This window comes from Acomys russatus, chromosome 1 (assembly GCF_903995435.1).
Source record: "Acomys russatus chromosome 1, mAcoRus1.1, whole genome shotgun sequence".
Classification (NCBI taxonomy): domain Eukaryota; kingdom Metazoa; phylum Chordata; class Mammalia; order Rodentia; family Muridae; genus Acomys; species Acomys russatus.
The window spans coordinates 32,254,129-32,397,699 of NC_067137.1; the positions used below are offsets into that span (position 1 = coordinate 32,254,129).

The 143,571-nt window shown below is 44.1% G+C and overlaps 1 protein-coding gene across 1 annotated transcript; it reads left to right on the plus strand.

Moving 5' to 3' along the window:
* The first annotated feature begins 59,878 nt into the window (after positions 1-59,878).
* On the plus strand, positions 59,879-121,651 carry Cyria (CYFIP related Rac1 interactor A). The gene is made up of 11 exons (XM_051143446.1): positions 59,879-60,043; positions 91,358-91,437; positions 107,358-107,479; positions 108,081-108,186; positions 110,941-111,077; positions 111,536-111,613; positions 111,776-111,892; positions 111,985-112,064; positions 114,070-114,196; positions 118,638-118,708; positions 121,397-121,651. Exons 2-11 carry the CDS (start codon positions 91,368-91,370, stop codon positions 121,458-121,460), a joined length of 972 nt encoding a protein of 323 aa, XP_050999403.1. The 5' UTR covers positions 59,879-60,043; positions 91,358-91,367; the 3' UTR covers positions 121,461-121,651.
* The last annotated feature ends 21,920 nt before the right edge of the window (positions 121,652-143,571 follow it).

The following is a 143,571-nucleotide window of genomic DNA, read 5'->3' on the forward strand; positions in this document are numbered from 1 at the left end:
CACAGACATACATGCAAAGAAAACACCAATACACAAATTATTTTTTGTGTGTGTGTGTGTGTGTGTGAGAGAGAGAGAGAGAGAGAGAGAGAGAGAGAGAGAGAGAGAGAGAGAGAGAGAGAGAGAGAAAAGAAGAAGAAGAAGAAGGAGGAGGAGGAGGAGGAGGAGGAGGAAAAAAGAGTACTTGAAGCCTCCCCTTTTCTGAAGAGAAAAGGAGGAGTGATTGGAGGGAGGGGAAGAGGGAAGGAATGGGAGGAGAGGAAGGGAAGAAACTGTCCTCAGAATGTAAAAAGACTAGGTCCCATTGGACACACACATTTGAATGCTTAGTGATCAGGGAATAATACTGCTTGAGAAAGATAAGAGACATGGCTTTGTTGAGTAGGTGTGGCCTTGTTGGAGGAAGTGTGGCACTGAGAATTGCCTTTGAGATTTCAAAAGCCCAAGCCAGGCTTACTGTATCTCTCTTCCTGATGCAGTCCAATCTGGATGCATACTTCTCAGCTACTGCCTGCATGCCATCATGTCTCTCGACATGCTGATAACGGGCTGTAAACTGTAAACAAGCCCCAATTAAATGCTTTCCTTCTTAACAGTTGCTGTGGTCATGATGTCTCTTCATAGAACAGTGACTAAGACACTCCTAGCTGTTGGATCATGATGACTGTTTTTAAGATGGGGGCGGCAGTGTCCCTGCAAAGTATTGTCAGAGTCTCAGGAGCTGGAACACAGCGTAGGTAACTTTCAGAAAACAAACACGCACACACACACAAACAAAACACATTTCAGACCCATGAACCACAAGGGCCTATATTCTGCTGACACCTTGAATGAACTTGGAAATGGATTCTTCTCAGAGTCTCTAGATGAAAGACCAGCCAGCTCTTGCCTTGCTTTTGACCTTTCATCTTAAGACTGAGAGAAAGAATCCAGACAAACATGCCCAGACTAATGAACTGGGCGATAATGAATGGGTTTCGTGGAAGGTCTGGTGTGTAGTGATTTGTCACGCAGCAATAAAAAGCCACAGAAGGCAGGCATTTATCAGTGAGAAAAAAATGACTGGGTTAGGTGGTCAGTGGGTTCCCACTAGATGGGACGGTGCACGAGGGGAGGGGTTTGAGCCGGATAATCTCCTTCCTGTAGATGCACCTTTATACACACACATGCGCGCGCGCGCGCGCGCGCGCACACACACACACACACACACACACACACACACACACACCTTATCTTAAATGTTAGAGCTGTAAGGAACATGAATTCTGCATGTAGTAGATTGTTTTAATTTTTTTAAAGCAATAAAAGCAGCATTATTGACCAGACCTCAGAGGGGTATGGATGCTGATATATGTCTCTAGTCTCTCACAGATTAAAGGGAGATGGTCAAAGTCAATTTCTCCAACTTTGGAAATAAGTGTTAACATGTTGGGTTAGGGATTTGGAAATCCACACATGCCTGCACTCTCTCATGTGTTTAGCCTAGGTGGAACATTCCCTGCATATCCATAATGAAATAGGCGGGGTGGACCTCAAACAGGGTTAGCCTTGTTATTTTTAGGGACTCTGGAGATGACTCTGTGAAATATGTGAAGAAAGTGGTCAAGGCAAGCCAAGGAGCTGATGATACAGAGCAGACAGCCTTCCCTCCGTCAAGGGGAAGGGTGGAGGTGGGTGATGATGGGGGAAATATGGAAGTCCTCAGGGAGATGAATAATGCTGCATCCAGATTATAGCAGACAAGTAGGAAAACAGAAATGGTTCTGACTGAAAGAGGAAGAACACCTTGAGGAGCTACTCTGAGCTGTAGAAAACACACTGTCATTTTCACTATTCCTAGCATGGCTCTTGCTACTGTTGATCTGTGAGAACACCTTCCACACAATTAATTACATACTGCTTGGTGCCATATTGTGCTCACACCAGTAAATGCTGTTCTTTAGTGCTGTACTGTCAAAGCCTACTTTCTCATGCATTGTAGCAGAAAAGTCTGTCAGATTTTTTTCTTCCCTACTGATTCTATGAAGAACAAATTTCAACAATTTTTACCCATTCCCTCTCCCTCAGCTCATTTCAAGATGCTTTGTGTCACTCACACACCTATGGCATCCCCTTTGGCCCCTTCTTTCCACTCTTTCCCTTCTCTCTCTGTCCTTTCAAAGACACTAATTATCAATGCACTATTAACCTATCTCTGTAAAGTGCTCTTCCCACCTAAGCCCACCAGTGTCACCTTCCCAGTGCCAGCTAAGTCCTGAGCCCTTTAGGGAGACTTCAGATTTGGCCATTAGCTTTTCCTCTTGTCCTTACAGTGTGACCATTACATTCTGAATCTCTTCACTTCCTTGCCTGCTTACTTTTGGTAGCACTCTTACCCATGTAGTCCAGTGAGGCACAATCAGTAGCTTCCTTACCTGGCCCAGGAGTCTGATGAGACAACAACAGCAAAGTGCCAGGCTCTGGAAAGTGGATAAAATTATGTATTGAACTAACCTGTTTGTTGTTTAAAAGTTATTATAATTTTAATATCCTCAACGGATTGTAGTATGTGGGTGTGGTGTGAGAGCCAGAGTGATCACTTGAGCAAATGAGGGAGGAAGAGAGAGAGAGAGAGAGAGAGAGAGAGAGAGAGAGAGAGAGAGAGAGAGAGAGAGAGAGAGAATAATTGGGTACAATTATGAACCGAGGTAATAGTTCCAGGATAACTATCTTCAGAGAAATTTTCAGCACCAGTTCTTCTTTCTCATTTGCTTATGGAAAAATTTGCATACCTGCATTCATGGATTTCCTCCAACCTTCAGAGGAAACACTTGCTACCCATACAGTCTCCTAGCATCAGGAAGAAGGAGAGTATGACAAAGAGGGAGGAGAACATGAGCCCCACCCAGGTTAATGTTCCCAGGGCGATCTCTGTTCTGGGCAACTGATGGCTTCAGATCCAGTAACCTTTTATGGTAGAAAAAAATCAAATCCCAGAAAGATTTGGCAGAGGGTAGGACAGTGGCTCCACAGGGGAAGGTGAAATGCCATGGGTCAACTGCCTGCAAAAGCTAATCCTGCAAGGAGAGGTGACAGCCTACTGAAGTCCAAACTTGGACAGTCCATCAGTGGCAGCCACACTGTGGAGGCCCCTGGAGCTTCTGGAAGTTATGTAGGCAGCAGCCATGGATCTGAGAGCAAAGAGTACAGCCTGGTACAATTATGAGGCCAAGAAGAACACTCACCAGTGGCCACTGCCTTTCCAGGGACTGAAGGCTATAATGGTGTCTACACCTATATACACAAGTGGAGAATGCAGCAGTGGTGAGCGGTTCCACAGTGAAGTAGCTTTTACCCATTGGAAAACTAAAAATTGCCTCAAATGTTCTTTATAAAGACGAAACTACATTTTATACCAGGTCAACAAGTAGGTTTGGGTGTTATTTCAAATGGTGTGTCTAAATAGGTATTTTTAATGTGTCTAAGTGTGATTTATATGTCTATGTGGGCTTGAACTGTATTGGTGGTTGAAGAGGAGGTGGAGGAGGATGTGGAGAAGGATGTGGAGGAGGAGATGGTGGAGGAGGATGTGGAGGAGGAGGTGGAGGAGATGGTGGTGGTGGTAAAGGTGGTCATGGGGTTAATGGTGGAGATGGTTGTAGAAGTGGTGTCCTTATGGTAGTGGTGCTGGTGGTGATGCGATGTAGTGTTACCATATTCTGACTAATTAGCATATGTACATTTGGAAGCAAAATCACCAAATTATAACATTAATCACCACTTTCTCTGTAAATTTGAAGAGTTAATTATGTGACTTCTCTTCGTCACCTTCTTAGGTATTTCAGGAGAAAAAGGAGATAGGGATACACTCCCAAGAAATCGTGTAACCTGACATTTATCTGAACTCACTGTCTGTCCCACCACTCCTCCAAATATTATCTCTTGTATATTCCTTTCATCTACGCAGTCCTTCCAAGCTTAATTTCCTCTAACTTCCTCTGTGCGCACATGTGAGGAGGCTTTACAATTAGAAAGCTGCCCCTTCTTGTGAGGCATTAGCTTCCCCTCTCTGGCTTGTCTTAAAGTCTTTCTGAAGCCATCTTTTCTTTCATTGTTTATGTTCTCTGGCACCTCGGGCTGAGCCTCAGTGGACACAGAGAGTGAAAATTGATAGGGAAGATGAAGAGTAACAGGAGAAGCAGCCTGGCAGAAATGTGGGATCAGATAAGGACGGGAACAGAAACGGCAGAAGGGATTCTCTTTAAGGAACACAAAAATGGCTTTTGTATGGAGCAGCCCCGACTGGGAGTCAGGAAGTAGCCTGGCCGGCCTGTCTTCAGGAATCTCAGACCATACTATCAGGTGCCCTCCAGCCTTGTTTTCTACTCAGCTTTCTTTCTATCCAGGCATTAGACTGATGGGTGGCACAAGCTGGGGTCTCAACAACAGGTGTCTATGAGAGAGGGGAGACATATGGCCATCAAACAAGTTTCACCATTAACTCAAGCCACTTCCGCTGATTGTTCGGCTGTGTGCCTGATACTGCCTAAGAGTCAGGTTTCAGCAGAGGCCCCTGCACCAGTTTCATGTGTACAGTGAAACAGGGGGAGCATTTACTTGCACTGGAGATAATCAGCTGTAGATGCCACTGTAGGTACCAACAAGTCTCTAATTTGTGATGAGTTTCCATCAAGCTTCACGCAACTCCTTAGTAAGATGATGTACCCAGGCTAATGTTAGCTGGCAAGGCTCAAATTCTACTCCCAACCCATCTTTGCTCCCTATCTGTATAGAACTCTGAATACTTTTCCACTAGGTCTGTTTTATTTTGTCATGAGAATTATGAGTCAATTCTTGAGATTTTTAGGAATATTAATGTGGTTACTTTAACAGCTATTTTAAAAACCATAAAAACTTAAGTCGTTTTTCTTGTAAAGTAATGACAAGAGAAACACCCCTGCAACAGGCTTCACACTCGTGTCTCCTTCATTATTCTCCTTCCTTGAGTCTTCTGGGAACAGTTGGTTGGCCGCAACATCAAGGGGCACATCTTAGGCCTGTGGGTCTGTGGGGCACAATAAAATTGGCTGCATCAAGTTATGCAGCTTTGCTTTGCAGTACCATGCTGGTTTCTGGGGGCTGGAGTTCTAGCCCTGAGTTATAGTCTGGCTCTGCAACTAAGTTTAAGCTCTGGGTACCAGGGTCAGGTGGTGTGCTAAACTTTCACTTGTATGGAAGCTCACCATGGAACTAGAGGTTTGTAGGACACCCCCCCCCCAAAGCCTTCTATACCTGGGGAAATAAATGCCTTGAACAATTTTTACAACTTCTTCTGCAAAGAAGTACTCCATGGATTCTAGACAAGAAGTTCTATCTTACCACCCAGCGGATTTGGCAAAGACAACACTGTCCATCATCCCCGTGACCTATTCTCCCACTGAGTCCTCTTCCCAAAACAGCCTGTAATCCTTCCCCTTCCCTTCTTTTTATGAGTTCTCAGAGCATTGGTTATGCTCTTCTGTCACACTCTCACTCTCCCCTCCCTTCCTCTGCCCTTCATCCCTAACCAGGCAGGCAGTTGCAGGCTCCTTACACATAGCTTCGACCTCCTGAACCCTCAAGTCGCTGCCAACGGTGCATTTGCAGACTTGCATTCATAGACTTGCATTCACACGACCCCATGCCTTCCTCTGCCAGTTCTCCTAAAGCTGCCTACCCTCCCTAGAATCCAGAAGACCTCCAGGGGAAAGGGTCTGGCCTAGTATAGAAATTAAGCCACGTTCCTGCAGCCTTGGAACGTGGCCACACAGCCTTGCTCCGATGCACGGAGGAGCAGCAGGCTCTCTCTCCCACATCAGCTACGACTCGCCGATTTGTGCTGCTCTAAAAGAAAAATTCCTCATCAAAGACAATTTTTTAAAAAAGCTTTGTAGAGTTTCTGGAATGCAACTGGCCATGGCACCTGCATGACCTGAGGCCAGAAAACTATGATGAGCTACATAAAGCCATAGGAGGAGTCAGAGAAAGCTTAGGGTTAGAGCAGCCAGTCTCTCCTGGGGCCCTGAGCATACCGTGACACACAGCCCCTCTTTGGTAGAGTTGATCTCCCTGTAATGTTTATCTTGACCTTATTGCAGTCTTCTGTGGTTACAGGGAATTTTGAGCAACTACTGTCCCTGGGTTTCTAGAGCCTTCTCTTTCTCAGTTTCAGTGCCTTGTAGTAGTCCACAATCTGACATCTCTTAAAAGTTTTGTATATACCCATGTCCCTCTGGATTTCATGTTCTACTTTATTTTTTTTTTTTTTTAATAACCAGCTTTTCTTTCCAGTTGGATCTTCCAATACCACCACCTCAAAGCCACAGCTGATAGTCCACGATTACCACTCTGCTTTTTTTTAAATGAAGCAGTAAAAGAAAGTCAGCTGTTTTTCTTTTAACTGCTGTTGTAGTTGTCTTGGTCGTGTCGCTTGAAGGAAGCTTTTTTGTAGTTCTGTTTTATTGCTTTACAATTTGTAAAAGGAGAGACTCAATTGTATATAGCCTCTATGTAAGACACCTTATTTTATTTTCCCCCCTACCTTCCTAGCCATAGCTAACTTCTTATGAAGAAACCAAAGCCCGCAGGGAAATTAGGTGATTCCCAGGGCCCTTAACTGAGAATACTACAGCCAGGACAAAGACTTAGTCCTTTGACTCCCTTCCCATATGTTTTTCTCCCTAACACTTCCTATTAGCCTATTTAAAAAAAAAAAGAAAAGAAAAGAAAAAAAAAGTCCTCCATACTCCAGTCACTCATGTAAATTATTCACTTGTTCAGGTGTCTGTATACCCCCACCTCCAGCCCGAGTAACACGATCACCCTCCTCTGCCTTTGACAACATCAATAAATGCATACATTATCTCTAATTAAGCCTTTGTGGGTTTTTCTCATTTGTCAGAACCATGCATATGATTTCTTTTGGGGAGGGAGTCCTGAGTTTTAACAGCAACCTTCACTGGGTCATTTTCAGCTCCTGGGAACAAAGTTACAGTTCTCACATCCCCACACTTACTGTTGCAACTTCAAAGAAACTCTACAGATGAAGGGCGGTGCTACTTATTACATTGCAGCTCAGGCTTTCTCCCGTCCTTTCGCTGCAGCAGGCTCAAAATTTCAATTCCCCAAATAGAAAAAAAAAAATGAACTGAATAGGCATTAACAAACTAATCTCTCCACTTCTTTGAAAATTGCAAACTAGCTGGATTTTTCTCTCATGGCTGGCTATAATAGCCATGAAGAAACCAATCAGAATTCTTTCTCTTCAGCCTCGGAAATGCATCATTTGGAGAAACTTCCCTTATTGGAAAATAAAATGAAGAGAAAAACCATATTAGAGACTAATGAACTCACACAGTGTTACTTTCATTACTTAGTAACCTCTGGGAGTGGATAATTTTCTTTAAGCAAATCTTTAAAATGTGTACTAAGGGACATGCATTTCTAAAAGCCTCGAGTTATCAAACCCTAGTGACTACCTTTTTTTTTTCCTTATAAGTTTTAAAACATAAAGTCAGTCTAGATTTTCATACTGTCGATCACCTTCAATTCCAATCACATAGCCTAGTTAAAACCATTAAGTCCATGGACTGACCAAGATTAAGAAGAAGAAAGAGGCCATCATTTCTAAATGCATGTACATTCAGGATAACAGCTATGCCCACGGCACCCATCGGGGCATCACAGATAATTTTACACAGTTGATACACACGCAGTCCAGATTGCAAATCCAACTGGGCACCACCCAAAGTAGGCAAGAACTAAACTGGTCCCAGAAAGACAGGCACAGCCTCTGGTGACTTTAGCAGTCCAAAGAGTTGTCACAGAAAGACCGTGTGTGTGTGTGTGTGTGTGTGTGTGTGTGTGTGTGTGTGTGTGTGTGTGTGTGTGTAACCAGGCAAGGCTGAGCACTGCCAAATATGTAACATAATTTAAGAATGAAAATAAGATAACCAATCCTTTCTTTTTTTACTTTAATGAACTTACAAAGTGTCTGACCAGCCCACAAAAGACTCTACCTATGTGTTGCTTACCACATGCATGTGTCCTTGGGTCCTCACAAGTAAGGAAAATTAAGCTGATATAGAAGACAATCTCCCCAACCAAAGCTCCAGAAGAATGATGGAGTTTAAAAGGAAAAACAAATTTTGAGGCCAAAAGAAGAATGTGAAGAGTCAGTCTCAGAAAAAGGAAGTGGCAATTACAGCTGAAAAGTATTATCAGGAAATTGGAAGATGGGACAAGACTTAACAGCTGGGACTAAAGATTATTGCCACATAGCGGGGAAAGTTTACCCAGCAACTCCACATGGGTGGGCAACTGGAACTGATCTTCCTAAACTGATTCTGTACTCAGAAACAACAAAACCCAAGAGAACCAAAATAAAATTCCCATCTTTTAGGTGGTTGGTGGTGGTGGTAGGGGAGATACACACAGCAGTAAAACATCAGAACACAGGACAAAGGTACAAATTCAAGCATAGTTCCATATGTTAACGAAATAGATTAATGAAAATATGTGCACAATGTGTTTAAACTTTAGCAATCCTAGCAGATATACACAAAGCTGAAATGTAAAGTAAGTCACAAGGACTTCTCAAGGAAAACTATTCTGGCTGACAAAGTGCTCAACAGCAAAGTTATAAACCATGCAAGAAAATGAATGAGCAGAAGGAAATGCTACCAAGATGAATAACAAACCCCTAAATCATAGCACAATCTTAAGCCTATAGAGTAAATATTTAGAATGTTTTCAACACTAGAAGATATGGTTCCTGAGTTAGAGTTTCTATTGCTTTGAAGAGACAACATGACCACAGCAACTCTTATAAAAGAAAACATTGAATTGGGGTTAGCTTATAGTTCAGAAGTTTAGTCCTTTATCACGGTGAGAGGCCTGGTGGCATACAGGTAGACATGGTGCTGAAGAGGTGGCTGATAGTTTTACATTTGCAGGCAACAGGAAGAAAATGTGAAGCTGGGCCTGGCTTAGCATCTGTAACTTCAAAGTCTACCCCCAGTGATGCATTTCCTCCAAAAAAAGGCCACACCTCCTAATGGTGCCACTTCCTATGGGCCTATGGGGGCCATTTTTATTCATACCACTACAGATGGAATTCTAGTGTAAGATGTTTTATTATGAACAAAAGAAAATGACTTCTAAAAATGCCAAAAGAAAACTCATAACTCTTCAAATATGGAGACTGTACATTCCTTTGTCTTACATAAGAGCTATTTATTTTTAAAACACCTTAGTATTAGTATATAAAGTAAAATATGATATTTAATTAATAAAAACAAAATTTTAACATTGTAAATATTATGTTCAGAGAATTTCAGTTTCCAGTATAAAATCTTTAGCAGCACCCATCCTGTCAACAACAGCAAAACAAAGGGTTGAACAAACCCTTAATCAACAATGCGTCATAGACGCATCAAGAGAATGGGGTTTATATACCATCAGCTCTGAAGTTGCAGGTGTCTTACCAAAAGCAGAGACAATGGGTGAAAAAGATGAACTTAGTCTATTTTAGGCAAACCAAGGGATGGCATTGGGATAAAGGACTTTTCCTACAGAAAAAATAATTGGGATTTCCCTTTCCTTCAAAATGTTCTTCAAAATTTATCTCATATACATCTAAGTGAAGCATAAACTATAACAGTAATAAATAAAATAGTTTAAAAAATTGCCAAATTAATACTAGGAAATACTTTCCTGTTTATGGAATTTAGAAATAAAAAATAAATATAAGAAAATAACTTGACATCAACAAAAGAATAGAAACCCTTATATAAGACATTAGATGCTACTAACTAGTAAAAAGGCAAATTGCTGGCTGTATGCAGCAACATGTATAGGAAATGGATTGTTATTCTGAATTTAGCTTCCTACATTTTACAAATAATGGACAATCTATTTAATTTTAAATTATAGATTGCAAGTCAAATAATAGATGTAATTTTATAAGATAGGTTATTTTTACAGAAAAGAAATCCTGAAAAAATCAACACAACTAGGAAAAGATCATCAATACCTACTAAGCCTTAAGTACACCTGCTGCCATAGCTCATATGTTGGGAACTTAACCCACAATGCACCAGATGGAAAGAGGGATCTGAATGAGAGGTCAGAAGGTCATGAGGGCCTTGCATTCATAAGCAGATTAATGCCATGGATGCCCCTATAAGAGAATTATTTCAGAATTGGCCCTTTCTCTCTTGACCTTTTGCTCTCCAGCATGAGATACTACAAGAGGAAGGCCCATGCCAGATGCCAGCATTATGCCCTCAGACTTTCCAGTCTCTGGAATTGTGAGCCACATAAAGTTCTCTTCTTCATAAGTTACCCAGTCTGTAATATTCTTCTAAAGCAAGTGAAAGAAGACCAAGACAGCATCACTCAAATCCAAGAAAATGCCAGTGAGAATACAATCACAATTTACAAATACATCAGAAAATTTGAAAATAGAAATTTAGGAAATATGTGGATTGTACTAGCTCACTGCCATGTTAGTAGTGTAAGATTAAAATAATAAGATCATTTGGGGGATATGAATATTTGATAAAACATAGCATGTACAAAACCAAAGAATTACATAGTTAGCATAATGGTTAGCTCTCAAAAATGCATGCTACTGAAGATCTGAATTCAATTTGCAGTATCCACATGGTGACTCACACCGCCTGTAACTCCAGTCCCAGGGGATTTGATATCCCTTCTGGCCTTCTTGGGCACTACACACACGTCATGCACAAACACATATTCAGACAAAGCATTCATGCATATAAAAATAAATAAAGTCTCAAAAATAAAGAGTGCAGGCATGCTAGTATAGACAGAGGGTTGGAGGAGAAGAATCTGGTGAGGAAGAGCAACAGCAATCAAATTCCATTTTAAAATATAATAATGAAAGCAAATAATTTGCATGTTAATTTAAAATTTTTTTAATTATAGGATGAAAATTCCAACCAGTAAATAACAAAACATTAAAAACAAGAATTTAGAGCATTTTTGTAAACATTTGAACCATGCACTGGGCTACTATATGGTAAGCATCCATGTTGATTTGGGAATATTTGAAAATGCAAATGGAAAGATTGCCAGCAGCTTCGTGAAAGCAAATGTCTCTCTGTGGCGAGAACTGAGAAAAGGCTGGGGTGGGGACGGGGTGGTCAATTACTTAGTAAGGCTGACTGTGATAACAGCTCCAAGAGCAACAGGGTTGGGAGGTACACTGCTGGAAAGTAAATGTTCCAAACCTAGAGGTGAGTTACAACTGCCCACAGAGCATTGATCAGAACGTGTCACATGACCCTGCAAAAGAGGCAGGGAACTAAAGTACTCCTGTGGCCACATGGAAGGAACTGAAGACTAAGCCCCAGAAGTGTGTAGCCCCCATGCGGGAGCATCAGGATTTCCAGTTGATCATTAATAGTCCTTCATTTAATGAGAGACTGAAGCATAAGCTATGCAATGCTAATCTTTGTGGTGATGGGCGCATGGGTGTCTGTTAGATTCATCTTTGTCTAAATATTCCTTGGAAAGGAGAAAGCACCTCTCATTCATTATTCTTTAGCATGAGGTTAGACTATCAATCTATCAGATCAAGTCAAAGAGAGAAAATGGGATGTATGCTCAAATCAAACCACAGTAACTGAAAAAGCATTGTGTCTTTTTCAAAAAAATATTACAATAAGCCTATTAAAATATGCCAGAAGTGTTCTCTCTGGTGGCCACTATCTACACCCGCTCCCCTTTTCCATTATTTCACATAAAAAAAATATTCCTGAAATCCTCTGTAAACAGACATCCAGTGAATTTGATGCTTCTCCCTACTTTTCCGTTTCATTCATTCTGTCAGTCTGGCTTAACTTACATGTAGAAAACCGTAAAGCTTGTTCCAAACATCGGTGACACTTTCTGGCAAGGAAAAAAAAAAAAAAAGAGCCAAAGACAATCTAACCACCTGTGGAAAATTTACATCAAATCATTATGCAGACTACTTTAACAATAAACAAAGAGAAAATATTCCATGCTTCTGTAGCTTCCAGAAATGATTTTTTCATAAAGCCTGTCACAGTTTTCATGTCTGTCACTTCATTTCATTCTTTGAGTATTCCTGTAAGGAAAGTGGGGAACATGGTGAACAAATGAGAATTTCAAAATTGGCGAAGGTCTCTGACATGCCCCAAATCATACAGGGTCAATCAAAGCTGAGCTGTTCCATGTCTAGATTATAAGACCTGGTCCTCTTCCTGCTCTGTCACCCTGCCTGTTTGTCACTGGTGAAATTGTTCATCATGCATATTTATCCCATTTTGGGGATGTGACTCAATTTATGCCCGTGTCATAGTTTATGAGTTCTTTAGGGAATTGTGGAGGAAATTTGATAGTTTGCCAATAGAAAACTGGCATGCTAGATATGCCACAAGCTGTAAGCTTTCTCATCAGAACTGGAGAAGATATTCCTTCTGCATTGGGAGAGTGAAAGCACCACAGTTGTGACCCAGCTCTGTAGTTCACTTGTCTCAAGGCCTTGAAACTACATTCCCTCTCCGGGTCTCAGTTTCTCCAATGTGCTAAATGAAGAGACTGATTAGGCTACCTCTAATTTTGTTTCTACTCTCAAAGATGGTGAAATATTGAAATAAAAGGTAGTATCCTCTTTCTGTCTTGGGCCTCCCCTCCCCCTGCACTCATGTTAAATAAATGCACTGAAACCTGGGTATGAAAGAAATGCAAATCAGAAATCTGCATTTATGTATAAAAATATGAAAACCGCCAGATTTTCTAAAATCTTCCCATCTCTTCTCATATTAACAGATGGGACACAGTGTGATGGAGTTGATCAGATGAAGCAGCTGCCATCTTTACAGCCACACCACATGAGTGACACTAATGAGACAGGTGAAACATCCAAGAGCCCAAGACGTGCCTCAAGAAACCACTGCTGCTCTGCCAGGGTCATAGTGGGTCTGTTTGTGGGTTTGTCATCAGCTCTAAAAATAGACTGTGTGGGTAATATTTCCTCTAATGATGATGATTATTATTTATAGTCTCCCCCAGCCTAGCAGGCAAGTGTCCCAGAAGAACAAAAGGATGCTTGATATAATTAAAACAAAGAAAATGTAGAGGTGTTGGCATACGAGAAAAGGGAATGTTTCAACATCACGAGTAGAGTCGTCGCTGTTAGATTTGATGAGTTGTCACTAATGGGGAGTTTATTTCAGGATCACACAACATTTGTGGGTATACTGTTTGATGCGCACACCCAAATGCACCCTAACATTTCTCTTCTTGTTAAAATAAAGTTCTGTGTTGCTCTTCTAGGTATGCATATGTTTTATATCCCTGTAAATAATTTGAAAGGGAAAGTCTCCTAATCTATGGGTCTTGAACATAGAGAAACATCTATTAATTTTGTGTTTATTACATATGTGTTATCTTTCTGACATTGGGAATGTAGATGTGAGGTGTGTGTGTGTGTGTGTGTGTGTGTGTGTGTGTGTGTGTGTGTGTGTGTTTGTGTGATTTTTGGAGGGGGGCTTTGTTTTGTTTTTGAGACAGGGTTTCTCTGTGTAGCTTTGGCTGTCCTGGACTCACTTTCTAGACCAAGCTGGCCTTGAACTCAAAGAGACTCACCTGCTTCTGCCTCAACAAGTGTGTGGCATGTAATTTCTAAATTAAAATTTTGTAATGTGCGCTTTGGATTGGAGTTCAGGACAGACTTTGTTACATTTCATATGAAAAGGGGAATGTTTCACAAAGGGTGGGGTGCAAGGTACAAAGTCAGAGAGGTGTGATATAATAGTTTGCTTTTAAAATTATGAAGACAACTAGAAATGATCATACTGAGTGAGTTAATCCAGAAGCAGAAAGACTCACATGGTATATACTCACTTAGAATTGGGCACTAGCCAAAAAGGCATGTCCCAGGAAAGTCTTCACTTACCAGGAGATTGGGATAGAGTGAAGACATCCTACTGGGATTCTAGGTAAGAGAAATATAGGAGATGGGGAAATAAAAGGACCCAGAGGGTCCTAGAAACCTACAAGAAGAGCACCATGATAGGTGGATCGGGGCCCAGGAGGATCTGTTCAAACTATTGCACTAACCAAGGACAATACAAGTTGTAAACATCGAACACCTACTCTGATCTATCCAATGGACAGGACATTCTCCACAGTTATGTGGAGAGCAGGGACTGACTCGGACATGAACTCTGGTGACCTCCCCTTGGTGAGGAGGCCTGATGGCACTCAAAGAAAGAATAAGCAGGCTACCAAGATGAGACTTGATAGACTGTGATCATAAAGTGGGAGAGGAGTTCCACCTTGGTCTCAGACCTACGTGAGGGGAATAGGATGAAAAGAGGGAGGGAGGGAGGAATGGGAGGATACAGGTGATGGGATAACAATTGAGTTGTAATCTGAATAAATTCATTAAATAATAAAAATTATAAAGACACAGGAAAAACGATCAAATATGGACAACAAATGAGTTCTGTCCAAATGGAATAGGGAGCCGTTGCAAGGTTTCAGTAAGGGAACTTCTACTGCCATGTTTTCTTAAAGATGACTGCTGGAGCTTCCAGGAGACAGTGAATTGAATGAAGAAAGAAGATCATCAAACGACTGTTCAGAAGCCATGGAAAACTCAAATGAGAGTTGATAGATGGGTTGAGTAGGTAGCAGCTGTGGAGACGGCTCAGTGTGTAAGGTGAGGGCTGAGAATTGGAATCCCCAGAACAAGGTGGCTAGCCTGATCTGTGATGTCTGGGTTCATGTGAGAGACCCTGACTCAAAATAAAGTGCAAAGTGGTAAATGTAGACAACATACACCACAAAACACTCCCATCCCACAGAAGATAAATGTAAGTTGCTTCTATATTGAGTTCCAAGTAACAGTCAATAGTCTGGTTGGGTGGTGGTGGTGCATGCCTTTCATCCCAGGACTTGAGAGGCAGAGGCAGGGGGATTGTTGTGAGTTCAAGGCCAGCCTGCTCTACACAGCAAGTCCAGGACAGCCAAGGCTACATAGAGAAACTCTGTCTTGAAAAAAAAAGTCAATAATCTAAGGCATTACTCACATGGTTAAGAGTTAAGAGCGACAAACAAAAGAAATTGAAAAATGCTCAAATGAGCCAGGCGTGGTGGCCTATGTCTTTATTCCCAGCACTCAGGAGGCATAGGCAGGCAGATCACTGTGAGTTCAAGGCCAGCCTGGTCTACGAAGGGAGTCCAGGACAGAGAGCCAAGGCTACACAGGGAAACTGTGTCTTGAAAAAGCTAAAAAAAGAAAAAAGAAAGAAAAATGTTCAAATGGCCACTTGCATGGTGATTGTCACATGCGGTCATATATATACAGCATGACACATTCTCATGTTAGCAGTATGGACTGACAAGAAGCTCCAGTCACCTTTGTTGGTTGTGATAAAAGTCCTGATGCTGTCTTTAGATCCAGATTGTGTTTTCCAGATGCCTGAGTTGACAAAATCTCTGGTAAGTAGAGAAAACACCTTGACCTATGTCTGAACTAAGTCTGTCTATTTGTTCATTAATGTTTCATGGGAAGAAAACCAGATCTTTGCAAGGAGAAGAAGAGGAGGAGAAGGAAGAGGAAGAGGAGGAGGAGGAGGAAGAAGAAGAAGAAGAAGAGGAAGAAGAAGAAGAAGAAGAAGAAGAAGAAGAAGAAGAAGAAGAAGAAGAAGAAGAAGAAGAAGTGGATGTCCAATAGATTTGAGTCCTGGCTCTCAACTGTGAGTCATGACACCTTTGTTTGACATTCATGGCTATGATTCAGTTTGATGACTTGAAAAAGTTACACCAAGCCTTCATTTTCTGAACTATAAAATGGGTACAGTCATAAGTGACCCCTACTTAGCTGTTTGTGATGCCACACAGATGACTGGGGTATGCCTTTAAAATGCTCTAAGCCTTTGCTCAAAGCTTGCTTAATGTGTCATTACTTCGTTGGTAGTTATTTTGGAGATCATGTAAGCTTCAAGGGTGGTAAGCTTGGGTCTCCTAAAGAGGCTGACTCATTTGTCAAAGGCACCAAAGATGATATAATCAGCAAGGATTGAGGTCAACTGACCTATTAAAAGTACCAGAGGATTTGTATTTAGAAGAGAGAAACCATACAATGAAGCCTTGCAAGTAGATGCAAAAAAAGAATAGAAATAAATTTACGGTTGAAAGTAAAATACAATAAGTACAATCACATTTCAAATGTAGTAACTTGAGTGGCACTGAGCACTCATTGGTTTTATGAACATTTCTTCTTTTGTTCAGATTTCTATTCATCACACAGTAGGCTCACGTTTAACCACACATTAAATGTCAGCTGCTTATACAACTCTTTCTGGCCAGTGCTATGATTAACACTTTTTCAGGTTTTACATGGCCATGAAAAGAAAGAAACATACTCATGATGCACTGCTGTTGGAAAAGGAAGACAGCTTAGATCTGCACACAAGCTCAGTCTGTCAAGCTCCTACAGTCTTCCTCACTTCCTGGCTTACAGGTGTTCACTTCCCTTTTCTATTAATACTCTGCCAGCCTTGTCCCTTTCAATTTCTGGGCCATATAATTTTCTCTATCACTGGCCATTGTTTTACTCTGTTTATACAAAACCTAGTCTATTGACCATTTTCTTTTCTGGATCCATGACTGGCTGTGTGCCAGATAAGAGGCATATTCCAGAATGTTCCTTATATTCAGTGTTCAGGGCTCTAGTCAAATGACTGATAAGAACCAAACTGAACAACTGACTGTGGTTGCATACAGCTTTAATCCCAGCACTCAGAGGCAGAGGCAGGGGGAATCTCTGTGAGTTCAAGGCCAGCCTGGTCTACAAAGTCAGTCTAGGAGAGCCAAGGCTGCACAGTGAAGCTCTGTCTCCTAAAATAAAACAAAAACAAACAAACAAGCTGAGTCTTTGACATCCCTCTGAAACAATCAGACATATTTTTCCAAATTTAGAGGTATACATTTTTGGCAAAAAAAATTATATATATATATATATATATATATATATATATATATATATATATATATATATATAGAGAGAGAGAGAGAGAGAGAGAGAATATATATGGAGAGAGAGAGAGAGAGAGAGAGAGAGAGAGAGAGAGAGAGAGAGACTGTATTGAATGGTCTAATTATTTAACTGTCATTCACTGAATGCTAACTCTTTATGTATTGAATATTCTTTGGGGTGCTTAGAAATTATAAATATTGACAAAGCATTAAAAAAAAGTGGCCTTCCAAAGGTCATAATCTAGTTGAAAGGCATGTGTAGGTTGCTTCTTATTTGTTTCCTTAAAACCAAGCAGTAGTGGTGTACACCTTTAATTCCAGCACTTGGAAGGCAGAGGCAGGTGGATCTTTGAGTTTGAGGCCAACCTGGTCTACAGAGTGAACTCCAGGACAGCAAGGACTACACAGAGAAAACCTGACTAGAAAAATCAAAACAAGATAGGCAGTAGTGTTGCACACCTTTAATCCCAGCACTTGGGAGGCAGATGCAGGCAGATCACTGTGAGTTCGAGGCCAGCCTGGTCTACAAAGTGAGTCCAGGACAGCCAAGGCTACACAGAGAAGCTCTTTCTCGAAAAACAAACAAACAAAGAAACAAAAAAACAAAAAAAAAAAAAAAAAAAAGAAAGAAAAGAAAAGAAAAAAAAAGAAAAAAGAAAAGGAAAAAAGAAAGAAAAAGAAAAGGAAAATAAAAATTAACTAACTTATTTTCAGTAGCTGGAGAGATGGCTCAACAATTAAGAGCACTTGTTATTTTCCAGAGGACCTCAGTTTTATTTCAGCATCTATGTCAGGGAGCTTATAATTGTCTATAATACTACCTCCAGCGTGTTCATTGCTCTCTTCCAATCCTTGTGGGCACTGCACTCATATGGTACACATATATGCACGCTCTCTCCTTCTCTTTCCCTCCCTCTCTCTGTCTGTCTCTCTGTCTCATACATAAAATAAATACATATATATTAAAAAAAATTTATCCCCCCAAATAAACTAATACTTACAATGTTTTGAGGGTTTTTCTTTGTTTGGTTTGGTTTTTACTCTTTGCCTCAACCAAAAAATACTTAAGTCACCCTAGCGCAAATGTTCCCAGTGAGACTGATTGAGATGCTGGGCATTGTCTTTCCAGCCTTCATACTCTCTTTATTTTGTGAGTTACCCTGTACTACACTCTTCTCATTTCTATGCTTTTTGTTGACAATTTCACTGTCTTAAGTGGCCATGAAGAACTATACAAAGATGCACAACACAAGAGGGCCATGATACTTGAGAATGAGAAAATATGAGCATTAAGTACAAGCAGGGACAGGACTATTGGCATTGGATTCAACGCCAGGGAATCAACAACATGTAATAAGTGTGGTGTCTCTAAATAGAAAACATGGTGGTTTGCTGGTATGTTAATGAAACTTCAGCGAGATGCTTATAACCACCCAATCCTGCATCTCCCCAAGTTGCCATGGTCCAGTGTTTGTGCAACAAGCTCCAATGTGGTGACCTGATAAAACACAGTTATTGTGACTAAGGAGAACTGACTGTTTAATCAACTGATTCCCCAAACACAGTTAAGTGAGAGTATGATTGCAATGTTATAGAAAAAGTCATTACAGAGGGATTGCTTTTGAGTCCACTCTTCTAAAATATGAACAGAAGTTCAGTGGAGGATCCTGGATGGCCAATCACTCAAGGATTGGAGAACTGTGTGTGAAGAAAGGGGCATGTGAAAGACCTGACAAGCGAGCACCCAGAAGGGCAATGAAGTCACAGAGAGCTTTAGTTACAAACTGAGCCACAGGCAGGAGCTTTCAGTCAGTACAAAGTTTCTCTGCATAGTTTAAACTATGGTTTTCATATCAAGGAAATATGCAGCATGTCAGATGTGAAAATTGGCTCAATATTCATAATCAAATCTATTATGCTGCTGCTGAAGTCTGGTCCATGTTTCCGTAGAAACCCCTAGTTACACAAAGGGCCCCTGGGCAGCTATTGGCAAGAAAACTCAGTCCCCCTGGAGGCCACTATAGTGATGCCAGAGGGAAAAGTACCACATAGCTCCTGGTGAGACCAGTGAGCTGGGACAGCGAAGTATTGTTAGCTTGTAGCATATAAGACACAGAGCTCTACATGGAATAAGAATGCAAAATCCTCCAGTCTCCCCACCACGCCCCTACCTATGAAAGATCCTGCCTATCAGTATGTCTGATTCTAGCACTCACTTGATATCCAGTACAATTCAGGGTGCACATGAGGGTGACATTCTGAGAAAGTTTTTCTTTCATACTTCCAACGCAGTTGATATATGCCCTCGCATCTGCCTTCTAAGGTGGGCTACCCGATTCCCATTGTGTAGACAATGGCTCCAAACGACAGAGCAGTCTTTTGTCAATCCACCCAGCTTGTCCTGGGACCCTTAAGGAATCATTTGTTTTGTTCCTTTTTTTTCACTTGAGGTGTAGAGGGGGAACTGCCCACAGGCTACCCTTCTGGGCCTCCACTCCTTGCTTAGGCTTGCACTGTCTGTTGGACTGCGGCATCTACCTACCTTGCCCCTCCATGTGACCTGATCTTGTCCTATTTGCTGCCAATTGAAGGCTAGGCCATCTCTCAGAGTTTAACAAGACCCCTCAAAGCTTCTGCTTCCATGGTAAATTCCTTCTACTCCAAGTCTGGACGGGCAACACCTTTATTGCAACCTCTTTCCTGTTCCCCGATGTCACAGCCTGGACTGGCAGCTCTTCTGTGTTCTCAAAGCCCCAAGACAAGTCCTCATGCATTATTTAGTATATAGTTCCTGGCGTTTGGTTAATGTGCTCTATCAACGCAACAACAGCAAAACGAAAGCCCACCACCTGAGTAGGGTGTCCTTGGATTTAATTGAATTACGATGGTAGAGTTCATGTAGACAAACATATGCAGTGGATGAATACCAACTGGAACAAACTCTGAACTCCCCTGCCCCTAATTGACAGTTTAATTTCACTGTAATCTTTATTATGACAACTTCTGACCTTGTCATTAGCATTACTGATAAAGTTAAAAGACTATTTCATCTGATTATTGTGTCTTAAGAAACACTTAATTATTGAATTCCACACTGATAATTAGAAAACCCTATTATTTCATAATGGGCTCGGCCATACTGCCCAGGTATCCTTCAATTACTGAAATAGAAGCTGCCTCCAAGTGTGCTACAGTGAAATTTCACACATCAAGGACTTTCTTCTCACCAACATGAACTATTTTACTAGAGACAGGAGAGTGTAAAATAAAGTCTGCTTGGCTTCCAAAATGATAGTGTGTGAGGCATGAGCGGTATCTGGGGCTGATTCATTCCTGACCTTCCCAATGCCTGGCCAAAGTTGAAGGAAGATGGTCTAAGTAAAGGAGAAAAGAAGCTAGGATAGAGGGGTGTGTGTGTGTGTGTGTGTGTGTGTGTGTGTGTGTGTGTGTGTGTGTATCTGTGAGTCTGTGTGTGTGTGTATCTGTGAGTCTGTGTGTGTGTGTATCTGTGAGTCTGTGTGTGTGTGTGTGTGTGTGTGTGTGTGTGTGTGTGTGTATCTGTGTGTCTGTGTGCATTTGGGGGAGAAACAAGTCAAGGCTAAGGTCATGGCAGCAAAAAACAATTCTAGTAGAACCATAATAGCATAAAGTAAATTGTCTTCAGAAGGACTGACAATACAGGCTAGTGCAGGATGAGGACCTCGAGAGACTTTTGCAATCCAAGGACCATTTCCAAGCAGACTATATTATTCTAACTAGACTGTGCCCGCCCAGACCTTGTCTGAATTCCTGCCAAAATGGAACCAAACACTCCACTAAGCAGTTCCTGAGGGCCTGTCAGAAACGCAGACTGTCACAGCCTCAGGAGGCATAGGCAGAGCAAATTCTTCTTGGGGATTCATACTAGCCTCAGGAAAGGGACAGTCCCTGACAATGCTCGCCCTGGAGCTGCTAGCACTGTGGGGGCCCCAGGCTTTTCCTCTTTATGTTCCCAACCTAACTCAGTATCCAAAGAAGCCATGGCAGGCAGCACAGGGCCTGACACAATGTGAAAGCTTAATAGGTAAAATTTATAATGATCTTCACTGGTTGACTGGCAGGGGAAAAGAGCAGTCGGGGTCTGAAAGGCACCACCCCCTTACACACATACACATACAAACAAAGCCTCTGACTCACAACCAGTTTGACACAACTCTGTCTTCTGGGCTTCCGGAATCTCCCTTTAATGCACAAAGCCTCCACGACAGATGTTCTCAAACAATGATCTGTGACAATGATAGTTTAAGCTACTTCGGAGAATTTTAGACTTACTGTTTAGAAGAATGTTGCATTTCCTGTGCTATGCATTTGGGAAGATGTTTTTTAGGGAATCCCGTCCAATAACTGAGGCCCTTAAGGCTCGGTGTGTGTTACTAGGATAGACAAGGGAAGTGTGAGAACAAGCGGGGTTCACAATCCAAAGTAACTTGAGAGCGGGGGTGGGGGGGTTAAGGTTTTGGTGTGATCTGGCTTGGGCACTAGTGTCAGTGTGGGTGTATGTCAGTAGCCTGTGGGAATTGTGTCTTTTAGGGGTTTGTTTGTTTGTTTGAAGGGGAAAGGTGGGTATGGAGGAATGCAGGCCTCCTAGTGAATAGCAAGGCAAGTGGCCCAGGCCAACTGAGGGCAGTTGTTACCATGAACTGGGAGGTACAGTGCTAACTCCTGGGTGCAGCTCCTGGTGCCTAGCCTGGCTAGAAGGGAACCTGGCTCTCTGGGTGACAGCAGGGTGGGATTCCCAAGCCAGGGCGGGGCGTGCCTTGGGGCGGGGCGGGGGCGGGGCGGGGCTGGAAGCCGACTCTCGGGTTGCGGTTGCCGGTGGAGAGGAGACTAGAGCGGCGGAGCAGGCGGCGGAGCAAGAGCTAGGCGGCGGCGGCAGCGGCGGCAGCGGCGGCGGCAGCGACTCCGGTGAGCATGGTGCGGTCGTAGCTGGGGCGCGGCAGGGAGCACGGGCGGGGACCCGCCGGAAAAGACTATGCCGAGGCGTGGGGGCCTCCCGAGAGCGGGACATGGTGGAGCGGGGCGACCGTGGCCCTCCTCGCCAGGCTCGCGACGCTCGGCAGCCCTGGGCGAGGGAGGGAGGCAGCTAGCTCTTCGAACCGGTCTGGAATCGTTCTTCTCGGTTTCCGAGCCGGAGGTCTGTGCGTCCATTGCTCCTTTCTTCCGGGACTCTCTCCTGATTTTATTCCTTTTTCAGACGACTCCCTTCACCCTTTAACCACTCCCACTCCTACTCCCTCGCCCCCCCCCAACCTTCATCTCCAAAGCTATTCTTCAGAGACCCCCCCAATCTTCCTCCTCCGGGTTCCCCGCGAGGGCTCCCGCCTCCACTTCCCATCTTTCTGTAGCCCCAAGGCGTGGATGAAGCCCGCCCTGTCTCCTTCACACCTGGACCCTTCTGCTGCCACCTGCCATAGAGGTACATAGCCAGCAGGCAAACTGCTGGGCTTAGGACATCGCCTCGCTGCATTCACTCCCCCTCACGCCAGAACTCCTAACTAGCGTCCAGGAGGAGGAGACTTTTCCAAGCTGGAGCTTCGGGAACAATTTGACCCACTTCCCAAGGCATTGGTCTCAGGCCAGCCATGCTTTTTGGTAGACACACCTGTCTTGTTTGCCAGTCCCTAGACTGACAAGAACACCTCTTGTCAAAATGTGCCAGTCTGTCCCCGATTCCTTCCCCATGCTGTTAAACTTCCTGGCCTCTGTCCCCAGAGACAAAGTCTAGGGCTTTTGCCATTTAAATCTGCTAAAGCTCTCGCCCCCCTCCCAACCCCCATTCCTGTGAAGATTCCCAGAATTCTATCAGCCATCATTGGAGAGGAAGGGTCCAGTATAGATAAGGCCACCATTCTGGGTTCTGGCTATGGTTTCTTCTCCTTTGTGGGTGATTCCCTGCCTGTTCCATAGAGAACCCCAGGAACTGTCACCGGGCTCCCCTGAAGCTTAGTGGTTTCCCTATTAGAAACTTTCCCTACTCTCACCAGTCACCATGTCCTTGTCTTTGAGATTGGCCCAGGCCGTCTGCACAGGGTTAAGTCCCCAGGGCATGGAAAGCTGGGCTAGGACCTGTGAGAGGCAGCAAGAAGAGGGTGGCTCTGGCCAGGCTTCGGTTTGGGAGGACCAGTCTGTTAGGGTTGTTCCCAGTCAGACTAGATTTCACATTGCTGGTAGAGGAGTTTAGGGCTTCATGAGAAGAGAGCAGGCAGGCCAGGGGCTGTTTTTCCTGCCTGTTTCTGACTGTCTTGTGTTGCTATGGTGACAGTTTTGCCTCTTCTTCCCCCTGACTCTTCTGGGAGCTGGTTTTTATTGGTCTGTTGTCCTGTCTTTTATGGCTCTAATTTCTTCTTTCTACTTGCTCTGAAATAAACAGTCATAAACATGGGCACCCAGCCCAGGTTGGGGGCTGGCAGAATTCACCCCCTGCAGGCCCCAGACTCCTGTGAGGAGAGAAGACTGAATGAGGAGGAGTGAGATGGACCTACAATGTACCTTCTTGCTCTTGGCTTGGGGAAGAGAATAGTAGCATCCCAGGTCTGGTGTACAGTTGGTAGCACACTTCCGGGGGTGCCAAACACTTGCAGTAGCTCACTGGGGTGCTTTTATGTTCAGGATAATGTTCTGGGGGAGGGACAGCACCCACACCCCACTTTGCAGATGAGGTAACTAAGCTCAGAGCAAGTGAGTTGTTTCCTATGAGCTCCTGCTGATGTGAGCACACACTCAGCCCGCAGATTTGATAAATGAAGGGAAATCATGGAGCTGATCCACCGAGCTCTCTGCCTTCCATCCTGCTGTGGTCTGCCTCCTAGAGGACTTCTGTGCATCAGGAAGTTGATTAGAAAAGGTTCCAGTCCCCTAACCCTGGGGAGGCAAGCTGCCTTCCATGCCCTTTGGGCATTCTGAACCCCAAGTGCTGGGGACCCAAGTTGAGAGCAGAGTGAAGCCACTTGTGACTTCCTGTTTTTACTCAGCACTGAGAGAAATTCAATTTGCTTTTGCTTATGCTCCCAGGGCCTAGATGCAACCGGATGAGTCAGGGACACAGAGCCAGCCCTGAGTGAGGAGTTCCCAGAGAGCTAACCCGGGGCTGTAGTATTTATCACCCACTGTCCCTTGTCAGTGACACTCTGCAGCAAAGCTGCTCCTCCCTTCCCGGTTATTTTTCTCTTCCTTGCATTCTGTCTGACTGCCCTTTGTATGGCAATGCTCTGGGCTTGTTGCATTAAGGCAGCATGAAAAGACGAGGACATCAACAGAGTCTCTGTCAGCTGTTGACCCAGAGGAAGTCAGTTCACTCACATGGATCTCATTCTGTCTTTAAAATAGACTTGGCAGCATCTTTATCTCTCCTGTTGGGTGTTGCTTCTTCTTTTAGGATAGGGTGGATTAGCCTACCAGGTGTCTTTTAAATGGTTGAAAGGATGAAAGACCTTTGATGCCCCAGGTTATATTGGGAGATCTTAAGTTTAAGAGATGCCTGAGCCACTACTGGCTGGTTGAAAACTTTAGGATTTGAACTCATAATCTCTCAAAGCTAATGGCATTTTCTCCAGTTATTTTGTAGAGAGTTCATGGAATGCATACCTTTATTTTTACATCTTATATCTATGTACCACACGCAGTGCGTGGATCATGGAGATGTGACTCTCATTGCTAAACAATGTGGTCTGGTGGAAAAAGTTGCTCTAGTAATATTTTGTTTGTTTGTTTGTTTTTGTTTTGTTTTTTTGTCATGCAGTCAGAGGAGTGTTTTGACAAAGGGATAGGTGACAGGTGGTCCAGAGATGGCTCTTGGTCAGATCATCCCTCAGGGTTGATTTGTGGCTTTGTGGCTAAAGGACAGCCATCCCACTTCTGTCATCTTGGAAGGCCCTCATTATTAAAGAGAGCCCCTCCTTCAGTTCTGGTGAGGGCATGGCAAGGAGTCAGTCCTGCCTGCCTCTGTGAGTTTTGACTCATTCATAGAACCCTCTGGCTCCTACTTCATCTTGGTTTAAAATCCTGTGTAACGTGCCACAAGAATTCCAAGACTGGCAGTTATGGTGACTGGAAAGAGAGGATGTTGGAATCAGACAGAAATTTAAGCTCTGTTTTTGGTGCATCCTGGCTGTGTGGTCCTGCAAGTCTACTTGACCTCACTGAGCCTCCATTCTAGTGGCAATAAAATTTCAATACTTACACTTGCCTTCCTCTGGATTAAATGGTCTTATATATTTATAGGGCCTGGCATGGTGCCAGCCTCACAATAGACTTGCTGTTATTTAGTTGCATTGATTAGAAAAAAATTCACTCTTTACTGGGCCTTGGGGTCCTCTTAGAATCCCAGGAGAGGGCTTTCTCGATGGATTCTGGCCCGTGGAGATCCATTCATTACCTACGAAGGTTAAAAATTCCCCACAGGCAGAGTCCGCTATTTAATCTTCTGGTTATCTCTCACCAGATAAGCCATGTTCTCTACCACCAGTACAAATGCCAGTCTCTTACACCCTTTCAAATGGAAACACACTTCCAGAGTTGCAGGAATGCATTCTATCTCTGAGAATCCTTGAAAATAAATGTTTGTTTAAAAAAAAAATCCTGGACTTACCCCCTTATTTGTTTTTAACACCAAGAATACACATGTACACACATTTGCTTGTCTCTATTCTGCATGTAAAGAAATGGGGGCAGGAGGTAAAATCACTTCTACTACTAAGTGGCAGGCCCAGAATTTAAAACTGGGTCCTGCTTACTCTTTGTGCCATGGCATACAATCTTGTCATTTCCTTGGCTGGTATGTCAGTGACCTAAAATAAGTGTGTTTGGAGAATTCGAGTGGATTTTAGTAAGGGTGTAACTAGTCAGTGCTGTGGTAACTCAGACTTATAGTAAATATTTAGAGAGTTTATTAGGGCTTTGCTCTCAGTGCAGCATTAACAAGGCTTTCTGCAGCAGGCTACAGATTTCTTTTTGCAGGAGTGAATAGAAGAGTACGGTGCATGTCTTAGTTAGGAAAGAACAGTTGGTGAAATTCCAAGTGGTTTTGTTAGCACAAGAATGGGTTGTTGGTTTGTCATTGAAAGAACCTGAATCTTTGGGCAGCCCAGGATTTTATCATTGAGCATATGAACGGAAAACATCACAAGTGTTTCCCTGAGTTGTAGATGCTGAGACAGGACATACAACAGAGTTCAAATTGTTGGTGGCAGGCATGAGGGCAGGAAGCTTTTCAGAGGCAGAGCTGATGTGGGTCTGGCCTGCCAGTGCAGCTCATGTCCAGGAAGATGAACATGAGACATGGTTTGAGCTGTTCCCTAGCCTTCCCTAGGTAAGGTAGAAGCCCAGCATTTCCTCAGGAGCCCTGCTGCCCCAAGTGTTGAAGACAGGGACCAAGCTTCCCAGCAGTCTGCTTATCAGGCCCAGCTGAGCACCGCAGACAGATGCGGTTCTAGTTGCAATTATCTCAGGGCCTGAGTCTGGTGTCTGCTTATTTAATGACTTCACTTTCTAATAAAAATTCTGCATGGAATAGATAATTAGATTTTTTAAATGAAACTGGGAAATAGAGAGTGCCCCCAAAGAGTTTAATTGCACTTTTATGATGGCTCAACCATAGAAGTGGGACCATTCATTCATAGAACAAATGCATACATAGCATGCGGCCTCGTGCCCTTTGCCTGCACTGCGTTGAGAGTGTACAGATCAGTGTGGCATCTTGCCTGCCCTCAGGTAGCCCTCACTCCAAATGGGGAGCAACTGAGGAAGCACCTCCTTACGCATGGCCAGAGTCATGAAACAGCTAGCTAGAGGAACAGGAAAAACGATGCAACTAAACCCATTCTCCTCTTGTATTTACATATCATATGAGGGCACCCCAGTTCCCACTAGAATGCTGGGACATAAAGCGTGTGCCCAGGATTAACAGCTGTGCACAACTCTCAACACCCATCCTGACTTCCGGGAATAAGGGAGGAGCAAGCTGGTGGGCCCCAGTTTCTCTGTTTATAAAACAGGAAAAATTTGATGGCTTGAAAGGACTTTTCCACATCTAATCTAATGATCTTCAAAACCCTTTGGGTTATTTTACCCAGTCACCTGTGGAAAAGGGAGTCCTGGCAGCTTTAGTGAGCCAGCTTGTTGAGAGACAGCTGGGACTAGGCAGAGTTGAAAGTACTGCTGGGAACTCATTTTAGAGACTAGGGAAACGCTGCTCCCTCCCAGGAAGGGAGCCATTTTCTGATTGAGCACCACCACCCTCTCTACCCTCCTGCCAAATGATTGAAAGTCAAAGCTAATGAGAGCGGAAAGCCAAGGAAGGTGGAACAAAGCTAATACCTTATTCTATAACTTCCATTAAGGTGAGTGGAGACGGGAGCTGGACTCACAGGTACTTGCCACCTACAACCATCTTCTACTTTGAATTAATGTCCTTAAAACCTTTTTTTCTTTCCTTCCTTCCTTCCCGCCCCCCCCTTTTTGGAGGGGTCAGGGGTGCTTGTCTCATCTTTTAAACTAAATTAAAATGCCCATGAGGCACATTGAACAATATATTTATCCCAAGGCCTTCAAGTTCTCTCAGAGCCATTGGCAACTAGGTCTTAGTCCATGCAGAAGCAGCAAAGCAGCTAAATCCAAGTCAGCTGAAGTGGAGAGACAGCATGCTGTGCACAGGGGCATGAATGGAGAGTCAGAAAACAACACAAATCTTATGTCCACACCATCTACTCACTCACGTGTAACTTCAGCTTTGACAAGTTGTCATTTTTAAAATTTTATCTTATTTTATTTTTGAGTCTTCTGCTGCCTTTGGTGCTATGTGGACAGCAGCATTTATGGAACTATAGAAGGTCTTGTGAATAAGACAGTAGCAAGCATTTGATAACTATCTGGGGCAAAGTTCTGAAGATCATGTGCAACAGATATTGTGGCTGGAGAAGCTGCCATCCAGAGGTATTTATAGGAGCTTCTATAATGTTCCTTCACTAAGAAGATGGCCTAGATGGTGTCTGCTCCTATGTAAAATGCCTTTCAGAGTCATTTTCTCTTCATCACCCATCTATACCATCTGTGTAAATAAGAGCCACACATATGTAAGGAATGTGGTACTCATAAGCAAGTGTCTTGGTAAAATCTGCATTTCCAAAAGATAATTCCATGTTCACCAGAGACATCCATACTTTAAAACTGAAAAAAATCAAATAAAATCAAGCTTGTGTTAAACATTTTCCTGTGCCTGACTAATGTCTTTCAGGGTATCCTTTGCTCAGCCTGCTTTGTCAAAGGATGTGATCTGATAGTAATGAGCTGAGCCTGAACCTAGCAGTGGTGGGTCCCTCCCAGTTGAGGCAGGTACTATGCAATGTATTTTTTATACTCTTCCCTGGGACAGCTGGCAACCCTGGGAATAATACAATAGCACTATGTTCTCAGTTTACAGAATGATCTGGTCAGTTGTGCATGAATATCTCTTGTATCTTTCTTTGTCCTAGTTTGAGCAGAGGATGGATGGATGGATGATAGGTGGATGGATGGGTGAGTGGATGGATGGATAGATGGATGGGTGGGTCATTGGAGGATAGGTGGATGGGTAGATGGATGGATGGATGGATTGGTGGGTGGATGGAAGGGTGTGGGGATGGATGGGTGAGTGGAAGGGTAGATGGATGGATGGATAGATGGGTGGATGGGTGGGTGGATACATGGGTAGGTGGATGGAATGGTGGGTGGATGGATGAATGAATAGATGGATGCATGGATGGATGGGTGGATAGATGAGTGGGGGTGGGTGGATGGATGGATGGGTAGGTGGGTTGGAGGATGGATATGTAAGTGGATGGGTGGATGGGTGGATGGATGGATGGATGGGTGGGTGGATGGAGGGAGAATAGGTGGATGGCTGGACAGATGGATGGGTGGATGGGAGGCTGGATGGGTAGGTGGATGAATGGATGGATGGATGGGTGGACAGATGGATAAGTGGATGGTGGGTGAATAGGAGATCTTAGAATAGGAGACAAACAGAGGAGAAAGGAGTGAAGAGAAAAGATAGATGAGTGTGAAGAGGAGGAAAGAGACAGTGATATACATATACATGTATATGGGGGGGGGGTCAGGCAGACAGACAGACAGACTCACTCTACAAGTCTGAAATCCAGAGTAATGGCATGTACCTGGGAGTCTTTGAGCTTCTTTGAAGCAATCAGATATGAGCTGGAATCTTGGCATTTGCCATGGCCAAATTCCATAAGTTTGTGAAGTTTTCCAGTTTGTGTATGGCAGTTGATGGTGTTTGTGTCTCGTGGATAGTATGAGGGATATGTGGATTAAATATTTATCAGCTTCTCTTTTTGCTTGGGCTTTGAATAGAATCTGTTTGAAAAGTTTTGGCTGCTCCTGTAGCTTCTTCCTCTTTGGTGTTCTGATGTGAACTACCACAAAACTTCCCCCCTTTTCTCTGACAACCCATCGCTGAATCTCCCCTGAAAAGTCCCGGCCTAGAGTCTCCTGGCTCTAGCCTACGAGCCTTTTTTTTCCATAGCTGGATCCTAACAAGAAAAACCGAACATTAGTCTGTGCATGTCTGTTATCAATCTCCTTACTCATTCCTTTGTGTGTGTGTGTGTGTGTGTGTGTGTGTGTGTGTGTGTGTGTGTGTGTGTGTGTTGAGATTTCAAACCCAGGCTCTTGAATACCTTCACAAGTAATAAATAGGGTCAACAGCAATTCTCTGACATATCCACATTCTCTTATTGTTGAGTTCAGAAATCTAAAAAGCTCTGAGGGTGGAATTATGTTTCTCTCACTCTTTTGGAAGTAAAAGCTAGCCCAATTTTATGTGAGCCTATTTATAACTCTTATTTGTCTCACTTGGGATAAATGAGTTTTTCAGCAGAAAGATGAGTGCTTCAGACCCTCCAGGGGGTACACGTAATAGGTGGTTATGTGCTTTGTTCCTTTCTGAAGTATAGAGAACTCTGAATTTAGAGGCACATCTGGTCTGAGAAAAGCAGTTCACTGAGACCTGATGGGCTTTTATTACAAAATGCCTATAGGAGCTCACAGTTTGCTAGGGTTAGAAGAACACAGCCACATGTTCAACCTCTGGGGAGAGGTGGTGCACTGGTTGGGTTATTGGCATCATGACCCAAGCTAGTGTCATGTGGGAAGAGGGTCATCCAGGAATAGAGAATCTCAGTTGAGAAATTGCCTCCATCAGATTGGCAAGGTAGGCCAATCTGTAGGGCATTTTAATTAAAGATTGGTGTGTTGGAAGGCCTACTCCCTGTGGGCAGTGCCACCCCAGGGCTGGTGGTGAGTGGTGCAAGGGCACAGGCTGAACAGTCACATAAGCAGTGTTCCTTTATAGTCTCTGCTTCAGTTCCTGCCTCCTGGTTCCTGCCTTGAGTTCCTGCCCTTGACTTCCCTTAGTGATGGGCTATGATTGTGACATAGCATACCATAGCAGGTAGCTTCCATGGTTGCCTTAGGTCATGGTGTTTATCACAGCAATAGAAAACAAACTAGAACAGGTAGAATGGTCACATGATTCATTCCATTCTAATCAAAAGTATCAGTTGCCACTTTAATACTTTTTTTTGCTCTAATTAGAATGCACTACACAAACACATTGTTAAGAATAAAATTTTAACAATAATTTGTTCAAACACAGCTCCCAAGAGTTTCTCAAGGACAAAGCAGTTTTCCAGTGAGTAAAAATGAGTTGGAATCTTGTTGTTGTTGATGTTGTTTTTAACCAAGTGTGGCATTAGGGGAAGATAGAAGGGACTTTTTCAGTCTGACTCATCGTTTTAGCCTTGTGAGGAACCAGGCTCGAAGAGGGAGCTTGGGGAAGTGAGAAGCCCCTAAGCAGAGCGTGAGAAGATCTTGGCTCTCCGTTTGGGCTTGCTCTTGACTTACTGAGTGACCTTGGACGTGCTACTTCCTTTCTTTGCCTTTTTCTATGTTTAAGTAAACGCCTTTGTCTTTCCTTGAGCCAGAGTCCCTGAGGACAGGAATAAGAGTGAAAAGGGGACTGCACTAACTGCCTGCTCGTGGCCTCCTATGGCCTGCATTCAGTTCATGCAGATTTAGCAGGACACAAGAAGACCTCCAGTGTATTCTTAGTTTCTTCTGGAACTTTCCTTTACTTCTCTCTTAACAGTGATCTCTCCATGTGGTCAATTGCTGTGTTCCTGATGCAGTTTGTCCCCAGAACCTCCACTGTCATTCCTAGGGACAGTAGTATCAGGACTTGCTGGCTGATGGACTAAGAAGATAGTGACCACAGCCCTGATTTGGCCATTGTCAGTGATTGCGAGGCTCTCTGTAATAAGTCGAGAACACACTGGGCATTGTGGTGTCAAAGAGGGATGGAACAGTCTCTCTTGGGGAGCAGAGGATCAGGGCTAGGTCTTCTCAGAAAAATGGAAGGATGCAGAATCCATTCTTACAGTCAGCTTCTTTGTGTGGACCAGGTATTAAAATGGGGACATTTAGGGGAAAAAATGTATAAGCAATGCTCAAGAAACTCCTCACCCCTTCTCCTTCTTTCGCTGTCTTTTGAGTTTATACTTTCTTTTTTATGCTGTCTTTCTCTGAGTTTACGTTTAGCGTGTGTCATAATTCTAACTTTGCTGTCTTGAAAGTTGAACCTTATTCCGGGATCCACTCGGTGTGACATGGTGTAGTTCTACATTCTTTGGGAACCTCCCCTGACCATCTAGAGGAGATTCTCTCTCCGCAGCAACTGTGACAGGATGGGCGCTTTAACAAAGCAGGGAGTTTCCACAGGGCAGAAATGACAGTAGGATCTGGGGCTGTCAAAGCCTTTGACAGGTACAGACTGTCAGAATCTCATGGGAACGCTTAAGTAAGGCCCACCTCAGAGTACAACTGTAGAGTATTGGGCTTTACCCATTATAAAAGCCTGTGTGTGTGTGTGTGTGTGTGTGTGTGTGTGTGTGTGTGTTATACAAATCTATTTAATATTTACTTATTTAGTATGTGAGAGAGTATGTGTATATGTTACTCATATACAAATCTATTTATTATCTACTTATTTAGTATGTGTGTACACACGCACACACGCATGCATGCGTGTTGTGACACTTGGGTGATGGAGTTGAGAGGGGAACATGTGGGAATTATTTCTCTCCCTTCACAACATAAGTTCCAGGGACCAAACAATGCCATTAGGTTCGCCAGCAAGAACTTTAACCCACTGAGCACTCTCACCATGCCTGTTGTGTTCATATAATGTGGTATATATGGGAGGTGTGTAAGTGTGTAGCCAGTATATGTTTGAGAGTAGATCAAATGTGCAGAATGAGTCTGTGTGTGCTGTAATATGTGTGTGCATTGCTTGTGAATGTATGTGTGTAATCTGCATAGTTTGTGTGCATTGTTCTGCTTCATGCTGTGTGCGCATGCTGTGAGCGTACATGCCATGTTATAGGTGTGTGAATGTATGGAAGGTGAGAGTATGGATGTACTGCATGGATGTGCTTTGTGTATGCTGGATGTGAACATAGGAGTACACATTGCGGTGTGTGTGTGTGTGCAATGCACATGTTGGGGACACTTGTGTGTTCTTTCAGAAGTCAGCAGAGTTGCTCCAGGCCTGGCCCTTCTAGGCTTTATAGACATGGCTTTGGCTCAAGCCAACTCTTGTTTTTGTGTGGTTCATGAAAGAAACTGGCTTCTCAAGAGCTCCTGCAGCTGGAGCTGCACGACCTTCTGGGACCTTTGTAGGCACCAGTGACCACAGGAAAAGGCAAAGCTGAAAGTAAGTGGCAGAGTGTAACTAAATCAGGCCCCCTGGGAGAACTTTCTAACTTTTCTGCTTCAGAAACAGAACCAAAAAAAATAAAAAATAAAAAAGAATACACAGTTCAAGAAAGGGTTGTCTTTTATAAAATAATTAATTAAAAGCCGGGCGTGGTGGCGCACGCCTTTAATCCCAGCACTCGGGAGGCAGAGGCAGGCGGATCGCTGTGAGTTCGAGGCCAGCCTGGTCTACAAAGTGAGTCCAGGATGGCCAAGGCTACACAGAGAAACCCTGCCTCGAAAAACAAAAAAAAAACAAAACAAAATAATTAATTAAATATAAATCTTTACTATCTTTAAAAGAAAATAAAAAGAAACAGAACCAAGGTAAAAATTCAGTCTCAATGTATTTTTAAAAATTCAAGACAAATGAGTATGGCTTAAAAAAAAAAAAGAAAGAAACTTGAATATAGGTTTTAAAAGAATACAGGACTAAGCATGTACTCCATTTTGTTTAATGTAGTCTGCTGGTAAAAGTGGGAAAGAGGTGAAAGGAGGTACTCAGAGGAGAAGAAGTTGAGTTGCCTTCTTTCTGCCTGTTCTCACAGGTCACACCAGGTGGGCTAGGGCAGGTAACAGCCTGGGACTAGCCGGGAAAGAGAGAGAACAGAAGAAAGGGTGAACCTGAGCTACACAGTTCTGCTCCCTGAGCTGGTGGCCCTTAATGAGATGCTCCTGAGATGGGTAGATGGGCGGGGTTGGGGGGTGGGGGGGGCCCGAGTCAGATCTAGCCTGAGGTTATTCTTGTGGAGAGTCTTTTTGTGCAGTCTAAGTTGGGGTTCCCTCTGGATGTGAGTGTGGGGGTGAATGTGAGTATGCTAACATGGATATACCACATTATGTACGTAAGTCCTGCGTGCTCCCCACTTTAACCCTCTGTGTGCCGGAGCCCTTCGCCTCCCCTTCCTGTCTCTCCCCTCTCCTCCTCTCTCTTTTCCTTTCCTCCTCACACCGTACTTACTGTAGCCTACCAGTAAGGTAGTGAGTTTTGTAAATTTATCCGGTAAACCTCAAATGCAGCACCTGGCTTGAATAGCTCATATAAAATAAGATAGCTACAGTGTGCTTGCTGCTATATAGTGCATATATGTGAGTTGTTTTTTCTAACCAGTACTTTTTAGGTTACCTAGACCTAAGTTGGTCCCTAAGTTTTCAAAGAATTCTCACATCTTCTACTGTAGTAGTTAAAATGGGTTTTGGTCTTCAGCAAACATTTAGCTGTTAATAGGTGTTAATTATCTTGCTGGCAGTCTTTTGTATATACTTCCCAAGCAACAGATACTTGCAGGGTGCTTCTTTATTCCTTTCTTAAAAATCAAGCCTCAAGCCAGGCTGGGTGGTGGTGGCGCACTCCTTTAATCCCAGCACTTGGGAGGCAGAGGCAGGTGGATCTCTGTGAGTTCGAGGCCAGCCTGTTCTACAAAATGAGTCCAGGACAGCTAAGGCTACACAGAGAAACCCTGTCTTGAAAAACCACACACACACACACACACACAGACACACACACACACACACACGCACGCACGGAGACTAAGAACACTTTTTGTTTTCCTGTAATCACGTGAAGACATAGGACCCGAAGTGGGAAGTATAATTGGGGTGCAGTCTTTCTGTCTCTAAATATTGTCTGTATTCCCCTACCACACAACTTTTGGTATTTATTTGTTTGTTTGTTTTTGCAGCAAACGAAAATCCCATTTTCTGTCCACAACTAGTCTCATATGCTTCAGAAAAATAGAAGCCCAGCTTGATCTCTTTGCCTTTTTCCCAAATGGAGCTTCATGCCCCCCCCCACCTTAATGTATGTAAATTTCATGCAAGTAGTATCTTCTGTTTTCCATGTGCTTCCAAAGTGCCAGACGCTGCTCTGGAAACTTTCACATGTGTCAAGTAATGGGAGAAGATGCTGGGTGCTCATTATTGAGAGAGCAAAACTTAGACAGAATGTTGCACTTACCCACACAAAGGCAGATCGTTTTATGTAGGAGCCAGTCACAGAGCACAGGTCAGGGACTATTTGGTATTTTGTCCCACCCTCACTGTACTGGGCTTCCCCAATATCTTTCTGTGGTTAAAACTCAGACTCCTGGTTGTGGAGAAAGACGGCTTCCTTTTGGCTCTTCCCATGTTGCATCAGCCTGCATTGTGGTTGGTTTAATTTCTTACTGTTGGAAACTCTTTTATTTTTCAGTTTTATGGGTCATCATAGACTTGCATTTATTTTGTATTAGCTTCATACGACAGAACTAAAAAGTGGAATATGATTTTCCCCAAACCACATGAGTTGCATCCTCTTTCCAAGGTAGTCCTTGGGCACTCACCTCTAATAGACCTTTCTTCTGAAAACCTTCCCTATTCCCCACCAAATTCATCCATCCATTCATCTATCTGCTTGAGTATCCATAATCAAGTACTTTTTGGGGGGCTTAAGCAGCGACCTAGACAGATAAAACTCCCTGGCTTCACAAGTATGGTTATATTCTGATGGGGAAACATGGGCCATGGCACATAAGCAAGTAAAATAAGGGTAGTAAATCCCAGAAGAAAAGTGAAGCTGAGATGAGTATAGAGCAGTGGTCCTCATTCTTCGAGATGCTTTGGTGCTACAGTTCCTCATGTTGTAACCCTCCACCTTAAAATGACTTCCGTTGCCGGTTCCTAACTGTAATTTTGCTCCTGTTGTGAACCATAATGCAAATATCTGATATGCAGGATATCTGACACGCGACCCCTTGTGAAAGAGTCATTCCACCCCCCCCCAAAGGGGTCACAACTCACAGGTTGAGAACTGTCGGCCTTGAGGGTGAGGCTTGGCTAAGAGGAAGTAAGTAAGTGTAGTCACTATTTTGAGCAAGATGGTCAGGGAAGGCCTCACCAGAAGGTGGGGACTGTGTGAAGACCTGAAGGAAGTGAGAAAATGAACCTCATGTGGATAGTCATGGGAAGCTGTTGTCCTCTTTGAGACTCATCGAATAACAAAGCAAGGACACAGTGTTCCCAGCCTGATGGTCACCATAGCTGAGTGAACGTGCTGGGCTTCAGGTGATGAGGTTGCCAGCCAGCCTGGGATTTTAGTACCTCCTCACTCCCTCTGACTGAGAAGGGAGACTTCGTATTTACTGTCTCTGTCTCATTGGTATGTCTGACACTAGACTGTGAACCCAGAGGGCAAGCCTGGGCTGGTTTGTAATCACATCTCTAGCACACCCCAGGAGGCCTGGAGCAGGGGGAGAGTTCAGCTATTGTGAGTACATCTGCGTCTTCCTTTTTTCAAAGCCAAAAGCCCTAGTTAAAGATGATTCGAAACATGGGCGTTTTGGTGGTGTGCTGGCTCCACAGCCCACTTGGCTAGATTTCTGCTAAAAAAAAAAATATTGGGCAGGACTGCAGTAGAATGAATGAAGTGCCAGGAAAATCTGGAAGTGAAAGTACTGGAGGGGAGACTGTTAACTGGAGTCCTGAGGATGAGGACAAGCCCCCAAGGATTCACAGCTGGGGACTGGTGTTTTTAAAGTGTGACTGCAGGGCTGGACCCAGAAAGCTCTCCAGATACCCAAAAGTGTGCTAGGATTTCATACAGGGTTCCCATTCAGAAAGAAAAAAAAATTTCTGATGAAGGGACCCTTCGTCTCACAGAGCAGGTCACTCCTCGTGTGTAAGAGGTTTGAGTTTATTCTCGGATGGCAAGCAATAGGGAGGGATGCAGGTGAGCTGAGGCAGAGAGAGAGGGCTGTGAAGAATACCACGAGGGCAGGGGACCTCTACACTGCCTGCTTCGCCTTCCTGTGCCTCCCAATCCGAAACTTGCCTCCTTAGGGCAGAAAGAGGCCCCTAGTAGCTTTCGCCAATGTAAGCCTGTTAGAAGATAGTGAGTGGAAACTGAAGAGAGAGAAGACAGGAAGTTCTGGGGAGGCCATTAGGATGTTTATACAAAGGAATGATGAACTTGGGATTTCAACCAAACTCTGTGTGTGTGTGTGTGTGTGTGTGTATGTGTATGTACACATATGTATGAACTTACATGTTTGTGTATCAGTTATTATAATCTTGCGACAAAGACAAGTGAGGAATGGTTTCTGTTGGCTCATGTTTCAGAGGGCTTTAGTTTGTCATAGGGGAAGGCACAACATAGCAGCTCAGTTCACGGGGGCAATGAGAGCACATGGATGAGGCTGTTCATACACCCAAGGACTGGTCCCCAGTGACCCATCTTCTTCAAATAGGCCATAACTTCCACAATTTCCCTCACCTCCTCCCCCACCCCCGAAAATGGTACCATCTGCTGAGGACCAAGCCTTTGAAACATGAACATATGTGGGATACACTTTCAGGTTCAAATTTTAACAGTGTGTATGCCATAAGTATAAAATGGTATTCCACTCAAGTGTGTTAGGGAGAAAGTAATTCTTTTTTAACTGGTGGGTCACAGGTGGAAGGTTTGCTTAAATATAATATAAAGGGAAAACACTAAGAGTTGTCTTCATTTTATTTTATTTTTAGTTAAATAGCCATTTTTGAGGGATGAACTGACTGTACATGCACCTGGGTGAGAAGCCAGAGAGATGGCTCAGTGGTTAAAAGCATACACTTTCAGCAGATGATCCAAAAGGTAGTTCCTAGCAAACACATTAGGTGGCTCACAACTGCCTGTTGCTCCAGATCCACGGATTACACACACACAGACACACACACACACCATGCCGTTTTCTGTTCTCTAGGCATCTACAGGCAGTTACACATACCTGTCCGGCACACACACATACACGCACACACACACACAGTAAAATAGATCTCAAAGAAGCCATGGATACGGAGACTAAATTCTTCCGGGCACTAACACTTGTGATAAGTTGTCTGATTCAAATGCACATTCTAAGCGTTTGAAGTGAAGATGTTAAAAACAACAACAGCAACAACAAAACCATTTTGGTACCTGATATTAAAGAACACAAAGTTAGTTCCATGTCTGTCAAGGATATTGTATGGGCTTTTCTCTCCCCATGCTCCAATGGGGTTGATCTCTGTCCTGCTTTCCTCCCTCTGGAGGGTGTTTTACAGGAGCAAACGAGCTTTGACACAGATTAGAGTTCTGTGCAAACTGCAGTGTGTGAATCACATGCCTATCAGGGACCTCTGTTCACCATGTGATGCCTGCATTGAGATGAAGTCCTAACATTTGTTCAGAACTCAATTTGTGTCAACTTTGCTCCTCTTGGTATGTCTCCAGCTGCCTGTTTGGGCTTCCTTCCAGCCTTCAGAACTACTTTTCCTGATTTATATTAGTATTTGGTCTCTGTAGCTGAATGTAATGCTTTAATAACATACACATGGGCGCTCTTAGCTGACGACCAGGAGGTGATTATTTTCTTTAGTTGCTGTTGTAGTAATGGTGGGCGAGGGGGGAGTGCTTAGAGGAGTTGGGCCTGGTACTGCATGGAAACATCCTCTGTGGGCAAAAGGGGAGGGTGGTGTCAAAATTCAGCCTAGCCTCGGTTAGCATTGAAAACCAGCGATGTGAATTGTGGCGGGAAACCACGAGCAAGGTGCCAGTGCCTCCAGAAATAGCTGTTGAGAAGCAGGCTTGCTAACAGAGGGCTGAACTGCTGCAGAGTGCCTTCCCTGTCTGCCCTCAGGCTAGATAGAGTGCAAAGCTTGGAGCCAGGGGAAGTGTGTCTAAACTGATGATCAAGCTGGCTCATCCACGCTGTTGAATAGGTTTTTCTTCTTCTTCTTTTTTTTAATCAAAAGTAAAAGGGAAAGGAGAATAAAAAAAGAAAAAGGAAGGAAGGAAGGAAGAACAATGAAAGAAAAGAACAGTAAGTTTTAAAGCAACAACAGGAACAAGAACATTGCATTAGTCACTGGAGTCAGCCAGAGCCTGTGAGCTTCTGTCCTGAATAAGCACCTCCTGGAGGAGGCTCAGAGGTCAACACTCTGTCCTGCTGACATCACACAGCCTCTCTTAGCATTCTCCATTCCCATTCCAGGCATGTGATGGGCATCCTGGGAATTTTTGTCAAGGAGTCTTAGACCACTCCTCATCCTGAGATCAGGAAGGTTTCATAGGGCTACAGAGGAGCAACTTCCCTCTGGTCAGTGTGACCATACGGCACCATTCAGCATTGGGAGTGAGAGATGAGGAGCCTGCCCATCACGTAGTTTTTATTCAGGTTTCTTTAGCTACATGCCCCCCTCTCTCTACACACACACACACACACACACACACACACACACACACACACACACACATATTGTTATGTTTTTTTTAGACAGCATTTCTTTGTGTAGCCTTGGCTGCCCTGAACTCACTTTGTAGACCAGGCTGGCCTTGAACTCACAGCAATCCACAAGCCTCTGCCTCCCAAGTGCTGGGATTAAAGGTGTGCGCCACCCTGCCTGGCTACCTCTTGTTCTCTTGCTAGACTGTTTCTGGCACTAGGAAACATCCCAAAGACCAATGAAACCTTTATGGTCATAGTTCTCTTATCTGATCCATTATAATGGTTGTAAACACAAAATGAGTTGGGGAAAATATTGTGTATCAGTCAGTTTTGCTGAGATAAGAAGTAAGACCTTCATCCCAGTGAGTTGATGACTTATGTTACATATCAGAGGCTGTGAGTGGGCTCCTGTGGTTTTTTCCACACTTCTTATTATATCTGGGACCTAGGGTAAAGGACAAGATGTTTTCTGCAATGTGTCAGGCTCTGTGCAAGGAGAAGACGGTGAGGAAAACAGCACCAGTTTGAGAAGCCTGCAGAGGCTTTTGCTGGGATGCATTCTCTGTGCTACTCACCTTCCATTTGCACAGCAAGGCAAATGATTGAGTGTTCTATTAGTTGATACCCTCCCATGGAAGAGTAGGTGGCACATGCAAGTCACATGGCAGCCAGTAAGGCTGTGTGACCTTTCAGAGTTGGGAAAATAGTGTAGACTAACCCCCACACAGTACACCTATTATATAAGGTGTGAACAGTATCTTAATGGCATGCAAGGAATGGAGTGTATATCTGATGTCAGCATTTTTTAGGGAAATCTCTAAATTATAGAAGCTCCATGACGGAGGAAACTGTGCTATTGACCCTTACGTCTGAGAAGCCAGCTTTGCATTCTGCCTGGTAAATAGTAAGTGGTCAATACACACAAATTGTTCCGAATAAATCCATGAGATCATGGCTGCTCCAATATTCTAGAAACCCAAGAAAATCAAACATAGTTGGTCCTCTATATCTACAGACTCACATTCTGCAGAATCCCACTTGCCACAGTAGAAAACATTTGAAAACAACTTGCATTCCAGCTGATGCACCCCACATCTGTGTGACTGTTAGGCTTACAGGGTAACAGTGCTGAATGTGCACTTGTGTTTGTCTTTGTCATTATTTCCTAAGCAATGCATTATGAAGTGATTTAGATAGCATTTGCATTGAGTAGGGTATTATAGGAGGTGATTTAAGGTAATAGAAAACACAAGTGCAGGTGATGTGTAACTATTAAGCCATTTTGTAGAAGGACTTGAACATCTGGGGATTTGGATGCCTGGGGGAAAGACATCTCCAGTAGATGCCGAAGGATGACTATGTAACTACACTCTCTACAATCTACTTGTGATTAGAAAATTTGACAGTACACTTTTCTCAGCGGTGATAGAAAGATCCACATGTTTATCAACTTATGCCTTAAATTAAAGCATACCCCAGTTCCTGACGCATTTTGCCCTATGTTAGAATTCATCATCACTTCAAAGAGTATCATTGCTATATCTTAACTGAGTGTCCCAGCATCGTGATGATCAATGTCTTTGACAGGATAGAAATCACATAGTACTTTTAACCATTGAAGCATCTTTCTTTGGGGCTGTCCTGAATGCTTATGATGCTTGCTCCCTCTTTCCTGTATTGGTTCTGTAACAGTTCTACTCTGTCTTCTTGAGGTACAGCAGTGAACTCCTCAACTTATCGGAAAGAAAACCATTGCACCAAGACTCCAGGGCAGAAACAGAAGGCCTACTATGGGTATCTTGACAGTTCGCTATCCTGGGTAGCTTTTCCTCACAAAGATAAATCTACCTGTGGCAACTTTCCCCTACTCTCTCTCTTTCTCTTTCTAAATAGTCCTGAGACATTCCTGAATGTGACTGTGCTACATGATTCCTTTCTGAGGAACGAGGACAACATTGCCTATTGCTCTTTTGTGTTTGAGGACTCAGTGAGGTCATCCATGCAAAGTGTTTGGAATCTGCACATTTGGGGGTGGGGGGTGTGTATTATGTGATTTATGGGTATTTCTTATAGTGAGGTTAATTTGAAGCACAAAAGAAATTCACAGAGACTTTATCGCTCTTGGTCATAGACCTCTGGATTGAGTCTCTTGCTGGCCGAGGTCAGGCAATGCTAGTCTACAGAAACTCAAGCACCAAGTGCAACTCAGGGGCCATGGTATGCCAAGAGCCATCATAGGAGATGAGACTTACAGGATTACTGGGAGCGTTAATAGTAGACAAATGCTCAGCATTCTAGGCTATCCACGCATTGGAAGCACGATCACATAGCCTCTGAGGTGGTGGCACTCTGTCAATCTCTTTCTTTCTAAGATCTTGACTAACTCACATTTTTTTTTAATTTTTTGAGGCAGGGTTTCTCTGTGTAGGCTTGGCTATCCTGGACTCACTTTGTAGACCAGGGTGGCCTCGAACTCACAGCAATCCACCTGCCTCTGCCTCCCAAGTGCTGGGATTAATGGTGTGCACCACCACCGCCCGGCTCTAACTCACATCTTAACAGGCCAGTGTGACCCACAATATGACCTTTCAAACAATGAAATATAATTTTTCTGTCTATGCTGGTGTGGAAATTCTAGCACACGTAGTTGATATCCTGAACATCTAGAGATTTTTAAAATGCATTTCATCATCTCATCTTTTGCCAGGATTATTAGATATCATAAAGACAAAAAAAAAAACTAAACAAAATAAGAAATTGAAAACTGGCACAAGCGTGCTTCAGCATTAAGAAACTATAGGTCTTATTTGTACATCACATGTGTTTAACTTCTGCTGACATCAGTGAGGAAACACTCAATACCCAGCTCTATAGTGGCATGGTGTTGCTGAGAATCCTACACTGTGACCCTTGATCTTCATAATCATCTTGGGAATTACATCACATTACCACTTGTCCCTATTTTGTGGAGAACAGAAAAGGATCTCATGTATGTACAGATCACATAGGTCACATAGCTGGTAACTGGAGGGTAAAGGATGTGACCCTTAATGCTGAATGTGTCCAGTCCATAATACATGTTCTTGTCTTTGTAAGGACAGTGATCAGGGGCCCGATGCCCTCTACGTGGTACTAGGGAAATTTAGCTCCCAGATGCCTGAGCCAATGTGGCTGAAGACTTATGTTGACAAACACCTCTGTAATATAGCTTGAGGAGATTGTCAGGATGGTGTTAGTAACCAGGAGAGGCCCATGATATTGTCCCCTCCCCTTTCCAGGACACATGTTGATATACAGAACGGGTGCTGCTTTAGCCTGGTGTTCCAGTAGGTAGCTTCTACCCATGGACAGCTTGCTTGCTTCTCCCCACACCTAAATGACTATCCCCTGATGCTTCTGAGCACGTGTAGTTGTATCAGGACTGAGGTACTGTGCCTAGTTCAATCCTTCATTTATCTTCTCATTCAGTGGGTCCAACAACAATGTTGTTATAGCTCAAAGTAAAACCCCTGGCCTATCATCTATCTGTTGGTCTGTCTGTTCCAATGTTTACATTGCGTTACAATGCAAGTAGGAGTGAAAAGCATTTACAGGTGATTCAAGGAAGATAGTTAGATGACTGGATAGATGACAGAAGTTGGCCAGGTTGAACCATATGAATATTTCAAGGGAAAATGTAGAACATACAAAATAAAAGGAAAAAGAAATTAGAGAACCCCCCCCCCACCAGGGAGAATATGGTTTGTGGATTCAAGGAGCTGCAGAAGAGGCCATAGTATCTGGGATAGAATTAATACAACCATAAGAGATCATGAGGTGAGGTGGAGGCTGGACCCTCATCTGGAGGACCTCAAAGGATGTGTATTGAACAAGGAGAAGGAAAACCAACACAGAGGAAACTTTGTATGCTCAGCTCTGGGCTGGCTCAAATCTTTTTTAAAATAATTTTGTAAAAGAGTCTTTTATAGGCAGTAGAGCTGAGGGAGAGTGACTGAAATGCTTGTCTGTCACCAGACAGCTCACCAATGACAAAACCAGAGTGTAGAGAGCTTCGGGCTCCAGAGAATATTCTAGACCTACATCAATCTTACAAAACATAGTTTTGGAAGGAAGACTGTAGCCAGTGTAATTTCACTGCTTTAAAAAAAACATACTAGCAATTCTCTGTTACCTGGTATATTATTTTATCTAGATCTAGGTGTAGTTGTAAATATAGAGATATAGATTAAATAGATTATTGATACATAGGTGATAGATGATGATGTGACTGATAAGATAGAGCGAGAGAGTGAGTGAAAGAGAGGGGGCAGGCTCTTATGGAACTAATTTAGGTAGTTATAAAAACCCAGAAGACCCAAGATCTGCAGTTGGCACAGTGGAGTGCCAGGAGGGCTGACGGTCTGGACTCAGCCTGGATCTGGAAGCCTAAGAACCAGGAGAGCTCACAGTGTGGTTTCCAGTTCTAGTCCAAGTCTAAACACGTTAGCCCATGTCCTAGTTTAAAGGCAGAAGCGGAATATTCTCTACACGCTCTTCTACTCAGGCCTCCAATAGATTGGAGAAGGCCCACCCACGTGTGAGAGGCCACTCTGCTTTACTTTGTGGATTCAAGAGTCGTCACACACACACAGACACACACACACATCCTTGTGGCCCAGGCAAGTTGATATGCACAGTTAACTATGATGGAAAGCATTTTAAAAAGTATCATTTACCATGAGGAAGCGTCATCTTTTTTCTGGGGCTGCCTTGGCCATATCCAGAGGCCTGAGTTTGTTTGCCCCACAACCCCATCAACTCCTAGTACTGGCTGGTTTCTCTAGATTCCTAAGATTTGGCCTATGTGAGCATGCGCCAACTTCCAGGCAACACTCAAGTTGGAGCTAAGACCTGTAGTTTCAAACGCCACACCTTTTCACCCATTCAGGATATTTATGTGCTTACCTTAGCAAACGTTTGCAGAGTAAATACACAAACCAAGAAGAGGTGAGTTTGCCCACTTAGAGGCTCCCAAATGCCAAACCTAAGTCATTTGTAATTTTTGTCTGTGGTTATGAAATTGAAATTGCTGGCAACAAAAAGTGAAGGGATTCTGGTTCTCATGGATCTGCTCTGCTCGCCTGCCAGCTCCCCTGGAACGTCTGCAAGTCCGATCGAAATATGACTTTCAGATGAAAAAATGTAATCATGTTCCAACTATTCTTTCTCTCTGGGTTTCTACTACAGTTAAAAATAAGAGCATACCCTTTTTCATTTTGATGTTAATTGCTTTGCTAGATAAATCTTTATGAGCTATTCTTAATGAGCTACTGATCTCTAAGAAGCTGAATTGTGTTCCTGTGTGTGTGTGTGTGTGTGTGTGTGTGTGTGTGTGTAATGTGCCCATCCTGATTTGTTTTTCTGCTCTACTTTCTTATTTCCCATAGCAATAATTGACCCCCTTCCATATTAAAGACCCCCCCAAAGGTAGGAGAAAGCACACACAGTGATGCCGGAATCATCTTCCATATGATTATCTATGTGTGGCCTCCAAGGAAGTTACTTCTGGAGCCTAGTTAATTCCTGACTTTAATCAGAGCCCAAAAGCCCCTAATCATGCTTCTGAACTTGGTAATGGCAAGCCTTTTTGCAAACATCTGGGAAGGAAGCAGAGTTGGGCTTTTGATGGACAGCAGTAGTTAAGCACAGCAGCCCTTGGACAGCTGCCTCTGGGACATGGTGTGCCTCAGCTTCCGGGAAGACATAACAGGGACAGTTCACAGGAGAAATGGTCATCTGAGGCCAGGACATGGGCTTTGTTTCAAAAGGTCTTTAAAAATCCTTCTGTCAGTAAAGACAGATTCTTCCAGGACCCAGCTCATCCACTGCAGGGAGAAGACCTTAGATTAGGGACTTTTGGACTTGCCCCAGAACTATCATGTGTTAGAAGTAGATATTGTAATTGCCCAAGGGCTGACTCCACAGCATAACAGCACTAGGACCCAATAAGCTACAGCAGTGGGACAGTCCCAAGAGGCTGGCCCTCAAGAGTTAAGATGTTCCCTTGACCACAGTCGGGCCAGCAGGGAGATGGTCTTGACTTTAAATCTTCAAATGCAGGTCAAGTAATTGCTAGTAGTCAGGCAGTCTGCCAGGCATAGTGAGTGGGGGTAGGGGATGAGATTCATGGCTTGGGTGCTTTGAAGGTCAGCCTGATTGAGAACTGCCTCAGAACACACAGTTTCATCATGGAACTGGTCCTGGCAGGAGAGAGGTACCAAGCATCCTGCATCACTTCACCCACAGGCCACTTTTAACACATTGTGATTAGCTGAGCACTAAGGGTGAGACGGTGAATAAGACCAACATAACTGAGTCCAGAAAGCATGCTTACTAGAGTTCCAAATGTGAGAGAACAGAGAGGGAATGAAGGATGTGTGAGTAATAATAACTTTAAGCATAAAGGCAAGAAAGTAATATTTGAAAAAGGTATGGGGTGTAAGCATATCCTTAGGTGCAGTAAATGTGTTTGGGGAGGGAAGGAGGTTAATGTAACTGATAGATTTGAGTATCAGCAAGGAAACAATAATAGAGCTTTCAAAACAAAGGGAAAGCAGGGGATGACATCAGACAGGCTTGGAGGAGGGTATGACCATTTTAGTATGTCAAAGGGGGACTACTAGACAGCCTGGACCAGAGGAAGATCATGTTGGTATCTTGGTGTTCATATGGCTCTGGCTGTTGTATGAAAAACACACCACCAGAGGATAAAGATAAAACTGCAGGGATCTGGTGAATGGATATTCTAGCTAGACTGAGAGTTAGGGTATGGGATTTCCAGAATGATTGGATGTGGGTCATGAAATAAGTAGGCTAGGTGACTCAGTGTTTGTCCTGGGATCCTGAGTGCCTGGAATTGCTATTAGCTAAAGTGAGCACATCCCTGGAAGAAGAAGTAGGAGGAAAGATGAGAAGTTCCCATTATTAGAGCTAGAGTTACACATCTGAGTGTAGATTCCACATGGACTGTTGGTTATTACGAGCAAGGGGCAGGTCAAAGATGGATGGATAAATTTGGAATTTATCAAAATATAGATGATATTTAAAGGCCTAAAACTAAGGAAAGACCACCAGAAGAATGTGTCCTGGTGGCACACACAAAGGCTGAAGGTTCCAGGGAGTGCCAGCATTCAGAATTTGGAAAAGGGGAAGGAATCAGCTGACCCCAGTAGACTGAGGAGGAACAGCCATTAGCTATAGGACAATAAGAGACTTGGGTCCCTTAGGGACCAAGGAGATGAAAACCTTATAGAAAGGATGGTGACTCACATGTGTTTCCTACTGGTGGTTCTGTGGGCTTAGTAAATATGAAAATCAGGACCAGACCTTTTCCTTTAATGTCCTGGACCTCACCACATTCTCCACTGTAACTCCACCTTGCCTCCTCTACCTGTTCATGTGACTTCAGTTCCTCTACTGTACCTCCCCAGTCCTACAGGCTCTTGCTCACTACTCACTCACCCACTCACTCACCCACTCACTCACTCACTCACCCACCCACTCACAACTGATATACATGCTAAGTACCCCCTGGGTATCAGGCTAGAGTGAGTACACAAAGATAAACATTATCCCTCCACCCTTGGGTGCAGTGGTTCTCCTCTTGGCGACCCCTAAATAAATACAGTACCTACCTCATGTGGCGGTGACCCCGCCCCCCCCAGCCATAAAGTTGTTTCATTGCTACTTCATAACTGTGACTGTGCTACTGTTATGAATCATATTGTAAACATCTATTATGCAGGATATCTGATACGTGACCCCCCCCCAAGGGGTCAGGAGCCACAGGTTGAGAACTGCTGGTCTAGGGCAAACAGTATGGTAAATAGAATCTATGGCAGTAGAAATGAAAGGGGATAAGAAGGGAGAGTAAGTAGCACTGGGAACTTAGTAGGTCTAATGGAATGAGGATTATTTGGCGCAGAGGGAAGATGTGATCAAAAACATATGGGTGAGAGTTGCCGGAGGGACCCATCTAGTCCCTCTAGACTCATTCTAGTCCACCAGGGCATCAGCGATGGAGAGACGCAGCAAAGGCAGTGTAGCAGCACTTGTTCCTTCTTAACCCATCAGAAGAACAAGGGCAAACAATAACATTTCTCATCCAAAAGGTGACGTTTTAGATGATGGTCTAAGAATTTCTTATCTGGGGGAAGTAATATGTTCTAGGAAGAGGCGGGGGGGTCCGCATCCTGAACAATTTGAGGAATCCAGAGAACAAAAGACAAGCAGAGCGTGACATCAGAGAGCTTTTGCGGGAGAGGAGGACTATCATTCTGAGTTTGGACCACAGACGGGTCACACTGGTGTCTAAATATTAGTAGTGTTACCCTAGCTGCCTTGAGAAGGCAATTGCTAGGCAACCAGGATGGACAGATGTCCTGAGTCAGGGGCTGGAGATAGATGGGAAACACATCATAGAACCATGAGATGGAGCCAGGGCTCTGAGACACCCCACTGCCACCCCCACCCCCAGAAGCCACACAACCCTTAAGAATGCAGTACACTTGGCGTCTGTCACTACATGCCATTGCCTCATCAGTGCATCCCTGTCTCCTACCCAACCTACAGCTTCAAGATCAAATCTCATTAATGACGCGAAGCATCTTTATTTGGGGGGAACTCTGTGACTAACATCATCTCGCTGTTCAAGAAACAAAGGAGCCCTGTGCCTCCCAGACTCTCCACCTGCACCCAGCCCACTTTAACAAGGCAGCCCTGGAGCCCGAGAGACTGACCATTCTGATCCCATCAGGTCTGAACTCTCTTGGCTTGCTTCCTTCACCCCTGACCTGATCCAGTAAGGGCAGCAGTGAGGAACTGGTGAGCAAAGCACCAGGGAGGGCAACACACAGCACCACCTGACCAGTGGACAGTGCCATTACAACTAGCAAACAGCCAGCCAATCAGATGGGGCTCCTCACTCTGCCTCTGTAAAACCCAGCCTGGGCAGACTGCCTCCTCATTCTCCCTAGAAGACCAGGCCCTGGAGAAAGGCCACCGTGGCAGAGAATAAGAACCTGCCCTGGCTTCTCTCTGTCCTTCAGCAGCCAGGAATACTGGGGCATCGTGGGTAGTGGCTCACAAAGACATCATCAAGTATTTCTGGAGGTTGGAACCCCAGCATTACTAGGGGAAGAGGGGGTGCAGTCTGGCCTGAGGCCAGCCCCCAGCATCCCCAAATCCTGTCGCAGCTCAGAGAAAGAGGTTTTGTGGCAGGCACACAGGCAGGCTGGCTTCCTCCTGAATCTGCCCATAAAAGGATAAAAGTGCTGTTATCTGGTCGGCATTGGGTATGATGGCTGATAATAAATTTTTTAAAAGTGTGGAACTTTACTCCCCGTTTTTTTGTTTTTTGGTTTTTTTTGCAAAAATATGTGCTCATGTGTGTGCGGGTGTGCCTGCTATGGCACAGTTTGCAGTCTGTGTCTGTTAACAGATGGATCCAGCCTCATCTTTTATCCGGTGTTACAGAGGATAAAACTGAAACTGAGTGTCTGGCTGCCTCTTCGATTTAAAGGAGGAGGGAAAAAAAATATAAAAGCTTTTCAAGGGAAGCCCTTATGCTACAAAAGAGTGATCCAAAATCTCATCTGGCTTTGCTTGAACAGCAAAAACACAGCAGAACCATTTCAAAGTGGCTTTTTTTCCCTCCCCCTTCTTGACTTTTCCAAAATATATGATCTCTTGTCAGAAGTAGGCCAAGCTTGAAGGCGATCATGAATTATATATCAAGGGACATCATTACCCAGGAGCCTTGAACAAATGTCCCATGCTTTAAATTTTACAGACTTTTTTCCCCCTACCTAGTAGCAGCAATTTCTGCCTGAGATGGATTCAGAAAGTGTTTTTACAAAATGGGCAATGAGACGTTATGCTAATAAAGGTGATTGTGCGATGGCTGGGAACTCTTTCTTTCTGAAAGAGGGCTTTTATCCACCACACGCTGCCTGCACTCCAGGTACTCAGGCCAGCAGTCCGCACTTGTCTTGCCTTTATTTCCGCAGGAGTCAAAGACATCTAGAGCGAGGGCTGATTGAGAGAGGGAGCTGGAATCAACTGGGTATTCTGGGCCCACCCTTTGTGGCAGAGACTCTGTCATTTTCATTTGAATACCAAATATGCTTCACCTACCTATTTATTCACTAAGATTCAAAAAGGCTTTGTGAGAATCCTCTTTACACCCCCAAACTGGAAGCATTCATGTGGGTAAATAAGAAAGGAGGATTTGGGGATGTTTGCGTTTTGCTTCTTTATTGCTGTGCACTCATCAGAGAGCTACCCCCCCCGCCCCCCAATACAGGTGCAGGCAGTGGTTTCAGGGCACAGTGACTTAGACCAAAGCTTCTTAGCCTGTGGGCCATCTATGGGGTCCCGTGATTGAATGTGGAGATCCTGAACAATTTGGAGACAGTAAAAGATTTATGAAGGTGCAACAACCAAAATTTAAATCAGAATCAGACGTATCATGAATATAGGTGGTCCCATCAGCACTGGCCCACATCACACTGTGAGACTTTGTTGCATTCTCGGTTTTGAGCACACAGCATGGACAGCCATGAAATGCTAAGGGAAGCTTCCTGCAGCATGTCTGCTCAGAGTGGAATTGCAGTGTTTTTGCTCTACATGCAAAGTTTTCTCCTTTTATAGAAACAAGGGTGTAATTATGAAAAACAAAGACCTTTAATATTTTCCTATCATTGTTTCTTAGCATGTACCAAATTATAATATCTTCTGGTTGGATTATTTTTTTAAAAAATAATGTGTGTTTATTTGCTTTTATCTTTAATAAATGATAAAATTGTATAAAGCACTTGTTTTTAGAGTTAATTTTTTATTATTTATTATTAGTAAGTGTTTGATTTGTATAATTATTGAATATACCTTTATAACTGGGGTCCCATGGTGAAAGGGGCTGTGAGTGGCCCTGATATATGTTGTGAGAGCAATAGCTAAATAAGTGGCCTCCTCTGCTCTGGAACTAGAGTCCCTTTCCAGCACATTCTTCTAGGTGGAAAATTACAAGTTTAGATATTCTCTCTCTCTCTCTCTCTCTCTCTCTCTCTCTCTCTGTGTGTGTGTGTGTGTGTGTGTGTGTGTGTGTGTGTGTGTGTGTGTGTGTGTTATTTGGATAGGGGTACATGCAGCTGTTTATACCCATGAATGCACATATGGAGGCCAGAGAACAACATTAGAGTGTATCACCCTCCACCATTTGTTTGTTTGTTTGTTTATAGCCAGGGTCTCTCACTGCTCCTGAAGCTCACCATTCAGCTAGACTGTCTGGCTAAAAAATTCCCAGGATCAGCCAGGGGTGGTGGTGGTGCATGCCTTTAATCCCAGCACTCCTGGAGGCAGAGGCAGGCAGATCTCAGTGAGTTGAAGGCCAGCCTGTTCTATAGAGTGAGTTCCAGGGCAACCAAGGCTGCACAGAAAAACCCTATCTTGAAAAACAAAAACAACACATAAAGTTCCCAGGGGCTGTCTGTCTCAGCCCACCTAATGTTAGAATTACAGATACACACATCCATGCCTGGCTTAAAAAAAAAAAAAAAAAAAAAAAAAAGGATGCTGTGAGGTTTCCTTTTGCTTTCACAGCAAGCACTCTTACCCACTCTCCATCTCTCTAGGCTGTGGTTTCTCACTTTTATATTATTATAACATTGGGGATGTGGAGGGTGTGTGATGTTTCCCCACATTAGAAATGTAGCTGTTGCTAGAGCAGAGGTATAGATATTGACAATGTAGAATATGTGCCAGGCATGGTGGTGCACTCCTTTAATCCCAGCACTGGGGAGGCAGAGGTTGGTGGATTGCTGTGAGTTCGAAGCCAGCCTGGTCTACAAAGTGAGTCCAGGACAGCCAAGGCTACACAGAGAAACCCTGTCTCAAAAAAAACAAAAAAACAAAAAAAACAAAAACAAAAAAAAACACAAACCACCAAAATCCAAATAAACAAAAAAGAATATGTATATAGAGCAAAATACAAACCAGGAGTGCTTGACTCCTCTAGTCTAAAGAAAGGTAAAAGTCTTTCTCAGAATATAGATTCCTTTGGATTTCCTGGGTCCTGTGATCTCCATGCCTGTGCCATATTGTAACCTGGACCTCTCGTACATGCACCACGATCATTTTCCCTTACTTCTGTGAGTTCCATCTTGTATTCATTTCTAAAACTTTAAAATTTTAAATTATGTGTATGGAACAGGGCAGAAGGAGGTACATGCATGTGAGTGCAGCTGCCCCCCGGAGCACAAAGGCGTTGAATCCTCCAGGACCTGGAATTGCAGTGGCTTGGCTCTCAATTGCTGCGCCGCCTTTCCAGCCCACTTCTGTTCATTTTTACTGTTGCCTTTTGCCTGAGCATCTTCCTTACATCCCTCATCAGCTTGGCTAAAGGTTATGCGGCTCAGCTTGGGTACTGGTCCCTCCAAGTATCCTTTCCCAGCCAGAGATGTACCACCGTGCAGGTGGAGGTGGAGTCCTGTGCGTATCACTGTGCTGCCCACCTGCTCTACTTCCCACCATGGCGACAGCCACACTATAGTTAACTGTCACGCCATGTGTTTTCCTTTGATAGCCTTTCAGCTATTATAGAAAGAAGGTGGAGTGGCCATAATTTGTTCTCAGGACCTTCTTACCAGGAATGGAAGAACAGGAAGTTAGTGGGCGTCTGAAGATGGGGGTCAGTGAGATTCATCCTCTGTGCCTCTGTCCAAACGTATCCAAGAGGACTCCATGCACTCATGGGACTCCAGGAAGATCTTGTGTGGCTATACCCAAAACCTAAGATAAGGGTATAGCTAGGACCTTGTTTATCCCCTATGACCCTGATTCTCACTACCATGTCAGCTGACAACCTGAAGGAAGTGACTTCCACAGTCTATGGCTTCTAGTCTACTGCTAAGTTAACACAATCCCTGGTACAGAAGGTGGTCCCACTATGAGAATGAACACCCCCTATCTGATCCAGACACCCTCTGCCATTAACTGGCTATGTGCTCTTTGATATTTACCTATTGGCTCAGGTCTTTGTATCTGCATCAATAAAAGCAAACAGAAAGATGTTATGAGAAGCTACTTTGATAAAGAGACATTATTTTGTAAAGAGCTTTGTTCATAAAAGATGTGCATAGATATTAGCCATCATTAGAGTGAAGAAGTTCTGGGTTGCAAGTGAACAGATCTAGGGACTTATTAATGATGCAACGAAGTGATTCTCACTGAGACCCATTGTCTTAGGTCGGGCTGCTGGATAGAATGCATAGATTTAAGCAACAGAAATGTATTCTTCAAGGTTCTGGAAGCCAAGGAGTCCAAGATCAAGGTGCTGCAGTGTCTGGTGTCTGGTGATGGTCTGCTTCCTAATGTTGAGATGGCTACTTTCTGGGTGCTCATAAGAAAGATGCAGAGCTCAGCCTGTTGGAGTCTCCCAGTCCCCCAGTCTCATCTCCATATACCATGGCACTGGGAACTTACTATTCATCACATGGGTTTGAGAAGGTACTATCATTTAATTCCTAGTACTTATTCTTTTGTTGCTTTAATTAATTAACTTATTTATTTGGTCTTTTGAGACAGGTGTCTCTGTGTAGACTTGGCTATCCTAGACTCACTCTGTAGACCAGGCTGGCCTTGAACTCACAGAGATCCAGCTGCCTCTGCCTCCCGAATGCTGAGAAGAGTTATTTAAGCCTGAGCATTCAAATGAAAGAAATCCATTTGCTATTTGGCCAACATGGGTCTGTATTTTCTCTTGCTGGGATGTGGACTTGAAGGAGGAATGAGAGAACAAGGCATGGGAGGGACCTCATTCAGCCATTTGGACCTGGTGGTTGGAAGCTGCTTTCTCTGAAGCTGTCTTACTTCTCTTCTGTGGCTCCAAATCCTACCTGGACTATGGCCAGCTTGCCCTGAGCCCCAGAGAAAACTTAGGGAGGGAGTGCAGAAAACTTAAAAGCCACTCTCCCTGGCAAGGTGTGGTACTCAGGGTTGAATGCACTCAAGGCTGCATTTGTCTAAAAGTCAGTGAGGAAGGTAGCCAAGGCTGCCAGGCCCGGGGCATTTGCTGCTTCCCCCACCCCCCACCTTGACCAAGTCATAGGCCTCATCCACAGGGAAAAGGGAGGGAAAGGTACTTGTTCAGGTGGCTTCCAGCTCTGGTATTCAGGAAGTGTAATTTATAGCTGAGCCAGCTGTCATTTATAGATGAGGAAAGGCAAAATTATCTTCATTACCCTGCTTGCAGTTCTGGTGCCTGCAAAGTCACTGGGTCCTGCCATGTCTAGAATTAGCTCTGAGCCCTTGGGCTTTTAATTAAAGGGCCGGATGAGTTAAATGGTTTATGGTTGGCCTCGCATCTTCAGGGAAACATGGAGGGAGGTCCTTGTTCTTCCTCTTTGGAAATCAGCTGCCTCTCTGGTGTGAGGGTGTGGCTCGGGAGTTTAGCAGAGACTTCCAGGAAGAGCCTGTGGCTAAGCTTCTCCCTCAGCTCTATAGACACTAGGCCCTGGAGGCTCTCCACAGTAGGTGTGCAGCCTGCTGCTGGTCTTTTCCTTGGGAGAGCCTGAGTTGAGGCAGCCCTGTGGGATTCTCTTGTGGTTCCCTGTGCTCACCACAGCTTGTTAGTGTTCCTTAACTCAACAATGTGTTCCACTTTGGACGGTTTGTGCTAAATGCATTTCAGTCCTTGGTGGTACAGAGAATAAAAGGATTGTCTTTTTAAAAGTGGTATTTTGACTGTGTTGGAAGCAAGGCTGCCTGCTGCATGTCTCTGACAATTGCCTCCCCAGAAGAGTGCTGGGAAACCATATCTTCCCAGCTCCCTCAGCTCCTCTTTGAAAGAGACTTAAATAAAATTGTCCTTCTGACCAAGGCTGAGAGGGTCAGCAGGATAGTGATTATTTATCTAAGCTGGGTCTCTTAGGCTGTAACTTTATGCCATCCTTCCCAACACCTTCTGGAAGAAGACAAGTTTGGTCTTTCACAGGGTGTCACTGTGGGGGATATACGTGTACTGGAGGCATCCGGTGGGAGAGTACGACTTGCTTAGACCCATTTACCTCTCCCACAAATATCTGTGGTGGGCCTAGCACCAAGTTAGGGTGAGAGCTCCATCTCCCACCCATGTACGTCAGAGATGACTCAGTGGTTACATGCACTTGTGGCTCTTTCAGAGGATGCAGGTTCTGTCGCCAGCACCCACCTAGGCTAACAACTTTCTGTAACTCTGGATCCCGGGGATCCAAGGCTCTTTTCTTGCCTCCATAGGCACTTCACACTTGTGGGTCACAGATGTACATTCAGGCAAAACCATCGTACATATAAAATAAATAAATAAATAAAGAGGCAGAAATGAAACAAAAAAGAGGCAGATAATAGCATCTCTTCTCACAAATCCATTCTGCACTGTGGAAGTCAGTGTTTAATTAATTAATTTGGTAGGATAAAGAAAATAGAATTGATTAGAGTATATGTCCATTTCCACAGTGAGAACACTTCTATCATTGCTGCTTTCAAGGTTTTGCATAACTTCACTGAATATGACATTGGGAAGAGAGACAGTTGAGTTTGAGCAGTTATTAGAGCTTCTGAGTGCCGTGAACTTGTGTATGCTGTTCGTACAGCGACCAGCACTCTTCTCACTACTGTGATGCTCTGTGATGTTGCAGGACCTTTGATCCCATGGTGACCCCTGAGATGAAGAACTGTAGAAACCTGTCTCTTGTTTAGTGTGGTTGAGCCCTAACACACACCTTTAATCCAAGAACTTTCTGTTTATTGTAAACAGGTGATTAAGATGTGGTTCAGCTAGCCCTTTAATCCAAGAGCTTTCCCTACACAGGATTTAATAAAGTTAACCCTAGGTCAAGAGGCAGAGCAAGAAACCAGCTGACAGAGATTAAAGAGTAGGAGGGACTTTGAGTTGAGGAGTATTTAAGACAGTGTGTAGAAGTAGAAGGAGCCCTTTATCTCTTTAACTCTTGGGCTTCTCGGCCTTTGGCTTTTGGATCTTGAGCTAGCAAGGCTTTGGCATTGGGTTTTTTTGTTTTTTGTTTTCCTTTTCTTCCTGGGTCCCCCCCCCCTTTTCTTCCTGGGCCGTCAGCTGAGCTAGTGAGCCTTTTGGTCCCTCTCCATCTGACTGTGAGCTAAGTAGGAAGGTCAGCTGGATGCTTTCTCTGCCTCTCTGAGCTAGCAGGTTTTTTACCCCAGCATCTGGCTCCTGAGTCATTATTGGTAAAATAGAAAGATCTGTGAATTTTCCTTTAAAACAATGCTGTGGGGGAAAGCTTTAGCCCATTGTGGATTTTTGGTCACCTCTTCTCATAAGTATGGAATGGCTCGGCTGGTCTCCCTTGCCTGTGAAGTGACTGTTTCTTTCCAGTCCTCGTTTAAAGCCTTTCAGAAGCAGTATGATAGCTCTTGGTGCAGGAGCCTCAGAATATTCACCTCAGGACAGAATCTCCCAGACAGAATCACCTCTGGGTGGGGACTGGAGTACTGTTTCTCAATAGTGACTGTGTTGAGGGTAAGGTGCCTGAGAGGGATATGTGGGATCTGTAACAAGAAAGATAGTATTTTGTAAAGTGAACTCAGAAGCCTCTTGCCCCCTTGTTCCTTGGTGGAATGGTTGGTTGTCATAGAAATGTAAGCTTTTCACCTGGGCCATGGCTCAGTGCCAAGCGCTGCTAGGCAGCTCTGTGCATTGTTCCTGGAAGAGTGAGAAGGGTCACAGTTGATGTCATGTCATTGAGTAACTCTGAGAGTAGCCTGTGGCTGGAATATGGATAGCTCCAGGAAAGAGCTAAGTGCCCTAAGTTTACAGTGGGATTTTATCCTGAAGGTGATGGGAGGTCCTTGAAAGATGTCTAAGTAACAAAGACATGTTATCAAAAAATATATATATGTGTGCTTTACAAATTCCCTTCTCCATGCAGAAGTCAGCATCACAGCCTGAGAGGGAGGAAACTGGCCACGAATTTTGAGGAACAGTCCAGTTAAAAATTGATGAAGCAGTCATGAACACTAAATGGCAAGAGGTCAGAAAGGTAGAGATCCCTGTGAGCTACAATAACAGTGGGAATCTGAAAAGACTTCCTGGAGGAAGTGACTGCTGCTGGCTCTCAAGGATGACGTAAAAGGCAGAGGGACATCTAGCCTGAGAGAACTTGAAGCCGTATAGTGACCACCTTTGAGTTGGGCTGACTTCGTATGAGTCTCAGCAAGTATGAGCTCATGTATGGAGGCATGTGAGCAGTTGTTTTCAGAAAATGGAATTTGCTAGAAAATGATGGGTCTGGAAAAATGGCAAGAATGGTGTGAATGTGTGTCCGGTTCTTGTCACTACTTTTTTACTTCTCCCCTCTTCTCTCTTTACTTCCTCCTTTGTCTTTTTTTTTTTTTTTTTTTTTTTTTTTTTTTTTTCCTCCTCGACAAAGTGTGAGGTGCCAAGGGTCTTGATATGAAGGCACCTTGTTCCTTGTTTCTCAGGGATGGAACAATCTTTTGGTTTCTGAGGGTGAATGAAGTGCTGGATGCTGATCATGTGACTCCCTCCAGATTTTTCTTTTCCCCACAGCAGGAAGCCCAGGGCCCAGAGCAGCTCTGCCTTTGTCTAGAGCCCAGAGCCAGTGTTTTTCGGGCTAAAGGTAGCCTTGTCAGTTCTACTGATAAGCTAGTTTCCAGCTGTCATAGATTGGTCAGTCCTCTGTCAGTCTCTTACCAAGAATGATGTAAGGGTCCTATTTCCCTGGTGCCTCCTTTTGGGCAAGACCACACTGCCTCAACCTGTTTGGATTACAATATGGACCTATGCTATATGAGAAATCTACACAAAGCACCTGACATAGCTTCCAAGTGTGTGGACGGAGGCCAGGGCCTTGGTAGGTCCAGCCTGGCTTAATTCAAGTGTTATTTGCTATGTGAAACCCATGTGGCTTTGAGTTCCTGGGTGCTGAAAGACTGCAAGATAGACTGGAGCTTGCAGCCCACTGGGGTAGCTAGAACTTTAATAACCAATGCCTGTCACCACAAAGCTTTCCGCTTGTGCTCAATATCACACAAGCGTGTGCCCTTTTCTGACTTCCATACTTTACGGAAGTGGCACTGCCTTCAAACCCCTAAAATCTTTTACCAGATGGCCCAAGGTAGCTTTGCCTCAATAAATTAGGCCAACCCTGTTTGCTCAAGTTCAAATGGTCACTTTAAATGCCAGATAGCCCTAATAACTCTGGAACGGAGCTAGGAGTTCTATCATAAAAGAAAGACCAACAAGGTTCAAAGAATACATTTGTATGGAGCTGTTTGACCAGAACCCTGTCCTCACTGTACTGTGTATAGATAGTGGCTGCCCACTCTGCTACCTTTAAGTCCTCCTCTGGAGCCACTGAATGCTCACTGTCCTTGGTGACGTTGCATTTAGTGAATTAAGACATCCACACTCCTCTTTGATACAGACCTCTTGACTAGTCACAGTAAAGAGGAGTGGGATGCTGGCCGACCATGTTCATCCCATGGTGGACGTAAAGAATAAACACAGGTGGCTGTGATTTTTGGAAAACAAAATTTCTCTGATTGTCAAAGTTGCCCAGAGAGGCCTGCAACTATGCCATCGCTATATGAACAGCATTATTCAGCCAAGATTTCATTGAAATATAAGAAAGTAAGGACTGACTAGGGACTTCCCAGCCAAGGCCAAGTTCAAGGACAGACCCAAGGTTCCAGTGCTATAATGAAATCAACACTGTGACTTGCGTATCCCGGAGATGGTCAGGCACAGATTTTATGCTAGCCTGTTTCTGTCTGTCTTACTGCTTAGCTTCCCTGCAGAGACCACATAGGATGTCAACTGTTATCATCTCTGACTTCCTTAAGTTGTACCTCTTACCACTTCCCAAAGGTGACATACCTGGAGTTGCTTCTCTAAAGAGAGAAGAGGGTGCCTGGCATTTAATTGTCTTTGTACTCCAAGTGGTCAGAGGAGGAAGCCAGCTGCAGGCCATGTGCCTGCCTTCCCATGAAGTACTTCCCCAGGCCTAGCAGGGAGCTGGGCAGTAACCCTTGGCTTTCAAATACCCTTCTACCCTGACCAGAACAGAACCCAGTAGGAATAACCCTCCCTGTCTTTCGGAAGGCCTCCAAAGCACTTTGCCCTGCATTTGAGGGAGACAATGCATGCATACACAACTTCTGGGTTTTGGCCCCAGTAACTGTAATCCCATTGACATGAGCAGAAAGATCTGAGAGTTGGATATGGCACTGTTTGTTCTTTTTTTGTGTTTTGACTTTTGGATATATTGATCTTGCTACCTTCTCTTAGCCCTCCCTCTACTGGTGAACTCCTTTTTCTCTTCTTTTCCAATTAGTCTTTCTCCTCTTTCCTTGCATGGGTGTGTGTGTGTGTGTGTGTGTGTGTGTGTGTGTGTGTGTGTGTGTTTTCAAGGAAGCCTTGTACAGGATTGGACTCATCGCTTGCTCTACCGTTCACTTTCTTTAAGCCCCAGGAAACATTGCGGCTGTAAAAAGTGTAGGGTTCTGTTTGTTTGGCCCAGTGAAATTCATGGTACCTGGCAAGAAAAATTTTATGCCAGATTGGGGAAATATGTGTATAGAAGTTCATGTGATACGCAGATATGACTTGCTTAGCAAATGTTAGTTACTTGCTGTGCATCTTTCGATTCGTTTTCTGCGTAGTAGAGCAGCTGTTCAAATACACAGAGCAGTCAAAAAAAATCCCTTTAAAAATTGGTGCTCAAGGGAAGAGTTCATATCTTTTACTAGTTTTCTGAGGGGGGGGGGTGGAGAACTGTTGCCACTAAGAGGTAAGGGCCACCTACTGCTGAATCCCAGTGAAGTCTTTCATAACAATATTTTTCTAATGAGAAGCATGGATACCATCCCAGCCACATGCCAGAGATGGACTGTTTTACCAATTTAGTCCCCTCATGGTGAAACCATAAAAACTACACAAACAGCAGCCAGTGGAAAGTATCACCTCTCTCCCTCTTCCTCCCTCTCTCCTTCCCCCCTCTGTGAAATCTGTTTTTAAAAGGGAGGGGATCTGGAACATATCTCAGTATTCAAAATGCTTGCTGTGCAAGTGTGAGGGCCTGTGTTCAGAGCTTCAGTACCCATGTACGTGCTGCACAAGCATGGTGACCCACTTAATCCCAGAACTCAGGAGGCAGAGACAGGGGCTCCCTGGGCGAGCTGACTAGATAGACATGACAAAGAGGTGAGCAGGGAGGTCAGTGACAAACTACTGAAGAAGACACCTGATGTCAACCTCTGGCCTCTGCACACATGTGTACCCACACATTTGTGCATACAAGTATATGTGAACAGGCATACACACACACACACACACACACACACACACACACACACACACACACACACACACACGTACAGTCAAAGCCTTCTCAGTCAGGGCCAGCAGCCACTCTTCAGTCAGCCTGACTGTGAGGCTGCATTTTAAAGTCCCAGTTGCTAGAGTCAGAATCCAGTCTGGCTCCTATTCCCAAACTGTTGATCCTCAAAGATGCTGTTGCTGTTGTCTTCAAGCCTTGGTTTCCCCAGCCGCAGAGTGAATGAATTGGACACGTTTATCTCAAGGATGTCTTATAGCATCAGTTGTTCCTGATCCTGTGATTTTTCTCTGCTTGGCTTAAAAATTGCATTGTGATGGGAGAAGGCCTGGAAACTGTCTGTCTTAGTAACATGGCTTTGATTCCCTTTCTGCAGAGTACCACTCCCATACGGACAGAGACCCTCAGGGACTGGTCTTGATTTGGGGAAGCTCCTTCCTGTGGCCTCATAGCTGCTCCGCTGGTCTGTCCCTTCAGCCTGGATTGGTGACACGCGACCACTGGAGATATTTCCAGGTAATGAACCCTGAGTTTGAGGATGGCCGAGGGCGATAGCTAGCATATGGGTAGGAAGTGTGTAATGTGCACGTTTGGAGGTCACCGGGAAGTACAAAGCTAGGCTTGTCATCATTGATTAGAAGCTGTGGCTCCTAACACTGTGTCTAAAGAAAAACAAGATGAAAAAGGACATGATTAAAAATTGACCTGAATTCCAAGGAAGCTGTGGCTAGGAAGTGGTCTAAGGCCTCTGGGCTGTTTTAGCTGCAGTCTTGACGGTGTCTGGACAGCTTTAGGTGTCTGGGATATTTAGGCATGGAACAGCAGTTAGCATGACATGTAGGCAGGAGTAGAACAGAGCTGGAGTTTCATTCATTTAAGATGGAGCACAGCTGAAGCCCTCTCCACCTTTGTTACCTCAGCAAATGTAAACCAGCAGAAGTCATTTGGTAGGCAGCTTCCTGGGGTGGGATTTCAGTGTCCTGCTGGAGGCCTGATTTGCATCCCATTTGCAACATTTTCAGGGAGAAATTTGGTTTATAGAGTTGTCATCCAAGGGCACTTAAAATACACAGGCTATAGTGTGCCTTTCTCATCGCCCCTTTCCTGACTACCTATTTGTTTCTCTCATAACCCTCTCCCTTACCTAGTCCCAATAATATTGGAGAGTGTTCATCTTCCTATGAATAAATAGCACATGACTACATCTATTTGAATTTCTTGACTGAATTTGCATATGACATGGGGCTGACAAGCCTCACTATTTGACTAAAGATCAGCTTCCTGGACTTGAACTTATTAGCACATCTTCCTTAGGCAGACCTGGGACACCCACCACAGCATGACAAGATTAGAAAGGATGAAGGCAGCATTCTCACCCTGAGATGACTGCCCATTTCACTCTCTCATCAGTCACTGGGGTTTCCTGCTTCTACCTCCTATGCTGAATGAAGCTCTTTTTCACAGAGATGATCTTCAGTTTCCTTGAAAGCTAAAACCAGAAGGAGTTCAAGAGCTTAAGACCGAGGACAGAGCCAAGTCAGGTGATCACTGAGGCACCCAGAATCTTAGGCTCCACCCTTGTTTCTTGTGTGTTCTTTGGTGAATAGCCCAGCGTTGGGCTCCCTGAGCTGTGGTACCATCCAGAGGAAGGAGAAAAGCTCGGTGAATTAGAATGACCCTAGCGTGTGCTTGGCTGTGTGCTGACTCAGGGGCTCTGCTTACATCCTTCTAAGCTGCTGAGCCTGTGTCTCTGCTTGTAGCACAGGGATGGTGCTTATGTCCAGAGCCTGAAGGACATAATTTGTTGGTATAGTTTCTTCCTTCCAGTGAACCACAGCAAAGGTTAGATCCTTTCCCCACCCAACTTTTGTAGCGATACTTAATCATAGCTCTAGCCCCATAATGGATTCTGTGAGCTGCGTGCCTATAATCTGTGGGCAGACATTGTCCCCAACACCAGTCAATCCCCAGCAGTTAAAGGAGGAAGAGAGGCTGTCATCAGGTCTTACATTCCAAGTCTTCTCCTTGGCTTGGGCCAGGCCACCCTCGTTAGCCTAGGTATTTGGAAAGCTTTCTTTCCTTTCTTTCTTTTTCTTTTTTAAAAAAAGGTTTATTTATTTATTTATTTATTTATTTATTTATTTATTTATTATTTATACAGTATCCATCCTGTACATAAGCAAGCCAAAAATGGATACCAGATCTCATTACAGATGGTTATGAGCCACCATGTGGTTGCTGGGAACTGAACTCAGGATATTTGGAAGAACAACCAGTCCTCTTAAACCTCTGAGCTATCTCTCCAGCCCCTTGGAAAGTCTCCTGTGTGCACTGCCATAGGCAACGTCAAGACCCAGCCCTCTCCTAAACCCCCTGCGCATATCTCTTGTTCCCTGAACTACCAGTTATAAATGTTCTCCTTTTCAGGAGTTTCTTGCCTTTTCAGATCAGCTCATGCCTGTGGTCCAGAGGTAGGGCCATGTGATTTGGGGCAGGTGTTCTGATCTGGAACTCAGCCAGAAACTTCAGTTCCAACTATTATCTCCTCCAGATGACTTTCCTTGGCTGTTAGCTGTTAAGGGTATTTGAGACACACACACACACACACACACACACACACACACACACACACACACACACACACACCCGGCCATCCATTCATTCAGCAAATATTTGTAGAGCATGCGGTATGTGGCATGTGGCAGGTGTTTCTTAGTGCTAAGGGTAGCAGTGCAGAACGAAACAAAGTTCCTATTTGCAGGGAGCTGGCATCTGTGAAAGGCCAGGGATCAGGAGCAATTAGCATGTGCGCAAGTATTATAGAGGATGCCTTCAGCACAATAGGAGAAGTACAGCAAAGGAAAATAGCTAAATAAAGCTGAGCCAGAGGGCCAGACTGTCCCTGAACAGGTATTGCTGCGACCACAAAGGTTGGGCAGGAGACTTCTGACAAGGAGTTCTCTCAGTAGGAAGAGAATGAGGGACAATGAGGTGAGAAGGAATTGCTGAGAGAAAAGCTCCAGGGGAATCCTGCATGGCCCCCACGGAGCTAAAAGTAGCTGGTGGGGGTTGGAGCAGAGGACTGCAGGCAGAGTGGAAGGAGGTGAAGGCAGGAAAGTGTGGGCAGGTGGTGAGGATCCTTGAAGGCCACTGTCAGCTCTTCAGTGTTTATATGTCCTGATTCCTTTACCATTCCTCTCTTTTCCCCAGTCCATCTCAAAGCCTCATCCCTAAATAGACACGAAGATAAGCGCTCTTACCCAATGGAGGATTAGTCATCCATTCAAAAAGCCTTTTCTGGACTCTGGCTCCTAAGACTGGAGATGAATGGCTCTTTGGCTCTGGCCTTTAGGAGTCTCCCTGGTGCTTGTTCAAGCTTTGTGGAAAAGTTCATCAGTAGGTTAGGTCCAAGTGACTAGTTGTCCAAATTTGATCAGAGTACAACCAATTTGCTAGAGTGAGATTCTCTCCCCGCCCCTCCCCACTCCGCCCAGATGCACCCAAAGGTCATTTCTACCAATGCTTCTGGAGCTCATTTACACAGCAGGCTTCTCTGGGACTTGCCTTCAGGCTAAGGGGAGATGAGTTCACTCCATAAGTGTTTGGATCTTCTCGGTCAGCACACATATCAATCCTCAGCAGAACTGCTGATGAGAGTGTGCGCCTAGGCTGCGCTTTGTTTGTCAGGCCGTGTAGAGGGCAATGCATAGTTATCAGCAGTGAGGCCAAAAAGCTGTCAGGGAACCCAGGAGAGGCCGCTGACTCAGACCCAGTGTAACCAAAGGCCAGAGTGGAGAAGCTCCCTGGGGGTGTTTTTCCTCTCAGACCTAGCCAGGAAGTCTACAGGTAAAATGCTAGGAAGCCGAGCAACTCCATGGCGAGGCATGACAAGTCTCTAGGACACAGAGCAGCAGGAGCAATGGCCGTGGCTGCAGATGTGGACTTGGCTTTCCCAGTGGCTGCTGCCGGAATCTGAGAACCCTCTACGGAAGCCAAGCTGTGAGTGTAGGACCTCGTAGGCCAGGCCAGGTGGGTTGAACTTAACTGAGGACTTGTGCAGTGATCTTGAAAGGTTTTAAGGAAAGATGGAATGCCAGGGCTGGGGAGGTATGGTCATGGGAGTGCAAGGACCCGAGTGTGAGATCCGGAACCCATGGGAAACAGATCCAGGTGTGTGTGTGTGTGTGTGTGTGTGTGTGTGTGTGTGTGTGGTGGGTCACACTTAAAATCCCACCACTGCTGGATCAGAGACAGATGGTCCATAGGGCTGGCTGGCCAGGGAGCCTAGCCTGCTTGGTAAGTTCCAAGCCAGGGGTAAATCCTGTCTCAGGAAGGTAAAAATAGAAAACTACCTGGTCAGTTCTTGAGGAATGGAACCCTCTATTACACACACACACACACACACACACACACACACACACACTTTTATATTTAACGATTAAGGCACTAAGATATAAGGTAATACAGTATAATAAGGTACCAGGCAGCAGATATTATGCTGTAGAGGAGTTTATTAAATGAGCATGGGGGAGAAGAAAAGGGAAGAGAGGTATCCTAGAGAGAGGAAAGAAGAGGGAGAGAGGGAGAAAGTAAGAGGGTAGAGCAGGTAGAGGGGGTAGAGAAAGCGAGAGAGCCACATGGAGGTGTGTCCTTTTATATGGCCCTGGACAGGGCCATGCCCCCATGGCAGGTAAACAATGACATCACAAGTAGGCGGACTGAAGCAGAATCATAACACACACACACACACACACACACACGCAAAATATATGTGTATATAAATATACATGAGCATACACAAACACATAGTCACACAAAAACAAATATATGTAAACCCAAATACACATGCACATACCACACACACTCATAGACACACACACACACACACACACACACACACACACAGGCACATATGCCCAAACACACCACAATTATATGTGCACCCAAATATACATGAACACACACATACAAACACATACTCACACACACACATGCATGCATACACACACATAGGCACACATGCACATACACATAGAGGCACACACATAAATATATGTACCCAAGTACATATCAACATACACAGACACACACACAGAGTCCCACACACTGGATGGCCTCATAGGATTGGGGGTTTCAGAAAAGAAAGGGCGTGATTTCCTTTGCCCCCTTTCTCCCCTCACCCACCCCAGTTCCTTTGAATGCTGGCTTTACTCCTCTTCTTGTTCCTAGAAGACCCAGTTTTCTTGGGTCTAAAGGAGATCTCACATGTGAGCTCTACAGAGGGTTCATGGGGTGGATGGATACAAAGGCCTCTCCCACCACCCAATGAGTGGGGAGCTCTGCAGTAGGCCCTCCCACCACCCAGTGAGTGGGGAGCACCCTGCTAGGCCCTCCCACCACCCAGTGAGTGGGGAGCACCCTGCTAGGCCCTTCCACCACCCAGTGAGTGGGGAGCACCATGCTAGGCCCTCCCACCACCCAGTGAGTGGGGAGCACCCTGCTAGGCCCTCCCACCACTCAGTGAGTGGGGAGCACCATGCTAGGCCCTCCCACCACCCAGTGAGTGGGGAGCATCATGCTAGGCCCTCCCACCACCCAGTGAGTGGGGAGCACCCTGCTAGGCCCTCCCACCACCCAGTGAGTGGGGAGCACTGCGGCAGGGTTCTGGTGCACCGGTTGCTGTGAGAGATGGGTGGATCTGACATCCTCCTTCTTACAGGCAGACTGCCTTTATACTGTTCTTATAGAGGAAGAGACTATAGACTTTGGGTCCTTTACATTTTCCTTCAGTTGGAAAACAAATGCACAATTTCCATCTCTTAACCCTTTACCCACTAACACTAACATAGAAGTTTCCCTTTAGAAGACAGACATTTGTAAAAACAATCAAACAACAACAACAACAAAGAACATTATGTTTTTACCTTCAGCCATGCACTGAGCTCAGCCTGTGAATACCCAGAACTGGACACAATCAAGGAGTTTAGGGTTAATTGACAGCCACAATGGAGCCAATAGTCAGAGGAGCAGTGTGGAGGAAGTGATGCGGAGGGGATGAGAAACATGCTGTCTCCCCACAGATATACCAGAGGTCTCAGGAAGGTCCATGTGAGCTGGGCACTGAAGAATGAGTAGGAGTTAGGAGCTGGAAAAGAAGGGCTCCTGGTACAGAGACACCATCTATAAATAGGGAGCAGCACACAAGTCTCCGCATTAGGAGTGGGGAGAACAGCAAAAGGACTTGTCATGCACACATCATGCCTCCACTTGCGTTTTACAAATCCATTAGGAGCTACCTCCTCAGCCTCCCACCAGTTCCCAGCGCTGACGAACCAGTAGCAGACTGACAGATTTGCCGTGCTCTCCTCTCTGACCCCATGGAAGAGTCTGTGAGCATAATGAGATAAGAGGCACCAAGGAAAGAAGGAGAAAGAGGATGGGGGGGGGGGCAAGCAGAGGAGTAAGAGAAGGGGGGGGGAGGAGAGTCTCTGTCTTGCAAGTTGTACTGCGATTCCCTAGTGGTAAAATGCAGCTTCCTAAAGATGGGAATCTGTTCTTGCTTTGGGAGTATACAAACCAACCCTTCCCTCTTTTTCTAGGAGAGAGACAGACAGAGAGCTGGGGGTGGGTTAGATGTCTAAATACGTGTGTGTGTGTGTGTGTGTGTGTGAGAGAGAGAGAGGGAGAGGGAGAGAGAAGGGGGTTGTGCATGTACATTCCACATGCATATGCGTATATGAATATATATGTATGTGTTTATACACATTGTATTAGATTTATTCTGGAACCTAGTACAGAGCCTGGTTAAATTGACTTTCTACTGCCTTTGCTGGCTGGAAGATGAATAGGTGGCTGAGAGTTAACCTTGCCAGCTACATACCTCTTTAGATAGGCCATAGTTAATGCACTGTGTGCTATTTTTAAACCAAGAGAGGGCACTAAGATGCCCCCCCCCCTGAAAAAAAACCTGAAGCTCAGAGTGGTGACATGGCTCACCCAAGGAAGTCAACATCCAAACTCTAGAATCACACACACCCCCCCCAACACACACACACACACTGCATGCCATCTTTTCTATAAATCATAGCAGTTTCTGGTCAAGTGAGGTCTTTTTGTGTCCTTGGACAAGTCTCACTTAACGAAATGCAGAACTGGATAGAGCCATGGCAGACAGAGACTCTGGAAACTCATGCAGCATCTTGCCCTGCAGGTGTCTGCCCACGTGTTTCCAGGAACAGGAAATCCTCTGTCTCACGGCAAGGCCTTATGAGGAGGCTGGGTCTAGCTTCAGATGCCATGGAACCCTCCAGCCCTCATGGCCATAAACAGCTCAACAGTGGGATTCTGAGGGCTGTGTGCATTGCTGCTCTGATGGTGTTTCCTGGGAAATCCCTTTCCTCTCTGCACCCAGGGCTTACCTGCCTTTTGCTTCTTGGTATCTCAGTTGTCCTGGCGCGTTGAGGTTAGAGGTGGATCCACGCCATTATGGATTCTCTTTGCTCAAGAAAAGACTTCAGTCCAAACTTTCTACCACCCACTTCACCATGGGAAGAGTGTCTTTCTTTGACAAAAGGCTTTGAGAAGCGAGAAAGGAGTGGCAGGGAGAAAGGAGGGGCCAGCTGCTAAGGGTTCTTTTTTACCCTATGGTGCTGCCTCCTTCTGGTGCTTCTTAGTATTGCAGGACACCAGTAGAGAAACTGGGGTGGCAGGGTCGGGGGTGGAGGGGATACTGCCAGGAGCCCAGTTCAGCTGCAGTCCCTATTCAGCCCCTGGACACATCGAGGCTCTACATTTGTTTCTCCTCCTCTGGATTGGGAACTAGTAGAGGCAGATTAGGGTTGTGTGGCTAAGCCTCTCTGTTTGGTCACTGAAGATGCCAACCCTCTGGCCTTGGGATGGAGATGTTAACTTACTTGGAATGTAGGAAAATATTCTGGGGTTGAGAGTGTCTGATAGCTGGCAGAGATGCCATATACAGTGGCTACCCCTTTATTTCAACTAAGGACTCTTGCTTGGCTACCACTGCCTCTCACCGGAACCTCTTGTGAGCATTCCAGTTCACTGAAGCAAAGGATCGGCAGTCTACCACGTGTCTGTCTACAGTTGTAGTCACATGGGGTACAGGCGGCCTGGAAATTTGATCATGTTAGCAGAGTCATTTGCACTTGCTTCCTGGAGTACCCATGTGACAAACAGTGGCCATATTAGGGGATGGATGGCCTCTGGCCTCTCGGATTTCCTTCTAGAAACAGGCTTCTGCGCAGAGGAGCTTTTTGTTTTGTTTTGTTTTGCTTTGCTTTGTTTTTTTCAAGACAGGGTTTCTTTATGTAGCTGTGCTGGACTCACTTTGTAGATCAGGCTGGCCTGGAACTCACAGTGATCCTCTTGCCTCTGCCTCCCAAGTGCTGGGATTAGAGGCGTGCCGTTCAGCTTTTGAATGCCTGCTCACTCAGCAGCTCCCAGCAACAGAATATTGGATCCCTAGGCAGTGAATGCACAGAGATGAAGCCAGCCACAGCGACTGTGAGCATGCCTTGTCAGCTGTCTGTAGGCTGTGACATCCAACCAAGGGAGAGTGGTAGGCCATCAGAGGCAGGAGCATTCTTGAACAAGGAAGTGCTCAGAAGAGGGGCAGAGGTTACAGAAGGTCAGGACAAATCAGTAGGCTGTAGGAGTGCTGGCTGGAGGGGTGGCCTAAGGGTGACTCAGGCCTAGGACTAGAAAGGAAAACTATTCTGTTTAGATTTTTTTTTTTTCAGTCAGTGGGGCTGTCACTTCTATCTGAAGCCCTGGCTGTAAGTCTGTAAATCCTTCTTCACTGGAGGACGAGGATGTAGCAAGTGAAAGTGTCAGGGGAGGGGGGATGGGAGGAGGGGCGGAGAGGGGGGTGGGGGTTGTCTCAGCAGGAGGGACTTAGCAGGCAGCACTCTGTTCCAGGACTGGCCCAGCACATGCCCCTTCTCTGTGCAGCCTGGGCCCGGCTGGCCTGGTCCCCTTGAAGGGCTCAACAAAGACCTGCCTGTTCCTTTCATGACATCAGATCTTACCCTCAGGATTTCTCTGTCCTACTGGGGCAAGATCTCACACAGTGATAATAGAAGGAAAGGGAAGAGATGAATCAAGAGAAGACTGTCGCAGACGTCACCATGCCAACGTGCTGGGCCTGGGGGTGGGGGAAGATGATGCCTAGGAAGGGCATTTTACCAGCTCATACCCGGGCCAGGTTCCAGGGGCTGGGCCATGGGTCTCTGTTCAGCTTGTCCCCAGCTGCCTGCTCAGTGCGTATGAAATGCTAGAGTTGGATGAAATGATTTCTTCATGAAATGCACTGATTCTTTTCTGCCTTCTTAATCTTTTTAAAGTATTCCACTGAACAAACTGACTTTTTTTCTTTTGCTTTTTTCCCCCCTGAGGGCACAGGGTCAAACTTAGTAGTCCTGGCTGGCCTCAAACTTGATTGTTTTTGCATCTGCTTTCTAAGCGATGGGATGACAGGCATGTGTCACCAGGCCGGGCTGGATTAACTCTTATAGCAAAAATGTATACTTTTATGGAAATCCCATAGATTTCCTACACCTGCAGTATAGAGGGCTGCGGGTGCCCCTTATATCTGGTGGTATGCATGCGCGTGTGCGTGCGTGTGAATGTAGACAGCACAGTCTGCAGTGGTGATAATTTAAAGTGTGCCAACGTTAGCCATGCATTCTCAGGCTCGAGGAATGAAATAGTGTATTTGGAAAGGCAGCCCAAGGCCCGGCCCATAGTGCCCACCCACAGATCCTATCCCCATGTACATTTTCATCAGCGCAAAGCAAGAATCAACGAGCCTACTTATTAGACAAAATGCAAATTAAGCCAGCATGAGGGCATCTCCTCATCAGTCTAGGGAGTCGGGGGTAAGAGGAGAATTGGATGGTGGAATTCCAAGTCCTTTTAGTGGAGTGCAGTGGTCCCCGACCTTGAAGCACCTGGGCACCGTCTAAACAGAGGCAGGGCTTGCAGTTCCGCATATGTGATGAATCTGTGAGTGGACACCAAGGGTGCTATATTAGGTTGCTAACATCAAGGGTGCAGGAAACTCTGAGGAAAAGACTTTATATATCACAACTAGAAATAAATTACAGCAAAGTCCTTCCTGGAATTACTTATGGGCAGGAAAAGCTTACTGTGACCATGAGGACTTGAGCTTGGGAAACTCAGAACCCCACGTGGAAATTCTGGGTGTGGTGGTATAAGCTTAGAATCCAAGGGCAAGGAAGGCAGAAACAGGGCTCTTCAGCCAACCACTCTAGCCTATTGGTGGACTTGAATGGCATTCTTAGAGATGACACCTAATGGCGTCCTCTAGCCTACACACACACACACACACACACACACACACACACACACACACGTATGCATAGTAATTTTTTTTAAATCTGCTTTTCAGAGGGACTTGAGGAATTAGAAAGGGCCAGAAAAGAGCTCTGCATCCAACCCACTTTCAAGTAAAGATGGCTAGGAAGAGAAATGTGGCCCTTGGCTGTGGCTCTGGGTGGTAAGGGGCAGATATCCTGGGTCTCCATTGTCCCCTCAGTTAGTTTCCACCCTCCAGTGAGAACTAAGTGGCCTGAGGTTGTAACATACTGTGATAGTTTGCATGAGGATGGGCCCCAGAGGCCCATATACTTGACTGCTTGGTCCCAGACGGTGGAACTGTTTGTGAAGGATTAGGAGGCGTGGCCTTGTTGGAGGTTGGAGGCAGTGTGTCACTGGGAGTGGGCTTTGGGGTGTCAAAAATCCATGCCATTCCCTGTTGTGGAATATTTATTAGACACTAGAGGGCTTCTCTGCTGTAGCTACTTCCCAAATAATCGAGGCAGAGACATTTTAGGTTTATAATAAGCTTTAAAGTACAATAACTGGGCAGATATCAAGCCTCTAATCTATTTTGCTATTTCCCAGCTACACACGCCCAAGTTATTTGCCATAATTGTTCCTGCCTGAGCTGCCCTGTTCCATCAGACCAGCCCTCATGGCTGCTCATGTCATGGTCATTACTGGCCTGTGGTGACTTCCTTCTCTCAGGCTTTCTCTCCTGTTTCCCTCGCCCATTGTAGTCCTCTTCTGAGACTTCAAGCCCAGGAACCTAAGCTCCGCCTACCTCTCTTTTGCCCAGTTACAGGCTTCTAGCAAGGTTTATGCAACAAAAGCCAGTTTTTAACATCTGAATACATAGCACCAGACCAACCCCCAACAATTCCCAATGAACTCTCTCTGCCTCATGTTTGTGGGTCAAAATAAACCCTAAGCTACTGCCTTGGTGGCATGCTAGCCTGCTTGACGCCGTATTCCCTTCCATGATGGTCATGGACTCTAAGTGTCTAAGACTGTAAGCCAGTTAAACCCTTTTGTTTATAAATTGCCTTGGTCATGGTGTTTGAGCACAGCAATAGGAAAATAACTAAGGCACAAAACCCTGAAAACCATTTTTTTCTGCTCACACCTGCAGTCAATCTTGGCAGAGAAGTGCAGTTAATCTGAGGCCAGTTTAGGCTTATAAGTGTGACCTTGTCTGAAAATGATCAAAAGGAAGGGGGAGAGAGAGAGAGAGGAGGGGAGAGGGGTGGGGGAGAGAGAGAGAGAGAGAGGGAGTGAGGGGAAGAGGAGAGAGAGAGGAGAGAAGAGAGAGGGAGAGAAGGAGAGAGGGAGAGAGAGAGAGAGAGAAAGAGAGAGAGAGTGAGAGAGAGAGAGAGAGAGGAAACCCCTTTTGCTAAAAAGCGTTGACTCCTCACTTGGGCCCACAGGAAACTGTATGGTACCCAAGGTATGACACACACCACACCCTCCCCCCGCCCCAGATGAGAGCTACTATGTATGATGGAGAGGCTATGCTATGGAGGAGACTCTCTTATGGGAACCTGATTGGTCGGTCCTGTTTTATGATAACAGTGATCAAGATTATGTAGGTCCTTGACCTCCTTACAGGACAGAAGCTGAAGTCCTAGTGGGTTGGATGGCACCTTGGCCAGGACTGCTTGGCTGTCTTGCTACTACCCCAGTTATTTCTCTATTTAGACCCGAAGCTCCTGTCTCCTGAAGAAGAGTCAGAATCACTGGCAGAGTGTTGCTTGTGGGTCTGCTGGAGACAGAACCTTTGCCCAAGAACTCTGGGTCCCAGGACCCTTCACTCAGCTGGACTCTCAGTTAGGAGGCACCCAGGACCAGCTCCATACAAGGCACTGTCTTCCAGTGGACCTACAAAGTAGCCCAGATAGCATCCCAGGCCCTCAGAGAGTGGCAGGCAAACCAGCCAGACTGCCTGAGTGCTCAGTATGGCCAGCAGACACCACCCACCCCGGGAAGTCTAGTGGCTGCAGAGTCTGCGCGGGTGATGGAGTGTGGCCAAAGAGTCCTCAATAGCTGGGCTGGGCCTAAACAGATATCCGGAGATAAACTTTAAGGGTTTGTTTGTTGGGTTCCGCCATGGTCTTGGGTCATTCATCTAAACAGGGGAGTTCCCGGGAACTGTGTTGCTTCTCTTGTGTATTTCAAAGCTTCCTCCAGAGGCGTCTTTTGTGGAAGCTACAGATGGAAAAAAAAAATTTTCCTCTTCTGATGGTATTTCAAGTGGATTTTTCAAGTATCAGTGGTGTGTGTGTGTGTGTGTGTGTGTGTGTGTGTGTTTACATGTGTATGTTTGCATGTATGTGACTGTGTGTATGTTGTATGTATGCGTGTTTACGTGTGTTTGTGAGAGTGAGGGGTGCATGTACCTATGCTTCAACAAGAGGAGGAGAGCCTGTGTCCTGCTCCATTACCCTCCTTCCACCTTACTCTCTTGAGACAGGGTCTGTCACTGACCCTGGAACCATTTTGTTGGTAGGCTTGGGAGCTAGCATGCCTGTGGTCTGATCCACTCAGCCACCTGTGTTTCCTTTTGCCCCAGATAGAATGTGCCCAGGGCCAGCTCCACAGGAGATGTTTGATTTTGGTGTCTTCCCATGGAATTAAACAACAGCCCAGACAGAGTCTCATCTGCCTGTGCAGCCTGCAGGCTTTTATGACCACACTGGCCTTTCTGCGGTGCTGGGGATTCAAACCCAGGTCCTCCTGCTTACACAGCAAGTGTGCTTACCCACTGAGCCATCTCCTAGGTCCCAGGATCTTGAGCCGGGAAGCAGCTTTGCGGATCCTGTAATAGAATTTCAATGCCCTGTTGAACTCCTACACTTCCAAAATGAAGTCAGGTCAGCCATAAGGCAGATGTTTTCCTTCCTGGAAATAATGATTTCAAAAATTAATCAAAGGAGGCAGAGGAGGGTAATTACTGAGCCGAATGACTAAATCTATTCGTTTTTCCCTCTCAAAAATCGTGACTCCATTTCTGGCAAACCAGTCCTCAAGACTCATGATTCTGAAATTACTACGTAGGAGTAGGAATTGAGTGTCCATGTTAAGTATTGTATGTTATAGCTCTGAGTTCAAAAACACTGCCCTGAAAAGAAATACTATGTAGAGCGATTTTGCAGGTATTGAAGCTGGTCCTGCTTTGTTCTCTTTGTAAACTGGTTTTGTACACAGAACCGGGCAGTCATTTTTTTTTTTTTTTTTTTTTTCATGTGAGGCAATCGCGCCCTCTAGTGGACAAAGTCCTTAATTGCAAGCTTGCCTATCTAAGGCCCTCATTTTAGCAGAAATAGCTAGTAGTATAAGGACTCAAGATCAAACACAGCCACTTGCGTTCGAGGTTCTGAGAAGAGTTAGGTGAGGTGCTCTGTGTGATGTACCTCATGGTGAGCACAGTGGTGACGGTCAGAGGCTGGTCATCGGATTAGGAACACTTGGCTTTGGTGGAGGCTTGGGCGGGAGAAGAAAGAGGAGAGCAGGGACATTGGGTCTCTGGGATTGCGATGGCAGGACACTCAGTGTCAGCTCTGATATGAATTTGGAGAGGGACTGAAGAGGAGTATGTGTTCCTATCTGGAACAGAACCGTGAGCAGTGCCCACTTCCCTGAGGTTGGAGTCCGTAAGTTCGATTCCTGAAACATTCATTCTGTGGTGCCAGCTCGATGCCTGCTCACCGCACAGACGGCACTGTGGCACAGTGTCGTCATCTATGAAGCAGTCACCTGCTCTGCTCTGTGTAGGGCCGATGTGCATGTACTTACTCATTTGACTTTTCGACCACTCTTCAGGAATGGCAGCTGAAGCTGACTAAGTCCCACCTCAAACACCTCACCAGGCACGTGCAGAAAACCTGAATATGAATGTTGACATTGAAGCTGTGTAAAGCAGGAGGCTAGTCCTATCATGCAGACAAAAGGCAAGGATGAGGAGGGGTCCTGAGTGAGTGGAGCTGAGAGGTGGGTGGAATTAAATATGAGCTAAAACATCGATAGATCCATTTCAATTAGACTTATAATTTCTGGACATTTTGGCAAAGACTATGGCTCCTTCTAACTAGATGCTGCCATCCCCTGGGCAAAGTAAGTAACTTCAAAGGCCTCTCTCTGGGTCACTAGTAAGAGTGCTGTGGATGTCATAGCTTTGATATTTATAAAACATTCTCGACTTTTAATGGCTTGGTGTTACAATGTACTATTAATAGAAAACAGAGAGACATAATTCGAGTTCCTGGGGCTGGAAATGTCGCATGTCCTCAATTACTTCTAGAGTCCCGAGGGGGAAAGTTTGAGTTATAGAAGTATTGTCCTAGCCCTTAGATATAGCCGGGCAGTACGGGTAGTGGAGCCTGCTTTACCAGATACCTAGAAATGATTTGTAGTTAGCATATTGGTACCTTTCATGATGCAGGATGACATGGGTATATGAAGGGCTGGACAGCAAGTTCTTTGTGTGTTGTTCCATCCTGTGTAGTTTCTGTATTTCTTCCTTCTAGAAATAAGTTCTTTGTGCCCTGTGCATCCTTTGTACCATGGCTAGGTACAGCATCGTTCTTGCTGTACCTGACTGTCACCACTGTCCTTCCTGAAGAATTTAACGTGCACCCAGTCTGCCGGGAAAGAGCCCGCTGGTCCTCAGCTCTGTGTCTTATACCCGAGTGGTGTCCTTTCTCTGCCCAACATAAGCTTGTGGCTTGGCCATAGTTTATTTAGATTGTTTTTGGGAATTTGGGCATGCTCAGTGGGTACATGCTCAGGGAAACAGGGAAGAGTTTCGGTGACCATCCAGCCACCAGGTCGTAGATGATAAAGACTGAGCCTCAGTGCAAGGAAATGACCTTCCCCAACATCGACTTGGCCAGCGCGTAACGGAAGTGAGATTTAGACACAGTTTAGCTCACTGACTTAGATGCAGGGTAACCACTGACATCTTCCCGGTACCAAAGGCCTGAGCTACGTTTCTGCCCTGCTTGTTGAGTGCAGATTTCTGCACAACCAATCCCTAGCCAGCTTCCCTATGCTCCCACCTTTGCCACCCCAGAACAGACCTTCTGTTTTATGGTAACGGTGACATGCCTCCCTCAGGAAAACTAGGCTCACAAACGTGCGCTTCCTTTTCTTCCCCTGGGATAACTCGTCACTCCAAATGAGCCTCCTGCTACTTTCTGAAGCCCACATCCTAGTGTGGCATCCAGGAAGCTTGCTCAGCTCCCCCTTACACAATCTTTAAAAGGGGAGTCATACTCAGTGTTCTGCAGTGGAACCCTCAAGCTGTTTTACGGCTTCTTGGGTGTGGCTTCTATAAGCTCAGTCTCCTTTCCTCACCGCCACAAGCCATGAGCAGTATGTTAAGCTATTTTCTGCTTCTCCAAACATGGAGTGACATAGTTTCGGTCAAATGAGTAGATCAACACAGTGGCTTACAGTGTGAGTTTCCTGGGATGCCCTGTGCTCAAATCCTGGTTTTGCCAGTTGCTGCCTGTAACTATACAAGCTACTCAACTTATGTCTGTATTCTTACTTGTCAGTCAGAGACAAGAGCAGCGCATAGCCTTGTGGGTGCGATTTGACAACATCTATGAAGTGTTCAGCACGGTGCCTAAGCCAGAATACATAGAGTGTGTGGAGCTGGGTGCGTTAACCAGAGCCCTATGTAAGAGAGAGTAGTCAGGTTCATGCTGTCTTGGCTATAACTCAATGCACATGAGCCGTGCGCTCTGACTGCCAACACTTCCCAGGACCATCCTGGTCTCATCAGTGGAAGTGTAGGGCACAGATGGAGGAAAGCTGGAGGCCTGATGCTTGGACCACACTTGAGGAACTGCAGTCATAGTACCAGAACCTTGCTTTGATATGAGAAAGGGTGATAGAGAGAGAAGACGAACAGAAAGAGGGAGAGAGATGGGCAGGGGGCAGAATATGAATCTCAGGGAGCCTTGAGAATTTCCGCTTCCCTGTGATATGGAGGAAGGAATATGTTTGTTTAAGAGGAGTCACTACAGCAGAATAGTGGAGGGTCTTTTGTTTATTTCATACTATATTTGATGCATACAGATAGATAGGTATACACAGACAGACAGGTAGACATGTATATACATACATGCATACATACATACATACATATATGTACATACATAGTCACACACAGACAGACAGATAGATAGATATAGAGATAAATTGCCTACTGTGCCACGGGCTCTTTTTAAGAAATTTAAGGGCCTATAAATTAGGAGAGATCGATATTTTAAAAAAATTAAGAGCCCCCAGGGGACAGTGTGTGGCAAAGTATGACTGTGGGCGTGATAGTTAGGCTGGGCTCCACAGGAAAGCAAACTGAAGAGAGACCTGCAGAGAAGCCCCTCAAACAGAAGGACTAACAAGCATGACAGAGAGCTGGAGTCGGGGGCACGAGCTGGAACAAACAGGGACAAGGCCAAAGTGGGTAAAGCAGAGCAGAGAAGCCGTCGCAGGTAAGCACACCACATGGGATCTAGCTGACTGTGGCAGCCACAGTCCTTTAAGTGAAGTGGGGGTCACAGGAGAGATTTAAGCTGAGGGGTGACGTGGGGTGATTTTGAACACTTGCGTGTCCGGAAGCTCATTCAGTTGCTGTCTTCTGAGCCAGAGAAGACCATTCACAGGGCTGCTTTTGAGGTGAGAAATCAAGCCTTTATTTCTGGCCTTGATAAGTTTGAGATCCTTTTGAGAATCTAAAAGTCACTTCGTTGTGTGGACTTCAGGGGATGGGGACACAGTGGGTTACAAACTGAGATGTCATCAGCACTTGTACTTTGGGATCTTCTTAAGAGAGTCCTCATAGATATCAACTGTGAAGAGAAGAGAGCCCCGTCCCCCATTAGTCACGACAGAACTCAGGCTAGCTGGTCTTAAGGGGGATGGCAATTGTGGCACCAGCCACTCGTGTGTTTGGCAGCGATAGAAACCGTACATCACTCAGTGAAGTGCAGACTAAGTGGGTGTTAAATGCATCGGCCGAGAAGGCCAAACTAGTAAAAGGCTGCTCTGATATCTCAGGCAGGGCCTTCCTGATTCTAAACATCAAATTCTTGCCGCTGGGCTACACCTCAGGAGCCAGGTCACAGCTCAGTGTGGGAAGCTCGGTGGAGCGATCAGCTCTGTCACCAAACTTCGACAAATCACAACCTTTGCTAGGCAGCTCTGCCAGTTCATCCGCAGCATGAAGTTAAGACTGTTCGAACGTGGGGCGTTCCCAGTGCCAGGTGAAACAGTGTGTCCAGGGGCATATACGGTGCTGTCCATACCAACACATGACACAATGTGGCTTCTCTAACTGCAGTGTTGGGAATTCAGACTCCAGGAGTCAAGGTCACTGTTCTGATCAAAAGATGAACACACTACCAGTAGTCATTGTACTTTTCCTTTTCTGACTCCCTGTGAATGATGTGATCATGCTCGGCCTGTTTTCAAGAGCATTTTCATCACCCTGACTAAGTGTCAGGCAGGTACTGTCTCTATTTATATGGTTTCAGAGCAGCTAAGTGAGCAGAGTGAACTCCGGTCATAAAGTAATATTTGAAGGGTTATATGACTTGTCAAATGTGCTGAAGCTAGTACCGGTTGCAGTTGCAGAGTTCCTATTCCCCAGAGTTCATGCCCACCCCACTTTTAAAGCAAAAGGCAAAAAAACCTGACGTTCCCAGCATTCTCCAGGTACAACAGTCTCAGTATCCCTGGACTGCAATTCCAGGAATGGCCAGCAGACGGAACCATGCACCGGGTTTCTAGAGCTCACTGCCCGAAGCCATATTGAATGAGCCAATGTCTGCGGTGCGGACTCTGAGATCTAAATGTCTCCTTGGCAGGAAATCCGCGAGGAGCAGGACGGGGTTGTGCAAACAGCCTTACAATGTCCGCTTGTGTGTGAGCACATGGCTTCTCCCGTGTCGCCCACAGTGCTCTGTTTTGGGGAAGGATAATGGGCCTCTGTGGACCCCCTCCGCCTTGTCATGCAAAGGGAGTGACCTGTATTTGTCATAAACGGGCTCTTGTATGATTAATAGCCCTGTGAATGAGCCCAGTGCAGCCGTTCAGCGCCCGCCTTCCCCAGGCGGTGGTCTGTACCAGCTTTCCTTTCTCTGCTAAAGCAGCTGCTTCAGCTTTTCTTACTGAAAGGAAAATGACTTGCTCGCACTGCGGCTGCTGCAGCTCTACGGATGCAAGGCAGGGGGCGCACACGGCTGGTGTTTGCTTTTGGGATGAGCAGGGGTCTAAAGGCAACCCTAGATCTTTTACCAACATTCTCTTATGTGTGTCAAAACTGAAAGGGAATAATTTGCCTTTTATGGACAAGGGAAACCCAAGAATCTAGAATAAAATGACGAATGACGCCCCAAGATCTCCAACGCTCACAGTGTTTCCTTCCCCACTCCCCCCCCCCCAACCCCCCGGAACTCACCATGTAGCCGAGGCCGCCCTTGAATCCGGAGAGTTCCACCTACCTCTTGCCTCCCAGGTGCTGGGATTCAATTAAACACACCCACCACCACTACCCAGTGTGATTCTCCTTTTTAAAGGGAGATCACAGGTCCAAATGCCTTCTTCACACTACTTGGCCATTTATACGTTAAAATTCTCCATTTTAACATAAATGAGAGATTCTGTTCCTGGGATCAGGTGTGTTTAGTGCGTATGTCCTGGAAACATGTCTCTGTGCATATGTACAGTTTTAGTGGAAGGCTGATTTTCAAAAATAACCTCTTGGGTTCCCAAAACAAAAGGTTCAAGCACTCCAAAATGTCTCAACAATCTGGGGGAATGCTTATTTTCCACTCCCGCCCCATTTTGTTTTTCGAGACAGGGTTTCTCTGTATAGCCTGGCTGTCCTGGAACTCCCTCTGTAGACAAGGCTAGCCTCTAACTCAGATCCACCTGCCTCTCTGCCTCCCAGAGTGCTGGGATTACAGGCCTAGCTTTTCCCAACCCTTCTTAACAATGACTACTGGGTCTGTTTGGACTATCATTGCCTTTATTTTCAGTGGCTCCTTAGCTAGTGGTTCTGATCCATTTCAGAGTACAGCAGTAAAGAGCACTTATCTGTATGGACCCCTGCGTGATGCAAGGATGTAGGCAGGTTGTTGTTGGAATGAAAAATGCACTGAGTAAGAAACAGCCCCTTAAAAATGCACAGCGAGAAAGATTGCTAATTCTGCCTGGGGCTGGGGCTTGGGCGTGTGGTTTTTGAGGGCACTTTGAGATTTGGCTGCCAAGTTAGACCTTCATGGGGGCACGAGGGGGACAGGGTGTCCTGGGCAAAGGAAGAACAGGTAAAAAAAGAAGCTGGAAGGGGGGCAGAATTCTGTGCTAAGCCCCCATGAGCTTCTCCAGATCTGAAATTCAGAAGGGAGCTTTGAGCCACGTGTATGGGCGTTCAGGACACCAGAAAATCTTGGGGCATTTGTGCTGAAATAGCCATGGTTGAGCCCCAGGGTGATTTCTGATCCTGCTTGCCTCCTGGAGTTTCACTTGGGAAGTCATCCCAGATGCCAGACTACACTGCAGGCTCTGCCTCCCACCGTCTTTCCTTCCCTAGGCGTGGGTCGCTGTCTGCACAAGCTTGCTTAGGGCTCAAGGCAAGCAGTTCACCTTAAGAATTTAGTTAGACTTGTGGGGAAGAGTGACTTCACATCAAGGCAATTACTCCTTTTGGGGACTCAGGATTCTCAAGTGAGATTTTGCTACTTTAGGCATTCTATGTTCTTGACATTCAATGGAGCTCGAATGCTTCTGGAATTTTGGGGTATGCAGTGCCTTTTGATGAAGTTTTTGATACTTATGTAAGGCCTGGGGTCTCAGGCACTCTCCCCTATGGTACTACCTTTCCCTGCACCTTGACTGCTTAGATCATATTTTCTCCCCGACCCTCGACCTAAAGCTAGAAACTTCAAGAACAGATGGGGCTGGGGGTGGGGCACAGCTCAGTTAATGAAGTGTGAGGACCAGAGTTTAATCCTCACATCCCCTTGGAAGAAACTAGATGTGGTGGCTGTGAGGGAGGCAGGTGGATTGTGGGGCAGGCTGGCCAGCCAACCCTAGCTACTCCGCAAATTCCAGGTCAGTTAGAGGCCCTGTCTCATGTAACATGGTGGACAGATCCTAAGGAAAGTCACACTGAGCTACACACACACACACACACACACACACACACACACACACACACACACACACACCATCTGCCATTGGATTGAAACCGGAAGTAGTAGGGGTTTAATTTATCAGCCTTCATTTTGCATATAACATGACATCTTCCATGATGTGCGCAGAAACTGGTGAGTGGTCTGAGAAACCTGCCAGTAGCTCATGGGAAAGGCTAGGGAAATGGTTCTGTGGTTGTGGCTGGTAAGAAAGCATTGTGCTGAGGAAGACGGGGATCCAGGGCAAGAAGTGGAATGGAGGGTGAGCCTAGAGAATGTGCTAGAAAACGGGGTAGGTTATAGAGAGCTTCTGGCTGATGTGATCGGGTGGAGGCTGGTGCCTTAAATACAAAACTCGAGTTGTCAGGGAACATAGAGCATGAGTGTATTATTGCCAAGCCAAGTTGCTAGGCCTGCGGGAAGTCCGCCCAGATGTTTGGGCCTGTGGCTGAAGGTCAGAGTTGAGATGACATTGGCATATGGATGGAAAATTAAGTCAGAAAGATCTCAGCAGGGTAGGTGAGGAAGTGTGAAGAAAGAGGGTGTAAAGACGTGGGTCCTGCAAGAGGACACATCCTAGAGATGAAGGAGAGAAGAGACAGATATTGCAGCATCTTTTGAGGAGGAGAGTGTGGCCAATGGTACACAGGGCACACCCGCCTCTGTATAGCCCCTGTCTCCCAGGAGGAGGGTGCCATCTGTGCTTTGCTGGGAAAGAACCTTGGAAATCAGTGTATTGCTCTAGAGGAGCTGGTGGTCTGTGTCAGCTCATGAGTGTTGGAGCAGCCTGGATTGCAGGTAACTTCTAGGTGGTCCTTTCATTTTCCAGACCAAAGTTGAAGCCATCGGAGACAGTGGGAACAACATTCCTAAGACAGCTGAGTAAGTTGAAGGCTTCTCTGAGCCTAGTGCTCTGGCTTCTGGGGCTCCTTGCCCCACCCACGAGATTCAGCTCCTCTGACCTGGGTGGGCTGACGCTCTCAGCTTTCTGAGGTAAGAAGCAAACACTTCAAACTGCTTCCCCATAGCCCCCTTCTGGATTCCATGGGAAGACTGAACAAATTCACTAACACGTTCTGAACAGCAGGCTGGTCCAGAGCTCAGCTTGATGGCTGCCACAGTCGCTAGAATCTGAAATGCAGGGAGGGGCACCTTGACTCTTACTCCCTAAAATGAATCTAATTTTGCCCTCATTTCTTGGACAATCTTTGCTGCTGTAATATTGGTATTTATGAGAGAATTAGCTGTGATGAGGTAAAAGTCTATTTTAGAAAGCTGAACTCAGATATTGAAGAGGCTATTTTAGCATGCACTTAATTGCTCAGTTCCATTATGGTCTCTTGGGGTGTGTGTGTGTGTGTGTGTGTGTGTGTGCGCGCGCGCGCGTGCGTGCGTGTGTGTGTGTGCGTGTGTGTGTGTGTATGTGTGTGTGTGTGGTGAATTCCTGTAGGTTAGCTTATAACTGGACTCTAGCAGCTTGGATTCCCCAGAGGATGCCAAATCCTTCTGAGGAACACCTTAGTATTAATGATCACGAGACTATTGAAGACATTTTCTCATTTGAGCAACATTACTTGTAGCGTTAAAACATTTTGAAAACACATTTAAGCCATTAACTCATTTTTATGATCACGTGGAAGTACCTAATAGACTCAGTTCTACTTTATTCCTCCTTCATTCTGGAATGGAATTGTCTGTTAGCTTCTTGGCAGCTTATTCCGCAGCGGAACTGAAAACCCTATGACTTAATCCCAAAATGCCAGATTGGTGAAGACTCACCACCCAGCCCAGCTAGTTTACGCTACAAATCTTCCTGGCAAATTCAGTCTCCTAAAGTTAATGAGTTGAAATACTTCATTCTATTGATGTAATCACACACACACACACACACACACACACACACACACACACACACACACAGAGGCATACACCCACACACATGCACACAGGCACACATAGGCGCGCGCGCGCACACACACACACACACACACAGTGCAGCGAGTTACGATTTAAGGAATGTAACGTCCCTTTCATTGAGAAATATTTGTAGGGTGTGTGTGCGTGTGTGTGCGCGCGCATGTGTGCATGTGTGTTACATGTGAAGACAAGAAGACAACCTCAGGAGCTATGTTTTTATGAGACAGAGTCTCTAATTGGCCTGTAGCTCACCAAGTAGGCTAGGCTGGTTGGCCAGCACTGGCATTACAAATGGCATGCCACTATGCCCAGGTTTTTCTACATGGGTTCTGGGTAATCTTGAGTCTTCTTGCTTGCAAGGTGTCTTAGTCAGTGTTCTGTTGCTGTGAAGAGACATCAGTTTCAGAGTTTTAGTCCATTAGCATCGTGGCAAGGAGCATGGTGGTACGCAGGTAGACACGATGCTGGAGAGCTAACTGAGAGCTCTACACCTGCATCTACAGGCAGCAGGAAGAGAGGACCACTGGGCCTGACTTAGGCTTTTGAAACTTTAAAGCCCACCCTTAGTGTCTCATTTCCTCCAGCAAAGCCGTATCTACTCCAACAAGGCCACACCTCCTAATCCTCAAGTAATGCCACTCTCTGATGATGAAACAATCAAATACATAAACGTATGGGGGCCATTCTTATTCAAACTACTGCCCTTTACCCACAGGCTATTCCCCCAACCTAAGAAGCCTGTTTTGCTGTCGTTGTTTTTACAGCCACCTATTTTGTATCCTATGTGGTCTAGGTTGGAGTGAATGGAAGCTGGTAGTCTATTTTGCTTACAATTCTAAACAGCAAGGTGTTGCACAGGAAACGCCCAGGATAAGGGTGGCTCTACTGTTACCGTTTTTATTAAGCATCAGACTTATCAAGGTGAGACCCTTTCCTCTGGGGGCAGCTCCTGGGATGCCAGCAGAGAGTTCATTAGAGGAGCCAAGGTGTCTGGGCCTTGTAGCATGGTCCCCATTGCCCCGTCACAACTCTGTGTCTTGCTCGTCACCTTGGCAAGCACGTCGTCCCCTACTTCTTCCCTAAAACTGCATCTTGTCCTTGATGCATTCCTCCAGCCAAAACTTGGCCACTTTTCTCCAGTCTACTGAGGGTGAGTCATCACTGAAAGGAACTTTGATTTCTCTAACCGAAGAAGGCCCCACAATGGAGTGACCTGAAACAAGCTACCAATGGGCAAATTGTTGGGAGATGAGACACACACATTTCATTAATGGGAAGGTGAACCCCTCAGGCCAAGTATGGCACCCCAAAGAGGGTCAGGTGGTTAAGGCTTAACTACCTTCTTTTTAGGAGAGAGGAAAGTGGGAGCTGCCGTGTGCTTTGGTGGAACACAGTGATTTTCAGGAGAAGACAAATAGTCCAAAGAATAGACAAACGGTGGGGCAGCATGCCTGGCTGGGGAGTGGCCTGTCAGTTCTTGTCTTCCTTCCTGCAAGTTAATCTTGTGAAGAACATGGCCTGTAGCAGAGAAGAGAACCTCAGAAAGGTCCCTTTCAGTGTGTCAGGAGGGAGATAGGGAGAGGAACTGTTAGTGGGGTCAGAGAGACCTTGGTCGTCCGGTTCAGAGTACACAGCAGGCCAGAGCATCTACATTCAGATGATGCCTTGTAGACTCCCTCACCCCCACCCCGCCCCGCCCCGCCGCCAACAAAGTGAGATGCCAGTGTTACCAGCAAGTCAGACTTAAGGCAAAGCAAAGTGATGAGGAAGCAGTGTAACAAAGTCACTGTCCTGCATGGGAGGCCAGGACTCAATTGTAGCTTTGCCTCAGCCCTGGGCAAGTCACTCTGTTCGTGAGCAGTTCCAGGATGCCAACGTTTTATAAGCCAGTGGAACTTCAAGATAAACTCTTGGAAGCGAAGACACAACAGTCAGTCGCTTTCAGTATGTGAAATATGTCAAAACAGAAATATAGACATGTGTGGTTAGCATTAGGTCTCTGGAAGACTCCTGAGGTCGCCTTTGCTTTTCTCACTTACTTTAGGTGACCTGGTGCTTGGGAACCCCTAGACAAAGGGCTGACTGTCTGCCAGGCCCCGTTCTAAGTGCTAGGAATGCAATGAGGTGTTATAAGAGCAGCTCCGCCCCAGAACACCTCACGTTCAGAAAGACCTGTGAGGAAAGCCTGTGATTATGGTCCCAAGCCATGTCACATGCTGCACACAGCTTGGTAAAGGGAACAGAAAGAAGCCACTTGCTCAATGGCATAGGGTTTATTTGGGTTGCAACGAGGGGGTTGCATATCGGGATGACTTGGGGTTTCTTTCCAAGAATGCAGCCTCTCACACCCGTTCTTGTTCTTTTCCTTCATACCCCGTGCAGTGCAATTCCTATTGCTCATATAGGCATGGGTGTAGGAGTAGCCACAGGGACGTGATCCGCCTACCAGGGTCCACACTCCTAAAGAAACTGCCTCTCTGGGAAGCTGTCGGCTTCAATGGCTCCTAAGTTGGGGAAAGGGGTAGTGTGAATTGGGATTGGAATGTTTTCCACTTCATGTACATGGCTGTGAAAGTTAAACATGACAAGCCATGCAATGCTGTCGCCACCTGCAGGTGATTGTGAAAAGAAGGGACAGAGGAAGTGAGCAGGGGCTAGGATTTCTGTGTCTAGGGCGAGCATTTGGGGGCCTGTTGCCCTGAAAACAATGAATATCCATGGGAACTTAGGGCTGCTTATTTGTGTTCAGACAGATTGTGCCAAAGCAGTGTGGAGATGAATGGGGGGATAGGGGAGAATAGATTGAGCTTGGAACGGTCGGGCTGGGTGCTCTTTGCAGGACACAGGTAAGCTCTACTGAGAGTCTTCAGTGATCACACTCTGTGGGCAGGTAGATTAGTGTGTGTGGACACCTCCTAATGTCCTTGTCGGGGGAGAACTGGGCCTGCTCAGTCAGCAGGCGTGGCAGAGACACTTCTAACAGAGAGTACAAACCCTTGAGTGACATAAGCACATCGTACCTTACAATGTTATGTCCTTACTTTTGTGACAGTGAACAAAGTGTGAGATTGTGATACATGATATGTGGTCCCCTGACTCTAATCCCCTGTGTCCATGGGCAGAAGCCTCTAAATTGAAATATTGAAAAGAAGCTCCCAGCACTCACGCCCAGGGCCTTCAGGAACAATCTGAGGGTGCACTGAGACTCCAGGCTCCATCTGGAAAGCCGGAGAATGTAGCATTCACTGTCACCAATGCCATCGTATTCTACTGTGCAAAATAAGCCCCGTAATGCAGGTCTCCAAAGCTTTACAAGCTCGTGTTGAAGATGAATGTGACCAGATGCATCCTTAGCAGAAATGTGGTGTCATATGAATACATGCCATTTATATGAATGTGTGTCTTCATGATTTACTCAGGGTTTATGAACTATGTCACAGAAAAAAACGAAAGTTGCATCAATCATACCTTTCGATTCCCCAAATATGGAGCTGCAGATGATGTGAGTCTCTGATTCTTAAAGTCTTTGCACTGAAAGAGTAAATACTCTAGATTCAGGAAGATTGTGTGGGTCATCTAGAGTGCTAACAAACACCACCCTTTCGCCATCCTGACTGATTCCTATCTTAGGCCTAAAAAAAAAAAAATAAAATTTAAAAAAAAATTTAAAAAAAGGAACAAACAAACAAAAATAAAAGAAAAAAACAAAAACTGTTACAAAACAAATATAGTTAAACCCGCCATTTTGTTTTCTCTCTCTGACCTGATTGCTCTGAGTTCCTGAAGATTGATAGAAAGCGGTGTGGTATAGAATTCACTTCCCACACAATCATAACCTTAAGAGAACGTCTTCTAGATGGTCTTATAAAATACTCATCTCCTGAAAATTGAGCACAGAGATTTTGCTGTACACAGTTCAAAGGTCACTATTCACACTTTCCCACAACCTATTATGTGTAGTTTGTGGAAGACAACGCGTTTCCTTGCATTCTTACTTTTCTGTGACTGTGGTAAAATATTATAACCAAAAGCAAGTTATGGATTTACATTTGCAGAGGAATAAAAGTCCGTTGTGGCAAGGAGGTATGGCAGTGGGAGCTGCAAGCTAGGGGATTGTGTCCTCAGCTGCAAACATGAAGGCAAGGAGAGCTGACTGCAACTAGAGTGATGCTATGAACTCTCAGAGCCCAACCCAGTAACATACTTCCTCCAGCCAGCTCGTGTACCTCCCTAAACAGTGCCACTGATAGGGGACCAAGCATTCCAACTCATGGGCCTGTGGGGGCCATTTTCTCCTTTTAACTGCTGACTTCATCCCTTACACTATGGGCACAGCTTCTTTAAACAAGCCCTGATGGCTTGCATTTGGTTTTATATTCTGGGAAGACAGCTAATTCTGGCATTTAAACGTTTTCTTCTAAAGCAAAGCGAATTGCATTGTGTGTGTGTGTGTGTGTGTGTGTGTGTGTGTGTGTGTTAGTTTTCTCCTTTTTTGAAACTGAAAATGTTAGCAGTGAATAATTTCTTTGCAAAGCTGTGGATTTTCTACTGAATGATAATAGAGCCAGTTTTATAAATGTCAGTTGAACTGAGAGCCAAGAAAGTGAATATATATATAATCATTTGTATATCCACAATTGCCAGACCTTAAAAATGATGCTTCCATGTCAAGACCATGCAGGCTTTCTTTATAGATACTGGCATGGCCAGAGAAATACCATTTGTTTTGACTATTTGGAAGGTTTTTGGCCACCCTTTATATCTTTTATTTCCTAACTCCTTTCATTTCCTACCCCTTCAACCTATGTTCTCCAGGCCGCTCTGTAGGGAGGTAACTTCCTTCTTGAGTGATGCAGACTCGTCCAGGTGTTGCCCCATTTGGTTCATTGCTTCTCCAAGTTACTGAAGAATATAAGCTTCCTCTACATGCCACTGAGCAGGGATGATGTAGAGGAAACATCCTTGGCATCTAACAGAAGCTGAAGCCTCTCCAGAGAAAAGTGACATGTGGCTGTAACAATAACAAACATAATACATTCTATATATAATGACTATAGATTTTCTCATGCCCCCAGTCAGGGAGCCCTGGAGAGTCTGGTGTGCTACTTTGTCTCCAATAGAGAAAGAGCTTGTACTTTGTATTCTAAGACTTTCAAAGTCAAGTGTGAGACTTTCAAGGTCATTTGCCAGTTATCCATTTTGAACCCCATTTTCTGCTGTCAACCAATGTAAACATAAACACATTGCAAGTTCTTACAAGTTGTCATAAGATTTGAACAAAATAAAGTATGGGAAAGCTTATAGACACACAGTCGGTACTCTATAAAATGCTGATGTTCTTCATAAATACCAGGTACATACTATTATTTCCACATACTGATGGATAACCAATTAGCATCATTGAGCACTTACTATGTGTCAGGATGTATTCATGTACTTTCAGCTAGATTAAACCCCTGGGTTGGTGCTAGGCTCTAAGTAGGCTGGGTACCACCTCTCATTGAGAGGTCCTATGCAAATGGATGCTCAACCCAGGCTCCACTAGTCTTGAAGGGCAGTTACGGTGGTGGTGGTCTGGTTTCCTATAACACCAAAGAGCAAGAACAAGCTGCTGTGCATTGTTCTCAGATGGCCTTTTTTAAGGGAAAAGATCATGGGGGCTCCGAGTACCTTCTGCATTGCTGTGTTCTCGGTGACATAAGCCCATGCAGCTGGGGAGGAATGACAAGCAGCTGGCAATCCTCGAAACGGGAGCCGCAAGTCATAGAAGGATGGCAGCCATGAAGTCACTAAGTAGGATGTGCAAGCCAGATTTCCCAGCTCTGCAGAGCATGCCCCTGGACTGCTACAGCAGGCAGCTCTGCACCCATCTGTCTGCTCTACCATGGGAGCCATGACTCAGTGTATCCTCAGATAGCCTCTTTGAAGCAGCTACCCTGAGCCAGAGGGGAATTTTCCTTGTCTTCACTCTCTGAGCCATGCTGTCTTTATTTGCCCACCATAATCTTTATATTTTTATTTTTTGAATCCTGAATCCTGAACGGGACTATTTTTACCTCCTGGCTCTTTGATTCTGTAAAAGCTCAGATGCAAAATGTCCTCTGTAGCTACTCACCTGATAGCCTCCACTTTGTGCCATGCTTGATGATCCCAGTCAGCTCTTTGTATTTTCATTGCTCCAACTTACTTATGTCGGTGTCTGTATCCTCAAGTAGGGTATGAAATGTTATTCTTCTGTTGAGTGACATAAAATATGTCTAATCTCACGTATTTCTCTATCTTAATTAAGCTGTCTCCCTAGCACTGTGGTGCACTGCGCATGAAGAAGCTGTTTGAACAGATCAGAGAGGCCTTGCCGTGAAGGATTTAGGTGGGGGGGGGGTGGAGTTTGGGATTCACCTTTAAAAGAACCATGTTGGCCTGAGGATGTAGCTCAAAATTTCAGTGATAGTATATTCATATATTCAAAGCCTTGGGTTGCATTCCGGATATGTGTATACTAAACAAAGAAATGGCTCTGTTTGGTGACCATCTCTGTGATGTGCCTGTGCACATGGTAGACTTTACCCTAACTGAGAACAGAAGCTCATGTATTAATGACTGTGGAGAAACGTAGTATACATCACATCTTTTCCCCCATGAAGAAGATGAAACGAAATATTTCTACAGGAACTTAGAGATCTTACATTAGATTTGGAAGATGTACTTCCAAGTTTCTATAGGAACAGAGTTAACCCCTAAAGTGTGTCATGCCCCTGAGTCATTGTTCCAGATGTTTCTGGCTTGAGATCCCACACATCTAGAATTCCAAATGTCCCAGGCAACTAAACATGGCTAATGTTGGAACTATATCCCAAAATATTTGCCATAATTGGCCAACCATCTCAAATAACCTTATGAAGAGTTTAACATTTGGTGCCATCTCCACATCTGTTTGTTTCAGGCTTTTATACATTTCAAAGACTCAGCATACTCCCCACATTCTGTTAGGACAGTCAGGTACGAAACAGACACTTAGAATGCGAATCTGAGATACCTTCTTAGCAGCAAAATAGAGAAGTTAATATTTAACTTCCATTAAGTTGTTAGGCACGAAAGCCAGCCTACTATTAAGTGAATCATCTTCCTATAAAAAGTGCCTGCAGCTCAGAACCAGAGTTGCTCATTAACAGGGCTTGAGAATTATCGCCTAGTGTAGAATGGACTGTACCGAGCATGAGCTTTAGAGTTTGCATGTGGCTTGCTCAGATACATTTCCACAGGAAGTGTGTGTACAGGCCGGGGATGAAAATCAGAATGGCAGAAAGGAAAGGTAAAAATACTTCTTCAGAAGAGAGAAATGCAACGTATTCCTCCACTGGTTTTCTCCTCTGGAGAGCAACATGCAGCCTACCAAACCCATCTTCGGGCAGGGGGTGCGGGAGAATCCTAAGTGTGTCTGAGGGCTCTTAGGATCATCATGACGCAGTGATAATGGCAGTGAAGGGCCATCATCATCTATAAAGCAGAGGTAGATGAAGACCTTCCAAAGAGCACCAGCCCTATCCTGATTTCAGTCCCATAAACATGCTGAGTGAATGAGATGTATGGGTGAGTGGCCTCCCAGAAAGCAATTGATGTCTGGGGCTGAGAGCTGTAGAAAGTTTGCTGTTTACTTTTTAAAAAATAATGCTTTCCATTCAAAACAAAAACAAGAAAATTCCCATTCTTTCTATTTTAGGTTGATGACTGTAGATCCTGTAGATGCGCTAATAGAGCTGCATTTTCTCTGCTGGTTTTACCTGCATTTGTACATATCTCAGGCTATTACTTATTTCTTTCAACATCTGTTTTTAGTTTTATTTATATTATTAGTTATGTGTATGAGTGTTTCACCTGCATGTATGTATGTATGTATACCATATGCATGCCTGGTGCTCATGGATGTTCAGAGAGGACATCAGAGTCCCTAGAATTGGAGTTACAGACAATTGTGAGTCATCATGTGGATGCTGGCATCAAAACATGTCCTCTGCAAGAGCAATGGGGGCTCTTAATCCCTTGAGCCAGTTCTCCAGCCCCGTGGGCTGCTGTTTCATTGAGATTGACTTTCTTGGTATCATCCTTTTCATTTAAAAAAATTGTATTTACTATTATTATGGTGTGTGTGTATGTGTGTGTGTGTGTGTGTGTGTGTGTGTGAGAGAGAGAGAGAGAGAGAGAGAGAGAGAGATTCATGTGCATGCACTGTCACTCATATGTAGAAGTCAGACAACACCTTAGCAGATGGAGTTGGTTCTTTCCTCCCACTGTGTAAGGTCTGGTAATTGAACTTGAGTTGTCAGGCAAGTGCCTTTGCCTTCCTGAGCCATCTCACCAGCCCAGGGCTTCACATCTTTGTATTTTATGTAGCAGTGTTTTATCATTGAAACGCCAAATGATGAAAACCTGTCACTGGCCTAGGAGTTTCAATTTGAAAAATCTTGCATCTCACGTACATCAAGAGAGTCCCTGGGACCCTAAGTCTGTTTCCTGCACTCTTTCTCACAAGCTTTGGGAAATTTATGCTGGGCATGGTGACTCATGCCCGGAGCTTCAGCACTTGGGAGACTAAGGTGGGAGGATCGTGAGTTCACAGGACAGTATGGACTACATAGAAAGACCCTAGAAGTCTGAGATACTTAGCAAGTCTGAGAGAGAGATGGCAGGAAGGGAGGAAGAGGAAGGAAGGTAGGGAAGAAAATTAGAGAGAGAGAGAGAGAGACACACACAGAGAGAGAGAGAGAGAGAGAGAGAGAGAGAGAGAGACAGAGACAGAGACAGTGAGACAGAGAGACAGAGAGAGAGAGAGACAGAGACAGAAACAGAGACAGAGAGGGAGAGAGAGAGAGAGAAGGGAAGAGAAGCCCTCGCCATTCCTGGCAAGTATTTTAATGACACCCTGTGTGTCATACCTGTCAAGTAACATGATTTGGTCTACACCAGCAGGAAACAAAGCAAAGCAGAGGTGTCATGTGTACATTTACACGGGCTTGTAAAAGGGAAAGGGGAATATTTTATAGGAAGAGCCAAAACTCTGCTTGCTGAGAGGTTGCTCACTTGTTACTTTTAGTGAATGAGATGCAGGACGCAAGAGTGTTCTTCGGAGGCCCATGGCACACACTTCCAGCACTGCTGTGCTTTGGAGAGATGCCCCTCAGAGACACTTAGCTCTCTGCAGCTCAGGGATGAGCTGTGAGGTGACAGTTCTGAAGGTTCATCTCCAGCAATGGAGCTGCTCTCCTCCTCAGGACGTGGAGGAGGAGGTGGAGCTGTGTGCATATGGGCCAGCTTTTCACATCCCTGACGGTGTTTGCTTCTGTGTTGTCTTCCCCAGGTTTGCTGGCATGGGAAACTTGCTCAAAGTCCTGACCCGGGAAATTGAGAATTATCCACACTTCTTCCTGGATTTTGAAAGTAAGTTCTAGCACTATAATGCAATAATGGAAACTTTCACTTGCTTTACGGCTTGTTCTTAGGGAAATTATAGAGACTTTGTATGAGAGTCAAACCAAATCCAAATAGTACCTTGCATTTCTTTATGGCATTGTTTCTAAGCCTTTTCCTCCACCTTTTTTAAGAATCATTTTTATAAATATTTTCTTTGATTTTATAAGGATTAGCTTTGGCAGGATACACATAAGTCTCTATCATAGATCTTCCCTAATATTTTGTATATAATACTGTTCCACATTCTAAGGAAAAATGGCAAGCACGTTAACTGACATGGTTTATCATTAAATATCCCTATGCATGAAAGAAAAAAGTGACCACTACCAGAAATCAGGCTGCATACGTCTCATCAGAACCATATATTTTATGTATTATTTGATAGTATAAAATTATTTCAGGATTATAACCATTTTGTCCAAAAGGTTATTGCCCTGGATTTTATTGTCAACTTGACACAACTTAGGGTTTATTAGGAAGAGGAAACCTCAATTTTAAGAATTACTCAACCAGATTAACCTGTGGCTGTGGCTGTGGCCGTGGCCATGGATGTGGCTGTGGCTGTGTGGTATTGTCTTGGTTGCTTACTGTGGGCAGCATCGTCCCTAGGCTGGTGACCCTGAACTGTATAAGAAAGCTAGCTGAGCATGAGCCAAGGAGATAGCCAGAAAGCAAACAAGTAGGGATGTTTCCTGAGAGTTTCAGTTTCAGTTTCTGCCCTTTTTCCTTCAGTGATGGGTTGTGACCTAGAAGCATAAGCCAAATAAACCTTTTTCTCCCTGAACTGCTTTTGGTCAGAGCATCAACAGAAAAGCTAAGTAGAACAGTTAGGTCTCCTTTACCAAAAACATTATAATTAAAAATTTCTGATGTAAAATGGACTAAAGGTCTTTATTAAATAAGCAGACACTCTGTTTTGCTAATTTTCTTGACTGAATCTATGCTGATTCACAGTAGGCTGGCATTCCCACTCTTTTCCCCTTTGTGCATGCCTGCCTGCATGCAGGTGTGTGGGTGAAATATGGGGGTGCACACATGCTACAATATGCATGTGGAAGTCAACTTTCAGGAATTTATTCTTAGTTTGCACTTTGTTTGGGCAATTCTCTCTTCTTAGCATTTCTGCCTCCAACCTGCATACTCGAAGCTCAGTAACCAGCAAGCTTCTGGGTGATTCTTCTGCCTCTGCCTCTCATTTCATCTTAGGAATGCTGGGGTTATAGACACCCACTACCCTATCCATTTAAGAAAAACAAAACACAACACAGACTCGATGTCCTCAGGCTTGCATGGCTAGTGCTTGTACCCACTGAGCCATCTCTCTGCTCCCTTTTTGCTTCAAATACAACCCATAATTGCCAGGACAGCTAGATAGATCTCTAATGTATTCATATCTACTTAACATTTTAACTTGTTTGAAACTTTAATTTGTCAACTATTTATCTCCATTAAAGAAAATGGCCAGAGTGTCTGCACATATAGATTGAATTATCTAGCAGTTTTGCTAATTAAATACTAGAAGACCTTTTTTGTACAATGAAAGCTCTACAGGTCTTGTGTTGTGTCTTTGATGTGTTTAAAACAGCTGCTCAAAAAGGAAAATGTCTTCAGAACTCATGACTTCTGATGGCTAAACTCTAATTATGTTCCCTGAAAGATACTTCACTTCTGATGTAACTCTGCTCCTCCCTGTTATCCCTTGGCTTGGTTTGGCTTAACACCATAGTCTCATTTCCACTTGGTTTCATAAGGATTTTAGCTCAAGAGATGAATTTATCTGTGATTCTTCTGAAATCTGTGTCTATATGTATGTATGTATGTACGTACATATGTGTGTACATATTATTGTTAAAGTAAGATACATCGATAATACCCTTATGTAAATTAGCTGCAATCCTAACACCTTATTTTGTTACTTTAACTTTAACCATCCCCTTCCGTTTTTATAACACGCATTGTGCGTTATTGTATTAAATGTATACAGTTGTTATGGATAATGTTAAAGACTCTATTTGTTCCCAGGAGCCTAGAATAACCCTGTGTCCACCCTCTCAGGGAAGCCCTCAATGCCATATGCATCTACTGTGACTCCACCTACCTGCTGGAATTTGGAGGCCCCCACTACTTATCTTTCTTTCTTTCTTTCTACACTGCCACCAATGTCAAGCCACTTGTCAGGGTTAGTCTTCCAAACCTTGAAAGAGTACAAATAAAACCTGCAAGGATTTAAAACAGTGGCTTCCAACTGATCCTCCTTGGAAAGCCCCTCCCTGCTGCACAGCAGGCAGGGTGGCCAAGAGCCGGCACAGTTCCTTTTCCCTGTTGTCATGGCACTCTGATCTGCTCAGCCCTGTTCTTCAGACACTGTTTTGCTATTTAAGGAAAGGTCCTGGGACTAAAATGACGTGTTTAGAAGGACTGAAATTTGATGTCCATGATATAAAAACTCTCTTTACAGATATTGTAATTTCTTCAAGACAAAGAAATGAATGCTGGATTTCTGTGTCTGGTGGCTTTTTGTTAGTGTAACTGTATACTTTGTTAGTATAGTATAACTGCAATCTATAAAGAAAATCTAAATTTAGAAAAATGTACAAAATTCTGCTTCTTTTTCCAAAGAGAAAATAAAACGAATCCCCTTTTACATTTTCCAGAAGCTTAGTTTTATGTTCCCTAAACTCTGAGCTGTGGTCACACAAGGAATGATAAGGGAGGTGACATGGATTCCTCTAGCTCTCCCTCTCTGCTTTCTTGGCCCCAAATGCTCCTCATAGCAGCTTTTTAAAAGCACCCTACCATCGTTCTGTTCCTGACAGGGAAAATCTTGTCTTATTCCTCTCCAAACTAAACACATCTCGTGAAAAAGCAAAACAAATAATTCAAAACAAACATTTTTCTCCTAAACACACACATACACACACACATGCACACACACACACACACACACACACACTGAGACAGGGATTCTCTGTGTAGCCGTAGCAGTCTTGGAACTTACTCTGTAGATCAGGCTAGCCCAGAACTCAGACATCAGCCTGCTTTTGCCTCCCAAGTGCTGGGACCAGCTGCTATTAAAGGTTGCACCACACCCACCACCCTTGGCTTAAATATCCTATTTCTTGAGGTTTTCAAGAAAGAACAGTTACTCATTATAGAAATGGAAAACGTGGACTTCAGGAAGGATTTCCCCTTGAGTCTGTAGGTTGCAGCTCCGCCAAGGCAGGGTATGCTGAGTATGATATGACATCCATGTCGGTCACACACCAGCGGGATTTGGAGCTAAAAGAGAGTAGCTTCATGGAGGAGTCACAGGCGAGCACAGAAACCAGATAGACATTTAGTTGAAGACAAACTAGGAGACTTTAGAAAGGCACAATAAGCCACCAGAGGACAGAAGGGATTGAAACTAGCATGTAGGCTTTGGAAATGGAGGGCCACAGAAGGAGTAGAACATGTATTGCAACAGGTGGCATTTTAATGAGTAGTTTTTCTGCAGGCACAGATGGGGTGAGGAGTTTTCCCACAGATGTAAATAGTGTGATTAAAGACACAGAGATTCGAAGAGGAAGGGTATATTTGAAGAACAGAAAGAAGTCCAAATTACACAGAGCCCAAAAGCCTGTTGGGAGAAAGAGGAGGACAGGAGACTTGAACCAACAGAGGCTTGCTTAGGCTGTGATGAGTGCAGGTGCCAAGCCGAGGGTGGAGGCCCATAGTTGAGGCTTACATCCAGACAGAAGAGCTGAAGTCTCTGTGGAAAGTGGGAGAAGAGATGAGAGCTGAACAGATGAGAACTTCAGGCACCACACTGAACAGGCTTTGAGGGGATGAAGGGTCCTGGGAAGATGCCACAGTAGAGAGATAAAAGGCTATCCTACTAAGTTGAGTCCTAGGGGCAGAGCCCCTATTTATTTTGTGACCCAGCACCTAGCCTTCTGCTGAGCAGGAGTTGGAGGGCCACATGAGTGTCAGGGGTAGACAATGGCCTTGTGAAAGATGGACAGAGCAGGTCAAATCTAAGCAGTGAGGAGAAGACAGAGAGTGCAAATGAGTCCAAATATAGACACACAGTGATCGAGGAAAAGACCAATGAAAATGGGAGATGCTCGCTCAGCAGTCAGGTGTCACCAGGCACCCTGGGAAAGAACATTTGTGATTCCTTGCTTTCTAACCAGAGGCCGGGTGGTGGAGAGTTAAGGAGTGAGGCGTAGAGAGAGGAAGGAAGGCTGAGTAGCCTGTAGTAACAGCTTAAATGAATTTAGCACGTCTGCTTTTAGTGTTGACTATTCCTTTTGAAGTCAGTGATGGGATATAATTGAACTGGGTCAAATAGATATAATTAAGCTGGGTCAAAACATACTACAAAATTAGCTACATGTGTCCTTGGGTTCCTCGGTGGCAAAGATCGGATTTAAATTCCTGTTGACCTTTGCAGCGAGTTCTATACTTTATGCTCATATTTTATCCACAGACCCTTAACACCCTTTTTCATTGCATCTTTCATCCTTTTGCTTTTTTTTTTTTCCTTCTCTCACTCTCAGCCTCCTCACTGTACCTCCGTTTCCTCCTTGACAGCCAGGAGGCAGGGCTGTGGTGGGGGAGACCAAGGAATGCCATTTCAGTGAGTGATAGTTTGAAGGACATTGTGCAAGAAGTATGGCTGAAGCCCTGTCTACTGCAGATTGCTCATTCAGAGCCTCCACAATGGCCCCCAAAGTGGACAGCAGGCATCCGCTGTGGCTGCAGGAGTTCCCACACTGGGGTGATTAGACGCATCTAATGAACTCCTTTTTATAAAGGTAGCTAAGCTTCACCCCCCAAAAATCTGACTCAGTGGTCTAGTCTATAAGGATCTGCTTACCCCATGGTTCTGGCTGCTTCTGATATTCAACCAGATTGGTAACCACCTTTAACTAATGCATCCCGTTACCCACCATGGTATGTGATGCCAGGGGAGCTACAGAAAGTGACCTTTTACGTTTTGAGTGATATTCTCCAACACAGTAGAAGTTCAAGTAGCTTACAGGGTTTCATGATTGTGGTACCACTTAGGCCATTACAAAATTGTGATCTTAGAACTCAAGAAATAGATGAAGGAATGTTGTGAGTTTGAGACAATTTGTGACTTTATATAGTAAGTTTAGGAACAGTCTAAGTTAACAATAAAACTCTGTCTTGAAGAATACACAACAACAACAACAACAACAACTAATCATCATCATCATAATCATCATTATAATAATGATAATAGGTATCAATTAATTGTATTAATCAAATTATTAATAATTATTATTATCTTAAACTATTCAAAAGCAACTCACCTGGAAGGAAGTTTTTGTCTACCGGTAAACAGTGTCATCTATCAAAGATTGCTCTGAGATGTGAGCAGGCATTTCTACAACAAAGATTAGCAACTATCCATGAAAAATCAATATTCATTATCATCAACTAGGAGAGAAATGCAAGGTGGACAACTACCATGAGCAAATACCCACTAGGGTGCGTGTCATCAAAATGGAGATGATAATAGTGCTAGTGAAATAATGAAGAAATTAAAACTCTCAGGCAAGTGGGGAAGGAAAATGATATATCTGTTTTGAGAGATATTCTGAAGTGTTCATAGGTTAAGTTTCAAGTTATCATATGATCAGACTCTTCTTGTATATTCCCAATAAAATGAAAACATACGCATAAAACATGTATTTGACTGCCATGTGTGACATTATTCATAATAGCTCAGAAGTAAAACCCAAATGCTCATGAACCAATAAAGAGGCAAGTAAAATATGGCATATACATTCCGTGGAATTTTATTAATCAATAAGAAATATAAATTACTGAAACATTCGGCATTATTGACAAACCTTGAAACCATTGAGCTAAGTGAAAGAAGCCATGACAAAGACCACATACAGACTCCACGTGTAAAGAGAGTTAGCATAGTCAGATCTGTACATAGAGACAGGGAGACCAGCTGTTCCAGTGGTGTTTCGTAGATGGTTGTTACCTGACTCGCTTGAGTCAGCTCCATTTCCCCCATGTTGCTTCCTATAAAAACTCTGGCTTGACTGTGGTTCAGAGGCCACATCTCTTGACTCCCATGATTCCATAGGCTCCTATGGATGGCCACTGCTTCAGACACTCACAGGACCCAGAGTGTGGGAGTATTTAAAACCTGAGCTCTTTGCTATGCCTCCAGCTAGGCCCAGTGCTCCATGGCCACGGCGTCTTCTTATGTTTTGTTTCCTGCTCTCAATTTTTCTCGTCAGCATTGGGTTCATGGTACCATGCTGACAAGTTGACACCAAATTTCAATTCTGTCATGAACTCCTAGAGCTTGTTGGCTTCTGGGCCAGTGTCTGTGCATGGTTTAAATGTGAATATTTCCATTATTTTCTTCCTACCTACATTTGTGGAAGCTTCCTTTTCTTGCCTCCTTCCCTCATTGCCTAGGGTAGTTGTGTTACTTTTCACTCCACACACAGCCCCAGCTCCTACAATAAAAATCTCAAAGGCTTGCCTCGTATACTATATGACTTGTTCTCTTTGTTAGAAAAAAAAGGTAATATTTTTATGATTTTTATTTGTTTTCATAATAATATGAGAATTCATTACAGAACTAGATTTCTACACAATAAAATTAATGTTCTTTTGTGTCATTGAATATATAGTTAGCACACAGTGAGGTTTCCTCTATTGTCTCAAAATGAAAACTAACAGGCTTTTTTACTAATAAAGATTGAAATTGATTCACAAATAAAGTTTTAATTATTTTTAATTCTTTGGTATTTTCTGTTCTACCATGAGTTCTATCATCAGATCAGATCTTCAGTTGTATAACACATTGCTGTTAACTGGCCAAATCATTGCACCCTGCATCTAGAACTTACTCATTTTGCTTAACTGAAGCTTCAGCTCTGCTAACTAGCCAGTTGCCCCTGACCCTGTGCCCCTGATGCTACTCCACATTGCATCTGTTACTTGATATTTTCCTGTACATCACATAGGTGAGATCACACAGTGTGCATCTTTTTGTAACTAGTTTACATCAATGAATATAACATCTTCAGGGTTCATCCTTATTTTGTGTATTGCAGGATACAAGAACACCAGTGTACTTGTATTTATGCTGCCTTTTCCATTCCCCCTTCATTTTAAATGGGAACAGAATGATTGCCTTATAGTTATTATGATCCAGCTCTCCAAGCAACCTTGAAGGGTATTCTGGGTACCAGGGGCTCTTAGTCATGCTGTAAATGACTGGAGATCTTGCAGTCTGCTCAGAGAGGCAGGCAGGAAGCTGCCATCTGTGATGTAGTGCTGTTTCAGGCATTATGTGACACCCTATCAGCCACTGAAGAATGTAGGTTTCTGCTGCTGTTGTGTAGCATCCTCTTCACTAGTGTTCACTCTCTGGAGATGAAGATTTATGGAAAACCATGTCTTAGATTGTTGTCTCTTCCTGTGTCTGCCATCTTGTTGAGCATAATTTCATTGGTTTTGGTGGACACTAATTGAGTGACCATATGCAAAGCATCCTCCCATTTTTAAGGAGACTGCAGCTATGAACATGAATACTTGCTGGGGGCAAAGAGACCTGAAAAGATAAAATGTGGCATATTACTACGAGAGTCCTAGAAGGACTTGAGCCCTTCTTGAAGGCGTCTTTTATTTCATTGGGAAATAAGATATGAGCAGAGCAGAGACAATAGTATGGGAATTGCATACCTCCCAAATAGAGATCAAATACTGTACTAGCCAGAAAAACAGATCCTAAATTAGTCTAAAGAAGTATTCCTTAGTAGAGAGTAGGGAGGGCGGGAAGCTGGAGAAATGGATCTGCAGTGATCTGCAGTGAAGAACACATACTCTGTTCACAGAGCCCTCACCCCATATTCTTCTTATGGAAGACCATGTTCAATTGCCCGCACCCACACTGGCTGGCTTACAACTTCCTATAATTCCCCTCCAGAGGAAACCAATGCCTCTGTCCCCCAAGGGCACCTGCACACAAGTGCACATACGCATGCAGACACACAGACACATATAGTTAATAATTAAAGATAAATTTCTTTAAAATGTGTTCTTATGAGACAAATTCATCTCTCAAAAGTTAATTCTGGGATAATAGTGGTGTGTAGGGAGTGATTATAAGAACTCTATAAAAATCACCCTCTCGATGGACTTATAAAAGCCTTTGGTCTATTCTAGACAACAATGGTTCGTATCAGGCTAGTCTCTCATCTAGGATCTCTTTAAGGACTCAGGTCCTCTTCCTGCCATAAGCGATCTCTTTTTCCACCTGGTGTCTGTCATTATTTCATCTGCTAAAGTGGCTCAGAGGAGGTTGGAGAATCGCCAAGAGGGAGAAATGTTTCTTTTTCTAATAAGATGATCACATGTCTTTTTCTAGTATGCTTACTTGACAAAGGACAGAAAAATAAAAACAGAATAAACCTGCAAAGCAGTTTACAGATCTCACACTAACACTCATTGACACAGATGCTCTACCAGGGGCTGGAGGGGTGGTTCGGGGGCTGAAGTCTTTGTTGTGCACGTGTGAGGACCCAGATTTGGACCATGCAAAGCTGGATATGCACGTCTATAACTCAGTGATTGTCCCCTCGAGGTGGGAAGGAGAGACACGGGAAGCCCTGCAAGCTCATGGGCCAGCCAGCCTGTGTACACAGGGGTGTGCAAGGGACCCTCCCTCAAACAAGTTGGAAATAAGGACTGACACCTGAGGTTATCCTCTGGCCCCTGGACATATGTGCCTATAACACACCGAGAGAGAGAGAGAGAGAGAGAGAGAGAGAGAGAGAGAGAGAGAGAGAGAGAGAGAGAGAGAGGATTTAAAATTCCATAATATTCTAGCACTCCAGCTTTCTATGACCTTTAACCTTCTCCAAATCCCCCCCTTACCTCCCTTCAGGTAGGAAACACATAAGGCTATTATTAACTTCCCTTTCTTGGCCCAAGATCTAATCTAGAGCTTAGAGAGGTTGGCTGGCTTGCCCTGAGGGCAGTATTCAATGAGTGTTAAGTTGGTATGGGATTTGATCTCAAAACTATACCCTTTAGCGTATCACCTCCACCTAGGGATCCCAGTGTGGCAAAGTAGACATGCCTTCACTCACTATCCTTTACCCACCCAGTCCCTGCTGTGATTGTTCCATGGAAAGATCTCTGGGCTCTGGTGTGTGATGACTAATGTCCTGTCCAAACAAATGTGTCAGCCTGGTCTCACTTACATTTTCCAATGGCCTTTTGCAATTTCATGCTGCTTCCGTAAACAGTATCTTGCTATAGATTATTACCACTTTACATCCCTCAGAGTTAACACCAGGCAATTATTTATGTCTATTAGTTTATTCGGAAGACAGGAAGGGTTGCGAGAATAAGGAAGTGGGTGGGAAGAGGGGCCGTGGGTTTAATTTATGGCTTAGGCGAATCCCTTCTGCGGTTCCTCGCTGCTGTGTTTACCGAGCAGTCACTGGGGCACCGAGACAGTCATACATCGTCATGATGAAATGCCAAGGCTGCCTTCAAGACCTAAGATGTCTCATAAATTGTATCTTCTCCTTAGATTATTCTAGGTTAACTCACTTCTCTGTCATACTGTCCTTCCAGGCCTAAGTAGGCTGTGGGGAAAAGGTGAGGCCTTGGCTGACTTATAGAGATTAAGCCTTTGATTTGACAGCCTCTTTGTAGTTTGAGGCCCGCTGTTGTTCCCTGTGGTAGCTTTACTGAAAATCTTTCTGACAAACAAAGGTAACTCCTTTCTTCCCCCATTAGCACGGAGGAATGCCAAGCATTCTGCTTGCTTTGAAAAAAAAAATCAGAGTCCTCCACAGGGATATCTTCTACCTAGCCTCTAGTGACACCCAAAGCATTGGCACTTAACAAGCACCATCACTGGTAATTACAAGCTGAAGGAGGAGAGGTCAGTGTATTCCCTGCCTGTGAGCAAAATTAACATCCTTCATCTTAACTGATAAGTGGTGTTTCATCTATTAAAAATTGTAGGCGCATGCAATTTAGTGAGTTCTTGACAACAAAAGTGGGTGTGTCAAGTCACAGTATGTATGATGTGTTGTCACACTTTCCACAGCATCGAGTCCAAAATGAGCCTTAAATCATCACCTGGATAATGACTAGGATACAGGTGCTCCAGACCTCCAAGGAGTATTGGTTTCTGAAATTGCCTGTGTAAATCACAAGGACTTTAACAGCCCCACCGTCAGACAGGATGCGCACTCACTGCATGTAGCCATTCTTCTCAATTCACTGAAGTAATGGAAGGTGCTTAGAAGTTCAGAATGTGAGTCTTCGAGGAAACATCACCAAAGAATTCATTGGCTACAATTGGAAATAAGGACCCATTGCCATCATGAGTGGTGGTGTGAATGTGTATATGTGCTTGTGTGTGTGTGTGGATGTGTATATTAATGTGTGTACATGTAAACATATGTGTACGGGTATACATGTGTATGTCTGTTATGAATGTGTATGTCAATGTGATAAATACATATGTGGTGTATCCCTTCATAAAAGTTCAAGCTTCTGTGTTAAAAATAGAAAAGCAAAGAGTTCAGAATTGTAGTTCACTTAGCAAATGCTCTCAAGGTTGCTGGAAGATTAAACACAGTAACCTTTTCCAACCACTAATTCTTTCAGGGTCCCTTACAACATGTCACTTCGTGACATCTGCAAACTCAATAAACTTTTAAAATCTGTCAACAGTTGAGTCTGAATATGGACGTGCCGGAAGAGTAGCCACGTCCTCTCATAGAGTTGTCCCAGAAAGCAAGGTAGAGGCAATCACAGGACCGGAAGGGGAGACATTGGCAGCTTTTCATTCTCTCAGATAGAACAAATGCCCAGTAGTGTGCCAGCCACCCTGAGGCTCAGAGCAGGGGGAGATTTAAACGCAAGTGCTGATGGAACAGAATCAATTTGGTCACAGGTGACTATGGATGTCTTAAATGCAGGCATGAGACAGTGTGTGAGCTATTTGTGGAGAGGAGACAGGACAGAATCTGGGGGGACCAGAACCTTTATTTATTACACTGCTTCTTAGGACCCACATTCCACCACTGAGTCACCAGTCTCCCTCATGCTTTTTGAGTATCTCCATTAGATGTGATAATAAGAGTGCTGAAGATAAGTGTGCAGACCCTATAACCAAAAGCTCAGAACTCAGAGACAAACAGAAAGCCATCCCGAGACCGCGCTGGGGGTGTAGCTCAGTCTGCACAGTGCTTGCCTAGTGTTCTTGGAGTCCTGCGTTCCATCCTCAGCATTAGCAGGTATGTGCTGCACACCTGTAATTGTGGCACTTGGGAGGCAGAAGTAGAATGATCAGAAATTCAAAGCAATTATTAGATACATAGTGAGTTCAAGACTAGCCTGAAACGCACGAGACTCTGCCAAAAAGATCATCCTAAAACATGTAAAAACATATGAATCATCCTCTCATGCAACTATTCAGAACATTTTCCATAAGCATGTACTATATACTAACCAGGCATTGGAAATATGCAATCAAATGAAACAAATATGTCCAGAGTCCTATTACTATTGGATAAGATTCTCATTAATTAGTTCTGACCTTTTCTTTTCTTTTCTTTTCTTTTTTTCCTGTGAGATAAACGTGGGATGAATCATGGGATTCCATAAGGATTTGAGATGATGTTAGAGGTCGCTTAGGAGTGACACAGTCCTTTCCCCACTTGCATACTGAGACAGACACTAGAAAAGGCACATCCAACACATAGCCATGGTCCACGCACATCCCAGGATAACCATAAGTGTGCCTCCTCCACCCCTTTGTAGGTGACAACAACATGTTCAATGTCAAAAGTTTGGACACTCCTGAGACTAGAGTTCTCTCAACTGTTTCTCTGTACCTGGGAAGCTGGCCCCACCAGTGAATTGAGTTTCTTGAGAATATTCCACATTCTGGCCCAGAAAGCATGGTGGCCTGTATGCTGGTATGAGGGACCTAATTGTGGCTAGGAGAGGAAATGACTTCAATTCCATGACAGGGAAGGTGAAAATAATCAGATATCCCCTGAGACTAAGAAATTATGGGGAAAAAAAAACAAAAAAACATGAGCCAACACACCTCTAAGCCCTAATGAAAGAGGGAGCAAGTTTTCTGCACCCCACCCCCTAAACAGGACTATACAAACATTCCTAATGGGCCCCCAGGACAGCTGCCAAAGGGAACAGTTTCTCAAAGAAGACTGGGCACTGGTCCTGTTTTACACATCCTCTAGCTGCCAGGAGGGCAGCTGTGTCAGGTAGAAAGCTTTCACCTAGCACCCCAAGTCTACTTCCTGTGGAGTAGAAGGGACCACCGCCTCCCCTAAGCCACTCATGCAAACTCTTTGTGGTCACAAGAATGTCTGTGTCAGTTTATATAAGAAAGTGTCACTTCACCTGCTATGGAGACAGGAGCTGGCTGTCTCCAGCTGCAGTACCACTTTAAGGCTATTCTATAGGATGTTTATTTTGAAAGCACTTAAGGCATTCCTCTATTTTCTCCCGAGCTATGTGAAAGTTCTCTCCGTTTGTTTTCAGTGATTAACAACAGGATGCTTTTTGGATTTTATCTGTTCTCTGATAGCCCAGTTAGTTTCAATTCTATTTCATATGACACTGTCCCTTGGTGACTTGTTAGGGTGGGACCATATGACAGAGGAGATCCCACACATCTTCTCCTTAGAATCTTGGACACAGACCCTTTTCTGTTTGTCCCTTGTCTAAATACCTCATCTTAAAATTTTCTGCCTTACACACAGTGGGTTCCTGGATTTGAATAAGTGAGTGCTTCTTGGGGTTTTGTTGTTATTGTTGTTGTTTTGTTGGGTGCTTGCTTTTCTGTAATTTGTTGTTGTACTTTAATTTCATGTGCAATGGTGTTCTGATTGCATGTGTGTCCCATGTATGTGTGGTGCCCAAGGAAACCAAAGAGGGCATCAGATCCCAGGGAGCTAGAGTTACAGATGATAGTTAGCCACTGTGTGGTTGCTGGGAATCAAAGCCAGATCCTCTGGAAGAGCAGCCAGTGCTCTGAACCACTAGGCCATCTCTCCAGCTCCTGAATACCTCATTTTTACTTGCTTTGTAGGCTTTTTGCTTTTTTGTTTGTTTGTTTTTGTTTTGTTTTCTCTTGTGTTGTCCTCCCTGCTGCTTTTTCAGTTCAGAAACTTCCAGCTGTTCCTTAGATTTGTTCCGTGGAAGTGTACTCTGCAGGGACAGGCCTCCTGGTCCATGGATGCACAGGCTCCTCTTTATAATTCCATATTGCTTTAAGGAAATCTTAGAGAAGAAGCAGGAAAGGATAACATATGAAGTGATTCAAATTGTGAGAAACAGCAGACAGACCTGATGACATGTAGCCATTGTTTGTGTGAAACAAAGGATTCCATGACAGAGGCATAATCAGTTATGTTTTCCTCCTTGGTTTCTGAGTCAGCCTCTGATCTCTCTTCTGACATCTCCTTCCCCCTCCTGGCCCAGCTGTGCTTCATCCAGCTATCAGGCCTTTGGCTACCCAGTTCCCTTTTTGTGGAGGCACCTCCTCCCTTCTGCCACCTCTGCTGCCACTCTCCACACCTGACTTCTCCAACTCCTTCCAACCACATTCATCATGTCCTAACCTGCATGAGCCCAGTACCTCTTCATTGCCTAAATGGCATTGTATCATTTCTAGAAAACGATTTTCCAGGGTCTAGAAACCCCATGAGGGCTTATGATTTTATGTCTTATTTTTAGCTGTTACTTCTCCTTTCAATGTGCCAGCTTCACACCTGTCCACAGTGTATTATGAGCAGACTCACCACCATTATCCTTTCTTATTTCCCGCCACTCCCATTAAGCTCCTTGTTCTTTCTAAATAGCTCCTTCCTAGTCTATGGATTTTCTTTTCTTTTTTTAAGTTTCCAAAGAAACCACTGGTTTCTTTGACTTTGGCAGGGCCCGGTGGATAAACTAATCCGAAACTCAACAGGCTGTGGGCATCATTCTTTGGGAGTTTGGCTGTAGCTTATCTGGCCTTATTTGGCCATCAGCTCTCCCCTGGTGCTCAGTCTGCTTACACATTCAGCCAGTGCTTGCTTTACTGTCACCTGTGCTGTGGATCTGTCTGTGACACTCCAGAGTCCCACTAGTGACTAGTATACATCACACATTTGGAGCCTCTGCCCTTTATATTGTGGAAAGATTAAGTAAAATCAGGGTTGGGTCTGGGCCGTGTCAGACTTCGTACAACTCTGTCCTTCTCACTCTGTTAGTGAAATCTGCTGACAGCATCGTATCTCTCAGGATTTAAATACCTGGAAACAAGGTTACATGACACAGATGTCTGTTCCTCTCTCCCTGAGCAGTGACATTGTTTTTACAGAAACTGGCTTTATTCATTCATAGCAATTTTGAGGGCAGTGAAAGCCCATATTTCTCACCTGTCAGCCTCTTCCCACAGCCTCCTTGAAATGCTTCTAGGGGGTAAGAACCTGCACAGGCTCCAGAGATGCCAGAGAGTGAGAACTGGCTGGTGAGTTCAGACAGCACTTTGTGGCTATCAGAACGCTGCCTTCATTTATGTGAGCCAAGATACATCACACATGTCTGTGTGCAACACAGTCAAGACTAAAGATAAACAGAATAGGTGTTTTGACCATGGACTCCCTGGGTGTCCTTGCTAGGAAACTCTTGTGCACACATCCTATCTACCACTGTTGACCTCTGTCTTCTTCTACACTTGTCCCTCCTACTCCTGTGGACTTTCTTTTCTAGAGTGTTGCCATGCACTGGTAAATGCCCAGGAGACTCTGCTCATTTCTTAGGTCTTAGACAGGACATGTACGTATATTGGGATGTCTCCATGTTTTCTGTATTTCAGTGTTCTGAAATGATGTGCTGGTGCCATGCCCTCAGGGGTTAATCACCCAAGTGTTTCTTATGTTTATTACATTCATTTATTTTGCAGAGGGTGTGCCATGACACACATGTGGAGGTCAGAGGACAACTTTCAGGAATTGGTTCTCTTCTTCCTCTCTGCCGGTCCCAGGGATCAAATTCAGGTCATTAGGCTTGGGCAGCATGTGCCTTTACTTGCTAAATCATCACACCAGTCCCAAAGTATATGAGCTTTAAAGTTAATTTGTGTATATAAATATATATGTAAGTACATATAACATAATATAATATAAAGTGTATAAATATAAATAAAATATACAAATATAAAAATAAAAGAAATATTTATAAAAGGGGAGTTTTCTTCATCTATACTCAAGTGTACAGGTTTCCAGTAATGGAAATGTCCTGTGGTTAATCCTGTTAAGAAGCACACCCTATACATTGTTTTGGCTTTTCAAGATCAAGAGAGCAATGGAGCTACATGGTGGGGCGCAGATTCCCAACTGCCCCAGTAACACTCTCGCTACATTTAAAGGTGTACCTTTTATATTATGTATTTTAACCACAATGAAAGTTATAGTTTTAGGGAAGAAAAAACACAATAAAAAGGGCATCAAAATGAAGTTGGCCCCCCAAAACAATGTTACTCTTCCTATTACCCAATGTACACATGAGGTATACACAAAAAGCATCTTATAAAAATAAATTAACAAATGAACACTTAGCATGATTTAACCATACTAGGTTTAATGTGTACAAAACAATTGTTGGGTACTTTGAATTAAGTCATGGACAGAAGTTGTGTTCCTTTTCCTTTCCTCACAGCGTGTAAAGTTAGAGAGTAAATTCCAAAGCTGCAGGAAGCGACAGGGCTGTTTAGCTGGTCGACCTGATTGTTTATGGCCTTTGAGAGCTGTTTGTAAACACCAGCCTCTGTTTTTCTTGGTTTCTCTATCACTTAGATGCTCAGCCCACAGAAGGAGAACGAGAGATATGGAACCAGATCGGTGCTGTCCTCCAAGACTCCGAGAGCATCCTCACCGACCTGCAGGCTTACAAAGGGGCAGGACCAGAGATCCGAGATGTGAGTCAATGATCATATTGAACTGACTAAACCATGTGAGGAGAAAGAGAAATCTTACACACAGATACACACACACACACAGAGGAAAATTACCCTGCCTCTGCCACTATCCTCATCAGAACACACTACTGTCAGGATGCTACTGAAATAGTCCATTAAGATGTGGCTTTTCTACTTCAAGGTCACCTAAGTATAGAAATTATTACAGACTTGCAAGAATGGAATGTTTATTGTGGAAAAGGCACAATAGCTGCAGCCTCTACTCTTTATAATGAGTAGTTTTTAGATGAATCAAGTGCTCATGGAGAGACCTAAGTATCTTCCTTTTCCAATGTATTTTCTTCCCAAGAACACAGCAGCAAGTGAGATGAGTCAAGGTCTACCTGGGACCCATTAGCTTTATGCTCAGATGTGGAAACTGCCTTTGAGAATGAGTTCTTTGAGGGAACTGTCCAGATAATCACTGTCAACTGAGGTGGTTCTAGTTCTGAAAGCACACCGGGGTTGCATTTTTAAAAACTAAGTCATTTAGGGTACTTTGGTGTGGGCTTATTACTTTTCTTAAACAGAACACTCACCTCCACCCCTTTTTTTCCTGTAGGCAATTCAAAATCCCAATGACATTCAACTTCAGGAGAAGGCATGGAATGCGGTTTGCCCTCTGGTCGTGAGGCTGAAGAGATTTTACGAATTTTCCATCCGGCTTGGTGAGGGCTCACTTACAGTTTTCATGTCCCTCATGGAACTTCTTCCTGTGCCACTTGAAAGGGTAGAAGGAACAGCTCTACACATTGGGAAATATCCCACAATTATCCAGTGCCATTATATGCTGTGAGGACATTCACCAGCCACTGCCATCTTTCTTGTTTCTTTTCATCTACCATGTGCTTTTTACTCTGAAAGGTACTGATTGACACACTGAGAGTCTCTGGTGGCTCCTGGTTTCTTGACACTTTGTCACTGTGTTCATCTGCATCCAGTTCTTAAAAGCTTACTGACCTCATTCCTCAAATATTTTATTTATTATTGCTATGTATGTGCGTGTGTGCCTGTGTGAGTTTAAGTGTACCATTTGCATAGAAGAAATTTGAGAGGCCAGAAGGAGGTGTCAGATTCATCGGAACTGGAGGTACAGATGGTCATGAGCTGCCATGAGGGTGCTAGGAACCAAGTCCTGTCCTCCGCAAAGTACTCTTAACAGCTGAGCCATCGTTTCAGCCCAGTCTCGGTTGTTGTTTTAACTTATTCTTCTCTCGTACATTATATTGCAACCAAAGTTTCCCCCACTCCATCCCAGATCCGTTCCTCCTTCAGTTTTCTACAGAAAAGAGCAGGCCTGCCAGAGATATTAAGCGTACACAGTATATCGAGTTATAATAAGACTAGGTACACAAACCCTCATGTCAGTGTTGGACAAGGCAACCCAGTAGGAAACAAAGGGTCCCAAGAGCAGGCAAGAGTGTCAGAGACACCCACAGTGTTGCTGTTGGGAGCCCCACAAGAACACCTACCCAGCTACATGACCATAACATATATGCCGAGGACCTAGGTCAGACCCATGCAGACTCTGTGATTGTGACTTCAGTCTCAGTGAGCCCTTATGAGCCCTTCCTAGTTGATTTTGTGGGCTGTGTTCTCATGGTGTCCTTGACTCCTCTGGATCCCACAATCCTTCCGCCCCTCTTTCCCAGTGTTCCCCAAGCTCTGCCTAGTGCTTGGCTGTGGGTCTCTGTATCTGCTCCCATCAGTTGGTGGACGAAGCCTCTGATGATGATGATGCTAGGCTCCGGTCTACTGGTCCCAGTTCTTAATAACAACCAACAAAACTTGATTAACTGAATGTGAAATGTAAGAAAATAGACTTAGCATTTTTACTTTAGCTTTAAAAATTAAAGCAAAACCGTGAGTAGCATGACTCTGCAGAAGCTGGGTTGGAAGCCAATGAAGTTGACAGACTAGATCCATTGCGAGTACTTGGGACTTCATTTGTTAATATTGTATATCTGGAATGAGAAAGGTAGTCAGCAGCTTCTGCTTTAATCTGCCACTAAGGCGAGTGCTACATTTAAAGAGGAAAACCAAAGTTAGTATCAGGACTGTGATATTAAGAAGACTCAATGTTGAGACAAGCTAAGAGGCAATGTGAACAGATACCATATGCAAAGAAGGCTACCTCAAACTCTCAGACGGAAGAAAATTGAGTTCCCTGTTTCCTCTGTATGCATCTGGATATGGTGGTCTGAAATTCAAAGGCGCTGAGTTCTACTTCAACAGGAAGAAAAAGACGCATCCATCAAAGCAGGCTATGGTACACCCTGCTGCCTCTGAAGACAGTGTGTTCGCACTGTTAGGGATGCCCAGGAGAGTTTAGAGGCATTCCCTATAAAGAGGCTAAAGAGATAGCAGGACTACAAAGAGACAGCGATGTCAGCTTTTCCTGTTATGTGCTAAACAGTAAATATTTGTGTCTTGTGAGCTGTCCTAGCTTTTTAATAACTCAATTTTACCATCATAGTACCAACACCAACATAGCCCTAATCTATACAAGGAAGGATGGGCATATCCACCTTTTAAATAGAACTTTATTTATAAAAACAAGCAGTGGGCCAGATTTGGCCTATGGGTCTTACGTTATCAACCCCTGGCATAGAAGACTAGTTAAATGTCTCTGCTGTTAAAAAAAAAAAAAAAAATATATATATATATATATATATATATACATATATATATATACACACACACACACACACACATACACATGCACGCGCACACACACACACACACACACACATATGAAACAAAAGGGTGGAGAATGATTAGAAGAAATAGACAAATGGAAGGGATGATATTATTGTAAAAACAATAACTAAGGTAACTATGGTGGTAGATTTATAGAGAAATATCCTTGTGGGGGGGGGGTAGAAACAGCAAGTGTAGAAACAGAAGCACACTAGAGATCTAGAATTCCCACCATGTGAAACAAGTGAGTTAACCCATGTTGGTGTCTTCTTCTGTTGCTGACTGACTAGCTAAACTGCCTGGCTCCATAAAGCTCTGACTCTTCTGTTTCTGTTGGGCATGAGCCCAACTCCAAAGCTAGAGTTGCACGCCTCTACCCCAATACCTGGGGAATTTCTGTGGGTGCTACAGGTAGAAAGTAGGTACTCCAGTTTGCACAGCAGACATTTTACTGACGGTGCCTTCTCCTTACCCCACTCATCTCACCCTGCATCGTTAGTGGCTCTCACAAGTTCCATATAGTTGTGGTTTTCTAAAAGGCTCAGGGATTGAGGTTACTAAGTGACCTGAGCTTGGGAAACACATGAAAGGGACTAGCCATGCAGGTTGCCTCCAAGAACATCAACTTGAGCTCAGTGCCATGTATCTAAAGGATGCCTGTTGGTCCACCTGCTATATCTTTCCATCGCTCTCTCTCTCTCTCTCTCCCTTTTGGCTTCCAGAAAAAGCGCTTCAGAGTTTATTGGAGTCTCTGACATGTCCGCCCTATACACCAACCCAACACTTGGAACGGGAGCAAGCCCTGGCAAAGGAATTTGCAGAAATCTTACATTTTACCCTTCGATTTGATGAGCTGAAGGTCAGGCCACACACGTGCTGTGAAAATTGAACTGGGTACCGCCGCTTTATAGCTATTCTGCCATGGCTGTGGAGTGGGGGTGGGAGAGTAAGATGTACCATCTTCCCCAAGGAGGCTTATAATGAGGTGAATATTTGCATTCGGTGTGGTTAGAGTAATCTGAGGGGATGCTTTCCTTACATGTGGAAATTTGCAATCTGTCAAGTGAGTGGAGAGAAAACCCTTATTAAGTGCCTTTTTCTCACTGGGAAACATGTTTCCCCTGAAATACAGGCCATAGTAAGAACAGGACATAATTCAGAACACTGGAATTATAGCCTCTTATTTTTAACTGTTGCTCCAGCACTTGGATGACAAAGAGAATCCTGCCATATTTCTAAGCTCTCGTGTCTGAGCTCCTGATGTTGCTCCCTCACCTGTTTCTGGGAACTCACCTTCTTTCTTCTCTTCTGGATTAGATGAGGAACCCAGCTATTCAGAATGACTTTAGTTACTACAGAAGAACAATAAGCCGCAACCGCATCAACAACATGCACGTGAGTACCTGCACCTCCCCGGCTGGGGCCGCAATCTTTCTGTGGCTGCTGTGACTTCTGCCTGTGGCAGGGCACAGAGAAGAGGCGGAGTCCTTGCCGGTAACTTGTTTGTGGAGATGGTGACTTGCTTTTTAAAACTGTGTCTTCTCTTGTTTCCATCAGCTAGACATTGAGAACGAAGTTAACAATGAGATGGCCAACCGAATGTCCCTCTTCTATGCGGAGGCCACACCCATGCTGAAGACTCTTAGCAACGCCACAATGCACTTTGTCTCAGAAGTAAGTGCAGCTGAGCAGCACAGAGTGCCGTTTCATCACCTTGCCTGCATGCTGCTAGTAGGGCTAATGTACATCTGTGTCTCTCCATTTAGAATAAAACTCTGCCAATAGAGAATACCACAGACTGCCTCAGTACCATGACAAGTGTCTGCAAAGTCATGCTGGAGACACCGTAAGTGACACCAGAGGTGTGAGCGTGGCTAAGTGTTCACCCAGCTTGGACCTGTTCAGATGTGATGACGGTGACATGTCCTCTTTCAGATGTCATGTTAAAGTTTCCATGTACAGTATTTGCTTGTTTCATAAGTAACTCAAGGGTGGTCCATGTCAATGGTGTATATCCATTTCAGAACTGAAAAAGCTGAGGCCCTGAAGGTTGATTGACCTCAGCAAGTTTTTACCGCTTGTCTGATGCTATAAGACTTGCAAAGAAATGGAAAGATGGGCTAGATGTGTTGGTATTATTACCAACATACTGTAGAGATCTAGAACCGAGAATAGCAATGATAAGACTATTGCAAAAGTAATCCCCACCCAACTCTCTTCACTTTCTGTTTCTTTGTTCCTAAACTGGTTGCCAAATGTTCACTGTAAAAGATGGCTGAGGTCATTAAGGATGAAGCACACAGTCACAGGTTGGGCTTGGACTCAGTCTGGGCTCCTCACTATGACTATGAATGAATAGCCCAGCTTCTCTGGACCTTCCTTGTACTCTGCCTCCATTAAAGTTCCCATAATTCCATCTGCTCTCTAAAGTGTTTAGGAGACCAAAGTGTCACAAGCACCATATAAGAGCTGTTTTCAAATTTAAAAAAAAAATGTTTTTAATCCATTTATATGTTTGCTGTGTATATATGTGCGTGGTATTCATGTGTCTTTCATTTGAACTCAAGCTGGCTAGTCAGCTTGCTGCAAGCATGCCCTGTCTCTGATTTCTAAGAATTGGGATTGCAGGTGGGCCACTGTCTTCATCAGGGTTACTTGCTGTGATGAAACACCATGACCAAAAAGCAAGTTGAGGAGGAAAGGGTTTATTTGGCTCACATTTCCACATGGTAGTCCACTGTTGGAGGAAGTCAGGACAGGAACTCAAGCAAAGTTGGAACATGGAGACGTGAGCTGATGCGGAGGCCATGGAAGGGTGCTGCTTACTGGTTTGCTCCCCAAGCCTTGCCCAGACTAGTTTTTTATAGAACCCAGGGCTACCAGGCCGGGGATGACACCACAGTGGGCTGAGCCCTCTTGCATCAATCACTAATAAAGATAGTGCCCCTGCAGGCTTACCTACAGCCCAGTCTTCTGGGGGCGTTTTCTCAGTTGAGGCTTTCTCTTCTCCACCGATTCTGGCTTCTGTAAAGTTGACAGAAGAGACGCCAGCACAACCACCACATGCCTGTCTCACATCTATATGGGCACTGAGGGTCCAAACTTGGTTCCTCTTTCTTGTGCAGCAAGTGCTTCACCCAGTGAGCCATCTCTCCTGCCCCATAAAAGGATATTAATTTCAAATATTTCCTTCATATCAAAGCTAAGCTTTATCTCACGACAGAAATAGTAATTTCCTGCATTGTGGGGCCAATTCATAATAAAATTGATGCTAAAAGCATCTCCAGCATTGGCCTAAATTATTGCAATCATCGGGGCCCCTATCAAGGCAAGTGAGCAAAATTTAAACTCCGCAAATAACTCCCAGGTACATAATTTCTTTGAGATATCTGCCAATCCAAGTTCATCCGCAGCCTGTTTCTTAACAAAGGAGGAGATTCCAGCTGGAGACAAGAGAGCTGTGTAGAAATGAGGCTGAGTCTCTTTCTCTGTAATGAACCCATTATTCTCTATAATCTTGGACAGCCAGAGGGGCTGGCTATAAAATATTCAAGACTGATGGGCAGGAGTTGATGTACATGGTGAGCTAGCTGCTGAAAGGAAGCAGAGAAGGGAATTTACTGCCCTCTAATTTACCTTATTTTTGCACTGAATTGCTCGTACGATGGATTCAAGGCAAATTATCATCTTGGGTCTTTTCAAGAGCATATTAACCTGGTTGTTGCAGGTCCTGGATGAGCTCTCCAGGGTGGGGGTGGGGGGCTGAGGGGTGGAGGCATAGCCAGTTGTGGATCTCAGAATGCTTGTGTTCCAACAGGGAAGTGATGCTGTGGCTGTGTCTTCTCTTTTAGGGAGTACAGGAGCAGGTTTACAAGTGAGGAGACACTGATGTTCTGCATGAGGGTGATGGTAGGGGTCATCATCCTCTATGACCACGTGCACCCCGTGGGAGCTTTCTGCAAGACATCCAAGATCGATGTAAGAATACTCATGCACTGCACTTTCCACATACAGTCCCATGAATGCCAGCAGGTAGACCGTGCTTCTCTTCCTCTGGCCTCCGTCCCTCACTGAGAAAGAACTCTCCAAGATTCCCAGTCTTGTAGATGCTTGGCATATATCTTCAAAGCAAGTAGTCCACTCTCATGTGATTAAGAAGAGACATCCAGCTTCCTATTGAGCAGAGATGACCCACCCTTCACACCTCCCTTGTGTCTATCCCAGGTTCCCTGTCTGTGCACCTTTTGTACTGTCTCTGTGCTGTAGAGTTTGGAGTTTCTGCATTGCAAGGCATGATGGTCAAGGACCACATGGCCTGCCAGTTTTCTCTTTGATCATACCTTGCCTGCTGCCCCACCAATTGTCCTGCCTTTTCATATTGCAATACCCACGAGTCTCTCCACTACCTCCTCTTCCTATTGGTGGATTTCTTCCAGGAAGATGTAGCTCATTCTGGAACACATTTCCTGTGCCCCACATAAGTAAAGCCTTCCTTCTCCTCTGGTCCTCAGATCATTTAATAGTTTGCTTTTTGTAACATTCCCACAGCCTCCAGCTTTTTAAAAGGATAGAGGCCATGCTCAGTGCACCTAATGTCTGGGATATTGTGTCTGATATCCAACAGATGCCCCCGCGGAGCTTCTATTCAATGCATAAGTGTGAGGGAAGGAGGGAAAGAAAGCTAGAATGCATATGCAGAGACCTTTGGAAGCACATGATCTCTGCAGTTGCTCTCCTTTTGACTGCAGAATACGACACTATGCTTTAAGCCAGCATTTACCTATAACACTGTATTAATTCATTACTTTTTCTATTGATGTGATTAAATACCCTGAAAAAAAAAAAACTTACAGAAGAGTTTCTTTTGGCTCACAGTTCAGGGCACAGACCATCATGGTGGGTTGGCAGCAGGAGCTGGAGGTAGCCCGGTCCAATCTATTCATATTTAGGAAGCAGAGAGAAATGAATACAGCTCTTTGTGTTTTGATGGGTGGATGTGCCTAGCAAATCAGAATCCTGCTCTGTGCACTAATTCAACATATATTTCACTTGCAATAAGTGTATGTGGTGAAGACCTTACAACAAAGAAGTTGATTGTATTCATTGTGGGGGCTTAAAGCCTTTGTGCTACAGACTGAGCACATGTAACTACGAAGAACTCCTAGGGCATCTTAGTTTACCATAGCCATTGATTACCATAGCCATTGATTACCTTGCCACAGAGTCACCAACTAAAAATATTGGGCAAAATGAGGCCTTTGTGCTCTTCATCTTCTCTTTGTGATTTTGTGCATGTGTGTGTTCACATATGTTTGTGGATTTGTATGCTGATGCACACACCTACAAAGATCAGGGGAGGATGTAAGGATTTCTGGGCTGTCACTTTTCATGCTATTCCTGGGAGACAGGGTCTCTCACTGAACCCAAAGCTTGTGCATTTGATTAGACCGGCTGGTCTGTCATCTCCTGGTACCCACCTATCTCCACCCAGAAGTTCTGGGGGTCATGGGTACATGCAACCAGAAATGACCTTTGTGTGTGGTTTGTGGGGATTTGGATTCAAGTCTTCATGTTCTTCGTGTGTGTACAGCAAGTTTTCTTACCCACTCAGCTGTCTGCACAGACCTTCTCACCCTAATTCATAAAAAGCTTAGCTGTCTATGCTATTTACTGAATCTGTTCTCAAGCAGAGAATATGTTGATTTTCCTGGGAATTATTTGAGCCTATTGATAAATGCAGATTAAGAAAGGCTGGTTAATGGTGAACTGTGCATGTGCCTCTGAGAAAGTTTTAAGCTTATTAAACACCAGATATATCTGAGGTGGGTTTGTTATTCCGGATACCACTTTGTTTCTAAACCAGCAGTTATAGGCTCTGGCCTGATAAGTCCTGAGGACATTAGGATCAACTGTGAGGCCGTGGAAGAGGTGCTGTGTGCACACACAAAGGGCGTGGTCTGGTTTGCAGAAAAGACATGCAGAAAGTGCTAGAAACTAGTTGAAGGAGAGAACAGTCTGTCTAGAGGCAATGGTATAGGAAGGGGTAGTTGAGGTCATCCATCAAGGACTTTTTTCAGATGGATAGAGGGACGGGAGAGTCAGAGCAAAATCACTAAGACACGAAAAGATGAGATCAGGCAGCAATCTTGGTAGAAGGGAAGATGTGTGGGGATGAAGCAGTGTTCTCAAGCAATTCCCACAGAATCTTAGGAAGTAGCTCCATACAGACTCCCACCTTAACGTCTATCCCCATCCAAGACCTTGCCCACAATTCCAGACCACGCTCGTTATGGATACATGAAACATGGCCATCCCCAACTACAGGTCCCTGGTAAACCCTATATCAGATATTGGCCCATTCTCTCATTGAGAATCTAAGCTAGAAGAAAACCCATCACTCTCAGATGCTGGGAATTGTCTGTGTCCCCCTTCCTTATGCTCATAAGTTACTAGGGACTGACCGTCCATCCTTGCCCCCTGTGTTTCAGCTCACTGCCACCCCCACTGTCATATCTACTCGTCCTTGTCTTCTTGTCTTTGTTTCTTCTGGTCCTTTCCTATACTCATATACTATATTTATACAATGCTTAACACCTGCCAAGAGTATTTTCTACCAGGAAAAGCCTCCAAATTCCTACTGTGTCGCTAAACCCCACACTGGCTCTGGCCCTGAATGCATTTCTGCCGGTTTCTTGTTCTTCACACCCACGGTTTTAATCATCCTGAAAAAGAACTAGAAACTCCTCAAGAGTGCCCACTGCACATCCACCTCCTTCTTCATCTATGCTCTCACTGGCCCTTGGGATGTCGTCACATGTACACTTAGCACACTGTGATAATGAGCTACCTGGCTTTCTTCTCCCAGTAGACCCTCAGCTGTAATGGAAGAGGGCCAAATTCTCTGCATCTCCAGGCCTGATGCCATCATAAACCTAGGGTGGCACATAACTTGCATATTTGTAGCCTCTCTCCAAACTTGTATCTTTGATAGACATGTGTAGTTGACTGTGGCATTCATTTTTCTGTGACCTCCAAATACTTCCCAGTCCTGGCTACTTTCAGCAACTGGCTGGGTCTATCACACTATTACCATAGAACTTTTGCATATTAGAAGTTTGACCATAGGAGGTGCTGAGAAAGTAGTGCTCTGTAAGTAGCTGTTTGCTATAACCAAACTCATCAGATGCCTGCACACTGTGTGAATGTGTAAGATTAAAATAAGTGATTGGCTTTTTATAGAAAGATCTTTGCTTTTCCAAAGCATAAGTAAAACACTACAGGATATGCATAAAATTTACTGGATCTATGTAAATTTTAATTTTCATGGCAGAATTAGATAACTTTAATTCCAAGGCCCCAGAAAACTTAGAAATGTATAGAATCTCATGGTCATACAAAGTAGCATGGATTAAAAACTAGGCTTTTGGCCTCTATAATGTTCATATTCGTTATAATTGCCCTTTACCAGTCTTCTGAGAGACAGGTAAGACACAGGCCTGCACTTCTAGGAGTTACTGGTCTATGAGAGAGACAAATTATTCACTTGGGGGCTAGTCTATCCTGAGTTATCTAATGGATACAAAGCCATATTAGGATCACAAATCAGTGGTCATGACTATCTCTGGTATGGATGCTAGGATCCTAGGGGCCATGATGATAGCTCAGTCTGTATAGTGTTGACCTAGCAAGCATTAGCAATGAGTTGTCTCCAGAAAAATAAAAGCCATATGCTTTTGGTGTGTTTGCATTCCCAGCCCTGGGACAGAAGAGATGGACAGATCCCTGCAGCTTGCTCATCAGCTAGCCCACCCTAGCTCAGCAAGCTGCAGGCCAAAGAGACCCTGTCTCAAAAATAAGTGGAGAGTACCTTAGGAATGACAGCTGAGCTTGTGCTCTGACCTGCACATGTGTGCAACACACAGGTGCCTGTACACACACACACACACACACACACACACACACACACACACACACACACACCTGGGGGCTGGTGAACTTGAGACCTTACAAAATAGTAAGAGTGTGAAAGTCAACAGCTCAAAAAGGAAAAGCATTCTTAGCAGAAGAAACATTCAGTTACTGAGTGTGTAAAACACTTAGGGACTCCCAACCTGGAACCAAGGAGAGCGATTTCTACTCCTGGGCTGGGCTCCAGAGTATAAGGCAAATGTTTCTCCCCCAAAGTCAGTGAGATATACACTTGTGGTACAGGATGAAAATCAATAGACATTCATTAGACATAGGCAATCATAAAGAACTCCTGAGGAGCCTGGAGGAACGGTGTACCATCCTGAGAGAGTAGAGGCATTTGTATATAGTCTCCATGTGCCACTGCTACAGAGAGCTGTTAGTATGGACAGATGTCACCATGGACAGAATTACCAATGCAGTAACAAAGTCCTGTACTTTCTTCTTCCAGATGAAAGGCTGCATAAAGGTGTTGAAGGAACAGGCCCCAGACAGTGTGGAAGGCCTGCTGAATGCTCTCAGGTGAGCCTGTCTCTGGGGTAGGCTGATAGAGCGGGTGCCCTTTGAAACCATGCAGATGTGGATGTGGCTGGGGGCCCAAAGACTGAGCATCAGGCTTAACCCTTCACTTGTTTTAACATCATTCATCTTCCTAGCTACACCAGGAGGTCAGCACCAATTTTATTCACTTCCTATAGATGGGAGAAATTGAGGTAACTTTTTTTGGGAGGAGTTGGGGTTTTTTTTAGGGTTTTGGTTTTCAAGGCAGGGTTTCTCTTGTAGCCCTGTCTGTGCTGGAACTTGGCTCTGTAGTCCTGGCTGGCCTTGAACTCAGGGATCCACCTGTCTCTGCCTCCTGAGTGTTGGAATTAAAGGTGTGAGCTACCACACCTGACTATGTGAGCTCAAATAACTTTTCAATGTCCAATTGTAAAGGGCCAAATTAAGACCTATACCCGGGTGTTGGTGGCTCCCTGGATCTTAGGTGTGATTCTTGTCCATGACATTCTGTGAGTAGTGGGGTCTCCTGAAAAGGAAAGTGTCCAGTTCTCATGTCTCTCTTCACCAAGGGCTCCCAACCCTGCCAATGTGGAGGGGAGTTTCCAGGCCCTGAGGTTGCAGGCCAAATAAGTTAAATCACTGGCCTGGAAGCTCAAGCATCTCGTGCATGTGTGTGTGTGTGTGTGTGTGTGTGTGTGTGTGTGTGTGTGTGTGTGTGTGTGTGTGTGTGTGTGTGTGTTTGCTTCTGTTTGCTTGGTCCCAGCTTCCCAAAAGGACTCCCACAAGCAGCTGCCAGAACCTGTTATTTACTGCTGGATGCCTGAACATTCCGCCAGCTGTAGCTTGTTTCCACCCCTTAGGCATCTTTCACTTTTCCCAAGGATACATTTGCTTAATCCACTTCAGGGAGGGGAGGGTTATTTTTAGCTGCGCTACATCCAAAAGAATTTGCTGAACTGCACAAACCACCCTTCTGGAGGATCTCAATCAGGAAGACTTATGGACTCTACTGTCTTAGCCTTTCAGTCCCCTCGGTTCTATGCAGTGTAATGCCTGCAGTAAACATGGGTAAGCTGAAGAGTGATGAGGCAGAGCTCACTTCTACATGCAATGCTCGACCTCTAGCACCTTGTCAGGTGCAACCATTGCAACCCATAGACTCAAGGGTGTTCTGTGATCCTCCCTCAATCGATGAAGAAACTAGCTCTCTCAGGACACTGAAGTTACTGCTTTTCTGAGTTGCCAAAATCTTTGAGATTATGCATATCATTACCATAAAAGCCTCCTGAATCCTAGGTTTTTCCCCAGAGAGGACTGTAAACATGCCTTTTATATTCATTAAGAAGACTTTAGCTTCTGAATTTCTGGAACCTTCCAGTTTCGTTCTAGCTGCCAAAACATCCTGGAGATTAGGGCATTGTGTCAAGCCATGAGCCCCATCCCAGAGTGGGAATTTGTATTTCCTGAAGACACATGATGACATGGGAACAGTGGAGGCTTCTGAGGTAGCCAGGCATAGGCTCAGGCCAAAAGTCACAGATTGTTCACAAATCAAAACCATCTGCTGGGCCATTCAGAGCAAGCCAGTTTGACCTTCAGCTTTCTCACCTGTGGAATCAAGTCACTTACTTCATTTGGAGAGTTGTTTGTGACTGGAATGGGATCTTACACAGAGCACCTGACATATGGTCCAAGTTTTGTTGCAGGTCTTTTTTCTTTTTTCTTTTTTTTTAACATTCCTTTTTTTTTAAATAATTTTTTAAATTTTTTATTAATTTATTCTTGTTACATCTCAATGGTTATCCCATCCCTTGTATACTCCCATTCTTCCCTCCCTCCCATTTTCCCCTTATTCCCCTCCCCTATGACTGTTCCTGAGGGGGATTTCCTCCCCTTGTATATGCTCATAGGGTATCAAGTCTCTTCTTGGTAACCTGCTGTCTTTCCTCTGAGTGCCACCCGGTCTCCCCCTCCAGGGGACGTGGTCAAATATGAGGCACCAGAGTATGTGTGAAAGTCAGACCCCACTCTCCACTCAACTGTGGAGAATGTCCTGTCCATTGGCTAGATCTGGGTAGGGGTTTGAAGTTTACAGCCTGTATTGAGGAGACTTTTTTTTTAGGTTGCAGTTTTGTGTACCTGCATTTGTGCCCCCTGGTGGTGGCAATGGTGATAAGCACAGCCCCTACAGTAGACAGTCATCAATGTTTAAGTTCTAGAATGACATATTGAATTGTATAGCTCAGCCTTGTTAGCTTCAGTGGACAAGATGCTGAATTAAGCGGTGTGGACTCTATCCCTTGAAAATTAGAACAATTTTGTCTCTTCTGTGTGATCATTTGATGAGCTTTTTTTTATGTTTTTGCTTTTTTTTTTTTTTTAAGGACTTGGTTTAACGATCATCACACAAGAAAAATCAAATATCAAAGCTGCCTAAGAAGCTTGGCATTGTGATGTGTGCCTATAATCTCTTTAACATAGAGGGTGAGACAGGAGGATTTCCATGAGTTTGAGGCCAATTTGGGTTCAGAGTGAGGGCAATGTCAACAAAGCAAAGTTCAGTCAAAGTCAAATCAAACATCAACTTACAAGGAGTATATGAAGTGAACACCAACACATGGCTCTTTGCCTAAAGAAATGAGCCCACATTTCTTATTTACAAATTTCAATTGGGCGAGTCCTAACATCCAATCCTCTTTCTCTGTTCAGGTTCACCACAAAGCACTTGAATGATGAATCGACTTCCAAACAGATTCGAGCGATGCTTCAGTAGAGCCCCGCTCGGAGAAGAGGATCTGTGTGCTGACCTCAGAAGATGTATATGTTTACATAATTTAATACAGATTGATGTTAATACTTGTGTATTTACATAACCATTTCCTTCTTGTCACTGAAATATATGGACCTTAATTTGTATCCTAGCTGATTCAACCCAGCAGAGCATAAATTGACTTGAGAGCCTTACCTTTGATGTCTGACATGAAACTCCTTTCTCCAAGGGCCAAACTTGGAAACTTCGATATTGGCTGTTGAGTCCTGTAATGACACCTGTAGCAATCAGAAATTCTTAATAGCTTGTGGTATTGTTTTAATTCTAGATGTGTTATCTCTCTGGGAATATAGTTGATAGAAACACAAAGTACTTGATTTCCTGTGTCGGCTCAGATACAAGAAACAGACACATTTGTTACCCTGACAGAGAGAGACAGAGAGAGACAGAGAGAGACAGACAGAGAGAGAGAGAGAGAGAGAGAGAGAGAGAGAGAGAGAGAGAGAGAGAGAGAGAGAGAAAAGAGATCCAAGATAAGAAACTGCATGTGGCGAGTGGAGCACACGTGTTCTGAGTTCAGCACACCCCACCCTCTTCCCTCTGCCTGCAAACCCCACGTGCAGCTTTTCTGTATGCACGTGTTTTATTAATCCAAATATTCTCCTTCTGTCTGGATTTGTGTCCCTTTTCTTCCCTTTTAGTTTATGCAAGTGGAAAACTGCCTGTGTTTTAATCTGCTAATGAGGAGGCAATGGGACAGATAGAGGGGTTCTTGCAGGAGGGTTGGGGAAAGTGGCTATCTTAAGAGTATTTGAGAGAGTTGGCATCAGGACAGTCATATCTGTATCAATCCTCTGCCTGCAGGGACAGATAAATGGAAGTCCGGTTGTGAGAGCAAAAATAAGACCACTCACCTCCCAGGAGACTGCAGAGTTCTAGGTACTTCACCCCTCTTGATAAGGAAGCCTGTTTTCTCTACCAAAATGTCAGAGCTGAGAACTAAAGCACTTTGTTAATTACCAGAAAACTGAAGCAATGTAGAGAGAAGAAATCTTGGATTTTTTTCTGATTACCAGGTGTCAGCCCCCACCAGTCTGAATACTTTGGCAAATTCACCTTCCTCATGTATAAAATACAGTCTTGGGGCTGGAGAGATGGTTCAGTGGTTAAGAATACTTGTTGCTGTTGCAGAAGACCTGGATCCAATTCCCAGCACCCACTGGGTGGCTCACAACTACCCATTACTCCAGTTCCAGGGGATCCAATACCCTCTTCTAATCTCTATTGGCACCAGGAATGCACATAGTGCACTTATATACATGCAGGAGAAACACTTATACGCATAAAATAAAATAAATGTTTTTAAAATATAAAACAGATCATTTCTAAGAGTCCTGGAAGGCTAGTAGGAACCACCCCACCAACAATCCTTCGTGCATAAATTCCAGTGTATTTCCCCACCCATCTTGATGATTATCAGTATGGCCAGGTCTATAGTCATTCTGCCTGTAGGTCAGAGCTGAGTTAGGTTGGAATCGTGGAAACATATTCTGACCTCCAGTGGAAAGAGATGGGCATATATGAGGACTCCTACATAGAACTAGATCCCTGGGCATTTCCCACCTGACTATATGCTCTTTCCTTTTTACCATGTGGCCTACAGATGTATACAGCGGAGTAGCATATGGATCCTTGTAAAGACATCCTGAGTACAGCCTGGGTTATTAGTTGCATATCTCTGCTAGGAGGATAGAATTTTCTAGACAACTGATGAATGATAATCCTAGAAGTCAGGTCTAGGATGGTCAGGGTGTGGCATCATTTGGTTTGCAGCATTCAAAAAAAAAAAAAAAAGAGCTGTGAAATATCAACACTTCCAGACTAGGATGGTCATCTGACTTTTGTTTCAATCCTCCAAGAAAGAGGTTACTTGATTTATTTATAAAAAAAAAAAAAAAAAAAGCAAAAAATGGGTTTATGTGTCAGTGTAGTAAAGAGAAAGGGGAAAGGCCTTGTCCCCTGGAGATTTACAGAATCGTGCTAAATGGCTTCTGTTACCTTGTCAAACCTAAGAATTCCAAAATCCAGAGAAAGTCAGAAAATGTGGGGTGAGACTTTGTCCAATATTCAGCTTTAGGGATGCTCTATTTGGTAGCCATAGGCAATGCTTAGTTGGGCAACTCCCAAGCCAACAAGACTAGGGACGCACAATACTTAAAAGCATTCATCCATTTGCCCTTTCCTCAGTAGAGGAGATTATGATTTCAAAGATGAAAGGACTGCCCAGTTTCTACTGGGCTCTTAGATATAGACCTGAGCCATGAACCCAAGCCACGTATCTACACCATAGCTGCCTCTCAACTGGCTATGTAGGAAAACATTAGGAATTATCTTTCAGATTATATATAAATAGTTAAGGACATTTGTATCTTTTAGTTCAACTTTCTATTCAGTGGGACCAAATGTGTGTACGGGTGCTGTCAGCCTGCTTCAGTCTAGCCAGTCCATTGTCTCCAAGATGAGACCCAACAGGACTTGGATTTTGAGAAGCCCAGGGCCAAAACAGTTGTCTCAGGTCATCAGGGAGACATACTGAGTGTCTGTGATCACTAACAGGAGTGAGCCTTGAGTCCACTCCAGAACTGTTGTGGGAGACCAGTTCTCTTAACAGACTGTCCAGTAGGCACCAGGAGTCCTAAGACAAGTTGGTTTTTCTTCCTTTTTTTGTTTTTGTTTGTTTGTTTGTGCTGCATGCACATGTATCTAACACTCATAGATGGATTGGGGGGAAAGCACTAGTAACAATGTCAATGTTAATAGAACTTCATAACTGATGTCTCTTAGTTTTCAAATAAAGTGTTTTATATGACTCAGATATTTAATTTGAGGCAAGAAAGAAGGTAAAAAAAAATATGTTTCCCAGATATACTGCTACTTTGGCACGGTAAATCCACTCATGTTCACCTAGGCTTTGATAGCAAAAGTTGGGTGGAAATAGATATTTTTATTTGTGATGACACAATAGAGCCAGAATATTAGCTAACAACCGTGAAGAAGGTGTTGGATGTCTTTTAATATTTAGTCAATATATTCCTCATCAGCATAAACATATATTCTTAGTTATTACCATTATGGCAAACATGAATGGCAAGCCTAAGTTTTTGAGACATCATGACAATTAAGTCAAAATAATGTCATGCTTCTTCAAGAGCAAGATAAAGCCTAATTAGTCTAGGGATCCAATTGTGCAGTAGACTTCACACTTGTCACTCATAGTTATATGGTAGGCATCTCTCAAGTGGTCTCGGTAATAACTAACATTCGGACTTTATCTTTGCCAGCCCCAACCTTCAGAACTTCGTTGCCGTACTACATCTGTAAAGATGCTTGCTCATTAGAAGGGGTTTTGAAGCGGTTGTATGTTGTTTGCTGAAGTCACTGTAATTTTTTTTTTTTTTTTTGCCTGCATTGCCTCTTTTTTTGTACAGAACTTTTGAGTGTGAAATGAAAATTAAAGTTTGGTACATACATAATTTAAAACCATGCTTGTATATGATGCACAGGGTAAAATGGGTGGTACAGCATAAAAGTCTGCTTGGCCTGCTATGAGGAAATTGCGTCATGTCAGCTGTTCTTCCTCCCTCCTCATCACAGTTCCTTCCAACATGGCAAGTAATTCCCCAAGGGGCCTGCTTTTGGATTCACGGGTCTCATATTCATTTCAACGAGGACCTTTATTATATACATTAAAAAAAGAAGAAGAAGAAGAAGAAGAAGAAGAAGAAGAAGAAGAAGAAGAAGAAGAAGAAGAAGAAGAAGAAGAGGAAGAGAATCAAGACTGGTACTTAGAGATAGAGGAGAGCTGCTTGCCGGAGAACGCTACGAAACTCCAGTAAATGCTCTTTCACTCCTTTGAATGCAGTAATATTTCATGAATTTGGCAAAAATTGAATGGGAAAAAAAACCTCTGTGTAAATTCATTTTTTGCAGACAATAAGAAGCAATAAAACGGTTCTTTTAACTCTTCAGCACTGACGTTTTCCCAGAGGGACACTTTTAATCCAGAGACCTAATTGTATGTGTGCTCAGTGAATTCGAATCTCCAAAAGGGACCTTCCATGGCAGCCTTTCCTGTGGAAAGGTTGATTGGGGGAAGTAAAAGAAATGGAGATGAGGATCTTTCTGTAAATTGATAGATGGTTAAATTATAAATGGTCAAAGGCTGGATAAAGCTAAACAAGAAAGGAGGCTTAGGGGTATATGAATGTGTGTGTGTGTGTGTGTGTGTGTGTGTGTGTGTGTGTGTGTGTGTGTGTGTGTGTGTATCTGTCTGTCTGTCTGTGTGAACCTCAGTAAGTTCTGAGAATCAGAAGGGCAGGGAATAAAGTGTGTGTGTGTGCATGTTAATGCAGCTAAATAATGTTGGTGAACTCATTTGAACTGTGTTCATTAGATACACAGGTTTCCATGCCCAAGTCCAGGTGAAAACCAGTAAAGAGCCCACTCATCTGACCCATGTAGTGTCTCCTACACAGTAAATAGAGGGCTTGAGCACTGCAAGCAAACACACACACACACGCGCGCGCGCGCGCGCGCGTGCAGCTGATCTTCAGAATGGAGAGCTACTCTTTCCTGGTCACATTAGTCTGGTTGTGAGCCACCATGTGGTTGCGGGGAATTGAACCCAGGGCCACCGAAAGAGCAGACACATTCAGTCTGGTAAGACTGTTTTCCCTGCTGTGGCTCTTCTACCTCCTCCTCATTCCCAAAGATCTGGAAATACAGTAATTCCTAGAAATGGGTTCTGTAAAATGCCTCCAGAGACTGTCCTTTGATATTATACTGTGTAGGATTCTAGATAAATCTCAGACTTTAACAGCAAGTTTCTTAAGTGGATCATTCATAGAAACCCCCTGAAGTATATTCTCTGCAGACTTCCAGTTTCCTCATCAAACCTCGTGCTTTTTGATGCTTCTTCCTCTACCTCCCTTTTCTGGCCACTTAGGTTCTCCTTGTTTGTCCCACAATGGGTTTAGTTTCAAGATGAGGGACATTTTTCATTGACCACTCTGCAGCCGCTAATGATGTCAGTGGTCTAATTGGAGGAATAAAGGGCTCAGTAGCCCCCTTCATGTGTGAAATTCTAAGATAAACATGAAAGTACTTGGGAGAGGTTATTGAAGTTTGTCTTCCAAATAACAGTATACTTGAAAAGCTATGTCTCCTTTTGTTTCAGAGTTCTCTGACAAGCATAGGGAAGGGTATGTGGTTGGTGGTATTATGTGTAAACATATAAGGATGAAATATGTAAGGGGAGGGGCAAGGTATTTCCTATCTCTCAAATGACAAAGGACACTGACTCCCATGATGGTGACATAAGACACACCATCTCTTTTTCTGTGTGTTTGAAATCTGCCTGCTGATCAAGGCCAAGTCTTTCTTTCATTCTCCAAGGAGCTTTCCATGTATATCCCCCCCCCCCCATCCCTACAACATGCTAAAAATGCTCTTCTGGATTGTTACTGTATATAACTTATTTTCTACCAGACATACACCACTGTAAAGCATTTGGAAATGTATATTTCATTTATCTACTGTGTCTTGAGTTTCTGGGGACAGAGAATGGGCCTCTCAGTCAGCCAAGTTTAATATAGGCTCCTGGCCAACAGAAGTTTCCTGCCAAAGTGAAACTCCAGGGTCTTGAAACCCAGATGTGCTGAAACTAATTTTTTAAAAATTAGTTTATCCAGATTACTAGCCATTCACAGACACTAATTATCTGCCCCCTTGGGCAGTCAATTTTATTCCTGGAAGAAACGATTACTCCCTGCCAGGATATTTTAACCTTTCCTGACATAGAGAGCTTGAATCATATGGCCAATCTGCCAAGAACTCAGATGAGGAAACAGACTGCTCTTGATCAAAAGTCAGATCAACTAGTCCTGGCACTGCAGGCAGCCAGTGCCCTAAGCAGGTGGTGTCTTGTTCCATCTCAGACAAAGGCGCTCTTTGGTAGGAATGCTGAGCTTGACACAACCAGAAGACCAAAGGGCAATTAATCAACTTGGTACAAAGTAGATTTGTCAACTTGACACAATCTAGAGTCATCTGGGAAGATTCTCAATGATGGAGTGTTTCCATTGACTTGGCCTGCACCTGTATGTGTGAGGGATTATTTTGATTAAGTTAATTTACCTAGGAAGACACAGACCACTGTGAGTGGCACCATTACCTAGGTGTCTAGGAGAGTGGTGTCTGAGAGTGGAGAAATGGAGCTGTGCATAAGCAAATAGGCATGCACTTATCCATTTCCCTCTGTTGTTGACTATGGAGGTGATGCAAATAACTGCTTTCAGCCCTTATTACATTGACTTCCACATACAAAAGGACTATAACATGTAATTGTAAACAAAAATAAACCTGTTCCTTCCTAAGATGTTTTTTATTCTTTTTAATTTTATTAATTTATTCAGATTACAACTCAATTGTTATCCCATCACTTGTATCCTCCCATTCCTCCCTCCCTCCCACTTTCACCCTATTCTGCTCCCCTAGGTCTATGACGAGGGGTACCTCCTCCCCCACTATATTGTCATAGGCTATCAAGTCTCATCTTGGTAGCTTGCTTATTCTTTCTTTGAGTGCCACCAGGCCTCCCCACCAAGGGGAGGTGGTCAAATATGGACATGAACTAGAGTTCATGTCAAAGTCAGTCCCCACTCTCTACATAAATGTGGAGAATGTCCTGTCCATTGGGTAGATCAGAGTGAGGTTTGATGTTTATGGTATATATTCACTTATAATTGGACACTAGCCCAAAAGGCACATCCCACAGAAGTCTCCACTTACCAGGAGATTGGGATAGATGTGAGGGCATACTACTGAGAATCCAGGTAAGAGAAATATAGGAGGTGTAGAAATAGAAGGACCCAGAGGGTCCTAGAAACCTACAAGAAGAAAATCGTGGTGGGTGGATCAGGGCTCAGGGGGGTCTGCTCAAACTATTGCACTAAGATGCATTTTAAAAGAGCATTTTATGAGACCTGGTGGCACTCAGAGGAAGGATAGCAGGTTACCAAGAAGAGACTCGATACCCTATGAGCATAGCCAGGGGAAGGAAATCCCCCTCAGGAACAGTCATAGGTGACGGGAATAAGGGGAAAATGGGAGGGAGGGAAGAATGGGAGGATACAAAAGATGGGATAACCATTGAGATGTAACAAGAATAAATTAATAAAAAATAATAAAAAAGAGCATTTTATCACAGCAACAAAAATGAAAGTAGGACACTCGATAGCTACAAAACTTGGTTCAGCACCTTGGATAGCAGACATTGCAACTTAAAGAATGCGTGGAATCTGAAACCACCACCCTTGTTGGCTGTTTTGAGTTTGTCTCTGGAACTTTGAACATTAAGGGGTTGTAATTTTCAGTACTATACCTACTGGGTAACTTCCAAGGCATTTTTCTTCCTCTTGGGACGTCTGAGTGTTACATAAACAGGAGAGGAAGCAGGTGGGGCATGCCCAGGAATCATGCCAACTTTTCATATTTATGGTGTGCTGAAATAAGGCAACTTATAGGGAGAGCTTTTTCTTCTTCCTTCTTTTCTTCTCTCTCTTTTTCCTTTCTTCTTTTGTTCTCTCTCTCTCTCTCTCTCTCTCTCTCTCTCTCTCTCTCTCTCTCTCTCTCTCTCCTCCCTCCCTCCCTCCCTCTCTCCCTCCCTCCCTATCTCTCTGTTTCTCTTCTGGGACAAAGTCTTTCTGTGAGGGTAGAATTTCTGTGTATCTCAAGCTGACCTCAAAAATCATGAGTCACCAGTCTTGCTCACCCAAATTCTGTGCACCACAAATATTCATTCTTAAGACCTGTCCACTTTATTCCTATGATCACAAAGCATAGCACATATGCATTCTAAAGAGTCTCAAAACATACCAACTTCTCCTCAGTCTGTTTTATTTGCTTTTACCTTTCTCATCTCCTCCCCAGGTCACCAGGCTACACTTCCCATCCTCTAGTCACTTCCACACATAGGTGATAACTTACTTTGTTGTGGCACATATTTGATGATATTTGTGTCTTAGCAAGTTTCCTGAAATATGGTGTTAGAGATATTCTTGGCATTTTCAAGGGAATGGATGATAATTTCCAAATATTGGTGTACAAAATTAAAGACATACTTTAGTTACCTATTAATTTCATTACAAGATTTTTTTACATTATGGATTTCCATAAATGGGCTGACTAAATAATTGGTATCATTCTCAAATGCATTTGTCTATAAAATTATTTTGGATTTCACAGAACATAATTTACCATGGCCATTGTCACTCTGAAGAAACACTACAAACACTACAAAAGCAAACCCAGCGGCTTGAGACATAAGACCTTTCTATAGACAAACCGCCAAAGCTTCTTAGTTCTTCCGTTTCAGTCATCATATGTCAAGGATGCTACTGCACTCTCCTGTGACACACAGCCATTCTCAGTCTTCTAGCTTACTGTCAGTCATTCCTATTTTAGGTGCAGACAATAATGCTGTTTCTTTCTTCCTGGTGTTCTATGTCCCTCATCATCTGCTATGAGAGGCCTGGTCATCTTGAGGGCGTTGCTCAGATGTTCTCTTTGAGCCTTTCCTTGAGCTACCTTAGCAAAGTTGGGCACACTTTCCTGTTCTCCCCCACTTCTTCCCCACTTTCCCTCTCTCTTCCTCCATTTTTGCTTTCCTCCTTCCCTCCTTTTCTGTCATATATGGAGACCAAAAGCCAAACTTCACCTTTGATTGCCGTGATGTATATTGTCTTAGTTAGGGTTACTATTGCTGTGATGAAACACCATGCCCAAAGCAACTTGAGGAGGAAAGAATTTATTTGGCTTACACTTCTAGATCAGAGCCCATCATTGGAGAAATTCAGGACAGGAATTCACACACGGCCAGAACCTGGAGGCAGGAGCTGATGAAGAGGCCACGGAGGGGTGCTGCTTACTGACTTACTCCACATGGCTTGCTTAGCCTGCTTTCTTATATAACCTAGGACCACCAGCCCAGGGATGGCACCATCCACAGCATCCCCCATCACTCATTAATTAAGAAGATGCCTTACAGCAAGATATTATGGAGGCATTTTCTCAATTGAGGTTGTGTGTGTGTGTTTTTGTATCCATGCAAGTGTTCTTGATCCTAGCAAAATGAAGCTCTATCTGTCTATTATTTATCTATATATACATAGCCATATAGGTATGTATAGGCATACAACATTTAAAAGATATATTATTTTAACATCAATATTCATCATAAGTTTTAGGTATTTATTTTTACATACATATTATGTGTGTATTTTCTCTTTATCAAACACTGGATTTCTTAAAAGCAATGCCTGCACATAATTTTATTTTGATAATCTCTATATTTGTATCACCCAATATGTTCTGAGTCATATTTGAATAAATTTCCTCATCTCGCCTACAGCTAAACACTGTCCCTGCCATTAAAAGCAAAGTAACTTCATGTATTATGCACGCTGCAACCCTATAAGCCATGTTCCCCCTGATTATGTATTCACTGGCAAGCACTATGGTCCAAGGGTTCAGGGCCTTTATGTACAGTTTGAAATAGTTGCCAAGGCATTGGGGAGCCAACAAAAATAATGTTTAAAAACATGCCAAAATACTGAAAGTTAAAAAAAAAAAAGTAAAAGTGTGTATTATGGGAATCAGTTATTTTTTTTTTTTAATTTTCATACATTACTTCAATCAAACCTTTTTTTTTTTTCTTTTCTTTGCACTCCAAGTCATGAGCCTCATATTGTCTGTGTCAGACCGGAGCCAGATTCAAGTTGTGTTATCAGAAGTGTGGCTGTGGATCACAATACTCATGCGGCTGGCCACTCAGAAGCACTGCTCCATTATTTCTCCTGTCATGTATTTGAATCTTCTTATCTCCAGTTTCTTAAGAAGTTTCCTAAGATCCATAAGGTGTCAGCAGAACATTCTAATAGGAATATTTACTCAAGACATTCAAGCTAAAGCCCCAATGACACAGGATTCCAGCCACAGATGTGCATAACTGAATCCCTCTGTATGAGCAAATTCTAAGTGGAAGGCTGGGGAAGCAACCGTCAATGGCTGATAGTTCTCTGGACCAGGCTGAGGTTCTCAGGATGCCAAAAGTAATAACTTCTCCAACACTAGTATATCACAGCAGCCCATCTTGGCTAATCATGCTCATACGACATGGAGACACATTTGGCAGGTGGAACAGTATTTCAACCACCTAAGAAGGTGAAGGTTCTCCACAATAAGGAAGGTAAACAGAAGCCATTGATATAGAAGGCTATCTGCATTCACTATGGAAACTGGGCTTACTTAGAGAAACGTTTCCATCGCTGGCACACAAAACTCAGACGTCTTCAAAGTTTCTGGATTCAACCCAGCTCATAGGGTGCGTGCAGTGCATGCCGTGTGTAAGCATGAGGACTTGGATTTGATCCCGAACACCCACATAAAAGGCCAGGTGTAGTAGCACATACTTGTTATCCCAACACCAGGGAGACAAAGACAGGTGGATTCTTAGGGCTGAGCAGCCTAGTCTACATAAGAGCCCCAGGTCCCAGTGAGAAACCATGTCTCAAAAAAGCGTTGTGATGGCTTCTGGGGAACAGTACTCAAGGTTGACCTCTGGCTTCCAAATGAGTGAACATATGGGTGTTATACATGTATGCTCTTATGCCCAACATGTTTACCCACATGAACACATGCACACACACATACATGTATGTACACATGAGCACACATGCATGTACACATGCACACTTACACAAACGAATGCCAAGAGCACCCTTAGCTACACAGTGTTTTCTGCTAACATGAGCTATAAACCTTGACCCCCAAAGCCCTCCCAAAGGGGAAACAGTTTCTAAGTAACCATGAGTAGGTGTTCCTTGAATGAATAAAGTCAACAGAGGACTAGCCACAGGACCAGTGGAGCCATTACTAAAGCCATTCTTGAGGCTCCCCAACCTAGAACATGTAGCTGGTTCCCATAATACATAATACACACCTTAAAGCTTTTTGCTTTCAATATTTTGTCATGTTTTTGAACATTATTTCTGTTTGCTCTAATAGAATAGGAAATTTTTTTATCTTGTGAAAATAAGATAACACTATGAATATTTTATGTGTTGGTTTTTCGTGTGAAATACAAAACAAGCAGCTTTTCAAGCCTCTGTGTGTGTGTGTGTGTGTGTGTGTGTGTGTGTGTGTGGGCACACGCACGCATACAGACATAGATGAAGTTAAGTGTACACACAAACAGTTTGTGAAACTGGGAGGAGGTTCATGTTACTAATTTAACCATTTTAATTCACTTCTCAAACAGATTTTTTTGAGGTTTAGTTGACACACTATAGACTAAACATATTTAAAATGTCTGTGCTCATTTTGACACATACAAGACACGCACATACCGTGACACGCCCAGCGCACTGTATGTAACAGCCATGTGTGTTATCCCTGAGCTTCTTCAGCTCCTTTTGCAGCCCTTGTCCCTGCACACTCACCCCACCCACCCCAGCAGCATGGATGTATGCTGTCACTGTAGGCTCCTTCGTAGTGAATACAACTTTTATAAACAGAATTCTACTTTTATAAATAGAATTCTACGTGGCGAGTTCCCTTTTGTCTGGCTGTATTTAGCTCATCTGTTCACTCAGGTATCGGCAAAATTCTGTATGGCAGTATGCCTCATTTTCCTATGAACAGTGTGGCTGGATTATATGTTTGGGTTCTCTAACATACTATCAGACTATTTTCCAAAGTGGTCATCCTATTTTAAATGAACATGTACCTATAATTTCTTATTTAACAAGTAGAAAGTAACTATATTTATACTACTGATGATTCCTTTTTATCCCACTTAATCAGCTATCATGAGTATGTATGCATTTTGGGGGTCAAAAGACAACTTATGGGAGCCAGTCTTCTCCTTTCATCTCAATGGCCCTTGACTAATAATTTCATTATATTTGACTCGAACTTTAAGAGTAAACCACTCTTTGGCATTAAAGCTAGATATTAAAATGAATTAATTAAGACCAGGTAGGATAGTCTACATTCTGAAATAAGCAGTGATAGTGACTTCCTAGAAATGCAGCATCTTCTTCACTGTTAGTACAAATAATAGTAGTCACCTGGTACACCAGCTGCCAATCTTGGGAGAGATGGTTACCCATAAGGGAATTATACCTGCAATCTATGATGAGAAAATGAAAACTTATTTTCTTTCTTTAGTTAGCGGATTCATTATTGTTTTTGTTTTGTTTTCAGTATAAATTGCCATTACACACTATTCTGGTTCTGAAAAAAAAAATTTCCCCAAAGATTTTGGATAGTCCCATAACATGATAATAAACAGCACAAAATTAATTCTGGCAAGTAGAGAGCATATACTCATAAAAACAGAAAGGGGAGCTGAGTCAAGTATATAAAGAACATCCAGAAATATCTAAGACAGATGATGGATTAATGTTGCTACTGGTAATTGGGGATCTTGTGTAATGTAAGATGTTACAGATGGTAAGAATTACGAATATGAAAGGTCCCACTTTGACAGACTTTGCTGGTGTTTTTAATAAATATCCCATTCTACCCTCAGACATAGTTAAGGGGCTTGAGGAGCAGCCATGTGTGGCGTGTTGACTTAAACCACCCTCTATTAACTTCCCTCCTACCCTCAAGGTAGCCGTACACTTCTTCCCTCTGTAGAAGTCTGCACACTCTTTCCCAGAGGGTGCCAAACTAGCGTCTCTGAATTCCTGTAGCTGCGAGTGAAGATTGTTGGCCTGGAACAGAGGAAGTGCTCAGGAACGCATTCGTTCTGGTTCCTCCCAAGCCCTGTCACCTGGGCATGCGTGGTGACGTAACTGAGTCATCGTGCTCACCACAGACACATTAGCAGTGTGCTTTTCAAAGCCCAAGGCTTCCCGTGTTCTGTGGGAGGCTGTAAAATATGATTCTTTATACTGACTGTTGTGATAGAGATGAATAGAAAGCCGTGCGATAGGAATGGTGGGAAGCCTGGCCTAGCCAAGGTCTGGTGGGGACAAAGTCCTTGGTGGTGGCTGCTGGGCTCCGCTGCGGAGACAAGAGGGAGACAGCCAATAGTGAAGGATGGGGGCAATTGTTACTTAGAGAGGTATCAGCATGGATGAAGGCAAGGAGGCACGACTCCTGCAGGGACAGTCTATGGCTGAGATACTTAGTCCTGGGGATTTTTTTTTTGCGGGGGGGGGGGGTGGGGGGAGGGTGGGATGGAGAAATGAAAGAGAGGATAAATGATAGGGACTCAGTCAGAAATGAGACTGTAGAAGGAGCTGAAGGAAAACGGAAAGGTTTTTTTTTTATTATTATTATTGATTAATTGATTCTTTGGCATTTTCCCACATGTACATAACACATTTTGATTTCACCAATCCTTCTTCCATCTCTTAACCTCCTCCCTCATTCTACTGACTCTCTATCCCAGTTGTGACCCTCTGGATTTACCCAGGGCCACTCTTATGGCCATGGGTGTGAAGACACTCTGGAACATAGGTAACTCTCTAATGGCTACATCACTTAAGACATCCTTTCCTTTAGCTTCCTTTGCCTGCCAATAACTCCCCTGGACAGGGTGGACCACTACGAGTCCCTCCCCCATCAATGACTGAATGTTGAGTGCCTTGTTCTTGTGCAAGCCTTATGAAGACAGCTGCAGCTGTTGTGAGTTCATGAGTTAGCAGCCATTTCTGCCCCTAAAGCAGCATTTTTATGGTTTCCCTACCTATTGCCTAACTTTTACATTCACTTTCTGATGTATTCCCTGAGCCTTGGAGTGGGTAATACATGAATATCCTGTGTAATACTTAGCATCATGACCAGCCATGAGTGTTAGGTAAAAAGGGCACACGGTCAACCATTGGCTTTCCCATGGGTATTTTGGTTGATGGATTAGTGGGTTCCTTGAGAAGAGGAATCTAGCAGGGAATTACAGGAGTGGATAACGGCACGTACATAGGACCTGCCGGAAGGTACACCCAGTAAATAAATTATGATTTACTTTGTGAGCTTTTCAAATACAAGAACTGAGTATTGATATTTTCTCTTCTTGGTTAAACTATGGTTCTGCTCCTGGACCCTCAGACCAATGAGGTCCACACATCCCTCAATTTCAGCAGGAATCAGGCAAAATTACTTTAATCAAAACTCACCCTTGCTGTCTAATCACTACTAGTAAGTAATCTTGTTCTTGGTTCTCCATTGCCTAGGTAGTGTCTGATCACTATGGCCTGTATTCAGCAAGAATTTGGTGGGTTAGTTTAGCCAGACCCTCTACCCAATTTCCTTTTGGTTATTTTGTGGAGCTAACCCTATCTGGCTCTTTAACTATAAATCTTGCTTGTCCCTGCTTTGTTATAACTATTTCTGTGTTGACTCTTATTTTTCTCCCTTGCCACAACATCTCTTTCTAGGGGACCTTGTATATCCCACAATGACTCTCTCCCTCTCCTGGAATAAAGTCTTACTGTATTAAAAAAAAAAAAAGTATTTCTTCAGATAGATGTGTTCTTATACTCTAGCTCAGTGATGCTCAATCTTCCTAAGGCTTAGACTCTTTAATACAGCTCCTCATGTTGTGGAGACTCCCAACCATAAAGTTGTTTTCCTTGCTACATTATAACTGTAATTTTGCTACTGTTATGAGTTGTAATGTAAACATATGATATATAGACTATCTGATATGTGACCTCCTGAGGGGGTCACGACCCACAGGTTAAGAACCACTGCTCTAGAGATGCTCAGAACTCTCAGGGGGCAGTTCTGGGATTCTAAAGGAAGTCCAGCTTCAGAGTTCAGGCTTTCAATTACTGTGCCAGGGAAATGAATTGCCATGGACAATCGCGACGTCAAAACTCTCATACACTTAATGTACTTTATCTCAGTTACTATTCGGATTGTGGCTGTCAGTAGGCAACAGTACTCTATTCATTTGTAGATAAAGAAACTAAAGTATAGACAGGGTGGGTACATTTCCCCCAAAACACACAGCTGACAAAACACAGAGGAGGAATTGGGACCTTTACTTCCTCATTTTGGAGGAGTGTGTGCTTTTAAGATTTTTGCAGTGCACCTTATTAGGAAATGAACCCTGTGATCCTAGAAGGGTCTTAAATACTTTAGCATGAAACTTCCACGATTGAAAGCTACTATAGATTCTAGAAACCAAAGGATTCCGAGTGAAAAAAAAAATGGTTTGCTGTTATCAGAATCTTTATCCTGCCTTTCATGGGACTAGATGTGACCCATTTCCTTCATTAGACATTCTGAACAGATCCCTATTCTCTTAAAAACAGACCCATGGAGGCTGGAGAGATAATTCAGTGAAGTGCCTGCCGTGAAGGCATGAGGACATGCCTCAAAACCCACAGAGAAAGTCCCACACAGCATCCCTGGGGAACACAGGTGGATCCTAGGGGCTCCCAGGCAAGCCAGCCTGTCAAATTAGTGCCCTTCACATTCAGCTAGAGACCCATATCAAATAAATGAATAAACAAATAAATAAATAAATGGAGAGCCACCGAAGAAGACCCCTGATATTAACTTCTGATATCCACACCTATACCACATACATGTACCCATACTCACAAACTCATATGGCTACATACCCACGTAAGTATGCACATATCACACACACACACACACACAGAGACACACACACACACAGAGAGAGAGAGAGAGAGAGAGAGAGAGAGAGAGAGAGAGAGAGAGAGAGAGAGAGAGAGAGAACAAGGACCCTGTATTGTGTATCTACACATTCCCGGTTATGTGATAAATGTGAAATAAGAATGCTCATTACTATCTCTCTAGCTGGGAATGGTGCAGTTCATACAGAGGGGTCTGTGAACAGATGTATCTGCCTATCACAGATGCTGAGGTGCAGACTCTTTCACAGGGCAAATGTTGTGCTTGCGCCATCCAGGCTGGGAGCCATTAAGTACACATACATTTGCATTTGATAAAATTAGGTAGTGTTTTGCAGTTAGCTCCGCAGGCATGCCAGCCATGATGAAATGTTCAAGAGTTGCATGGAACAGTGACCAACACTAATAACATTTTACCCACTGCATAGAGTTCTGCTAGAGAAGCCCTTATGTCCCCAAGGACTTGTCATGTCTGTGTGAGAGCCCAAGAGGAGCTTTCTACAGTAGAAATGTACATATCCTCTCCCAAACCTATGTATGGAAATTTTCTTACAAGAAACCAAGGAGCATACAATTCTAATATCTGTTTGTTTGTTTTATAAAAGCTGGCCTAAGACTTTGATGGTCAACATTTTTTTTTTTGTCTAAAAACCACTTTGTCTGAGCAAAACTGTATCTGAGATGCCAGTAGACAAAATGAAGGAAAACAGAAATGGTGAAGTAGAGGGAAGGATGACTGGATATCTGACCCAAAGCCCAGTCTCTACAGAAGACTCAAAGGCAAGCATCCTGGAATCCTTGACCACCCCTGAGCAGTAAGCTCGGAGCATCCCAGACACTCTACGTCCTGAACCAAACAAGCAATGTAAGAACTGCTGATATGATGAAGATGGAGCTACCATAGACCTCTCCATAAACCCCGGAATCTACAAAGTGAACCTGGAAGTACAGCTTATGTTGTGACAACAGATGTGTACAGAGTTACAAAGTGTGCAACATGCCATGCCCCAGTGACAATGACCATGACCCTAGTGGAAAGTGATTAAGTTCGATAGTTCCTTGTAGAGAAATTAACTCTTGTTAATTCAGAACATGGCTGTTCTGGCAAGAGATCACATCCAAAGACCTCTAGGTCTATGTGATCCAGCTGGCAAGAGATCATATCCAAAGATCTTCTAGGTCTGTGTGATCTGGCTGAAATACAAACATGCCTTTAATCCAGGAGACAGAGGCAAGCAGCTCTGAGTTCAAGGCCAGTCTGGGATAGAGCAAACATCAGGTAAAGGAAATCCTAGGTCCAGGCATGCTGGCACATGCCTTTCATCCCCAAACAAAGGTAAAGTTAGTTTGTAGAAGGAAGCACCCATGTTTGAAAGTGATGTATAACCGAGTGACAGAGAAGGTGATGCGTCAGAGAAGATTTGACAGAATGATGTATGCCCAGTTCTCACAAGAAGAGAGAGGATAGGGGAGCGACTTAATAGGCAGTTTTACAGAGAGAGTAGGCAAGTTTTTATCAGTACAGTAATAGAGAGATGGGTTGCAGAAAGAGAACTCAAGTGAAGACATGACAGGCCAGAAAATGAGAAAAAGCCAGAAGATTAGAGCAGATTGCTAAATTAGTTTGAGGCCAAGCAGAGCAATTGTGAGCTGAGAGAGAAGCCAGATTAAATAAGTCAGCTGGGAGAAGAGTTTGAGCCAGAACAGCTGAGCTGAACCAGCCAGCCCAGAGCTCAGAAAGAACAAGTAAGGATGAGCTTATTAAGCAGTCAGTCTCAGAGGCTAAAACATTCTAGGCCTACATAAGATTGTACAGAGGCCAGAAGCTTCTGGGATGAGGCCTATGTTGGCAGAAGGAGGCAGTAAGTCTTGGAGGCAACAACTAAAACAGGTGAGTAAAATTTATTTTTAGAGTTCCTCATTATCCCTCCAATTCATTGGGTTCCCTTCACTCATTCCCCTGGTCTTCTCACCATGCTAGACTGGGGAAGCTGCTATATATCTGAGGAATCTTGAACATGGATCTTTGGGCTTCATCTATCAGGAAGTTAAAAAGAGGAGACAGATTCCTGAGCTTGTGAAAAAATGTGAATGGACGGTTGGGAAATGGTGACTTCAGTCAGCCACTAGTATTGGATAACTGGGTGGAAGAATGATTCATCCAGATTGTGCAGACAACTATCAAATCAGCTGAAATTCAGACATGCGTTAATATCAGGGGCATAGTCTGAGAATGTATCACTACATGATGTTGGTGTAAGACTTAGCATATGCTTAGACATGCACAGTATCCCACATACCCAGATTCTACAGATTGCCATCATACAGTTTAAAGCCTCTGGAACAGCCCTATGCAAGATACGACTGCAGACTTTCAAGGCAATGGAAGAGAAAGTAAACTCTTGTGCAAAACATCTGGATACACTAATTACCATGGAACACCACTGCCATTGTTTGTTTATTGTGCTATTTCTTCTTTGCTTGCTTTTGTCTTTTCTTTTTTTCCTGGATTCCTGGTTCTATCCCCTTTTCCTACAAGAGGCAGTGTTGTTACATTCACATGCACCAAGAGCTAGGCTGGAATTTTATCATAAATGAAGTAATGTGTCTAAACTTACCTTGAAATCTGTGAGACATGACAACAAGGCAGTAACAATGGCGACACAGGAATCAAATCACTCTCATTCTCATTCCCCAGGCTCAGCCCAACAAGAGTCATTGCTAGCTACACAAGACAAATCCACCCAAATATGTCAGATCGGATCTATGATGCCACCATATTCTTAAGATGTGACTTTTTTTTTGTGGGTGTACCATGGCTGAGCACTGTAGTAGGTTATTAATGTAGGCAATGTCAATTGAGTTTCACTCACCATCTTGACTCTTTGCAGCTTTGATGATGCACGACAAATGTGTTATGTTAAACTATGAGATCATTGGACAAATGGATAAATGAATGAATGAGTGAGTGAATGGGTAGATGAACAAGAAAACTATTCTTTTATATCATTCTTACATGGAGGTTTTCATTTGAAACCAGTAATACATATGGTATTTTTTTTATCTACCATAGTAATACATAATTAAACTAAGACGTTTTCATTAAGTAATGAAGACACTATGGACCTTCTTAATCTTTTTATGTTAATGCTTTGATAGGTCATTTTGATGACAACTTTTATAGCTGTGATTAAATATTCTGATGGATTTAGAAAACTCACAAATAGCCTTGTGACAGTCACTCAGGCTTCGTGTGTCTTCTTTTATTTCTTTTTACCTATCGGTACCAAAGAAAGAAGCTTAAAATACTGGTAGGTAGAAATGCCATCAAAGGCAGAGGTGGCACTGTAAGAGAAAGAATTTGGCCTCTATTTAGATATGTGGAACAATGCTACCCAAAGTGGCCACTACTCATCTGCATCACAGCTTAATAAGTATGAATCCAGATGTTGACAGCTTGACACAGACTCCAAGAGAAGAATTAATGTTTTATGGCATTTGTAGGGGAAAGTCACCCTGTTGCTGTCTGTTTACTCTGCTGGCATGGGAGCATATTTCTAAAGGGGCACTGGTTAGTTAAATGACATTGTTTTTTGTTTTGTTTTGTTTTAGTGATCTTATATTCTGACAAAGGATGTCTTGCTTTTACTTTACATTTGTTTGATTCTATATCTGCCTTTTGGTCTTCTTATTCATCTACCCAAAGAAGCATTAATTCACTCTGAAGTCTCACCCCATGTTGATAGACACTTTGGAAGAGCAGGGTGGTCTGAATTCACTGCTCTTACCAGGGGAAATTTTGCATAGCTTGAGCTATGAAGGATAGAAGATAGACTCCTGTATCCCCAGAACTAGATGGTACTTCACACTTTACAAGGCTGCTTCCTCCCCTTCTAGGAAGGAAGGCAAGATCCTCAAAGGGAGGTAATAGTCTAAGGGTAAGCTAACTTTCTTGATAAAACCCATTGCCAAGAGGTGGCTATGTCTTGTCAAAATACTATCATGGTGAGTTTAAGTCATTGGCATGTGTGCTGGGTATGTCTTAAGGGACTAAAGACCTTAAAGGGGCTTAACATTTCTATTTGAGCTGTCTCAGACAAGACATAAGATTGGCACAGAGGGGCTGTATTAATGGGCAGCTGAAGTGATTCCATTTTTTTGAGCCTTAATTTTGTTGACTCTAAATAACACTGTAAAGAAGTTAATAAATGTGTGAATACCTGGGAGCAGAGTACAAGAAAAATGCTTGGTGAATGGCAGAAGCAGAGAGAAGGTCCCACAGGCCTTAATGTGTGAAGTTGTGCTTAACACATTAGAAGCTGGTGCCTTGTTGGGCACTGGCCTAAATGAGTCAAGATCCCCAGATTTATGACCTATACCTTTGCTTTATCCTGAATCTAAAGCCCACTACTCTTTGTCATTGGCCCATGCCCCATTGCCGTCTTCCTAGAGCTGGGCATCCTTCTAGCTCCAAGCAAAGACCTTTCTTTCCATTTAATGAGCGTCCTCTCATTACTTCTGCTCCTAAGAATTCTCCTTTTAGCACCACGACTCTGGCTTTTTACGCAGATAATTTCCCACTAGCTCTAAGCCAGCTTCTTTTATGGAGTGTTTTGGATTGAGTTTGCACAGATATCCACAGTAAATGAGAAGATGCTGAGGCTATTGGGGAACTCAAGAACCAGCATCAATTGAGAAATAGTGTTTAACACAGTGGTTCTCAACCTGTGGGCTATGACCCCTTTGGAGGTCAAATGACCCTTTTACCGGGGTCATCTATGACAATTGAAAAACAGATATGTACACTACAATTCACAACAATAGCAAAATTACAGTTCTGAAGTAGCAATGAAAATAATTTTATGGCTAGGCATCAACACCACATGAGACGCTGTATTAAGGGTCACAGCATTGAGAAGGTTGGGAACAACTGGTTTAACACTTTTCAAGATGCCTGAGCATAGACATTCCAGGCTACAGCCCTCTTGAAGATTAGTGAAGAACTATTTATGCCAGGTCCTTAAAAATAATGGCTTGAGTTCTTGCTCTGACTTCACTTTACTTAGTGGGCTCCAAGTCTATGAGCTGATGTCTAGAAATTACATGAGAGTCTGTGAGTGTAAATTATTGTGATGAAAGTTAAATAGTTTTTGTCATTTTTTTGTTGTCGGACATAGAAGTATGCCCTCCTCACAACTTTGTACATCAAACAATATTGGATGCCCTTTTAGATCTTTGTATTTTGATCTCTGATAAGTTTCTGCACGGTTGTGAGATGTGCCCATTTGTTTCCTGAAGAGCCTTACTCCACTGCAGCAGAAGCTATCCTACAAATAGTGCAACTTTTCAAGCATGGAAGCAATTGTCTTGTGTGCGTGTATGTGGGTGTGCAAGCTGGAGGACAACCTCAGGCACTGTGTGTGTGTGTGTGTGTGTGTGTGTGTGTGTGTGTGTGCTGGGGTGGGGGTCTCATTCTTGTTTCCCTGGAACTCTCCAAGTAGGGTGGACCAGTGGACCCCAGGGATCTGCCTGGCTCAGCCTCCCCAGTGCTGGGATTACAAGTTCATGCCTGGCTTGGAGCAGAATACAAGGATCAATTTGCTTTCCACTTCTTATTCTTCATTATACAAGAGGAAGCAAAGCACCATGGTTAGCTCCACTCACATGTTCTCATTCACATTTAGCCTTTTATCATTTCCCAAGGAATGTCTTAATTTTCATGTGAGATTTTGGAAAATCTCTCACATTTAACAATGCTCATCCTGTGTGTTCAGGTGATGTCTTAGAATGTCTTTGGTCTACAGCCTGTGGCTTTAGCTCATGACGAGAGGTCAACAATGTGTCATTTTTCTTTTGTAATTGTTGAAGTAGACTCAGAGGGATTTATCCCATACTGTAGTTTCCATAGTCATCATTGCTGACATAGTGGCCAAACACACTTTTCAGCTGTGCTCCCAAGCCACCTTACCACATCCGACCCCAGGCTCCTTTCATTTTGAAACCCTTATATAACCATGGGTTGCTGGCCACTCACTTCCTATTGACAAAAAACACCATAGCATTACACCCAAAACAAATCATTGCCAAGCTAACTTCCAAATCCTGCCTGTATGTATCTGTTTTCAGAGACCTCTTTTAGTAACATTCTGCACAAGTCAGGGACCTATCAGAAGAATGAAGCCATACAGGTATTTGACAGATGAAATTAAATGTGAGGGATCATAAGCTATTCATCCATAAGGAAAGAAAGCACATCTAAAGGATGCCAGTAGGTCATTGAGATACATCTAAAGAATAATCAAACTCAGAGGCAGAGGAGCCTATCCAGAGTAAGTGGGCTTATTGGAGAATATGCTCTGCAACCTGCTGGATGGCAG

Excerpts from the sequence above, each read along its gene's own strand:
- Cyria (XM_051143446.1), top strand. The coding sequence starts at position 91,368 with ATGGGAAACTTGCTCAAAGTCCTGACCCGGGAAATTGAGAATTATCCA. Across the intron at positions 111,078-111,535 it reads TTCGATTTGATGAGCTGAAG|ATGAGGAACCCAGCTATTCA; the intron begins GTCAGGCCACAC and ends CTTCTGGATTAG. Across the intron at positions 112,065-114,069 it reads AAAGTCATGCTGGAGACACC|GGAGTACAGGAGCAGGTTTA; the intron begins GTAAGTGACACC and ends CTTCTCTTTTAG.